We start from the raw sequence: 122,872 nt of genomic DNA on the forward strand, positions 1-122,872 counted from the left end.
GGCAGCTTTCTCAACCAGCCGCATGCTCCAAGCAAATAAATCCAGGAGGGGCTGGGAGCCCCCATAAGAACCCAGAGCACTCCTGGGGGTTCCCTCAGCCCAGGATCGCAGCCATCATCCCTGCTGAGGGCGATGCCAGGCTGGCATCGTGTCCGTGCGCTGCCTGTGCCCGGAGCGATGGCCAGGGCACAGCCCTGCGTGTGCCCAGCCCGGGGCTGTGCCCTGGGCCACGGCACCTGCATCTCCTGGGTGGCTTGGCTGGCTCCTCCTCGCCCCCTCCATCACCTCCCTGCCCATCCTCCTCCCGTCCCACCCACGTCCAGCAGGTGCAGAGAGAGGGATGGGATCTGCGGGGATGAGGAGCTGGGAGCAGTGGGAGCAGGCTGGGTGCCTGTGCTGGTTTCTACACCCCTCTGCTGGGCAGCCAGCACAATCGCTAAGCAATGTGGCAGGAACTGCAGGAAGCAGGCTGGCAGGAAAGGGAATAAAGCCTCAGCGTGTTTTTAAAATTAAAATGCCAGGGAAAAAAACCAACTTGTCTAAAATTCCCAGTGTGGAAGACCCCCACCAGCACTGTGGCCAGACGAACTGAAGTCCGTGTGAACATTCCTTGGCCCAGCTCTTCCTGACGGGACAGGACTGAGCCGAGATTTTCACCTGGAGAATCCCTGAAAGAAAAATTAGCTGGGAATCCTTGCCTTGCTGTTCCAGATATTGGATATCTAGAAGAGCTGCATAGGATTCATATAAAAAATTATCACTCATCTTTTATATTCTTGTAAGGCAGCAGAGGCTGGGGATTTGGGCTTGGACAAATCAGTTTTAGTCTAAGCTCAGGCGGAAGTTTCCCATGTGTTCTGTGACATTTCTGTCGTGGTTTAGTCCCAGCTGGCAGCTCAGCCCTGCACAGCCACTCACTCACCCCGGTGGGACAGGGGAGAGAATCAAAAGGGAGAAAAAACCCTCGTGGGTTGAGATAAGGACAGTTAATAGGGAAAGTAAAAGCCACACACACAAATAAAACAAACCAAGGAATTCATTTCCACTTCCCCAGGGCAGGCTCAGCCATCCCCAGGACACCCGGGCTCCCTCATGGTAACATCGCTGGTGGGGTGAGGAGCAGAACAGCTCCTGGCTGTGCCAGCCCTGCTCAACAACAGCTAACACATCCCTGTGTTATCAGGACTGTTTTCAGCACAAATCCAAAGCACAGCCCCATACCAGCTACTGGGAAGAAAATTCACTCCATCCCCATCAAAACAAGCACATTCCACCCTTTATTCCATACCATTTATGTCATGCTCAGGTCCCACAGTATCCACACAACCTCATTAACCACCAGCCCCCTTCCCATCTTTTGATATAATACACAGATATCATTCCCCTAGTCTTTGGACCACTGTGGAAAATGTCTATAAAATGTCCACAAAGTGACCATTCAGTTCATTTAGTCCATTGTGGATACAAAAATGCTGCTAGCGAGGATTTTCTTGCTATTTTCTAAGTCCTTGAGAGACTTTTCTCTCTCATAGAAGAGGTAACAGGGTATGTAAACAACCAAACACCTGCACCCTTGAAAAGTCTTGTTTATGGTATAGTAGAAAATATTTTGACAATGGATGTTTTAGGATTTTAGCCAATCACCCCAAGGGGGGGCTGATCCTTTGTCCAATTAGACTATGAAGAAAAAAGTCTATAAAAGAATTTGTAAAATAATTAAATAAATCAATCTTGCTGCACAATTCCTGCCTGCTGGATCTTCTCTCCTCCTCCTCCCTATGGCTGTGGGACACAGTGATGTACCCTAGGGCCTACGCCAGCGGTTATAGTCCATGCCTTTGGGCTCCATGGCATGGTGGTCACTCAGGGCTGGAGAAGTGGTGCCTGTGGGCAGTTCCTGGGCACCAAAGGCAGTCCAGGTCAGGTCACTGCTGCCCTGCAACTGCTTCTTGTGTAGCTCCTCCTCTGGTTCAAGTGGTTCATGCTGTAGTAATTCCCATAACCCCCAACTCAAATCCTGGGTTACAACAATTTAAAGATATTTCCATGACAATCTCCACCCCTTTGGACCTGATTATTTGGTTTAACATTGCAGTGAGCTCTTCCCTTCCTCCCTGTCCCTGCTCCAGCTTGGATTCAATCACAAACTGCAGTCCCTGAGGGGTGTCCTTGCTCCAAGTGGAGCCTTATCCATGAGCCACAGTCTCCACTGGGATATACCTGCTGTGGCACAGATTTATCCAGAGCCACAGAGCTCTGAGTTGCTCCAGCGTGGCCTCACCCAGGGGCCACAACACCTTCAGAGACACACCTGCTCCAGCATGGCATTATCCACAGCCACATTCCCTTTGGGAGTGGCCCTGCTCCAACATGGCCCTACCCCTGCCTTCATCCCTCTGTGTGTGCTAATCCATGGCCACACAGTTTCAGGTGCTCCAGCATGGCCTCATGCACAGCCATGGATGTTCAGGGTGTCCATGCACTGGCTGCAGCACAGACTTATCCCACAGCACCAGATGCCCTGAGATGTCCCTTCTCCAGCGTGGATTTATCCTTGGGCCACAATCCCTTTGGAGGTACAGCTTTTGCAGGATGGACATGACCACAGCCAGACACTTCTAGAAGCACCTGCCCTGGTGTGGAGTTATCAGATGCTTCGGGGTGTCCTGTTCCCACATGGACTCATCCCCAGGTCCCAGTCCCTTCAGGAGAGGACCTGTTCCTGCACAGGCTCATCCCAGGTCCCAGTCCCTTTGACTGGAGCTCACCTGGAGTCCCAGCCTGCCCAGACAGCACAGCCCAGACACAGCAGCGGTGCCACACGTCCCTGGCTGTTATCCAGGTGCTCCCAGGCACAGCACAGTGAGATGATCGGCACCACAGCCAGCAGGGAACGCTGAAAGCTGCCACTAACGAGCACAAGACTGCAACCTGACAGTGAGCCGAGCCCCCAGCAAGCACAGGAGCTGTCAATTAACACCTCACAGCACTCACACCTATAGATTCCACCCAGCACATTCCAATCAAACCTGTCACTCTCTTGAACTCTTGGAGCCCCACAGCAGGCACCAAAATAGACTCTTGTGGGCTGCTGCACACACAGGCAAAGCAAACCAAGGGATTAATTCCCCATTTCCCATGGGCAGGGAGGTGCTCAGCCATGCCCAGGACAGTCAGGCTCCGTCATGGTAACAGGGACTTGGGCAGACAATTGTCATCACCCCGAACATCCCCCAGTTCCTCCTTCTTCCCTGGCTTTACATTATGGTCTGGAATGTCCCTTGGGTCAGCTGTGCTCAGCTGTCCCCACTGTGTCCCCCCCAGCTCCTTGTGAACTCCTCTTGCTGGCGAAGTGAGGAGCAGAACAGCCCTGGCTGTGCCAGCCCTGCTCAGTAACTAAAACACCCCTGAGTTATCAGGACTGTTCCCAGCACAAATCCCAAGCACAGCCTACACCAGCTACTGGGAGGAGAGTTAACCCCACCCCAGCCCAAAGCAGCACAATGTTATTAACCCAGCAGTGTGCCAGCTGGATCTAGACACTCCATGTGGAGAGATCAGCTGATTTTCTATAAGTACACACAGGAGAAGCCGAGACAACAGCCCTTTCGTACAGTCCCAAACAGAATAAAATGAGAAATTTGGGTTCAGAGTGCAATTAGTGCTTTTTGTGGGCACAGAATTGGGGGCATTCCTCCTGTGGCTTTCTCAGGGGCAAGCAGGACCTCCTGCCTCCTCTGCCTGAAGCAGAGAGAGAATTTTGGCTGGAGTGTGACCGTGTTGGAGACGGTGTAAGTCCACATAACATCAGCTGGTGCCACTGGGCAGAAGAACAAACACGTTCAGAGCCCAAGGACACCCATTTCTCTCAGCATATGTGAGCTCTAGCTGTACCAACACCCACTCTGAGCCATGCTGGGAGCCCCTGCTCACATGGAGGGACCATGAGGGAATGAATCCATTGGCAGAAGAAAGAGCAGGAGTCTGAGAGCCAGTACAGCCCATATGCATCTGTGCTTGCCTGCTGTCCTGCACTGGGCACTTCAAAGACCAAGCCCAGAGGGGACCCACAAGGCATATGAGGACATTCCCTCATATTTTTCTAAAGAAAGAGTGGGAAGAAGACCCATCCCAGCACATTCTGATGCACAGAAACAGCCACAGTGAGTTCAGCAGTTCTCTACATATGTGTCAGGGGGTCCCATTTTGATCCAAACCCAAGAGTCAGTGGCTGGGATGGCTCCGAAGGAGGTGCTAAGGCACAGCAGATGGATGAGCTGCTTGATCAGCTCCTGGGAGCTGCTAACATCACCCATGCCCCACCTCACTGAGAGGCACTTTTAGTTTGTGCCATGACTGGATGCCAATAGCTTTTGGAGCTTTCATGTTTTAACAGGGCAGAGGACTTAAAATCCTTAGGAGCTGTAGCTGGAGGGCTAAAAATCCATAGGAAATGACCCATTTGAAGCTCACCGATTTGCTCACTGAGACATCACTTCTTCATCCCTCTGCTTTCTTCCCCCCACCCTATGGAGGAGAACATTAACTCCTGCAGTGCTCCCTGATCCTGAATTTTGGAGAGAAGAAGCCATGTGCAAGAAGAAGGGACCCTTGTAGGCAGGGCCACACTTTCAGGTGCCACAGGGACACCTCCTGTCTTCTGCTCTCCCTCCATTCCCCACAAACACAAGGAGGATGAAGGTGAGACACCCAGGGATGCTGGGAATGACCCCAACAGTGAAGCACCCAGCTCCCAGGAACACCTGAACTGAGTGGGGCCATCTGGCATGCAAATCCCTCTGGTGTCAGTGCCTATGGGATTCCCACAGAGGAGCTATGGGAAAATGGGAGAAAACCTGCCCATTTTGCCTCTGGAGCAGCCCCCAGGTTCAGAACTGGGCTCCCAGTCAGAGAAGTGTGATGAGAACGGGGTGATGGGAGAGGGAACTGCAACAGAAACAGCCGGACACTTGACAGCAGCATCCTGAGACACCAGCCTTGCAACACCCAGATGGTGGATAATAAATCCATCATATGCATATTTTAGACTGTTTTCAGGAGCCACTCATATATGGCCATACCTGCTGCTGGCATGGCTGGAGAAAGAACATGAATTTCTCACCAAGGGCTCCTCCGACAACAGATTACAGGAAATAATCACAAGCCAAATATTAGCCTTGAACAAGACAGACAAATTAGACTGCTATTTGTATTGGACTAACAATAAAAGGCCTGTAGAAGGTTACCAGAGCTCTGCTTCGTATGTCATAGATTATGATTAATTACAAATTCAAACCTTTGTACCGAGAGATCAGAGCCTTTTGCCCCTAGGAGGGAAAAAGATGAATGTAATTTCTTCTTCTGACACTCCTCCCTCCTTCCACTGTGGCACAGAAACACCATGATACTTGTCTGTCTTCATTTCTCTTAAGTGCCCAGGGAAAAGGAACAAAGGTTTGAACTACAGAGTTGCAAGTTCCAGTTGTGCAGCTCCAGCTGATTTGGTGGATCAAAGCATAAAACTCACAGGTTTGGGGGTTCATCCTTGGTCCCAGGAGCACACATCCCTCTGGGTGTGAGAAAAGCTTTGGATTCAGGGCTGAGCCTGCTGTGTGCTTGTGTGTGTCAGGAACAGGACTGTCAAGCCAAGGGTGTAAAAATGACAGGGCACAACACAGAGAGGTCAGGCACTGATCCGGAAGGAAGGAGAAGATAATTGGATCTTATCTGCATCTCTTTGAGCAACCTCTACCAGCCTGCCTGGACTGTGGGGGAGGTGAGGTTCACCTCTGGTCACTGTCACTGTTTTACAGCCAGTTCTTGTCTTCCAGGATTTCCAACAGACCATAAGAGAAGGAATAAAACAGCACAAGGCTGAGGCCATCCTAATTACAGCCAAGGCTGGTCACAGAGGTCCCTAAATGGCCTTGGAATAGGGGGAGGTTTTGCCATTCCCCTTCTGGGCCCCAGGCTGGTCCTAATCCAGACCAAGGTGGGAGAAGGCTAGAGGAAGAACAAGCAATGTGAAAAACACATCACTGATTATGGGGGGCAAACAGTGAAAAAAGGGCAGGGGATGTGAGAAGGAAAGATTTCTAAATGTCTTGAGCGGGCACTGGGAGGGAATATGGCACCAAGTGAGGAGGCACCTTGAAGACTCTTGATTCTGTCTCAAGGACAGAAATGGAAAAACAAAACAAAAGGGCGAGATCCTAACGTGAATCCTCCCTCCCCTTCCTTGTGGCCTCAGCAAATCTCACTCTTCTGCCACCTGCCAAGGGCCTTGAGGTGTTCCACCAGAGACAGCCCTTGCATTATCAGGACCCTCGAAGCCTGCAAGACACAACAGGCAGTGCTGGCTTATCAGCATCCCGTGGGACACGGGACTCCTCATCCCATGTGGTCACATCCTCTGTGTATTCCAAAGAGCACACGGGGGCCAGGAACTGATGCTTTGGAGAGAGGGGCTCTGGCTGTGGAGGCCCTGGCCGGCTGTGGAGCTGCTCCAGGGGCTGTGCTGGCCCAGCCCCAGGGAGGTGCCTGTGCTGAGATCGGCTCACACACGAGCAGGGACCAGGGAACTGTGACTCCTTTCCCCATCTAGACACTCCCTGACACAGCAAATGCATTCTTAGTGCTGTTTGTCCCTTTCCTGATCTGTCTCACTCCAGTCTTACTTTGTTGCCAACTGGTTTGGGGATTTTTCCAACCTGACTTTGCTTTTGGAAGTGGGTTTGTCACGTTGTCTCATTGCAGGAGAACAAATTCCCTCGCGTGCTTTTGTTTGGTACCACCTGTTGTCCCAGGGTGGGCAGAGCTGAAGCTCGACTCTCTGCGTGCACAAAAACCAGCCAGGAAGCACAGGGCCTGTGATCATTCCCACTCTGAGCTGAACAGGCTGGATTTCATCCACTTCCAGGGCACGGCACAGGGATGTTCTCCCCAGAAAAGGTGCTGATGTGAACACCAGCTGAGGGCTCAGAGCTCAGAGGTTGCGTGGATAGCACTTTGCCATCAAGAAGTTCTTTTCCCCTGTTGGAACAGGGAAGGAAATTCCTTATACTGAGAGGCAGAGATGTTGAAATGAGCATCATCACCCATGAGCAAGCAGCTTTTATGGGCTGTGAAAAAAGCACTGAAGGGCAGATACTTGGAGAAAGGCAGTTCCTCAGGGCTCTGGTCCTGAAGAGCATCCACCTGCAGGGAAGCCCTTAAAAACAGGCTGAGTTTTCCACCTTATGCTTGAACTTTAGTCCAGGCTTTCACACTGCCTTCACTGGGCACAGGATGGTTTAGCTGCAGCTGTCTAATGGGGTTGTTTCCAGTGGGTCTTACAGGCAGCTCCATAGGTGCCAGCACAGACAATTCCAGGTGAATGCCCCTATCAAGGGTTTTTAAATTTGTGCCAGGGAGTGGTTTCCTGGGGAGAACAGGAGTGGAAAATAACAGAATCCAGCTCTAATCGGGAGAGGAGCTTTGGGACTGGGCACTACAACCTGCAGTTATCCCAAAGGAGACACAAATGACTGAAATAATGGATTTTTTGACATTTGAAGTCTTTGGTAGAATCAATCCTTTATTTCTGTGCATGCCCCACTCAGTGCAATGGTGTTGCTGCCCAGAGGAGAGGCTCAGAGACATTGGGACACTTTAGTAAGGAACAGTTTTCCCACTTACCAGTTTCTGAGAAAGCTCTGGTGCTTCAGAGCTTGTTCTCCAACAGAACAGCTAAACGTGGAAAATCCTGAGTGTGAGCTACATTCCAACACTTCCAGGAGAGCTTTTATTTCAGTAGGCTCAGGGCAAGGTACAACATCTCTCGTATGTTCCTCTCTGTGTTGGGCTATTCAGGACTTAAAAAAAGCCTTTTGAATTCTCTACACGGAGATGTGTAATGGCTAAATTTACCTGCAAGTCAAAATATCTGTATATCGTAGGAAAAAATAATACAGCAACTTGTAAACTAGTGACTGAATTGTGTGAGTCTTTTTAAAGCACACAGAAAACACTCCATGAATTTGTGAAATCATCCAAGCCCTGTCCACTGTAACAGGTCATTCCCTGCCTGTTGCACTACATGAATCAAGCTTTTATGAAATGAGAAAAAAACGAGACTTGAGAGATTCTCCCAGTTCTGTAACTCAAACTCAGCAGTTGCCTCGTTACAGATTCACTCAGGGCAACATCCTGGAAAGGGATGGCAGTGGTGGTGCCCTGGGCTGTCACAGTCAGGGATTTTCCAGCATGGAAGCATCAGGTGAACACAAGCTTCTTTTAAAGCAGCTGGGAAAAATCCTGGAGTACGACTAAATGTGGTCTTTTTACTATTTTGATTATGTAGTATGCAACATAAAAATGTTATCTGCATTAGAATAGAAATGCTTATATAAAATATAAATATTTAATGTAATACAATCTAATAATTAGATATATAGAAGTTTGTCTCAAATATATAAATCAGAGCGTACACTATGAATATTTTGAATGTAAAGCCCAGCACACTGTAACAGTGCATTTATCAACATATTGAGAGGATTTTTATCAACAGATTGGGAGAATTTTCCTAATTCAGAACATTAACGGGAGGTCAGGACACACTCTTGGTGACTCCGGGCTGCTGTTCGGAGTTCTCCTGCGCAGCCGTGCCTGGAAAGGACTCCACAGACAGAGCCCTTGGGGCAGCCCAGGCTGTCAGGAGGCCGTGACAGGGCTCTGGGACTGACCCCGGGGGCTCTGCAGGACTGACCCCGAGGGCTCTGGGACTGACCCCGAGGGCTCTGGGACTGACCCCGAGGGCTCTGCGGGACTCACCCCGAGGGCTCTGCGGGACTCACCCTGAGGGCTCTGTGGGACTGACCCCGGGGGCTCTGTGGGACTGACCCCAGGGGCTCTGCGGGACTGACCCTGAGGGCTCTGCGGGACTGACCCCGAGGGCTCTGCGGGACTGACCCCGGGGGCTCTGTGGGACTGACCCCAGGGGCTCTGTGGGACTGACCCCGGGAGCTCTGTGGGACTGACCCCGGGGGCTCTGTGGGACTGACCCCGAGGGCTCTGTGGGACTGACCCCGGGGGCTCTGTGGGACTGACCCCGGGAGCTCTGTGGGACTGACCCCGGGGGCTCTGTGGGACTGACCCCGAGGGCTCTGCGGGACTGACCCCGAGGGCTCTGCGGGACTGACCCTGAGGGCTCTGCGGGACTGACCCTGAGGGCTCTGCGGGACTGACCCCGGGGGCTCTGTGGGACTGACCCTGAGGGCTCTGCGGGACTGACCCCGAGGGCTCTGTGGGACTGACCCTGAGGGTTCTGTGGGACGGACCCAGGGACTCTGTGGGACTGACTCTGAGGGTTCTGCGGGACTCACCCCGGGAGCTCTGCGGGACTGACCCCGAGGGCTCTGTGGGACTGACCCCGGGAGCTCTGTGGGACTGACCCAGGGGCTCTGTGGGACTGACCCCGGGAGCTCTGCGGGACTGATCCCGAGGGCTCTGCGAGACTGACCCCGGGCACTCTGGGACTGGACCCATGAGAGGCCGCGCAGAGGCGGCGCATGCGCAGAACCGCGCGCAGCCCCCGCGTGCGCACGCGCGCAGCGCTCAACCACCGGCTCCCCGAGCGCGCGGCGGCGCAGTGACGTTGGCGTGGGCCCCGCCTCCCGGTATAAAAGCGGCGGCGGGCGGCGGGCGCCATTGTGGTGCGCCAGGCCCGGCCGTGCGGAGCGGGCCCGCAGCGCCTCCACCCCTCGCGCCGCCAGCGCTCTCGCTCCTTCTCTCTCTCTTTCTTTTCCTTCCCCTTCCTATTCCTCCTCCTCTCCTTTCCTCTCCCTCCCCTCCTCACCCCCCCGCTGCGGACATGCCGCGCGTCTATATCGGCCGCCTGAGCTACCACGTCCGGGAGAAGGACATCCAGCGCTTCTTCAGCGGCTACGGCCGCCTGCTCGAGGTCGATCTCAAAAACGGGTGAGCGCCGTTCGTCCGTCCGCCCCTCCTCAGGGCCCCGGGCCGGGCCCGTCCATGTCGCGGCCGCTGCCGCGTGGCGCCGGCGCAAGATGGCGGCCGGGGGGGGAGCGGAGCGGGGGGGCCGCGGCAGCGTCCCGGGGCCGCGACATGGGCCCGGAGCCGCGACATGGGCCCGGAGCCGCGACATTGTGCCCCCACCGCCGTCTGACTGGGCCTTTCTCCTCTGCCCAGCTACGGCTTCGTGGAGTTCGAGGACTCCCGCGACGCCGACGATGCCGTGTACGAGTTGAACGGGAAGGACCTGTGCGGGGAGCGGGTTATCGTGGAGCACGCCCGCGGCCCCCGCCGCGACAGGGACGGCTACAGCTACAGCAGCCGCAGTGAGTCCGGGCCCGTCCCTCCCCGCGGGGCTCGGGGCGGCGGCGGGCAGGGCCGGGGGCGGGCAGGGCTCGGCTGGCACCGAGCCCCGGGGCTGGGGGGTGTCGCTAGCGGGGGGTACCCGGTGCACCGCTGGGGCTGCAGCGTTTTCCCCGGTACCAGCGACGCTCTCGGGTATCCCGGAGCGGTTCTGGCTGCCAAATCTTGGCCTTCTAGAAAGGGTTTGTTCTGCTAATTAACGGCTCCAGTATTCCTGGGAGCGTTTAGATGTGACAGCGATGTTGCATCAGTAACGTTAGTGTTTAAATATCGTTGTGTAACTGGGGGAGAATCGCTCAGCTGTGAACTTTGATGTGATTGATTCAGTTGGATATATGGGAGGGGCGGGGGGAGGTTTTGGAGCAGGAATCTGTTGTGCTAAAGGGGGGGATGTTGTAAATATTTCCGTGCTCAGCTCGCTCGTGTAGCTTCTTGAGCTGAGCTGTGTAGAGCTTGAACGGCCTAGTACTGTAATTAAAAGTACTAAGGTTGATTTTTCGGTTGTGTCTGGAAGCGTGGTGTTGGGAGGGGTGGGTTTCTGTCTTTTTAAAAAAAATCAAATGTATGTTGTTTTAAAATTGTTGCATGTTCAATTCAAACTTTTTAACAAGTCCTTGATGTTTCAATTTAAAAGTGACCAGTGGGGCTGAGGCTGTGTCCACTGAGGCTAAGATGACTGCCTTTCCTGGCCATGGCTTTTCCATACATTGTGTGACCCTTGCCCTATGACCCTTTGGCTGACCTTACCGGAAGCCATGACGACAGCAGCCTTTTGCCATTAGACGCAGGGTGATGGTGAGGATTCCAAGGGTTAGACAAAACTGGTTAAACTGAACTAGGTGACTGTTACCTTGCGTGTTTTGTGGCCAAACCACCACCAAAAACCTCATACTGTGATGTAAGTACTTAGTGTAACTAGTAAACGTTTTTGTAAAATGTAGAAATGCATGTAATCAGTTAAGTTTTATATTTTACAATGTTCTGTAAAATAAAACTTAGCAAGGTGAATCTAATAAGGAGCAGTCACTCTCTAACAGATCTTAGGAGCACAGACTTGTAGGATGTTAGTCTGTTTGATTTGCCATTAATATAGATCATGGCAAAATTGCAAAGTTTATTGGAGGCTTAGCAAAATAAAAGTCCTACTCCAGTAAATATGACTGTTAAACTAACTTTTTCAGAACATTGAGCTTCCTTCATGCTAGGAGACGACCTAACTTTGTTTCTTTGTACAATCAAGGTGGGGGTGGTGGCGGATATAGCAGTCGGAGACAATCGGGACGAGATAAATACGGACCGCCCGTTCGTACAGAGTTCAGGCTGATTGTTGAGAACCTTTCCAGTCGCTGTAGTTGGCAGGATTTGAAAGTAGGTATTGACGTTCTGTGTGAAGTCTGTTGTGAATATCAGGAAGCAATAGCTTCCTTTAATAGCAGTGTTGATTTTGATGCAGTAGAATAATTAAAAAGTGTTTGTGCGCGTTGAGTGCTGCTTGCAGAGCCCCGCGTTCTGTGACTGCCCTGTGCTCCCCGCAGGATTTCATGAGGCAGGCTGGGGAGGTGACCTATGCCGATGCCCACAAAGAACGTACAAATGAAGGAGTGATCGAGTTCCGGTCGTACTCGGACATGAAGCGTGCCCTGGACAAGCTGGATGGCACAGAGATAAATGGCAGGAAGATCAGGCTGGTGGAGGACAAGCCACGCTCCAGCCACAGGCGATCCTACTCTGGCAGCAGGTCCAGGTAACTCGAGGGACACGCTGGTCACTGCAGCAAAAATGGTTACACTCAGCATGGGGATGGGTACCCTACCTGCAGCAGTTACCTTCAGCTGATGGTTTAGGAATAGGAGGAGGCCTCAGAGTGTAGAAGGGAATATTTTGCATTACACAGCAAAGCCAGGTTTGAGCAGTTTTTCACATTTAAAACCTCAGATGTGATTCACTGACAGCATGTTGAACCTACCTTGGTGGGACCACCCTTGCTTGCTCTTGAGAAGTTCTATAGCAGCTGTTCTCTGTTAGATTATGCTACTGGATAGCACAATGTGTTAGATGCATTCAGGAAGATTCTTGTCTGTGAGGATGGATTTCCCAGAGCAGCTGTGGCTGCCCCATCCCTGGAAGTGTCCAGGGCTAGGTTGGACAGGGCAACCTGGGCTAGTGGAAGGTGCCCAGCCCATGGCAGGGGGTGGAACAAGGTGATCTTTGAGATCCCTTCCATCCTATACTTGATGACGAAGGGGCCACCAGGCAAAGAGAAAGGGAATGACATTTTAAATGTCTTGCAGGTCACGATCCAGGAGACGGTCTAGAAGCAGAAGTCGGAGAAGTCGGAGCAGCCGCAGCAGATCCCGTAGTGTCTCCAAAAGCCGTTCCCGGTAAGTGCCGCAGAGTTAACGCTGCCAGTGCAGGAACTCCCATCACTGACATGTTTACAGCTGCTGGAAGTGCAGTGCAGGCCATGCAGAATAAACTCTCTCTCTTTGCAAGATCTAAATCCAGGTCACGAAGCAAAGACCGCTCCCGTTCCAGATCCAAAAGCAGGAAGTCCAGATCAAAGAGCAAATCGAAACCCAAGTCTGACAGGGGTTCACGCTCACACAGCAGATCCAAGGAGAAGTCGGAGAAGTCCCGGTCCAGATCCAGGTCCAGGTCTCGATCTCCCAAAGAAAATGGTAAAGGGGATGCTAAGTCTAAGTCCAGGTCCAGGAGCAGGTCTCGCTCCAACTCTCCGCAGCAGCAGCCATCTGCCAAGGCTCGCTCTGAGTCACCACCCAAAAGAGCCGCGTCCAGGTCCCGCTCCAGGTCTCGCTCAAAGTCCCGCTCGCGATCAAGATCCAGTTCGAGAGATTAGGACTAGAACTCTCCTCTCACCTTGCACACTCACGGAACATTTTCCTACCTGTCAGGCCATTAGTGTTATGTTAGTACTTCAGAAGTTGGTTTTTTCTCTTGCAGGAATGAATGGCCTAAGAACTAAGTCATATGGCATAAAGGTTTAATTTGTATCCCAAATTTGACAATACCAGGTGGAATGGTGGTACAAAGCAGGAAAAGTCCCCCTTTTGTAGAAATTCAGCTGAAAGTTTGATTTTATAGCATTTCTGCAGGAGTAACTTAACTACTCTTAAATGCAAAGTGGTTTTTATATTAAAAATAAACTGAATATAAACAGGCTTAAATATGGGCTTTTTGAAAGTATCCTTTTTTCTTATTTTTTTCATGGCATTAGAACTATGGGTGTCATTAGCTTCATAGGTTTCAGCTTGCTGCCAAAGGCAGGATTGCCTTGCTGAGCAGGTCACACAGTTTATGTTAATTCTGGAAGCAGACTGCAAACTGTATAAACCAGTAACAGTACTAGGAAGGTTTTAGACCAGCAATAAACTCAAGTTGGAGGACTTAACCTTGTACCTTAACTTGCCAAAAGAACATTCCCCCCATATTGAGACTGTATTAAAGGTAACAAAGGTACTCTGAAACCTGTATCCTACAGTATTGCTGAAAACCCCTTCGTTCCAGACTTGAAAGAATAAAAGCTTTCTGACGTTTTTTGCTTGAATCTCAAGTGTCACTGTTGTCAAACATGAAGGTGTCTCTTGGCCATGGTCCAAGTCACTAGTCTGTTTGGTTTGTCAGCCTCTGAATCCCCATTGGATATTAAACCCAGGTAAAGAACTCTGTCTTCCCTCCCCTTTGACTCACTTATGTTAACGTTTTGCTTCAGACTAGGAGAACTATAATCCTCTTGTGTGTAGGTCCGAACTTTATTGGAAATGTAATCTCTTGGAGCTAGAGTTCTAGTTTTAACAAAGGCTTTGCTAAACCACAGTTGCCAATTCACTTTAAATTGTGGAATAGGACTCGTCCCAAAAATTCCCCTTTATAGTTAAATTGATTTTTGTAACATGCAGTAGCAAACATTAGAACTGCCTTGTACTCTTTATACAACGTGTAGTTTGACTTGTATAAAATTAAATTGGTGACTCAAACTCTTGTGTTCATTGCAGTGAAATGGGATTCTTGCTCTGCCTTGTGCTGGGGAAATCACAACTTACCTTGATTTTTTGGAGAAACTACTTTGGTTTAGGGAGAGACTCGGTAGCTCTTGAAAGGCTCTTGGTGGTGTGCTTGAGACCGGTACAAGCTCTTTGTGTCCCAGTTTTGTCCTTTCTGCAGGTGTGGCTGGGTGTGACAGCTGCACCTCTGGTCCCAAGTTACACACCTGCCCAGAGGAATTGGGTCAGCACAAGGGCACATGTGAAGTGTTAATTGATGCCAACCTGTCTTTCCTGGAATTTCTTTATGCTATAAACAGTTCTCTTGAAATTCAGTTTCTAACCATTTCCTGATGATCTCTAGAAAGCTGCACTTTGCCTGCTGCAGGTGAGTATCCATGCTGGTGGCAGAGGGGATCCTAGTGCTCAGTTCTGAGCTCACATTCCTGGAACCTGAACTGGAGTGGTTCCATGCCTCGTGTTGCCATAGGATCAGGTTATCAGCCTGGGTGCTGCAGTGTTACCTGCACCCGACCCTGGTGGTAACTTGTGATAAGGAGTTTTTGGGTTAAATTGGAGCTGTTTGCTGAGGGTGGTGTATTTTAGCAAAATGAGAAGAAAAATGGTGTTGCAGTGTTGATTGCTGCAGGATCTCAGATGGGAGGAGGGTACTGGGGGCTTCCTACAGAATTCAGACTGGGCAAGAACAGTTCAGGTTTACAGCCTAAGGTACACTTGAGTTACTTAAACTTGAGTTAAGCTGTCTTGATTATACTTCTGATCATGGAGTAGGTCAGGCTTCAGAGAGAACTGCTCCTCTTCATAAAACAACTTCATGAAGAACTTCTCTGGTAAAATGCACATCACAGTCCTCAAGGATTGAGCTTGGAGCTCAGCAGGTTAAGAGGTACATGTGCATATTTCCCATATGTGTCTGTGTGATAACAAGATGTTGGTTGTTCTTTGTAGATAAAATCCCATCTTTCTAAAACTGACCCCAGTGCCAGCCTGAGGATGTCTCAGCCACTCCGAGGCCGTGGGCACCCAGCCTTGGTCAGCACTGCAGAGTGATGGCTCTCAACCAGCTACACTCAGCTTTCTGAAACGAGATGGCTATGACTGGTTGTGTTTTGAGTGCTCTTTATTCATGAATTACAGGGAGGGGCCACATTGCATTGAACCAATTTACCTGAAACTCCTTCAAATACCAAGATTTCTTTCTGTGTTACTGGAGCCACGTTGCCGTGTCCGGTCTCCTTTGGCTGCTGCCCTTCACTGTGCAAATGAAGCAGGGATTCCTTGGCATGACTCATCCTTCTGGATGGGTTTCCTTTGGAAAGCCAGGAGGATTTTGGTAGTGCCAGAGCCTGAGCCAGGCAGTGAAGTGCACAGTTTGTGATAATGCTGTAAGGAACCAGCAAAACCCAAACACCCTCAGTGTCCCAGCTCTGTCAGCAGCACTTTTTGTGGGAGTGGAACACTCTGAGGCTGGTGTGTGTTGGTGATCACAAGTTGTGATTATTCCTGAGATCTCTTCTGGATGTGATAAAAAGGGTTGGGATAAATCTCCATACGAGAGTAAAAGGCTCCAGGACCTGCATGCTGGCTGCCTGTGCTTTGCTTTGCCTGCAGTAGCAGCAATAGTTTGATGGCAAAACCACCTGGCATTGTCATAACTCAGTTTTTAACCTGACCCTGGAAGGAACTTTTTGGGGATGTGCTTCAGAATTGGGGCTATCTGACCGTTTTTGTGGGGGTTTTTTTGGGTTTTTTTTGCCTTTGGTATAATCAATATAAATTTGTCTTTAAAAAAACAAAAGAGAAACCTGCCTTCTCATCAAGTGTGGGCTGCAGGATTGACAAAATCTAAGTGTCCTGCAGCAAATTGTGAAGGAGAAATCAACGCTACCATTAAAAGTGAAACTTAGAATCTGGGACTGTACTTGAAAAAGGCATCCCTCCATGTATTTCAGGTTTTGACATACATGCAAGTTTCATCCTTAAAGCATAGAATCACAGACTGGTTTGGGTTGGCAGGACCTTAAAGCTCTTCCAGTGCCACCCCCTGCCATGGGCAGGGACACCTTCCACCAGACCAGGTTGCTCCAAGCCCTGTCCAACCTGGCCTTGGACACTTCCAGGGATCCAGGGGCAGCCACAACCTCTATTTGACTCACTTCTTATTTGATTCTACATCAGGAAGAGTTGCGTTGCTGTAAGGAAGGGCACAACTTCTGTGTCTGATTCACACTGAAAGAAGTCTCTCACCTTGCAAATATCACTGCTTGGAGCAGAGCTAAGGGGCCCGAGTAAGTGACACTCCTTTTCCCTACTATAACATTTCTACCTCTAAATTCCATGGTTTCAGACTGTTTACAATTGGAAGATGACTCTGTCCTAATCCTGACTGTAACCACCTTTAGATAAGCAATGGGGAGGGGCATTTGAAACAATTATTGGATTTCTTCTTCACACGTAGACTAACTTGAACTATTTCCAATTCCTACTGAAGTCTAGTTTAGGTTGGCACTAACATCCACAGAGCAATTTTATACATCAAAGAGCAAAAGCTCTGAAAGCAGGAACTTGGCTGAGGAGCCTGGAAATGCCTACAAATAGCTGAGGTGCTGGGAATGCCCTTGGGAGGTGATGCAAACCCTGGGATCGTTTGAAAGATGTGAACATTTGGATGTGGTTGGTGGTAAAGTTCCTGCAACACCCTCAGCAGCTCTTTGCTGTGTCCTGGCTTTGTCAGGGCTGTTTAAAGCAAACAGGAACAGGTTACTTTAAAAGGTGAAAAGCACAACTAAAACAAATAATGCTCTGTAGTGGCTGCAGTTAGGGAATTTTACCTATGTGTCTTGGGATCATAAGGGTCACTTTTACACAGTCATCAGCCCTTTCCCACCCCCCCTTTTTCTTGTGGTTAGGTGAAAAGGATGAAATAGCAGAATATGGGCTCAACTCTCACAGCTCTCACACATTATTAGTTTGCTAAATGTGTGTGTAGGTGTCAGAGGGGAAGTTTCAGCTGTTTTATAATCCAGTAAAAATTTGCAATAAACAAACTGCTCTGAAGTGGCTCATAAACTTCCACCCTTTTAGCAACATCTGTCCTAACCAGGCTGGGTTGGAAGCACACAGGTGTGTTGCTGTGAGAGAAGGAATGGCACAGCAGCTGGTCTGATCCACACCACTGAAAAAGTGCTGACCACAGGGAGATGTCTGCAGCTAATGCATGACTCAGGGTGTAGTTCACACCAGCTTGTACTAGGACTCAAGTTTTGGGCATGATTCTGGGTGATTCTCTGACTCAAGGGCAACATCCTCTTGTTCACAGAAAGTGGCTTTTGCAGGCTTGTCTAATTTAGAGTATCTTAAATACTCTTTTTATTCATTTCAGAAGCAGAAGCTTAAGTCTTGCTCCAGTGTTTTTCCTTTGGGTAAGAACTGAGTACAGTGATTTCAGTCCAAAATACCAAAAACAGTGGAGGGAAAGCTGCAGGGTTAGATGTGGCAGCCTCTGCTGGCATGTGGATGGAGTGTGGGGGGTGTAGATTTATTACTGGTGTGTGCAGCTCCTGGAACAGGATTCTCCTGTAAATGGAAGTAAGAAGTTAGTGCTGTTAAGCCAGCAGGTGCTCGTGGGCCTGGTGTGACCAGTGCACAACTGCACTCGGGTGAGCTGCTGGGAGCACAGCAATGTTCCCCCCAGAATGGGGTAAAGTGCAAAATGCTTTCCCCTGCACAGCTCTTGTGCTCCTTGTGCTCAGCATCAGCACGGGAGGAAAATAACACAGCCCAGTCTCTTGTGATCTTGGGGACAGGGATGCTGCACAATTCACCTGGGGGTGCCACAGCAGCTCCTGTTCTGCTCAGCTCTGGTACAAGCATGGACTAAGTGCTGACAGTAATGGGAGACACAAAGTATTTCTGAAAGAGCCTCTCCAATTACCTTGTCTGGGTCTGTTTGCTGACAATTAAAACCAGTTGCTCTGTGACACTGAAAGTGTAATCTGCCACTTGCTGTCATTCAGGTGTCACCTGTGTATGTGTGGCAGCTCAGACCAGAATTGTTTTGCAGTTCTCCACACACAACATCCCCCTGGAAAGCGTGAAACTGATACACAGCACTGCAGTGACCTTCCCAGTGGGAACAAAAGCTACGGATGGCAGCAGCTTCCTGTTGCTTCATGTTTTATGAGGTCTCTGTCAGGCTTTTGGGACGTGGCTGTGGGTGAGGACAGGAGTGACAGGCACTACCACGTGCGGATGCTGCCGTCCTGTGAATAGCAGGATGTTGTGGGGATGAATCCCAGCCAAACGAGTCCCAGAACAGCACAGCCCTGCACACATTGGGTCTCGTGGGACTAATGACACAGCAGAGTTGAATAATCCATGTCAGAATACGTTAAATCATAAAAGCATTACAAAGAGCTAAGTTTAAGTAAATAAAAGTTCATAGAATCACAGAATAGCTCAAGCTGGAAGGGATCCATAGGGATCATCAAGTCCAAAACCCTGGCAGGACCACCTAAAATTAAACCATAGGGACTGAGTCTTGTCCAGACACTCCCTGAACTTGGTGCTGTGACTGCTTCCCTCTTCCAGGCACTGAGCAGCCTCTGGGTGAGGAACCTTTTCCTAATGTCCCACCTGAACTTCCCCTGAGGCAGCTTTGTTCCATCTCCTCGGGTCCCGTCGCTGGTCCCAGAAGGGGGAGATCAGCACCTGCCCCCCAGGAGGAAGGTGCAGACAGTGATGGGGTCACCCCTCAGCCTTCTCTCCTCCCAGCTGAACAGGCCAAGTGGCCTCAGCTGCTCCTCCCAAGTCCTTCCCTCAGGATCTTTCACCATCCTGGTGCCCTGCTCTGGACACACGCCAGCCCTCAGATGTCCTTTGTGTGCTGAGGGGCCCAAACTGTCCCCAGGACTTGAGGTGAGGCTGCCCCAGTGCAGAGCAGAGCAGGACAGTCACCCCCCAGTGTCCCCCTTGGGGCTGCCAGGGCACTGCTGGCTCCTGTTCCACTTGCCCTCAGCCCAAATCCCCCAAGCCCCTTCCCCAGGACAGCTCTCCAACCCCCGAGGTGTAAGTTCAGATCCTTTCCAACAGAGGTCACAGAAATGGAAGTTGAGGCACAGAGAGGGAAATGATCTGATGTTACATCATCCAGAGGGCTTGCTGGGAAGCCAGGGCTGTTTCCTCTTTTTTCCTAATGCAGCTGTTTCCCAGCAATTCACCATTCTGAATTCACGATTGTGTTTTTACAGCAAGCACAGCCAGGAACAGGGAACTGATGGGAGAAGGGGAATGCTGGGTTGCTTTTCCAGCGACTGAGTTTCACTCTGCTCCCAATTCAAATCTGTTTGACCTTTCCTCTGCAGCATAAAAGGATTGATATGGGAAAAATCTTTTCGTACACTGTGCCACTGGAGGTTTATTTGAAAATGGGGAAGAAGGCAGTAGCAGCAAAGGAAATGTATTGTTACTTCCCTCCTGATTTGCAACATCTATTGCTTCATCAGAGTCTGTGACAATATTTTTAAGGTATTAAAAATCTTGGAGTACGAAACTCAAGGTGGCAAGGAACTTGCAGATATTCTAAAACTGTGAGGTTGTTCCTACAATCTCCGAAGTGAGCAGGATCACTCCGTGCCCTGGGTTCGGAGCAGCCAGAGCTGGCTGTCGGGGTGAGCAGGCAGTCACCTCTCCCCAGACATCCAAAACACATCAGGGACTCTTCTCAGAAGCTTTTTGTACATTTGGCCCTTGTACTTCCAGCCTTGGTTCCTTCCACCCTCTGCAGGTAAGTGGGCCAGACCTTGTGTGTCTGAAGACACTTCTTGTGTGGCCACAGAATACTTCAAGGTAGGCAGCCCTGGGTTTGACCAGAGCCCTTTGGAAGCGCTACTGCAGTGTGTCCATCCTGCATTTCCACTACAAGACCAGTTAGAGTGATCCTTTCGCTTCCCAGGGATCTTGGGGATGCTGCATTAACATTGTCTGGTTCCTCTTTGGGCCTGTGGTTGGAGTGCTGGGGAGGGAAGTCTGCCCTGGTACTGATGCCAGACAAGGCCTGGGAGCTGATGCAGTCTCCAGGGTCCCTTGGCTGCTGTGGAGGACACGTGGCCACTGAGGTTCTCTGATTCCTCTCAGAGCGGTGTTTGGTTAATGACACAATCTTAGAATGGGTTGCACTGGGAGGGACCTTAAAGGCTCATCTCATTCCACTCCCTGCCATGGGCAGGGACACCTTCCACTGTCCCAGGCTGCTCCAAGCCCCATCCAAGCTGGCCTTGGACATTTTCAGGGATCCAGGGGCAGCCACAGCTGCTCTGGGCACCCTGTACCAGGGCCTCAGCACCCTCCCAGGGAACAATTCCCAATTCCTAATATCCCATCTATCCCTGCCCTCTGGCAGTGGGAAACCATTCCCTGTGTCCTGTCCCTCCAGACCATTGTCCAAAGACCCTCTCCAGCTCTCCTGAAGCCCTTTTAGGGCTGGAAGTGGCTCTGAGGTCTCTCTGGAGCCTTCTCCTCTCCAGGTGAGCACCCCCAGCTCTCCCTGCCTGGCTCCAGAGCAGAGGGGCTCCAGCCCATCCACAACACCCGTGCCTTAGCGAAGCAGCACCCCGTGGCTCTGTGCTCCCCCGTCCCGTCTAACCCTGGCCCCGCGGCCCGGGGATGCCCGGCCGGTCCGGGGGGCTCCCGGCGTTGCCATGACGACGTTCCCCTTTCCCGCATCCCCCCGAAAAGCTGCGGCGGGGCTGAGCGAGGCCCTGCGGATGCGGCCCCGCGCGTTTCCACGGCGACGGCGCGGCTGAGCCGCCCCCTCCCCGCGCTCCCCGCGCACACTCGGACCGGCCCCGCGCCCCTCCCGCTCCGCGCCCCCCGCACCCCGGGCCGGGCCGGGCCGGGCAGCGCCGCCGGGGCTCGGAGCAGCGCCCGGCCGGGTGCAGGTAAGGAGCGCGGCCCGGGCCCGCCGCGTCCCCGCCCGGCATCGCCGCATCCCGGTGCCCGCACGGGCGAGGCCCCGGCCGGGCGAGCGGGGCCGGGCCCGGCGGTGGGCGGGGGGGAAAGCGCCGACATCCCCCGTGCCCGCGGCGGGGCCGCAGCCGCGATGGAGCCGCGATGGAGCCGCGCGGAGGGGCCGGGGCTGCCCCGCGGGGGCGGCGGGGCCGGGACACCGGGACACCGGGACACCGAGAGCGGCTCGCTGGCTCTGCCCAGGGCCGCCGCACCCGCGCGGTGCCCCGCGCATCACCGCGCCGATCGGCCGGGCCGGGCTCGGCTGCCGCCGGCGCTGCGAGCTGCGAGGCGCTGCCCAGCCCTGTCCTGTGCTTCCCTGGCTGCCCCGAGGGAGCTCTCCGGGACGCGCCGAGCTTGGGAGAGCCTTGCACGGTGGACGCTTGGCCGTGTTTCTTCAGGTGTTTCTCAAACACCGGGTGAGCAGGTGCTGTCCCGGAGCCTGCACTGACACCACTGCAGCCCTGGACAGGGCCCTGCAGCGTGGAAGGCTTTGGTCCAGCCCAGCAGTGCACAAACAGCCCAGGCTGTGGACAGGGTGTTCCACATGGTCCAGGACAGGTCCTGGATTTATTTCTTTACTAGTTAGAAAAGAAAATAAAACACTGCACAGTTAGAAATATTTTGGGGTCAGGTATCTGTCCTTTTTAGTTGTTTCCATCTGTTTGTAAGTGTGGGGAAATACCCGAACTGTGCAGGTCTGGGTGGTGCAGCAGGACTGGTGCTCTCAGGGGCAGTGGGAGGCAGGTGCTGGTCCCCGTTGTGCCCCTCAGAAGTGCCCAGGCTTCAGGCTGCCTGCTGGCCTCAGCGTCCAGCTTGGATGGTGTCACCTTGACCCTTTGGGGTGGCACATGGGATCACTGGGAACTGTTCATTCTCCCCACTTGTGGGTCTGAGCAGATCCATGAGCCTAAAAGCTGGTCCTGGTGACAGTGACAGTCCTGGGGACAGCAGGTGACACCCAGCCTGAGTGTCTCTGCTTTGTCAGCTGTGTCTGAACCTAAAGCTGAAGCCGGCTTGCTGCTTTATTGCCCTTCTCCCTGTGATCTCCATTTTCACAGAATCTATTTGCTCTTTTGAAATGTGCAACATGAACAGCCTCTTACTGCACAGAAGGACATTTCATCTGGTTTTGAGATGTTGATAAATACCATGGCCCACTCCAAACCTCACCACGCTGCACAAGAACTCAGGAGCAGGACTTTGTGGCCCCTGGTTTGTTCCAGTGGAGGCTTTTGCTCCTGTCTTTGGAGCAGCAGTCAGATTTGGAAGGGAAGAAGTGTGTGATTGTCTTTCTCCACCGGGCCACCTGCCTGTGCCAAGGGTGTTCCTGAGTGCTCCTGTGTGTGTACAAAGCAAATATTTTCTACAGTGCCATTAGTCTCCTAAACACCTGCCCTGGGCAATGCCAGAAGACAGGGGAAGATCCAAGGGAGCAGCTCTCAGCCCAGCAGGTCTCTGTAGTGTTTTGGTGTGCCACTTGCAGTTTTAGCATGATCCCAGCTGGTGCTCTTTCTTAAAGGCTCAATTTTGCCACTGGAGGTAATTAAAAATCCATACCTCAGCTGATGGCAAGGATGGAGAAGTTCTCTCTTATGGCTGAGGAAATTCCTCAAAAAAATTATTTACAGAATCTCAGGCTGGGGGAGGCTGGAGGCACCTCTGGAGGTCACCTTGCCCAGCCCCCTGCTCCGTCAGGGCCGCCCGGAGCCGGCTGCCCAGGATGTGTCCAGGTGGCTTTTGAGTCTCTCCAGGGATGGAGACTCCACCACCTCCCCGGGCACCTGCACCAGTGCTCGGCCACCCTCCCAGTGCAGAAGTGTGTCCTGAGCTCGGAGGGCCCCTCCTATGTGTCAGTCTGTGCCCGTGGCTCCTGGGGCTGTCCCTGGCCCCATCCCCTCTGCAGCCTCCCCCCGGGTATTTGTCCACAGGGAGGAGATGCCCTGAGCCTGCTCTGCTCCAGGCTGGGCAGTCGCAGCTCTCTCAGCCTCTCCTCATGGCAGAGATGCTGCAGTCCCTCCATCACCTTGATGGCCCTGTGCTGGACTGTCTCCAGTCTGTCCCTGTCTCCTGTACTGGGCAGCCCAGCTCTGGGCCCAGCACTCCAGGGCTGCCCTCACTGGTGTGGAGCAGAGCGGAAGGATCCCCTCCCTCCGCCGGCTGTGACACAGCTCCCAGTGCAGCCCAGGACGCTGTTCTGCATTGCTGCAGGAGCACATTTCTGGCTCATGGGCATCCTGGTGTCCAGCAGGACCTTTCCTCCCAGCTGGGTGGCTCCCAGCATGTACCAGTGCAGGTTTTAGGAATATTTAAAATTCCGAGAAGCCACAAAGCGAATACGCATTAATATTGTTTGAATTAGATTACTTTAAGCCAATTTTGTGATGAACAGAAGCACCTCTTTCGAGCAGATCATGCTTCACAAAGCGCTGTCGGGGCTGTGCAGCAGCTCCATGCCGGGAGCTGCTTCTCTCCCTGCTCCTCTGTGGCCTGTTGCATGCAGCCTGGCCCTCCTCTTCCCAAGGAGCGGATCATTCCCCGGCTCTGCCGTGGCTTGGCGAGAGGGTGAGTGTGAGGGTGTGTGTGGGGCTGTGGCAGAGCTGGGGACTCGTGTGTACAGCAGCCCCAGAGATGCTCTGCAAGCCCCGGGGTCGCTGGTCCGGAACGCGGCTGTGCCAACACCCAGCGATCCCTGTTTGATGAGCTAAACCTCTGTGAGCAGCAGAGCCAGTGATCCTGGTTGCCTTAAAGTGTGTGGTTTGTGGCCAGTGTGCTTGGCCCGTGTGACTGTGTGTGCACAGCCGATGTCCCCAGCTCTCTCGGGTGCTCAGACCGTGCTCTGCTGATGCCCTTCCCTGCCGGGACCCGGGCTCTGTGTTGGTGCTTTGTTTCCTGAACCTGAACCTGAAGGTTTGTCTCTGACAGAGACACTGATCCTGCTGTCAGAACTGGCTGGAATGGGCTGGTGGGGTCTGGCTGCAGACAGACTCCATGTGCACAGCCCTACCCTGACACAGAGCACAGGATTCCAGGAGCAAAGCAGGAGGGAGCAGAGCGCTCCCAGATGGGAGCTGTCTGGAGAAATTCCACTTTGCAGCACATTGTGGTGTTCTCTGGAGGGACCACACGTAAGCGTGTGTGGCCAGGGTTTCTTGGGGTGGTTTTTCTCCTTCCTGGCTTTTCTGGTCAGGGATCCTTTGCTGTCTCTCAGCAGAAGGCAGAAGTGAGGAGTGGGTGTGAGGAGTCCTTGTGGAATGGATGGGCAGCTGGCTGAGGAGTGGGGCTCACCTGCATCTTCTCTAAGATGTGGAGTTACACCCAATACCAGGAAAAATGGAGAGGTCAGGGCCTCACTGTTAAGGCCAAAACAGCTGCAGCTCCACTGTTGCTCTTGTAAAAGCTGGCTGGGGGGGGCGGTTTGAAGCCTGATTCTGGTTTGTCTGGGCGGGCAGAGCTTTATCAGATGTCACTGGGACATGTGTAGGCTAAAAGCTTTTTAAGACACCAGCTAAATTAAAAAAAATATATATATATATATATATATAATTAAAGCTTTTGTTCAATGTCTGGGACAATCAGCAGAACAAATCATAGAATATCCTGAGCATAAGGATCCTGGTCCAACTCCTGGCCCTGCACAGACACCCCAACAACCCCACCCTGTGCCTGAGAGCATTGTCCAAATGCTCCTGGAGCTCTGGCAGTCCCGGGGAGCCATTCAATGCCAGACCACCCTCTGGGGTTAAAACCTTTTCCTAACATCCAAGGAAAAGTGTTGGTATGGGTTGCTAATTGTTGTGCTAATTCGCAGGTTTGCATCCTGGTAGGCTGGATAAAGATCAGGCTGGGTAAAGCCCAGGCTGGGTAAAGCCCTGTGCAGCCTGGTGTGATCCCAACCTGCTGGGAGCAGAAGGTTGAATTACAGACCTCCTGAGGTTCCTGAATTATCCTGTGATAATATGGGTCAGTCCAGGGCTTGCAGGAGACCCCCTGGAGGGACCTCTGGGGCAGTGGTACCTGCCTGGGCTCTGGCTCCAGGGGCTGAGGCCACCAGAGTTCTCTCAGGTGTGGGCATCCCCTCCATGACATCTTTTCTGCTCCCAGGGAGCAGGGTTATCCCGAGTGCCTTTCTCCTGCTGTGACAGTGGTGCCAGGCAGGTCAGAGCTGTGGCTGAGCCCCTTTTCCTCATGTAGCACTCCTGACCTGAGATACCTCACAGCAGGTTGGGCTTCCAGCAGGTTTTATACCGGGATTTTAAAAACTGTGAGCTGCAAACAACATCTCCAATCCTGATTCTCAGTCCTCCAGGTGGGGATGGAGCTCTGCAGCCCAGGCATTGTGTCATGCCCACACCTGTGGGGGTTATCCCAGGAACCCTGAGTTAAAAGTTGAACAGTGTGTGCTGTGGTTGATACGAGCAGGGTTGGTGGTAGGTTGTTGTCTGACACTGTGGAAGCCCCTGACAAGAGGTGGGAGAGCCCTGGGAGCCGCTGAGTTTCAGCTGTGGCAAGAGTGTGTTTACAAGTTCACACCAACAGTGTTCTACTGCTCATGTGTGGCCTTGGAATAGTTTTTGGGCTTGGAATAGAATTTGTGTGCTCAAAAGGCAGGAGTTGGGGCGAGGAGTGAGGGAAAGGTTTCCACCAGCAAGACAGGAGTTGCTCTGGCCAGAGGTGCTGGGGAAAGCACTCACACTGCTGCTGAGGGACAGATGAGGGGAACAGGAGGGACAGTTTGTGGTAGAATGGTGGCATTGTTAAGGTTGTAGAGGACCTGTGAGATCAGTGAGTCCAACAGTAGGACAGGGCCGTGGGCTGGATGGGCTCTTCTGCCTCGTGGAGGGCTCCCGACCCTCTGAGCTGGGACGTGCCCTTGGCTGCAGTGAGGCCTTTCCCAGGAGGTTGCTGGCGGAGGGATTGTCTGGAGGTTAAGGCCTAAATCTCAGTTGTTTCGCTTTGGCAGTTTAAAGACCAGCACCACAGTCTATAATCCAAATTCATTCTGTTCACCCTGACCTCACAAGGCACAGGAGAACCAGTGTCGACAGCACCAGCCTAGCCCTGCAAGGATTTGGAGAGTGAACCACAATCACAGAATATCTCAAGCTGGAAGGGACCCATAAGGACCATCAAGTCCAACTCCCTGCCCCTGGCACCTAAAATTAAACCTTAATGTTGGCTACTGCTGGGCATTTCCTGTGCAAATATTTGCTTTTGTGTTCACATCAGAGACTGTGAGAAACTTGGGTGGAGCATCACAAACCTGAGCACTGGATCTAGTTATTTCTCTTCCTTTCTGGGCATTTCCAGTCCCAAGTTCTGTTTCAATTTTAAAAACAGCCAACAGCTCCCACAAAATGAGGAGTTGTCCTTGAAATATTTGACCCAATGATGAATTAAGGATTGATTGGATTTAAGTGTCTAAAAAAGCAGACAGATTCCTTCTGGGTATTAGGAAGCACCGAAACAGGTTGGTTGCTAAATTCATTTTGGCTTTCACTTGGAGTCTGGTGTCGAATTAGTTTCTCAGTTCCTTCAGCTGTCCTGACACTTAACAGTGCTTTTATGCACCTGGAGAGCCTGAAGGGTGGGTGCTGTTTGCCAGTTGAGCATCAGGTGTTTCTGGTCACAAACCTGACAGAACTGGGAGAAGTAGCTCTTCCCCTCAATGTGATCACACTACCCCACTCTGTGCCCTCTGATAGTAGCACCTTTATCTGAATGTCTCAGGTTTTAAAATTCCAGACTTTGGCCTTGGTAGCCCAATTCTTAGTTAACCCTGCTTCACTGAAATGAGTATCCTGTTTTCCACGTGGATGTTTTCCCTTTCAAATTCAAATTGCATCAGAAGGGGCCAAGACATGACCATGGTCCTCTTTGTAGCCCTGCCTCCATCCCAGCAGCAAGTGCTTTGGAGAGGGTGCTGCTACAATGTGGAGCCCCTGGGCCCCTGGGTAGGGGTCTGGTCACAGCTAGTGAGGCCCAGGTGTGCCCTCAAGGCCCTGACACTTTGCTTTCTCCTTGAGATTCATGGCTAGAGAGGCTGAGCATCACCAGGCCCGTGAGAAACTCAGGTGGGGTACAGGGGACATCAAATTCCCCCCAGTAACTCCTGTCACTTGTGCAATTCTCTCTTGCAGCCACTTAGAAGAGAAGGGTGACACTCCAGCAGGAGAACTGGAAGGGGACCTGCAGGGAGCTCTGCCTGCTCCAGGGTGGGATTTGGCAGCCCTCAGTCCCAGTCTGTCGGAGCATTGTAGGCCCCCGTGGGAGCCAGGAGCAGCTTGTGGTGGACCTGGCGTGCTTGTACCATCTTATGGTGGTGCCAGGTGAGAAAAAACCCTCAGCATTTGCAGGCTCTGAGCTGGGACCTCACAACAAGGGCTTTCATGGGTCATGTTGATGCCAGCTGTGATGTTCGTGTGGGTTCAGTGGACCTTTAACGCGTCTTGCGGGGGTTTCTGCTGGGAGAGACCATCCTGTGCAGCCACTTCCTCGCTCCTTTGTTGTGTTTATGCTGGTACCCAACTTGATTTCTTCCCTGCTGCCTCACAGGGCCTTGCTGTGTGCCCGGGCAAGGTGATGGACAGCAGGGGGGAGATGGAGGTGGTGAGGAGCACCAAGGGCAGTGCTGCTGGGGAGGTCAGTGTCCACGTGGTCACCACCGAGAGCACTGTGCAGAGCACCCACCTGCCCACCACTGCCTTCATCATACCAGGTATGTGGAGCAGTCCCCTCTAACTGCTGCCCCCCAGCCTTGATAGCCCACACTCCTTGTGTAGCTGGGCTGTCTCCCTTGGGAGGCAAAGCCAAGCTGCTGTTGCCATCTTAGAGGTTCTCTGTGGCTATCCCACATCACTTGGACTGTTTGTGGGTGATCAAAACTTCTTGATGCTGCTTTAAACTGAGGCCCTGATGCGAGGGGCCCTGAGCCAGGGCAGCGCAGTGTGCTGGGTGCCTGCTCTGCAGGGCTGTGGGCTCCTGGGCTGCTGTGTTATCATGGAAATCACAGAATAGCTCAAGCTGGAAGGGTTCCATAGGGATCATCAAGTCCAAACCTCTGCTCCTGGTAGGACCACCTAAAATTAAACCATAGGAACTGAGTCTTGTCCAGACACTCCCTGAACCTGGTGCTGTGACCGCTTCCCTGGGGAGCACCATGAAGGTGCAGACAGTGATGGGGTCACCCCTCAGCCTTCTCTCCTCCCAGCTGAACAGGCCAAGTGGCCTCAGCCGCTCCTCCCAAGTCCTGCCCTCGGGATCTTTCACCATCCTGGTGCCCTGCTCTGGACACACGCCAGCCCTCAGATGTCCTTTGTGTGCTGAGGGGCCCAAACTGTCCCCAGGACTCGAGGTGAGGCTGCCCCAGTGCAGAGCAGAGCAGGACAGTCACCCCCCAATGTCCCCCTTGGGGCTGCCAGGGCACTGCTGGCTCCTGTTCCACTTGCCCTCAGCCCAAATCCCCCAAGCCCCTTCCCCAGGACAGCTCTCCAGTCTTGTCCCCCAGGTCATACAATTAATCAGGATTATCCTGTCCCAGGTGCAGAATCCAGGTCTTATTCCTGTTTCACACACACGGTGATTGGATTGCCTGGCTCTCTGGTCTATCCAGATCTCTGTGTAAGGCCTCTCTACGTTCAAGGGAGTCCACAGCTCCTCCTAATTTAGTGTCATTGATAAACTTACTTAATGGACAATCAATTCCTGCATCCAGATCATTTATGAAATATTCAGGAGCGTTGGCCCTAAACCCTGGGGAACCCCAGTGGCGATGGCCCCCAGCCTGATGTGCGCCCAGTTCCTGTAAGCCTTTGAGCCCAACTGTAGGAGACCCATCACCCAGCTGTTCACCCAATGGACAATGGACTGGATGAGCTCTGGGCTGGACACTTTGTCCAGAAGGGTACTGTGAGAGGCAGTATCAAAGCTTTGCTAAAATCCTAGAAACCCTCATCTGTTGGCTTTGCTTGGTCAGCTCAGTGGGGTGACCTTTCCATAAAGGGAAATTCAGTTGGTTAAGCAGGACTTCCCCTTGTGAACCTGTGTTGGCTGTGTCCAACAACTGCATTGTCTCTCCAGTGTTTTCCAGTAACTCCCAGAATAACCTTCTCCATAATTTTACCAAGCCCTGTAGTGAGCCTGACAGGCCTGTAATTATCACGGTCATCCTTCTTACCCTTCTTGAAAACTGGGACAATTTTGAGTGCAGCTGACTGGTGTCTTTCAGGAGGTGTTTGAGCAAAGCATGGTTGTGTGTTAGGTGAGATCAGGGCTGTTCTCTAGAAGCAGATCTCCCAAATTTTCCTGCTCCTGTTCTCACTGCCCTAGGTTGCACAGTGTGTTGCTTTGAAATGTAACTAAACTGGAAGTTGCAGTCCAGGAGCCTGCCAGCAAACTCCTGTCGCCTCAGGGCATCCTGGGCATGGAAACAGTCTGAGACCAGGCTGGAGTAGAAACCCTTGAATGTGGATAGTGTTGGAGCCACCCTCAGCACGAGCCATTACTAGCTGCAGATTTTTTGGGTCACTCTGCTTGCCTGTACTTTGGCCCACAGCAGAGCCCTCACCTGGGAGACCATGTCCTCTGGGATTCTGGGCTGCCCTCGAGCCTTGTTTGCATCAGTGAAGTGTTCTGTGTATGCCTCTGGTTGTTTGTCTCCTTTCTTCCCTTCTCAAGCAAACGCCGCTGCCATCAACCTTCCCACGAGCACCTTAGAAATCCAGCGATTCCCCCGGGAGCCCCAGAGAAGCACAGGGGCCGAGAGGCCAGAGAGGGGAGCAGGCAATGAGCCCATCACAGCTGCTGTCATTCCCCAGATCAGCGGGGTGCAGACCTGCAGCACAGTCCGTGTGCTGGAGTGGAAAGATGGGGTGGCAACTTTGCCTGGGAGTAACCTGCGGGTAAGTGTAGCCCTGGGCCACTGGGTTTGCCCCCTCTGCCACTCCCCACTGCTGTAAATCCCCCAGCCTGTGCCAGGCAGGGAGCACCAGGATGTGCTGTGGCCCCTGGCAGTACCTTCACTCCAGCTGGAGGATCCCTCAGCTGCTCCAGCTCTTCTCCTGCCCCATCCCTAGGCTCTGCCATCCCATGAGCTTAGCACAGAGCTCACACGAGGTGCCTGGGTTAGGGAGGCACAGGGGTGCTACGTGCTGTGCAGGACAGGACATCTTCCCTCCCAAACTGTGCTGTGGACTTGGCTCTGCCCAAGCTCCTGTCCTCACCCTGGAAGCAGCGGCCTTGTGCTCGGCAGGCAGCGGGTGCCTCAGGGGTACCCTCAGTGCATGACAGCTTGCAAAAAATGCACCCATTTCTCAGCTGCTGCTCAGCCTCAGGGCACTGCATCCTCCAGGCACCCACCTGCCAGCTCCAGCTGGTGCTGGTGTCACCTGAGTGCCCGTGGTGTGCCCAGCACAGGCTGTGGGCAGGGCACCTTCACAGGGCCTGGGGTGCTGGGCTCACCTCTGTCCTCAGAAGAGCTGTCCTCTTGTCAGGCACACTGATGACCAAACCATGTCCCTCATTTTCAGGCCAAGCACCCAGTTACATTTCTGTCCTACTTAACCCTTTTTTCTTGCTTTTTGTTCAATGACGCAGTTCCGGATTAATGAGTACGGGACGCTGAAGGTGGTGAGTGCTGATAAGATGCCTCCTGTGGAAGCTGTAAAGGAGGGTCACGCAGAGAAAGATGGGGACTCAGAGGTGGCACCTCCCAGCAGAGACAATCCTACCGTGGCTCAGGGTAAGGGCACCGTGGTGGCACTTGTAGGGTGGGTACCACCATCCAGCAGATGCTGTCTGATGTCTCCATGGGCAAGGCAAATGCCTCCTGCATCTGCTGTCCTTCCTTGTGCCTCACTGCTGCTCCTCTCTGTGCCCCAGACGTGCCGGAGCAGCCCACGCTGCCGGCAGCAGAAGGCCTGTGCCACTGCGATACCTGCGGCCGCAGACACGTGTGGGACGGGGCCCGGGAAGGCCGGGGCTTCTGCAGCGAGCACTGCCACCAGCAGTTCAAAGAGAGGTAAAGGAGGGGGGGCCTGTGCCCTGCAGAGCCCTGTCCATCCCTCTGCCCTCCCTCCGCTGCTCCACGTGCTCCAGCAAGGGACGTGAGCGTGTCTGCCCCTGGCAGGTGCTGGGGGTCCCACTTGTTCCTGGAGGCAGGGTGGGGGAAGGAAGAGTTCCCAAGGGAACAGCAGGAAGCGAGGGAGCCAGATTTTTTCCTGCCCAGTTTGTGGCCTCGTAAACATGGATCTGCTGGAGCAGGAGGTTGCTGTAGTGGGGGCTTCCAGGCTGAGCAGCAGTGGAAGGCCACGGGTCACGGAGGCATTTCCAGCCCTACTCCTGACCAGTGTGTGACTCCTGGGATTTGTTTTCCAGCATCTCTGGTGCAGCTTAGAGCCCTGCTACAAAATTAGATCCATTTTGATCCATCCCTGGATTCAGGTTTCTGACACCCAAGTGAGTCAGGGTGACTGTGGCCTGTCCTTGGCTCTAACTCTTGGCAGCTTGTGTGCATATATCCATCAGGAGGGGTGGGGACATGTGTGAGTAAGAAATGGAGGGACAGTGATTGTCCAGCAGCCCCTCCGTTACTGACACCCCAGGCAGTGTCACCGTGCTGCACTGCCTGCAGTGCTTGGCCCTCCCTCCCTCCCTCTGTGCAGGTCCGTCATCGTGGAAAACTCTGCCAGCAGCACCAATGCCACTGAAATCCTCAAGCCTGTGAAGAAACGAAAGAGGAAGGACTATCAGAGCCCCTCAGAGGAAGAATATGAATCTGAGCAAATGGTAGGACAAAGGCAGGGAGGGGGTGTGTGCAGCCAGTGTCTGGGGGGCTGGGGGCCAGCCCTGTGTGCACAGATCTCATCGTGCTGCTCAGGGCTGTGCCAGCTGTGGGTCAAAAGGGAAACGGCTTGGCCAAAGTGCCAAAAAGACTTGAATGTGTGGAGATGAAGGCTCCTAGCACTGGGCTGGTTGGTTGGCATGTGGAGCACCGTGGCCTGGGCAGTGCCAGACTGTCCAGGCTGGGCTGTAGCTACTGAGCTCTCTCAGCTGCTCTCTTGAGTGTGGGCCACCGAAGTAAGGGTTGAAGTAGGGGAGTGTCTGTCTGTGTGCTGGGTGTCCTGGGGAAGGGAGAGACTTTGACAAGGCAAGGAAGCTCTGCTTGCCAGCCCTGACTGTAGCAAGTCCAGTCCTGGTGTCATTGCTGCAATCAGCACCGAGTCCCTGCAAGCTCCCATCATCAGATTCTCTGGCAGCCCATTTCTGGGCCAGGCATTGGTCAAACCATGGACCTTGTGGAGGTGCAGTATGGCCCTGGGCACCAGTGTGAGGGTACAACACCCAGCCAAAAACCTATGTGTGAACCTGGGTTCTGTTTTGTCTGCTCCCATGTCTAGGAGGAAAAGCAGGAAGAGAGGAAAAGCTCTGTGGAAGACTCTGCCATGAGCAATCTGGAGGCTGAGGCGTGGAACGGGAGCCAGCACGGTACGGAGGCGAGGCGGGCGGTGGGGTGAGCACTCCTGCTGGGGCTGGGGGGTCCCACTGCAGGGTTGGACCCTTTTGGTGCTCCTGCAGGGTCAAACACCCACTGCAATGCCCTGGCACGTGGTCCTGAAGGCTTGTGAGCTCCTCTGCTTGCTTGATCCTGCTCTCTCTGTCTCTTTCCGTTTCTCTCCTTTCCTCTCTTTCTCTCCATGGGAAGGGGTCACCCCTATGGACACGGCACTGGCCCGTGCTGGGCAGAGCTTCCTGTCCCTCCCCTCAGGAGCTCAGTTTGTTACTGGCTTGTGGACATCATGTTTGCTGCCAGGGACACAGTCCTGAGCAAGAACAGGACTGCACCACGTGTGGCTTTGCCCTCCCTTAGATGGGCTCGTGGGGAACTTCCCTCATGGCATCAGGAGCTCACAAGTTTGGGAGCTGCTCCTGTAGGTGCAGTGCCACTGAAGCCGTGTGATTTGGGGTTGTCTCATCCTGTGGGGATCTACTCCTGGACTGTATCAGAGATCTCAAAAGCAGAGCTGTCGACATGGAGGGAAAGGAGACAAGCTGAGGGATGCAGTGTTTGCTTGGTTGGTGTTTTCCCTGCAGTGTGAAGGAAAACTTTGGGAAACACTGAAAATAAACATTTATGGGAAACCTTTTGTCTTTGAGTACTGAAGGTCATACTCAAAATAATTTTAAAATTAAACTGTTCCAGCTTCCTACTCCTCTCCATAGCCAAGTGGAGGGACAGTGGCAGGGGCCAGGTGTCATTAACCCCTGATGTTACACTGAGTTAACCACGGTTCAAAAGGAATCTCAAATCTCATACCTGCCTCTCACCCTGAGCCCTGAGCATGTAACCTTCCCTGCTGCATACAAGTAAGCAGTGATGAACTTTGTTATTTCAGCATTTTATTTTCTCTCATTTTAGAAGTACTTCAGCAAACAAAATACACACCTGGGTGCCTCAGTGCAGCAGTCAGGGTATGCTCTGACTCTTGGTGTATTTGTCATTCCACAGAAGTGCAGAGCTTGTACTCACAGATTCCCCAGCCATGCCTGGCACTATTTCTATGTCCTAATGAATAATAAAGAGGTTTTTCATTCTGAAGTGTCAGCAAAGCAAGGTTAGTCACCTTTCTCCCTGAAGTTCAGCTTTAATTTCTTCCCTAAGTTTCTGGTTTTTTCCATCTCCTCTTCCCCTGAGGCAAAGGGAGGAAGGAGTTGGTCTGGTTTTCCCCTGCATTTGTGGCCTGCCCTACCTGAGGCTGTCTGCCATGGCTGACCTGTAGCTGTGAATTCCTCAGCACTGGAATAGGCACAGCACTCCTGGAGTCCCTTCAGCTGCTGCAGATTAGGGAGAGGAAGCTGAAGAGCAAGAGACTTGGGTTGTGTCTCACATGCCTTGGGCAAGGCCTTTGTGGCCTTCTCAAAGGCATGAATGGTCACCTCCCTGCCTATGAAGGGACGATGCTGTCTTGTCACATGGGCAAATACTTCTCTAGGGCATCAGAGCAGCGGTGCTGTGCCACGGCGGGCTCAGGTGGCTGTCTTGGAGCAGAGGATGGCAGAGCTGGGATGTCAGCCTGCTGCTGGTTTGAGTGCCTAGTAGCCCCTTGCAGCTGGGAATGATTCCCAGACCTCTGCATGGATCCTGATGGCTGCCCCACATCCATCCTGTGTGGACATAGCAGATACTCTGGCTGGAGGAGGGTCTGGTTGCAGAGGTGTCCTGATGCTTTGCCCAGGATGGCTTGTCCCTCACACTCCTTGGAATCCCAGACTGGTTGGAAGGGACCTTAAAGCCCATCTGGTTCCACCCCTGCCATGAGCAGGGACACCTTCCACTATCCCAGGTGCCTTACTAGGACATGGCTCAGGACATTTGGGCCATGGGGGCTCCTGGCTCTGCCCCTCGTCGTGCAGCCGGCCAGGTTTGCTGGAGAAGGGGCTGTGGTAGGATGGTGCTGAGCTTTGCAGGGATGCAGGACCAGTGTGAGAGCGGGACGGCCCCGAGGCAGCGGGGCGGGGCTGCAGCGGCCCCTCAGCAGCGTTTGTGTGCGTTTGTGCTGCGCTCAGGTGCCAGTGAGGAGAAGAAAGAAGGCTGGTCTTGGGCGTCCTACTTGGAGGAGCAGAAAGCTGTCGCTGCCCCTTTAGATCTCTTCCAGGATGTGAGTTGGGATTTTCCTGTCTTTTTCCCTCTTTCATCTTCTCTTTTCTTTCCCTTTTTTTCCCACCCCTCCTCCTTCTCCTCTCTTCCTTGCTTCCCTGTTTTGCGGGACTCTGAGCAATAGCCAAGCTCCCGTTGTCACCTGGAGGTGACCAGGCAGCCTCCAGTTTTGATTTGCCCTGAGTCTCATTTCCCAGCAGGGTGTTGGCCCCCATCCCAAGCACCCCACCTTTGCCTAGGACACTGCTGTGACTCTGGCAGGGTGGTGGAGCCTTTCCAGCCCTTCTTGGAAGCCAGATGGGCTCTCCTGAGGCTGTGCTGCAAACAAGTCAGGCCCATGCCCCACTCCCCCAGCTGCAGCTTCTACCCCAGGGACACTTTGCCCTGCCAATATCAAGAGATATAAATCCGTAAGGAGGTGGAACACTGTTTTCTTCTATGGGAAAAAAATTGAAATTTGGATGACAACATAACCTGTGGCCCACAGTCTCTTGGTCCCAGCAGCTCCCATTGCCTGGTGGTTGCTCCCCTGGCAGGTTCTAGACCCAACTCCCTGTGTTGGTTTTACATTGTAGTTTAATTTTTGTTTCCAGTATCAAGTAGCTTCCCAGCACAAGAACGGCTTTAAAGTGGGGATGAAGCTGGAGGGGATCGACCCGCAGCACCCATCTATGTACTTCATCCTGACAGTGGCTGAGGTAAGGAGCCTCCAGTGCCCATGTTTCTCGGTTCCTCCTGGCTCCTGGTCAGCCAGAGGCTCTGGGGCAGGGGAGGTGCTGCCAGCTGGCCCCTGGAGGAGACAGAGCCTGTCACTGCAGGAGATGAGCTGCTGCTCCAGCACCTCAGGCAAACAAGCAGGGAGCTCCCTGCCAGCTCAGAGGGACAGGGCACAGCACTGTGCAGCTGTGTTGGTCTCTCCATCACCCTGACACAGCACGGGGGAGGGGTTGTGGTGATGGCAACAGCTTTTGTCCCTAAGACAGGTCTGAGCCCTTGAGATGGAGGGTGTGGAGGCATCCCACTGCTCTTCCTTGTGTCTATGCAGACCCACTTTCCACTCAGCCGCGTGGCAGCCGAACCAGCCTTGCCTCGCAGAGCTCCCCAGGCAGCCAGTGTGGCATTTAGCCAAATCCCTGCACCAGCAACTTCCTAGGGTACAGCAAGTGGAGTCTTTGCACTTGCTGGATCCAGCAAGATGCCTCACCATGGCATTTAATGCACCAGCCTGAACATCCGTTCTTTGGGCTGGCTTGTGGTGGCTTTGCACTGACTTTGTTCCGTGCTGGACACCCTTTGGGACTGGTTTGTGCCTCCCAGTTTGGGCACTGGCCTGTGATTGACTCCTGGCTTCCCAAAGTGACCCATGCTGAGCTGGTGTGTGGGAGGGGAGGGGGTTTGATGCTCAGCCAGGGACAGCAGCAGGTCCCCATGGCCCTTTCCTTCTCCTCCCTCCCTGCTGGCAGGTGTGTGGTTACCGGATGCGCCTCCACTTCGATGGCTACTCCGAGTGCCATGACTTCTGGCTGAACGCCGACTCCCCTGACATCCACCCTGCTGGCTGGTTTGAGGAGACAGGGCACAAACTCCAGCCCCCCAAAGGTAAGGAGTTAACTCAGGTGGTGGGTCCTGCCGAAGGAGAGGGATGAAGAGTGGGCCAGATGTAGAGCTTGAGGTGGGGACAGGGTGGCTCCATGGGGCCAGGGAGGGATGCTGCTGTACTGGGGTTGTTCCACAGGACAACATTCCACGTACCCATCTCTGCTTGCTCACATTTTGGGGCTGTTGCTCTGGATTTCCACTCCACTGCTCGTGTTTCCTAACACGCTTTCAAAACCATCCATCAGACCTCAGCCACAGGCTTTGGGCATCCCAGGGCTGCCACAGATCCCATCTGCCCACAGCAGGACATGCTGGCAGGGTGACAGTGTGTCAGGGATGGCCAGGCTCACCCTCACATCCTCCTGGCTCTGAACTCACTGCTCTCATTTCTCTTCCTGAGGGGTTGTAGGTTATAAGGAAGAAGAATTCAGCTGGACAAACTACCTGAAGTTAACAAAGGCTCAGGCAGCTCCTAAGCACCTCTTCATGGTCCGAAACACTGTGAGTAGCAGCATCTCCTTCCTGCCAGAGCCTACAGGTTCAGGTGTGACTTGTCCCCTCCAGCTGAGCAAAATGCTTCCACCAGCACTGGGCTTCGCTTTGTCCACTCCACACCCCTCAAGCCCACAGTGCTCAAGAGCCAGGAACATGTGGCACACTTTGCTGCTCAGGATCTGTAGTTTGAGTTTGGACACTCATTTGATATGCCCAGAATTGGTGCTGGTCTGATTCTGTTTCATCCAGGCGGATCTCTTGGACAATTAAACTTGTTACAGAAGTACTGGTGAGGAGAAATAACCACTACTCTCAACAATTATTTGGCTAAAAACACATCACTTAATGTTTCATAAGTATAATTCCTTTGTCTCTGTTTTGTGTCTTCATTGTTTCTGTGTCTGCCTATTTTTTTCACGTGGAAGCTTGGGTAAGGAAAGTGGGAATGTAGGAAAGTGAAAAATGCTGATCATTCCTTTGTCAGCTGCAGAGGAATCTCTAACTACTGGCAAATCAGCCTCTCCAAGTTATTTATTGTGTCTAACCCCTGCTGTTCTTTGCTGCAACAAGCCCACCAGTGTGTGTGATGCAGTGTTTTGCACAGATTCTGGATCCAAGAAATAAAGGCAAGGAAGGGAGAAGGGCCCCACCCCAGCTCCTCCTGCCATGCCTGAGGCATTGGTCGCTGCTGACACCAGAAGATTGTGACCACAAACAAGTGTTTTGGGACAAAAGCAGAACTAGTGTCAGTTGGAGGGTTTTTTTCTCTTGGAATTTACTGCTTTTAGAAGATCCTGAGGGTCTGAAGATCACTTTTCCTCTTTTTTTGTGTGACCAAGCTGAGTTTCTTACCCCCTTCCTCTTTCCTTGCATGCACAGCAGCACACTGCCCTTCTGAGAGCCTGGCTGGTCCCAGGCCTGCCTGGAGGTTGGAGAGGGTCTGGTTTGGGGAGGGTTTGGGCAGGTGTTTCCTTGCAGCAGGCAAGGGAAGTGGTGAGGAAGGAGCTGGGGCTGCAGCTCTGAAAAAGCCCTGCCCCTCTCTCCTGCCAGCACGAGGCTTCCCCAGGCTTCAAGGTGGGCATGAAGCTCGAAGCCGTGGACCGCATGAACCCCTCCCTGATCTGTGTTGCCACAGTGACTGACGTGGTGGACAATCGCTTTCTGGTGCACTTTGACAACTGGGATGATACTTACGACTACTGGTAAGTGCACAGAGGCTCCTGGGGGGCCAGTGGTGGGGAGACACCTGCAGAGGGCCCTGTGTAAGAGCTTGGGTATGTTTTCTAGGTGTGATCCCAGCAGTCCATACATCCACCCAGTTGGATGGTGTCATGAGCACGGCAAACCCCTCACACCTCCTCAAGGTGAGTCAGTGGTCAGTCAGGTGCAGCCTGGGAGTGCATCCCCTTGGGAACAGGCTTCCCAGGGTGGAGTGGGGGTTCTGGGGACACAAACCTCCTGCCAGGGCTCCTGTACACATGTTCAGGTGCAGCATGGTGCTTGTATTGGGCCAAGTCTCCACTCGGAGATGCTGTCTGTGCACACCTGGCTGTTTCTGCTTCCTTGTACTGTGGCTTTCATGGTCCGTGAGAAAATAACAGCACTTCTTGGTGTCTCTCAGGTTCCCATGTGCCTGGCACAGACTTGGTTGGCCCTTAAAGGCAGTGTGGCATTCTGGGGTACTTTCTGACTTCCTGCAGGCATGTCTCACCTTCTGCATCTTCCCCCTTCCAGATTATCCTGATCCCGACAACTTCACCTGGGAAAAGTACTTGAAAGAAACTGGAGCATCTGCTGTCCCTGCTTGGGCCTTTAAAGTGGTGAGTGTCACATCATCTGCTCTACCCCACCTGGGCAGGAATTTGGGTTTTCTTCATTGTCAGGTCTTTGCTTTTGTGACAAGTCCAGTGATGTTCCATATTCTCCTGCCACAGGCCTGGGCTTTGGATCTACACTCAGGGTTCGGAAGTCAGGGCTATCCTGGGCAAATAGTTCAAAACTGGCAAAAAGGAGGAGTATGACCGTCCCCTCAGCTAGACAGGAGCTGAGTGATGGGAAATAATTTAGGTTTGCTTGATTAGTTTTTGTCTCCAGCTGCACCAGCAGCAGCCGTGTCCAGCCAAGGGTGGCTGCAATATGGATCCCCAAAATGTGTCTCTTAGAGACCTTCCCTGGGGCACATCTTGTTAAAGACAGCTCAAATGCAGGGAGCCGGTTCCCGCTCTCTCCTGTTGGCACTGTGAGCTGGGATGGCTCTCCCCTGGCCAGGCCAGGGCTGGGAGCTGGGCTCGAGGAGGACACAGTGCTGAGAAAGCCGCCGAGGGGACGGGAGCCTGAAGCAGGGCCCTGCTCCCTCTGACTGGGCTCTTGCAGCGCCCACCCCACGGCTTCCTGGTCAACATGAAGCTGGAGGCAGTGGACAGGAGGACTCCTTCCTTCATCCGAGTGGCCAGTGTGGAGGATGTGGAAGATCACAGGATAAAGGTGGGTGCTGGAGCATGAGTGTCCAGGCACTGTGCTGGCTTGCTCCTGCCCTTCCCAGCTCGCTGGGAGTGCTCTGTGGAAGCACAGTGTGCAGAGGTGGGCAGGTGCCACTGCCCAGCTCCAGGAGTGGAGAGCCTTGTGCTGCACTTCAGCTCTACCCTGCTGCTTGCTCTCAACTCAGAGGGCTCCAGAGCTCCTCGGAGAGGTGTCCTGGGATTTGAAAGGTGACCTCTCTGCTTGCTTCCCCAGATCCATTTTGATGGCTGGAGCCACGTGTATGATTTCTGGATTGATGCAGATCATCCAGACATCCATCCCATGGGCTGGTGCTCAAAAACTGGACACCCGCTGCAGCCTCCTCTGAGTAAGTGCTGCACCTGTGTCAGCTCCTCCTCGCAGGGCACGATCATGCCAGACCCCACTGTCACTGCCACCTGCCCATGCACAGAAATGGGAGGGCAGGTTCTGGCTGAGGATGGGCAGGGAGGAAAAGCCATTCCATGGATTTGTCAGTTGGAAAAGTGCTTCCTGTTTGGTGCAGGCAGGGAGCCCAGAGCCCTGGCTCTGCCCAGGCTTGCAGCCGTGACAGCCTTTCTCCTGTTCCTCTCCTCCGGCTGTAGGGCCAAAGGAACCAGCCTCCTCTGGCCATGGGGGCTGCCCAAGCCTGGGCTGCAAGAGCATCCCTCACTCCAAGAGCTCCAAGTACAGCTTTCACCACAGGTGAGCTCCCCAGCACAGCCCAGAGGGACACAGCTTCTTCCCTGCTGGGCCAGGCCAGCTCTTCCTCTGCTCCTCCTCACCTGCCACCCCCACCAGCATCCAGCCCTTCCCTGCACTCACCCCACGCCTGGCTCTGTCCCCTGTTCCTCCAGGCTGGGCCCCGGGGTGGCACCAGGACCCCAGATGGAGTAACCCCTGTGAACCCCTCCTGTGCCTGAAGGTGCCCTGTGTGTCCACCTACCCATGGGCACCTGTGGTCTACAGAGAGGACGGTGTGGATGCTGTTCACTGACACCAGCTGTGAGGACACTGTTCCCCCCACCCCTCATGGGTGCCTTTCCCTGTCAGGCTTTGAGCTGGGAAGTCCCAAGAAGGAGCAGTGCACGGTTCCAGCTCAGGCAGTCACTTGAGGGACCTTTTCCAGGGGAAACCAGGCTGGGTCTAGTGCCAACCCCAGCCCTAGGCTGGTGTCAGGAGGAGCCAGTATGGTGGAGTAGCCATGAGGATGGGGAGGGCAGGTCTGCCTCCCAGGGGTTTCTCTGCTGGCCACGCTCCTGGCACTCACGTCCTGCTCGCTCTGAGGCTAGTCTGGATGCCTGTGGAGGCAAGGGGGGCAAGATGGAGACTCTGTGAGCCCCAATGAGCTGCTCGATCAGCACGCTGGTGCCTTGCCCAGGGTTGCAGGGATGGCAGATGGCCAAGGTCTGTACCTGGAGGGACTGGCTGTGCCCTGCCCCTGCCCCCAGCGGCCCCGCCCCGGGAATTTGGTCAGCGCATCTTTCCTCTGCCTTCCATGGCCAGGGCTCTGGCTGCCCGTGCTCGGGGGCAGAGTGGTGGCCCTGCTGGCTTGTCCCCCAGTGCTGCTCCAAGCTGGGCCCAACGCTTGTGTCCCCTCTGTTCTCTAGGAAGTGCCCCACACCGGGCTGCGATGGGTCAGGCCACGTGACGGGGAGGTTCACAGCCCATTACTGCCTCTCAGGGTGCCCGCTGGCAGAGAAGAACCAGGGCAGGCTGAAGGCTGACTTGTCCGACACCGAGGCCTCGACTCGCAAGAGGAGCCCAATGGGTTTCCCTCAGCGAAAGAAATCTCGGCACCACGGGAGGTAGGGGCACGGCCGGCGAGCCCCGCGCGGGGAGGGGCCCTGTGCCGCCACTGCCCGCCCTGGCAGGGGTGAGCGGGCCACAGAGGCTCCTTGGCCTCTGTCCTGCTGCCTCTGCCGGGCACCTCTCTCGCTTTTTCTTCCCACGGTTTCTGGCTTTGGCTGTAAACCCTTTGGGTCAGGGTCCAAGAGGTCCCTGCTCCCACTGCCGAGGCGTTGCTCTGGGCGCTGGGGAGGAGGGCCCTTGGGCCAGTCGCAGCCCAGCTGGACATCAGTCTTCCTGTCTCTTTAGAGGGAGACCTCCAAAGTACCGGAAGATCCAGCAGGAAGACTTCCAGAGTAAGTGCCATCCTCTGCCACGGTGTCATTGCAGGGCAAGGCCGGAGGAGCTGGGGTGGGTGGGCGTGCTGGGGGCAGGTCTCCCTTGGCTCACACAGGTGTGCCCCAGTGGTTTGTGGTCAGCTGCCAGAGCTGACCATCGATAAAGGACCTCCCTGCCCTGTGCCAGGGCTCACAAAGCTCCCTCGGTTTGGCTCCAGGGTTATGGCTGGGAATCTTCGAGTGCTTTAGGGCATGGAATTAGGATCCTCTCTATGGCAGTGTATTTTCTGTGGTGCTTTGTCCTCTTCAGACAGGGATAGTGGGAAGCTGTGCCCCAAAATTTCAGTGTGGCTGTGAAGTGCCACATTATTGCTGCCACACAGAAACTGATGCTGGACAGTTGGCTTGGCATTTAGTTCTGATGCCTGCCAGAAGCAGATGCCTGATGTGTATTCATTCCATCCAGCACCCTTTTCACCACGGGCTGTCCTGCCACCTACCCCAGCGCTGGGGGTGATTAGAAAACAAATGATTGAAGGTCATGAGAACAAGGCAAAGCCTAGCTTGTCTCAGCTTCTTTCCCCAGCATCCCCAATCCCACCAAACTGAACACTTGGATACACTGACACCCTGTTGATTCAAGGGACAGCCACCAGCTCTTGATAGCTGGATGGGATGTTCTCGTCCTTGACCTCGTATCACGTGTTGTGCTTTATCCCCAGCTATTTCTTCAGACAATATGCACCAGTCGCTCTTCATGTCCGCCCTGTCTGCCCACCCCGACCGCTCCCTGTCCCTGTGCTGGGAGCAGCACTGCAAGCTGCTGCCAGGGGTGGCTGGCATCACAGCAGCCACGGTGGCCAAGTGGACCATTGATGAGGTGAGGTGCTTTGGAAGGCTCCATGCTGGTCCCTGATGTGCTGGCGTGGCTGGGAGTGCCCTGCCTGGCTGTGCAGCACCATGGCACATGCACCAAGCACTTCAGTGGCCACGTCGCTGGGCTAGCGAGGAGAGGTCTGCTGGACACATTGTCACCTTTGTTCACTTTCTTGGGCAGTCATGGTGACCCCTCTTAATGCCTGAGTGGGTGGAAGAGCTCTGGCACCAGCCCCAGCAGCCCCTGCCTGCTCTTGGGCACTGGCACAGCTGCCCAGGGCACAGGTGGAGTCACCATGCCTGCAAGTGTTCAAAAGCTGTGTGGATGTGGCACCTGGGGGCATGGCTTAGTGGTGGCCTTGGCAGTGCTGGTCAGTGGATGGCCTTGATGATCTCAGAGGGCTCTGCCAGCCTTAATGATCCCCTGATGTCCCCATTACCCCCCTGGGTGCCCCTCTCCTGCCCCGGCCCTCGGTGGCAATCCTCTCGCTGTGCTGGAGACACTTGGTGGGGATGGAGCTGCTGAAGCCTTTGCTGGGGGAGGCCAGTGCCTGTGCCCGGGGCCAGGGGTGGGCTCTGGCATGGGAGGGCAAAGCAACTGCAGCCTGTGCCCCAAGAGCCCTGTGGCACCTTGCAGGGCTCAAAATGTGAGGGTGTGGGCTCAGGGGGGTCTCCAGTCAGAAACATTGCTCTGTCTTGGCATTTCTCTGTGTTTCTTCCAAGGTGTTTAGCTTTGTTCAGACTCTGACGGGTTGCGAGGACCAAGCCAAGCTCTTCAAGGATGAGGTGAGAAGGGCTGGTGGATGAGAGCAGGTGGCCAAGGACAGCTGTTTGCCAGTGGGGCCAGGAGGAATTGGCCAGTGGCCTTCCTGCAGTGGCTTGCTGCTGGATGCTGGGGGCACATCCAGCACCTGGCAGTGGTCCCGCCCTGCAGCCCCACTGCATGGGAGTGTGCAGCCACCTGGCTGTGCCCATGCAGGGCAGGAGGGGAGCTGCTGACCCCCAGGGAGCTGTGCTGCCCTATTCTCCCAGCATGGGGGATGGAGGGTCCCTCTGAGGGGATGCAGATGGGGGCAGGAGGAGGATGGTGCTGCAGCCTTAAGAGCACCATCGCCTCCTGAGGGAAGCTGCTTCCTCCTCACCCTTTTGTCCTTCCCCCTCTGCCCCTCTCAGCAGCACAGCAGTCGGGTGGCACTGCTGCCTGCCAGGGTCGGCGGTTTTGGACCCTCTGTGGGCAGACGTGTGGGGGTGGCTCTGACACCCGGGGCTGATCCTGGGCACACTGGGTACACCACTGTCACAGCCTGTCCAGGAAGAGCCCCTGTGCTTTAAGGGTGCTCGGGCAGGCAAAGCTGAACCAGGGCAGTATCCACGGGTGCTGGTCCCTGGAGCAGGGAATGCCCAGAGCAGGTTGTGGTGGCTCTGTGCTGTGCCCATGAGGCTCCAGCACAGAATCTCAACCTGGCTGCAGTGTGAGCTCCTGGGATGGCCCCTGGAAGGGCCTTTCCCCCTCTGCCCTGTTCCTGGGCTTGTGAGCTGCCAGCTGGCATTTCCCCAGGGCAGTGTGGGAGTGCTGTGGGTGGCCCCTGCCCTGCTCTCTGGGGTCGCCTGTGGCTCCTGCCCAGGTCGTGCTGGTGCTGGCTGTTCCCAGGAGTCCCAGCCCGGGTTTGCAGTGAGTGCCTTTGTCCCTGCTCTCCTCCCCAGATGATCGATGGCGAGGCGTTCCTCTTGCTGACGCAGGCTGACATCGTCAAGATTATGAGTGTCAAGCTGGGCCCGGCACTCAAGATCTACAATGCCATCCTCATGTTCAAGAACGCTGACGACACCTTAAAGTGACTTTTCTTGGCCCAGCTGGGACCCTCCCTCAGCACTGGTGCTGCGAAACTGTCTGGTCAGGACAGAGACTCCCCCAAACGACCGCAGCTTGTCACGTCCTGCTCGTGTCCTCCTGGATGCCACCTCTCCACTCTCCCACCAGTCCATCTCCCATCCTCTTCCTTCCACGCTGTCCTTCTGCAGCGCTGGCTGCAGGCTGACCCCAGGCCTCGGGGGCGGTTGCAGGGAAGGAGGTGGACGTGGCACTGGCCCGTCTTAGCACCGCAGCTGCCCCCACATCCTGCTGTGCCTGCACTGGGCCAGAGGTGCTGAGGGCTGGCGGAGCCCTGTGGAGGGTGTAACAGCGGGGGCTGACAGCACTGCTCCAGCCAGCCAGGCAGGAGCATCCATGCCTGCATCCATGCTCACACCCTCTTAAAGGCTGCTCTTGCCTTTGCTCAGCAGCTGAGAGAGATTTGGGGTTTTTCCCTCAGTGTGATCCTCTGGGGGTACTTGTGCGAACACCATTTCCAAGGGACGTTCTTGAGGAGCTTCTGCTCATTTTGCCTTTTTCTCTGAATTCTTTTGGCTTTCCCTTTTTAAGGCCAGTTGATGACTGCTTTGCCCCTGTGCCACACTGCAAACCAGTGGCCACCTCTTGCCCCCTCAGGGAGCAGCTATCCTGGCTGCTGCTCTGCCCACGACCAGCGCCTGTGCTTTATTCCTCTTTCCTGAATGCAGCAGCCCCAGGGCCTTGCTGGGCCAGGGCTGGCTGGGTGCAGAACAGGCTCCATTTCTTGCACTTCAGACTGTTTCGTCCAGCACTTCTCTGGGAGAAAGGATGCTTGGATAGCTTGTTCCCCTTGCACCTATTAAAGAATCCTCTACAAAGGAAGTCAGGCCCTCTTTGGTCCTTGTATTAGGAGCAAGGCCCTCTCTAGAGTGGAGACAGCTGCCAAGGACAAGAAGCATCCATTGCTCCAATAGGCAGATCCACAGTCACTTCTGAAGGCATTCCTGAGTTGGCTGAGCTGATTCTGCCAAGCTGCCTTCTCCCCACTTTCTGCCCTCACAAGGCACCCAGGTTTTGCTGTCTGAAGAGATCTTCCGCTGTCCCTGGATCCCTTACCTGCAGAGCTAAAAGAAAGCCAGCACTTACCTGGTTTGTTTCTGTCCTTTTCAGAACATAGCACCTTTCCAACAGGGCCACAGGCACTTTGGGAATGCTTATGTAACACTGTCCCTTGTAATTGAGGAGGGGACAAAGGGCTGCAGAGCCAGAAAAGCCAACATGCCTGGGGGTCCTGGCAGAATCCCAGCAGCTTCTGATAGGCCCCTGTACCTCCTGGCAGTGCCCACACTGCTCTCTGTGGTCCATCACCCTGGCATGCCTGATGTGGGAGCTGTTGGAGCAGGGAGTGGCCGTGCAGTGCTGGAGGATGGCCACCTGCCCAGGGGCCCAGTCCCAGGTGCTCTTCCTTTCCCATTCCCAGCAATGACACACCAGTAACAAAACGATTTCCCCCCTTTCCCAGTGCCCAAAGACAGGGATGCAGAGATGTGTGCAAGTGCACCAGCAATGTGTCCTGGAGCAGCGCTGCCTTGGGAGCCGCTGTCACATCTGGGTCAACCTGTTCGAGGCTTCCCATGGAAATGTAGCATTTTGACTCCTTGTTATTGAATATTTGGGGTCACGTTTGACCTGCTCTTGAAACGTCTGCTGCTTGCTCTTCATGCAGGACTTGCAACTTGTCCATGTCTTTGTTTTGTCATTGCTTGGGTTTGATTTAGGCAGCTTTCCCTCTCCTTTCCTTTTTTATGTCCTTGAATCTCTTCAAGCACTGCAGTGTGGCCAGCTGTGGAGAGAGGGAGTGAGAAGGAACACCTGTGTCCCTGGGTCCCAGAGTCACTCCCCAAGCCACCCTTGATCTGCAGGAAATGGTGTGCACGTCGGTCTCTTCAGCTGATGGAGAGTGTCTTTCTGGGCCACTGTGCTGGCGTAGAAGAGGAGGAGCCCTGGGACCTTCAACCCAGGCTGTGAATGGTGCTGAGACCTTTCCAGGTGTGATCTGGAATGAAAAGGCTCCCTCACACTGGACACAGCCCTTGAGCTTGCAAGGACCCATCTTAGGAAAGCATCCTGTTCTCATCTGCTGAATTCCCACATGTGAAGTCGTTACTCCTGTTGGGGAAGGGACTGAGCGCTGTCCCAGGGTGCTGGGAGAGGAGCTGCTACCCAGGCATCAGATCTGAAACTACTGTGAAGGAGGGAGAGCCTTGTGTCTCACAGGGCTGCCTGGGAGAGCACAGGTGGTGAGGAGCTCAGAAGATCCCACTGAAAGGGAAGAGGAGCCACGAGCCAAGCCCTGGCTGCCCCCCAGGGCTGGGTACAGCCAGCACCACCAGCTCTTGCTCTGCTGTCAGGTGCAACCCAGCCGTGCTCTGCCTGGGCACCAGGCACACAGGTACAGGTGCATCCCCACACTGCCAGGCACTGCAGGCACCGCCTGCCCTGGGCTCTCCTCACCTTCTTAGAGAGCAGACACGACCTGGACAGGACTGCCAGGGTGCTGCCCCTTGCCTGGGCAGTCTGGCTGCAGAGCTGGAGCCCAGGTGCCCACTGGGTCTGAGCTCTGTGCCGGGAGCAGCTGTCAGGAACACCAGTCCTACTGGAAGGGTGATGGGAGATGGGAGCTCTGTGTCACACACCTGCTGAACTGAGCATCACTTCCTCAGCCTCTTGGGCTGATGGACCTGTTGGGGTACAAAGCTGCTGGATTTGTCTGGGTGAGGGAGTTACAGGGTTTGTAGGTGGTCAAGGGCTATTTACTGTTAAAACTTATAACCTTCTGTGTCCTTTAAAACCAAACCCAAAGCATCGTGTACGTGTGGATGGGTGATCGTGGGAGTACCATGACACCATTCCCCTGATGTTGGTGTGTTTTAGGGTGGGGGTCTCTGGGGCTGTGGAGGTGGCAGACGCCCATCCCAGGGTCACGGGTGATGTGTCCTCCGTGAGCAGTTGTCCCTGGTCCCAGCAGGAAGGCCAAGAGAAGGAGGGGTTGCTGCACCCCTGGCCTTGGCAGGTCCTCCGTCCCCACAGAACACTGAGTGGGAGTCCCTCCTCAGGGACCATCAAGGACAGTTTTGACCAAGGCAGAGGCACCAAAGTTTTCTGTGCTTCCCCTGTTGCCTGACCAGATTCCTCCAAGGGAAGTTCACTGCCATGTCACTAAGAAGCCAGAGAGGACTGTGGGGCTGGGGCTGGCCCACAGATTCCCCTCTGGGGCCTTTCTGAGAGATGTGACATCAGCCACAATTTCTAAGTCAATGAAGAATTCTTCAAGTCAAATGTTCTTTTGAGTGGAGGTCCCCAAGTGTCTGTTTCTGCCGCTCCTGCCCTGCAGCTGGTGTTGGCAGGGCTTAGCTGGAGCCGTGGGAGAAGTCCCACTACGTGCTCCAGCCTCAGATATGGGGTGTCTTCTGGGTGGGCTGGTCTGCGGCTGACTCTGGGTGCATGGGAGCAGTTGGAGCCTCCTGGGAAAGTGTTTCCTCCTCCTCGTGGAAATGGGCAGCACTGGGACAGTGCGATCCAAGGTCTCTGTTTCCATCAGAGCAGCCAGCCTGGAGCTCAGCGGGGAGGGCAGCCATGCCTGCCCCACCAGAGCACAGCCACCTTCCCTCGCCTCCCTGCACTGCTTTCCATGGCGATCACAAGAACTTTGAGAAGGGAAAAGCACCCTCTAAATGGCCTGGGAGGGCTGGGGGCTTGGGGCAGCTGCTGCCCGCAGGGGCACATCTGGGCCCGTGGGTGCAATGAGAGTGCTGGAGAAGGGAGCTGGGGGAGGGGTGTGACTTGGCCGCTCGGGTTCCTCACTCCTCATCCTCCAGGAGAGCTCGGTGCAGATAGGGAAGGACAGGAGGGCTGCAGCTCGGCTCCCTTCCTCCAGCCCAGCCCTTCCCTCTGGGGGCCTGAGGCTCGCTCATCCTTGGAGGGGGGAATGGGGACCATATTATGGAGGGAGTGTGATTATGATAACAAAAGCTTTTTTGCACTTTCATTCATTTTGCACTCTTTCTTAATTTCTTTTTTTCTGTGTTTTTGATATCAGCGCCTCCTCTCTGTGTTTTCATAATGAAAATCCTTCTGTTGTAACCAGTGCAGCTATTCTGGAACTGTGTGTCCTGAACGTACAGAGGTTTAAAGGCTCTATATATATAAATTTATAGTGGTACAAAAGTAAATTTATATATATAGATGATGGTGTGATGTGTTTTGTCAGTGTTTTAAAATAATAAACGAATGTGAGCAACAGAAGCCTGTGAAGCAGGAGTGGTCACTGCACTGTGTGAGTGGTCACTGCAGGGCTGGAGCGGTCACTGCAGGGCTGGAGCGGTCACTGTGCTGCAGGGCAGTGGGAGCAATCACTGTGCAGGTAGCAGGAGCAGCCACTGCATGGTGGGAGAGGTCAGTGCAGTGGTCACTGCGTGGGAGCAGTCACTGTGTGGCCAGCATGGTCACTGTGCAGCAGGTGAGGTCGTTCTAGTGGCCAGCATGCAGCAGGAGCAGCCACCATGCAGGAGCAGGCACAACATGGCTGGAGCAGTTGCTGCATAGCAGGAGTGGCCAGCAGAGTGGTCAGTTGAGTGGTCAGTCCGGTTGTCACTGCATGGCCACAGCGATCAGTGGAGTGGTCAGTGCAGTGGTCACTGTGCAGCAGGAGCAGTCAGTGCAGCAGTCAGTGCGTGGCCACAGCGATCAGTGCAGCGGTCAGAGCAGTGGTCAGTGCGTGGCCGGGGAATCAGTGCAGCGGTCAGTGCGTGGGCGAGGGATCAGTGCAGCAGTCAGTGCAGCGGTCAGTGCAGCGGTCAGTGCGTGGCCGAGGGAGCAGTGCAGCGGTCAGTGAGTGGCCGGGGGATCAGTGCAGCGGTCAGTGCAGCGGTCAGTGCGTGGGCGAGGGATCAGTGCAGCAGTCAGTGCAGCGGTCAGTGCAGCGGTCAGTGAGTGGCCGGGGGATGAGTGCAGCGGTCAGTGCAGCGGTCAGTGAGTGGCCGGGGGATGAGTGCAGCGGTCAGTGCAGCGGTCAGTGCGTGGGCGAGGGATCAGTGCAGCGGTCAGTGAGTGGCCGGGGGATCAGTGCAGCAGTCAGTGCAGCGGTCAGTGCAGCGGTCAGTGCGTGGCCGGGGGAGCAGTGCAGCGGTCAGTGAGTGGCCGGGGGAGCAGTGCAGCGGTCAGTGCAGCGGTCAGTGAGTGGCCGGGGGATCATTGCAGCAGTCAGTGCAGCGGTCAGTGCAGCGGTCAGTGCGTGGCCGGGGGAGCAGTGCAGCGGTCAGTGAGTGGCCGGGGGATCAGTGCAGCGGTCAGTGCAGCGGTCAGTGCGTGGCCGGGGAATCAGTGCAGCGGTCAGTGAGTGGCCGGGGGATGAGTGCAGCGGTCAGTGCAGCGGTCAGTGAGTGGCCGGGGGATCACTGCAGCGGTCAGTGCGTGGCCGGGGAATCAGTGCAGCGGTCAGTGAGTGGCCGGGGGATCAGTGCAGCGGTCAGTGCAGCGGTCAGTGCGTGGCCGGGGGATCACTGCAGCGGTCAGTGCGTGGCCGGGGGATCAGTGCAGCGGTCAGTGCAGCGGTCAGTGCGTGGCCGGGGGATCAGTGCAGCGGTCAGTGCAGCGGTCAGTGCGTGGCCGGGGAATCAGTGCAGCGGTCAGTGAGTGGCCGGGGGATGAGTGCAGCGGTCAGTGCAGCGGTCAGTGCAGCGGTCACTCCGCCGCCCGAGGGCGAAGGCCCCGCCCCTCTGCGTGTTCCGCCGCCCGCCTGCCCCGCGGGACCCCCGAGGCAGCCGGGACCGGGACCGGGACAAGGACCGGGACCGGGACCGGGACAGAAATAGGGGCTGGGACCGGGACAGCGACTGGGACAGGAGCCGGGACAGGACAGGGACAGTTTATTTACCCCAGCGCGAGGTGCTGGACGGGCAGAGCCGCGGCGGTCCCGCAGCGGGGAGCGAGCCGCCCCCCGGCCCCGGCAGCAGCGGCTCCGCGCAGCCTCAGCCGTGAGGAGCCCCAGCAGGAGCAGGAGCCCGGCCCCCAGCGCCAGGCGCACGACGTTGCACAGCGTGTAATCTGCAGGGGACAGAAGGGACGGTCACTGGGGAGGAACCCCGGGAGATCCAAGGCCAACGGAGTCCTCCCATGGGGGCAGCAGGGGATCCGAGGGGACATACAGGGCAAGGGGACACCCCAGGGAGGTCCTGGGCTAAAGAGACGCAACGGGAAGTTCATAGGGAGTAAAGGGAGCCCCGAGGGGGCCGCCAGCTGCACCTCCCACATCCCTGTCCCCTGGGACACCCCCTACTCTCAGCCTCTCACCTGTGACCCCACCCAGTGGCACCGAAGATGGGAAGGAGCAAAGAACATGGAGCTGGCCCTCAGATGCCACTGCCAGCCAGATGGTGACACTGAGCTGTGACAAGATGTGTGGCTGTCCCTGGGGCTGGGAGGTGCAGGGAGAGGTGTCCTCTGACTCTTATCCCCACCTGTCAGCCCAGCAATCCTGTATCTGTAGGGTCTGTAGGTCATCTCTAGGCTCCCTGAGGAGCTGGCCAGCTCAAACAGAGCTGAAGGAAGCTGGAACCCTCTGCTTGGACCCCTCTTACAGCTGCTTTCCTGCCCTAAATCCTCTTTTCTAGTTCCCCCAGGATGTGACAGATTGCAGGGAGGAAGAGTAGAGCAGGATGTGGCTGGGGGATGTCTCACCTCTCACCACCAAGTCCAGGGTCCTGCTGACAGCAGACCATTCTCTCGAAGCATTGATGGCGTAGCACTGGCAGCTGTAGCGGCCGCCGTCACCTTTCTGCACGTGGGAGAGGTTGTAGTCACCTTGTTCCCTTGGGAGCAGCTGGGCTCGGATCTGGCCCTCCAGGTACAGGTAACAGCCGGTGCTGGGGTGGGTGGGGGTGCAGCGCAGCATCACGTCAGCTCCCACAGTCACCTTGTGCCCAGGCAGGACAGAGAGGTCGGGTCTGGGGAGACGGAGCTCTGTGGGGACAGGACAGGGAATGAGAAGGTGTAGAGGGCTTTGACATGGTGCCAGGAGCACCAGGATCTCTGTGAAGCCACCAGCTGGCTCAGGCGGAGGTGAAGATGGTCCCCACCTCCCTAAGCCACTGAAGAAGAGAAAAACCCTGCCCATCATGGAAATGGCCATGGGCATCCTGGTGTGCCCTGGGGCATGTGACCCCACAAGAGGGGAAACAGCACATCCCTTACCTTCCACAGAGACTTCCAGTTCATCACTGCGAGCCAGCACAGTGCCTCCCTCCAGGTAATGGCAGACGTAGGTACCTCTATCCTCATAGGTGGCATTAGAGATGGAGAACTCGGCCCTGCTGCCACTCTGCTCCAGGGTACGGAGCTGGTGGCTGCCCTTGTACAGCACGAAGCTCCCATAGCTGTGCTGGCAAGTGCAGCAGATGGTGGTGGATCCTCCTGGTGAGATCACCCCAGGTGGCTTCTGGTAGATGGAGATTGTGGGGGCACCTGCACAGGGAGAGAGATGCTGCCAGACAGACAGGAAACCCCCAGCAGCTGCCCTGCCGTGAGCCCGGGGCTGCCACCAGGCTCTGTCTCCACACAAGGGTGAGTTTTGTTCCAGGGGACTGTGGAAGAGCCCTGTGGGAGATGGGTGGACCCAGAAATGTGTCCAAACTCCCCATCTACCTCCTCAAGATACTCACTTGGTGTAGCCTCGCTCTGTGCCACCAGCCAAGCGCCTGCAAGAGAAGCAGCTGTGTCACATCTCTGTGGAGTGTCTGGACACCTCTTGTCATCCTCTGGAAATCTCCTGTCACCCTCTGGGAATCCCCACAGCCTCTGGCACTCACCGAAGGCAATCACATGGGTCACAGGCAGCATCACGTCCCTCTTGGCTCCCTCTCTCCCTCTCGGCTCAAGCAGGGCTTCTTCAGAGGAAGGCTTTGGCCAGAGGCACTGAGCAGTTGGGTGGGTTCTTGTGGCTCCTGATATGACCTCGTTGCCACAAGCCACCTTCTGTCCCACGGCTTGGGTTTCTGTAGCACGACTGCAGGGCTGGGATGGTTGAACTGGAACCACAATGTCCCAGTCACATGCCCAGGGCTGGGCCCCCGTGACCACTTAGGATCCTGCAGACCTTGGGGAAAAGGCTATCAGGACTTTTTGTTTCTCTTTCTTAGTTCCGGTCACTTGATGGGGAAATGGCTTCCTCTCTGCCTTATGAAACAGGGGGTTGTTTCACAACCACAAACCCACAAGTTTGGTGGCTCAACAGAATGGAATAGGAGGGAAGGAACTTGACTTCCCTTTTGGCCGTCTCAGGGGCAGTTCTGTCTTTCTGGCCCACAGTGTCTGTCATTGCAGGAGGGACAGCAATACCTCCTACCTGTAGGTCTGGATGCACCCCACAGGGCTGGTCCCACTCCTCATCCATCCAGGCCCCCCCAGTCCCACACTGGAGCAACTGATGGTCCTTACTCCAAACAGCTGCTCTCTTCCACCCCACACCTGGAGCCAGGTGCACCTCAGCTGCACCTTCTCTGGGTTGGCCAGTGATGTAAACAGAGCTCCCTTTGCCAGTAATGAAGGGCTAATTAAACAGGGGAAGTTGCTTGCACTTCTGGATGTGGGAGAAGGGAACGGATGGATTGTGGCACTGTGGCTGTGTGAGACACGTGGCAGCTTGTCCAGGGGTCCTGCTCTGAAGGCAGCAGCATCTGTAGCTCCCTGCCTTCCTGTGAGCTGCACGCAGCACACCCTGTCCTCTCTGTGTCTGCAACCTCTGCAACCTCTGCCACAACTGGTCCCTGCAGGAAAAACAGGGCAGGCTCAGGGCTGAATAGGTGCAGGTTATATGGGTGTAAACCAGGGGAAAAGGCAAAGCTGGACTTCTCTGGGACCCCTGTGGTCCCTTCTAGACCCTTCTCTACCCTGTTCTTTCTTCCCTCTTCAGCCTTTTTGGTCTCCCTTGGAGATACCATGGGTGAGGAGAAGTTTTGGCAGCAGGGTGCCCTATGGCCTCCTCCTGTTCTGGGCACCTCCTCTGGCCCTCTCTACTGTCTAACCACCCTTTGCCTCCCCCAGCCTCAACTGATTCTTGGCATCTCCCTGGAGAGCCTCCTTTCAGGCCCATTTGTTTCCACAGCCCCCACTGGCCACACCAAACTGCTCTGGGCTCACCAGTGCCCAGTGGACAACAAGCCCTGGCCACGCTGTGGTTCTGGCCTGGCCCCCCTGGCCTGGCTCACACTGTCCAGGATGATGTTGGTGGCATCGCTGTGGGCCCATCCATGGGCACACTGGAATCCTCACCCTCCTCTCCAGAGCCTTTTCTCACATCCCTCAGCCTGAGACTGACCTCTGGGTGCACATCCAGGGCATGGGACCATGGAAAGAGCTTTCCTGCTCCATCACTGCTGTTAGGAGTTGCCTGATCCAGCAGCCTGAGAGAGAGGAGGCTGCCACAGCTCCAAGCCCCCAGATCCAAGCAGTTGTGGAGCCGACAGAGGGTCACGCATAGACACGGCCAGTTCCACAGGTCTGGACAGGCACACAGGGCCTCCCACAGACAGCACCAACAGGCCTCTTATCGTACCTCTGCAAGCACATTTGAGCTTAAATATCAAAAGCTTTAATGAACAATATACTGTCAGAGTCCTACCACCACAAATGGTTCTACAGGGGGTATGGAGAGATGTGGCTGGAGACAATTCCTCATATCCACTTAAGCAGCCCCAAAGAACTCCCCTGTGATCTGGGCTTCACCTGGAGCTACAGCTACACCTCCCTCTACTGCCCGAAGGTGGCTCCCCTTGCATTGCCTGCAAGACAAGGCTGCTGCACATCTTACCTCACCAGCAAGTGAAATGTCATCCTCTGACAGGAATCAGTATCCCTGGCATTCCTGATCTCGGCCAGTTTAGCCCTTTCTACCATTGGATGTTCTCACCTTAGAATCACAGAATATGCTGACCTGGAAGGGACCCATCAGGATCATCGAGTCCAACTCCTGGTTACAGTGCAAATATGTGAAACAGTAGTGTCTTGGGGTGACTTTATGTTGTGTATCCCATATCACTGCCCTATGCCCAGAAATTAACTTTGTGCCTTTCTATGCCTCTAAACTGAGCCTGAGAGGGGGAAGGAAAAACAGAGAAAAACTTTTTCAAAGCAGTTTGCAGCTTGTTCAAGGTCACACACAGATAGCGTTTTTTTTTTCCAGGGGAGGGAGGAGGCACCCGGCTTGCGGCTTCCCGGTCAGCTTTTGGCCAGTTGCTCAGCTGCTTTTTCCCCGGAGAGAGAGTTGATTTTTTTTTCCTTCCCTGGAATTTCGGACTTTCTCCCTTTTCCACTGGACTGCTACAATATTAGAACACATCAGGAGGACCTTCCACCGAGCGCAGAGGGCCTGGCCCTGTGCCAAGCCCCAGCTCCGAGGAGACCAACAGGAGGACTCTAACAGTTTCCCAGGTTTTTTCTCCACAGTGAGAGATTTTATTATTTAGCATTATTTTCCTTTTCCCGTGTGTTTGTTAAAGAAATAGTTTTATCTCCTTCACTTTCCTTCGAGGAAAATTTATTTTTTCCTGAACCTGGTGGGGGAGAGGTGGTTGTGCCTTCTCTCAGAGGATATATTTCTAAGTTTGGCCAAACCGGTACAAGTAGGTTCTTCTTCTTTTGGCCCTGAAGGAAACCACTGTTATATAATATTTCCCTTTCAGTTCTCTACATTCCTCAGTTTAATTCTGCAGCCTCGGGTCACTGGCTAGAGCAGTACTACATCCATAATAGAATAAACAGGGAAGGATAAAGAAATACAAGCTGTTTCCAAACCATGCAAATACCACAAGCAACCATCCCTGCTGCCAAAATCCAGCAGCTGCAGTGCTCCCAGTCAGCACAGCAGACTCCAGTAATGATCTTCTACCTGATCACTGGTGGCACCATCATGGACCATGAGCCCATGCCTCCTGACAGCCCTGCAGGCCTTGGCTGTTGCTTCCTGCCTGGATTCTCCCTGGCTGTTGCTGGAGGTGTTAATCACAAACACATGCAGAAGCTAAGCATGAAACAAACTCTTCCTCCACCTGCCTGTTCACACACCACCACCTGAGCACGTCCTCCAGTGTCAAGGCCAGATAGCAGCAAGGACCAGCCTGAAGCAGACTTCCCAGGAAAGGTGGCTGTAGAAATGTCAGGGCAGATTCCACATTGTTCTAGACCTGCCTCTGCTGAAAAGAGGCAGCAAACTCGGGCTCCCGAGGCAAGCAGCATCAACCCACAGTTCACTGAAGTACACCCAAGATTCAACAGGCTGCAACGTTGACTGTAATTTGTGCCCCAGACATTTTTAGATTTTAACCATTAAGCTAAGCCACAAATGGTTTTTTCCCTGTCACACAAATTTTGGAATTTTGGTAAAAAGCCAAAAACTTGGAAAATAATGCTGTTCAAGAAGACAAATGGGAAGAAATTCCTAAGATTGAATTTTAAAAATAGTTTACGTAAATAATATTTTTCTTTTTTTATTAATCTTTCACACTTTAGACTATGAATTAACTAAAATACTGTGATAAAAGCATTGTCTTGAATTATAAAATAGTAGAATATTCTTCTTGAAAAGATCAACAGGAAAACATTTTTTCCACCTGAATTGTTTCAGATTAGTTCAGAATAATAAGAACTGATCCTTTCTTACAGGCAGGTTTTATTGGTTTCTTTCAGTGAACCTGCATTTTCCAAAAGAGAAAGCAAATAATTAAAATTATAAGGTCAGACTTGGTTTGGGTTCTACTTCCTTTTCTTATGATCTGCCTATTTTTGCCTTTCATTTTCAGTTTCAGTTTTTCAAATTTTGCCTTAATTCTGAGAGCCAAGATTCTGGAGAATAAGTGTTTAATTAGATCCCTCCCTCCCTGTCCCTCATCTGTCCTGGCTGTGCTACATCCAGAGAGAACTACAAGGAAGACTTTGCTCCAGACGTGCAAAACTGCTCCAAACAGCCCAGGAGATGCCTCAGCTTGCTCTGTCCACCTCAGCCCAGCACCTGAGAAAAAACAGAGAAGAGAAGGGTCAGTTTTATTACACCTATCAAGGGAAGGACTCATTTTACGTACCTTCTGTCATGGTTTAATCCCAGACAACAACTCAGCCCCACACACAGTCCCTGGTGGGACAGTGGAGAGAATCAAATGGTAAAAGCGAAAAAACCCTTGTGGTTTGAGATAAAGCTGTTTACTAGGGGAAGCAAAAGCTGCACATGCAAGCAATGCAAACCAAGGGAATCATTCCCCACTTCCCACTGGCAGGTTCAGCCATTCCCAGGACAGCCTGGCTCCATCACGGTAACGGTGACTTGAGAAGACAAATGCCATCACCCAAACATCCCCTTCTCTCTTCCCCAGCTTTCCCTGTGAGCACATCCTCTGGTGCAGCAGCAGCTATGTGTCCCACTGTCCCCTGGCTGGCCAGTGGTCAGGGCACCACTGCAGGACCCATCCCCATCCCTGCAGAGGGGGAACATGGAGCAGAGGCCCATGGCTGGCTCCAGTCCCACCACAGCTCTGAGGGTCACAGGGATGAGCGTCTTGGAGGAGTGTGAATCTGCCTGGAGAGGGGTCGAAGCCACGGAGCACTGACTTGCACACCATTGCACTCAGGAGCAAGGTGAGAGAAGGAAGACATGAGGAGGCTTCCCTGCAGAGGTGTCTCACTGCATCCCCTGACATTTGTCCTACATTTGCCCCAAGTCACTGTGCCCTACAGGTTCCTTCTTCCCACATTCCAAGTGGTCTTATGTCTTTGTGGTCTTCTTGCCTGCAGTCTGCAGTCCAGTAACCTCAATGTGGCATCCTTGTGATGTCCTGTGGTCCCCACATGGTCTATAACGCTCTATGGGACAGAAATTTGTCTTATGTGATCTATACAGTGCAAGTGATCTCCATAAGGTCCCATGATCCATTTGATACAGCCCCTTCATCAAGGAGAGTTCAGATATTTCTGCAGGCCAGCCTTAGGCAGGAGGGCGGGCCCTGATGGCCCTGGGCCCCTAGCACTACCCCCACATATTCACATACCACATCCCTGTAGCTGTATCCCCATGTATTCCCATACCCCATCCACATACCCACATTCCCATGTCCCTGCCCCATAGCCAAGTCCCGCCCCCGTCCCCCCCTCCCCGCCGCTATTTTTTTTTTTTAACTAAAAAAGCGCATTTCCCCGGTTTGTGCGTGTGCAACGGGGAATCGAAACTGTCGGGCTGGGAGGCGGGACCAGGGCTGGGAGGCGGATCGGAGCTCCGGGCGGCGGCGGCTCCGGGCGGCGGGCGGGGGTCTCTCCGCAGTGCCCATCATGGCCCTCAAGCAGCCAAAGGAGTGAGTGGGTCTAGGGGGTGTCACTGGGGGTTTGCGGGGGGACACAGGGCATGGCTGGAGCATTCCGGGGTCATGGGGAGCTGTTGGTGGGGCGGGGGCTCAAGGGGTGGTGGGGAGAGCTGAAGGGTGACTGAGGGAGGTGGGGACAGCGGCAGTCAGGGCTCACAGGAATGGAGTTTCAGGGGTTGCTGGATGTCTTGGTTTTGACTGGGAGAGAGAGAATTTTCTCCTCAGAAGCTGATGAATCACGCCACAACCGGGCCAGGAGGCACTTGAGAGACAGAGTCAGAGAAGTGGGTATTTGCTTTATTCGGTGCGCCGGCTGTGTGGGGATCGCTCCTCCGAACACACACACCTGGTGCTCTCTACAACACGGTATTATGGGCTAAATTATGAATATTCATCACATTCCGTGGGACAGGTGTAGTTATACAAATTATTTCTCGGAAGTCATTAGCATATGTGACACGCATGCGCTATGTGTCCTGGTGGTCGCGCTGAGGAAGACCTCTCCTCTTCCTCGGGGGTCTTTTCTGATGAAGGCCAGTAGTCATCCTCTCATGAACTTTTCACCTTTCTCCCTGGGCATATGTAGTCCTCTGAGGAATGATTCAGCGGTCTCTGAGATAATCCTTGTCCCCTCTATCTTGACAAGATTAGGGTGAATTTGGCTTCTCAGGCTTTGTAATTAACATCTTCTGTCTGAACTAACATTTGCTGTCTCCCAATAGTTAACTTGTGCTTACACGAGTTAGTTATTGACTGCCCCTTCTTCAATCCCCCCTTTTCTTTGGTTATTTGTCATTCTTTACAAATCTTGCATGTCTTTAATGTAAGAACCCTTCTCTATTTTATTTCTAAGTTTATGCTTTTGTCATTGAGCATAAGCATCGTGATTCTAAGTACATAATATTATACAACAGTAATTACTAATACAAACAGTAAGTAAGAATGCAATAACACAAATATCTATTACAAACAATTGTTTAAGCCAGGATAAGTTGGGTAACCATGATGTAAGTTTGTCTCATACCTTTTTAAGCCTTCAAGAAGTCTCATCTAAGGTGATTTGATGCAATGTTCACTTTGGATAAATAATTTAAACAGTTTTCTGGGTATGACTATGAGACCTTTTTATCTTAGCCCACTCATCTGTGCTCATTTTTTTTTCTTCTTGTATCTAATTTAAATCATAATTAGAGTTAGGGCTTGGATCTGAACCCCACTGGCCACTGCCTTTGCTGTTTTGTCTGCCATAGCATTTCCCAGTTCAGGGATAGTGTTACCCTGGGAGTGTCCCTTACAATGCATTATAGCCACTTTGGAAGGTTTTACCACTGCTTCCAGTAACTGGATGATTTCAGTAGCATGATTGATTTCTTTCTTCTGTGAGGTTAATAAACCTCTTTCTTTCCAGATAGCCCCGTGAGCGTGTACCACCCCAAAAGCATACCTTGAATCAGTCCAAATGTTGATAGGTTTTCCTTTGGCTAACGCCAAGGCTCAAGTTAGGGCTGTTATTTCAGCCTTTTGAGCTGATGTCCCCACAGGTAACGGTTTTGCCTCAATGACAGCGTCTGTGGTTGTAGAATTGGGGTACTGCAGGAAGATCTACACTCTCTCAACAACCTCTGATTAATAAATTTAGTAATTATTGGTTCTATTCTTACTCATGTTCCATGCCTTAGTGTATATTGTTTAATTGACACTGGTTGTGCCCCTTCCAGTAGTTCAATAATCACTGGGGGAGCCCGTTTTGATCTCTCTGGAATTTCAACATCTTCTACTAATGGGATCACTTAATTTGTTATTTTACTATCTATGGGTATTTCTCTCTCCTTTATCTAATCTTAGTGGTTTAACTTACACTTTAAAGTCCTAGTCAGGTATCTTCAGGAGGCTTCTTTGATTGTAGCTTCTTTCTACAGTTTTTGTTATAATAATATTCTTACTCTGCTGTATAATTCTATACATTATGAAGGATTAGTTTTTATGATACAAAACTAACACACAAAACATTTTCATACAAAATGTTCTCATGCAAACATATCTTTACATTAGGGCTATGCTCTGTTTTCTAGGAGACAGATTATAGCACTCTTGTCATTTAATTTTGACACAAACTGTGGCTTTATTTTTGGTGGGATTAAAAATGAAATGAATTCTCTTTCAAATGTAGGGTTTTTTTTTTTTTTTTTTTTTTTTTGGTGAATAAATTGCTTTCATCCCAGTCCTTATTGGTGCCCAGTGCGAGGGAAAAAAGGTTGAGATAACAAGAGATCTGAGCAGAGCATATTAAAACAAAGCTCTTGTAAACATTTATTGTATTAGTTTAATAGTTGTGGGTCACAGTGTTTTGTTTGCTCACAGAATTCCTGCACAGGTCCATTTTATAAAACCCTTCCCTGTGTTCCCATGGGAATGTTCATCCTCCCTGGCTCTGGGCTAAGGTTATCACTCTGTTGTGGTTGGTAACACTGGGCTGTGGTACGAGAACGGCTGGAGCTGAATCGAGTGTGCCGGCTGCGTTCCCTTCCCTTCCCTTCCCTTCCCTTCCCTTCCCTCTTCCCTCTTCCCTCTTCCCTCTTCCCTCTTCCTTCTTCCCTCTTCCCTCTTCCCTTCCCTCTTCCCTTCCCTCTTCCCTTCCCTTTCCTTTCTTCTTCCCTTCCCTCTTCCCTTCCCTTTTCTTTCTTCTTCCCTTCCCTTTCCTTTCTTCTTCCCTTCCCTTCCCTTCCCTTCCCTTCCCTTCCCTTCCCTTCCCTTCCCTTCCCTTCCCTTCCCTTCCCTTCCCTTCCCTTCCCTTCCCTTCCCTTCCCTTCCCTTCCCTTCCCTTCCCTTCCCTTCCCTTCCCTTCCCTTCCCTTCCCTTCCCTTCCCTTCCCTTCCCTTCCCTTCCCTTCCCTTCCCTTCCCTTCCCTTCCCTTCCCTTCCCTTCCCTTCCCTTCCCTTCCCCCTTCCCTTCCCTCTTCCCTCTTCCCTCTTCCCTCTTCCCTCTTCCCTCTTCCCTCTTCCCTCTTCCCTCTTCCCTCTTCCCTCTTCCCTCTTCCCTCTTCCCTCTTCCCTCTTCCCTCTTCCCTTCCTCTCCCCTCCCCTCCCCTCCCCTCCCCTCCCCTCCCCTCCCCTCCCCTCCCCTCCCCTCCCCTCCCCTCCGTGGTTACCCAAACCCCCAGGACAGTTTAACCCCAGCCCACAGCTCAGTCCCACAAAGCCACTCGCTGTTCCAGTGGGGGGAAATCAAAAAGAAAAGGTAAAACCCCTGAACGTACACAAGAACAGTTTAACAATTGAAACAAAACTAATAGTAATGAAAAGGAGAGAGAAAGAAATAAAACCCAAGAGAAACCAGCAGTGCCCAAGAGTTGCTCGTCGCCCAGTGACCAATGCCCAGCCCCTTCCCCAGCAGCGATCGGCGGCTCCCGGCCAACCCCCTCCCAGTGTCTGTACTGGGCAGGAGGTTCTGTGGTCCGGAATATCCCTCTGGCCAGTTGGGGTCAGCTCTCCTGGCCATGCTCCCCCCTTGCTGGCAGAGCACGGGACACCAAAAGGTCCTTGACTTGGAGTGAGCATGGCTCCAACTCAAACATCAGAGTGCTACCAACACTGTTCTCACTCTAAATCCTGAACACAGCCTCAGCTTCTGAGAAGAAAATTAACTTTATCCCAGTCAAAACCAGGGCGCTGGAGCATCCCAGGAAGAGATGGGGGCCTGGAAAAGTGTGGTTGTAGTCTTTGGAGGGGTTGTTTCAGTGGGTCCTGGAAGGAGATGGGCTCCTTGACCCCTTCCAAGGAAAGGGACATCCTGCAGGATCCAAGGAGGACATGGGGGTCCTGGTTACGCAGCCTCCCCCACAGCCCCTCTCTGTCTCTCTGCTTTACAGGGACACCTTCTGCCAGCAGGTACCCACCTTCCTTGACTACCTGCACAGCATCCTGCAGAAGTACCCGGATGGGGGGCAGATCCTCAAGGTGAGGCCTTCAGGGAACCCACCTGTCCGGGATCTCCTGCCCAGCAGGGCAGAGTGACCACAGGGAGCAGGGCTGGTCCCTGTTCAGCACCAGCCCCAGGACCTTGGTGCCCAGCTGGGAGAGAAGGTCGGTGCTCTTCTTGGGGCCTTGGGGGGGCCCAGGTGACCGGGCACTGATCCCGATTCCAGGAGCTCGTGCAGAACGCGGACGATGCTGGCGCTAACGAGGTCGTGTTTGTGTGCGACGAGCGGGAATTCGACATCACTGGAGGGGGACTGGAGGGCACCCAGGGTGAGAGGCACTGTGGGCACTGGGAGAGACTGGGTGAAGCCCTGGGGTGGCACTGGCTGGTGCTGGGAGGGACTGGGGGAAATGGAACTGGTGAGGGGTTCTGGGATGTGCTGGGGACACTGAGGGTACTGGGAAGACTCTGATATTGAGAGGGGTTTTGTGGGACTGGAGCTTGTGAGAACACTGAGTGTGAATGACAGTTCCCCCTCCATGTCCCAATTCTCCCCTAACCCATGATGGTGCTGACCACCAGGCCCAGCTCTCCTGGCCTACAATGACGCCGTGATGTCACCCCGGGACTGGACAGGGATTCAGAAGCCAGGGGTGTCACACAAGCGAGAGGATCCCCACACTGTGGGGCGCTTCGGCTTGGGCTTCACCTCTGTCTACCACCTTACCGGTGAGTGGCACTGGGAGCCTCAGCTGGGACTGAACTGGGGACGTGGGTTTTACTGGAGGCACTGAGCTACGGGTGCTGGGGAGAACTGCGGGGCACTGGGGGTGTGCAGGATGGAGCGCTGAGTCTGAAGTGAGGAAACCCAAAGCACCAGGAGGCTGGGGGGAGGCTGGCTGGCAATGGAGGGCAGGGCTAGGGGGCAAACTGAGGGAGGACTGGTGAATTGGGATTGTGCTTTGGATCATGGGAGGCACCGTGGGGATGAACTTGAGGCTATTGGATGGGCATTTGGGGCACTGATAGGTTGGGATGATCTGGGAAGGCAGTGGTGTCCATGTCATCTCTGTGGGCTCATGGTTCCCGTGTCTCCAGACCTGCCAGGTGTGCTGAGCCCCCCATACTTGGGGGTGCTGGACCCCGAATGCCAGGTGCTGCCGGGTGCTGGCAAGCGCTGGAACATCTCTGAAGCCCAGGACCTTCCTGGCCTTTTTGAGCCCTTCTGGGCCGGGCTGGAAGCTGTGGGACAGCACCGTGCCTCTGCCCAGGGCACCCTCTTCCGCTTCCCCCTTCGCCAGCAACCCTCGGAAATCGCTGCAGGGGTCTCCGATCCTGAGCGCATCCACAGCCTCATGCAGACCTTCCTCACAGAGGCCCCTCTTGCCCTCCTCTTCCTCCGCCATGTCCGTCGCGTGACCCTGCACCGTGTGGCCCCTGATGGGGTCCAGACACTCATGGGAACACTTGCGGCATCCCCTCAGCCTCTCCCTGTCCCGGTGCCATCAGGGGATGAAGGGCTGAGTCTGGCGTGGTGCCTGATGGCCCTGCACGGGGATGGGGTGGGTGCTGGGAGCGAATGGCTGGTGGCCACGGGCAGGGCCACTGAAGGGCCAGCCGTAGCTCTGGGCACAGGGCTGGGTTGCTGCCCTGAACTGAGCCTGGCACACCCCCTCCACGGGACCTGCCAAGGGCGGCTCTGCTGCTTCCTGCCCCTGCCAGCCACCGACGAGACGGCCACGGGGCTGCCCTTCCATGCCAGCGCTCCCTTCTCCCTCTCCGATGATCGCCGCCACCTGCGCTGGCCCCAGGAAGGCGAGAAGGGTGAGGAAGACGCCCGCTGGAATGCTCTGCTGCTGCTCGACCTTCTGCCCCGCGTCTACAGCTCTTTGGCCGCCGTGGCCGTGGCTCTGCCAGGTGCAGATGCCCACAGCCTGTGGCCAGACCCCGAGCGCACGCCGAGCTCCGGCCGGATGCGCAGCCTGGTGACCCGTGTGTGCCAGGAGCTGGCGGCTGCCCCCGTCCTGGTGCCGGCCGCAGAGGGGGCAGCGGGGTGGCTGCGGGCACCCGAGGCTGTGCTGCTGCCGGAGGCCGCGGGCGACGTGGCCACACGGAGGGCGATCCAGGCCGTGCTGGTGGCAGCTGGGGAACCGGTGGCCGAGGTCCCATCCCACGTGTGGAGGGCGCTGACTTTGGGGATGCCGAAGGGTCTGCGGGAGGCCACGGCAGGACACGTGCGGGAGGTGCTGCAGCACCACGGGGCCCCAGAGCTCCCGGCTGCCGGCCGCCTCTCCCTGCTGCGCTACGTGGCTGCGGATGGGTGCCATGCTGAGCTGCGGGGCCTCCCCCTCCTGCCTCGCGCCAACGGAACCTTCGTGGCCTTTGGAACCGCGTCAGCCCTTGTTTACGTGGACACAGCCGAGTGCCCCAGGTGAGCCCCTGGCCCCCGGCAGCTCCACTCCCTGCAGAGTGGGCAGGACAGCCAGGTGCCCACAGTTGCAGCTCTCGCTGTTGAATTGGAAAGGGGGCCCCGGCCAAACCTGGGTATTTGGGCTCCTCACTGCCCTCCTTCTCTCACCTGGTGACACCAAGTGGGAGCTGAGGCAGGTGCCCAGAAAGCTGCCCCCCATTACCTCTCGAGTCCCCCAGCACCTCTGTTTGTTCCCACAGGGAGCTCCTGCCTGGCTTGGCCGGGTCCTTCCTGCCCTCAGACTTGGAGCCAGGTTTGGACAGCCTCCTGCGAGGAATTGCCAAGGAGGGTAAGACATGGGGGTTCCTGGACCACCTTTAGGTCCCCTGGTTGCCCCCCCCCCCCCAAACCCCAACACCCCTAGGCAGCCTCGTACACCTTGGGGCTCCTCTGCAGCCGCTGTACCTCCTTGTCTCTCTGGGGACTCCATGTCCTTGCTCTTCTTCCCACATTCCCTTGTCCCCTCTGTGCTCCCTCAGATCCTCGGTCTCCCTGTGTTCCTCGTTTGAAGACCTCTGTGCTCCCCACTACTGGTCCCCCTTACACCTTTTTACCTCCCACATCTCTTTCCTATATCCCCACCCATGTGGGGTTTCTGGGCTCTCTGTGCTCCTATTCAGGGTATCCACTGTCCCTTCAGAGTCCAGGTCTTCCCATATCCCGCAGAGCTCAGGTTCTTTCTCCCCCATACTGAGTCCCCCTGCCAGGTCCCAGGTCCCATGTGTTCTAGTCCAGCCTCTGCCTCTTGCACACAGGTCTCTTCCCCAACCTGGTTCTGCTGGACCCAGCTGTGACTGCACAGACCCTGCGCTTGGCTCTGCCCCCCACCTGGACATCCCAGTCTTCAACCCCAGTGACCTGGTGCCCAGCCCAAGGGCCCCCCCAGCCCCCAGCTTCCTGGTTCCCAGCTGTGTGGCGATTCCTGGCCCATCACGTGGAAGATCTGGGCCCTCTGGAGGGGCTCCCTCTCATATCCCTGTCCCCACTGGATGCTCCCAGTGTCCGTCTGGCTCCACTGAGACCTGAATCCAGTCTTATCTTCCAGGCATGGGAGGACCAGCTCCTGCCACCTGCTGTGGCCTCTGTGCTGGAGGTCCTGGGTTGCCCCGTGGTGCCACCAGGCACATGGCACCGCTCCCTGTCCCGCTATGTCCTGCCTCCATGTCCCCTGAATGCTCTGCGGGCCCTGGGCAGGCAGGGGGCTGCAGCAGTGGCCTCCCGCATGGCCTCGCTGCCCGATGTGGATGTGGTCACCCTCCGGCTCTACCTGGCAGATGTCCCATCCCTGACAAAGCAGGACATGGCCACGCTGGCTGCTCTGCCCCTCTTTCTGCCACTGCCCTGCTTGGCCACCCCACAGCCCGTGGAGCTGGTGCCGGCCGGTGCCACCCCGGCGCTGGAGCCAGAGCTGGAGCCGCCCCGAGATGTGCTGCTGCCGGAGGCCGTGTTGCGGTGCCGGGATGAAGTTGACCGGCAGCTCCTCGGGAGGCTCCAGAGGCCCCTCATCAGTGCAGCCCATGTGATGCTGGAGGCCGTCAAAGCTGTGGCCCAAGGCACGTATGCGGGGCGGGCAGCTGAGACAGAGGCTCTGCTGCTCTGGGTGCTGCAGCATGGAGATGTTGTCTTTGCACAGAGCCCCCCTCTCCGGCAGGCCTGCAGTGAGCTGGCCTTCCTGGAGACCCCCAATGGCCCTGCATGCCCACGAGACCTCTACGACCCCTGCGACAGCACCTTGCAGGCACTGCTGGGACCCGAGCGCTTTCCTCCCGCCACCTTCCACAGTCCATCTGTCCTCTGTGCCTTGAGGGCCGTGGGCTTGCGGCATGGTGAGGGTTGCCTGCTGCCCTCAGATATCCTGGCAGCTGCAGCAAAAGTCAGCCAGGGCAACATGGCAGCTCTGGACAGGGCTGAGGCACTGATCAAGGTCTGCAACCGCCCCAAGGCACTGGAGAGCTTCAGCGCTGCAGAGCTCAGGCAGCTCCAGGCCCTGCCATGGGTGCCTCGCTCCAAGTGCACAGGAGAGCCTGGGCAGCCCTTCCTGCCCCCCAAGGAGCTGCGATCCACCCAGTACCAGGCCCTGGTGGGGCTTGCCATGCCCCTGACTGGCGCCTTTGTGCCAGAGGCAGAGAAGAAGCTGGGGCTGAGCCAGACCCCACCGCCAGAGAGAGTGTGGGAGCAGCTGAGAAAGCTGGCAGGGCACGGGGACATGGATGAGGTGGGTCCCGCTCTCCAGCCTGTCTACTGGCACATGCAGGAAAACCTGAAGGCCTTTGGGACTGCTCCGAATGATGCTGTAGTGTGGACTGGGTCTGGGCTTGTCCTGCCACATGATGCTGTACTGGACTACCCTAAGGAGCTGGAGCTGGGGATGCTGGTGCCCCGCGTGCCCCCTGACTTCCTGCCCTACAGGTGCCTCTTCAGGGCTTGGGGGGTGGCGGAGGGGGTGAGTGAGGAGAGGGCGGTGTCGGCCCTGCGCTGCCTGGGGCAGGACATAGATGGGCGCAGCTCCAGAGCAGGCACTGCTGCAGAGTTGCAGGTGGTTGTAGCTGTCCTGGAGTGGCTGAAGAGTCGGGGCCACCAGGGCAAGGGCACCGTGCCTGTTCCTGTGAGGATCCCACAGGGCTCAGGCTTTGCCCTCCGACCAGCTGCCTCTGCCGTGTACCTGGACATGGAGCTGGAGGAAGAGGAGGATGTTCAGGACGTGGTGCACGAGGCACTGCCTTCCAGCACAGCCATATTCCTGGGCACAGAGCTGCTCAGTACACGGGTGCTGGGCCCGGAGCCATTCACAGCCTGTGGCCCCTCGGAGCCCATCACCCTACGCCTCCGCAACATCCTCCGGGAGTACGGCGAGGAGAGCGACCTCTTCACAGAGATGGTCCAGAATGCAGAGGATGCCGGCGCTACCGTGTGCCGCTTCCTCCTGGACCTGCGGTGCCGCAGAAAGGCCACCTCTGGGCTGCTAGACCCAGGCATGGCTGCCTGCCATGGCCCAGCTCTCTGGGCCTACAACAATGCCCTATTCACAGAGGATGACCTCCGGAACATCACCCGGATTGGAGCTGCTACAAAGGAGGGCCGGGAAGGCCGGATCGGGCGCTTTGGGCTGGGCTTCAGCTCTGTCTACCGTGTCACGGATGTGCCGGCAGTGCTGAGTGGGGAGACACTGCTCATCTTTGATCCCAACGGCACCCATCTGGGCAAGCACTTCCCCAGTGCCGGCTGCCCTGGCATCCGCCTGGACTTCTCCAGCCGACCACGCATCCTCCGTGTCTTTGCTGAGCAGTTCCAGCCCTACCATGGTATCTTTGGGTGTTGCCTGCCTGAGCCAGGACCCTTTCCAGGGAGCCTTTTCCGCCTGCCTTTTCGCACTGAAGAAGAAGCTGTGACATCGCAGGTTTGCACTGAGGCCTTTGGTACAGAGCGCATCCAGTCCCTTGGCACCACTTTCCTTGGCTCTAACCGGCTCCTGCTGCTCTTCCTGAAGAAGGTGAGGGAGCTGTCCCTGGAGATGCTGCCAGACACGGCCACCTCTGCAAAGGATACCACACATCTGGCCACGCTGCAGCGAAAGGAGATCCAAGACTTGGGGGCCCCTGGGGATCCCCCAAGCTGGGCAGCCATCGAGCAGCTCTCAGCCTGCGAGGAGGAATCCAGGACTGTGTGGCACTACCTGGTTTTGGTATGTCAGGGTGATGGGGAGTTGCTGGAACTCTTTCACCAGAACACACAAGCAGGGCTCCGTCCTCCGCCTCCCATGGCTGGTGTGGCCCTTCCCCTTGCCCCTACTGAAGATGGCAAGTGGGTGCCACGTCTGGATGCTGAGAAGGGGCAAGTTTTCTGCCACCTTCCCATGCCGGTCTTCTCAGGGCTGGCAATTCATGTGCATGGGACCTTCAGCATCCTCTCAAACCGCAAGGGGCTGTGGGACACGGCGGAGAGGGGCAAGTGGAACCAGGTGCTGCTCCACAATGCCGTGCCGAGGGCCTGGCTCCGGGCACTGGACCATCTCCGTGCCATGCATGAGGCAGGCGAGTTGAAGAACTATGAGTATCATCTCTTCTGGCCAGACATTAGCACTGCCCGTTACCCCTTTACAGAGGCCGTGACTGGTTTCTACGAGGCTGTGGCAGCCAGGAGTGGCCCCAGGCTCTTTTCTGATGGCCGCTCCTGGTGCTCGCTGCAGGATGCCCGCTTCCTGCACCAGGCTGTGGAAAGACACCCTAAGCTGGGTGCTGTGGCGCAGCGAGTCTTTGCCACCACCGTGCCCCATCCCCTGTTGGCTGTGGCCTTGCCTGGGAAAGTGCAGGAGGGCCTTGGGAAGGTGCTGGATGCTGGAACCTATGACTGGCCTCGCTTTCTCTGTGAGCTTGTGCTTCCCAACTTGATAAACCTCCCTGCTGTTGACCGGGACCCACTGCTCCTCCATGCGCTGGATATGTCCCATGAGGATGTGGACAAAGTGCTGCAGACAGTACCCTGCATCCCTGCCACCCCTCATGGCCACCTGCAGTTCATCAATTGCCTGGTGCATCCCAGAGGCCGTGCTGCCCCTTTATATGACCCTAATGATGGGCGCTTCCCCACTGGGAATGCCTTCCTTTCCCCAGAGAGACTAAGCCAGCTGGAGAGGCTGGGCATGGTGAAGAACACCATGGCCCTGCCAGAGCTGCTGGAGCAGGCAAAGACCGTGCAGCTTGTCTGGACCAAGAATCATGCCCAGGGCTACCAGAGGGCTGCCTGCATCCTTGAGCTGCTTCAGGATGCAGTGAAGGAGAGAGTGAACAACACCCTGCAGGCCGCTTTCCAGACTGTGCCCTTCCTCCCTGCTACACTGCTCACTGGCGACCATGTGCTGCTGCCAGCTGCCCAGCTCTACCATCACATCCATGCCCCATTAGTGGGGCTCATCCACCCTATATTGGCTCCTAAACTGCTGGGGGAAAACTTCAGCCTCCCCAAGGAGGTTGCATCCTTCTTGGGGCTGGACCGGCAGATACCAGCAGCTCCAGTCCTTAGCCAGCTGCAGGCACTGAGCTGTAGCTCCAATGCTCTCCCTTTGGAGAACCTGCAGGACACCACCAACTGCTGCTACAAGCACCTGAACATGCTGCTCAGGGAACATCGCTCCAGCTGGGATGAGGTGGCTTCTGCAGTGGCCCGAGGGGAGCCCTTCATCTTGGCGGGCTCCCATTTTGTCCCAGTCACGGCTGTGGCCGAGACACTGTCGTTTAAGGCTGTCCCATACCTTCATCAGCTCCAAGAGCAGTACAAGCCTTACAGAGAGCTCTGGGAGTGTGTGGGGCTGCGCCACACGTTCACGTGGGATGATTATGCCCGAGTGCTCTCCACCCTGGCAGAGACACATGCCGGAGAGCCACTGCCTGCGGCAGAGCTGGCTCTGGCCCTTCGGCTGGTGTCTTGTGGCTTGATGGAAGATGGCAACGAGCCTGACACCTACCAGACCCAGCAACTCTTTCTGCCCGATGAGGAGGGCATTTTGCGCCCACGGGACAAGCTCCACTTCAATGATGCACCATGGATGCCGTTGGACAGAGATGTCCTGCTGTGCCATAAGGAGCTGTCCCGAGATGCAGCCCTGCACTGTGGGGTGGCCACTATACGCCACCGAGCACTGGAGAGGAGTGAACTAATCACTGATCACCTGAGCCGCTGGGCGCAGCCATTTGGTGCCCATGAAGATTTGCCAACACGGCTGAAGAACATCTTGAAGGAGTACCCAGCGTCTGCTCCTGATATGGTGAAGGAGGTGCTCCAGAATGCGGACGATGCTGGTGCAGGGCTTGTGCACTTCGTGTGGGACCGCCGACAGCACCCAGTGAAGGCCACTTTCAATGAGAACTGGAACCTCCTGCAGGGCCCTGCCCTCTGCATCTACAATGACAGCCCCTTCCAGCAGCAGGACATTGAAGGCATTCAGCGTCTGGGGGTGGGTGGCAAGCAAGGCCGGCAGGATGTCACAGGCAAATATGGCCTTGGCTTCAACACCGTCTTCCACTTTACTGACTGCCCAGCCTTCGTGACTGGAGACAGTACTCTGTGTGTCTTTGATCCCCATCTCTACTACCTGCCCACAGCCACAGCCGAGAAGCCTGGTGGGATGTTTGCTGTCAACCCTAAATTCAAGGAGAATTTTCCAGACATTTATGACACCTTCCTACCATCCTTCTTTGACCTGAAACAGGGTGTCCTTTTCCGGCTGCCGCTCCGCACTGCAGCTGAGGCTCTCAAGTCCAGGGTGTCTGACATGGTTGTGCGAGACCAAGACCTCAGGGACATGGAGCAAATACTGGCTGAGGAAGGTGAGGACTTGGTGCTCTTCCTCCGGAATGTCCACACCGTGGTCTTCTCTGAGATCCCCCCAAGTGGGAAAGAGTTGGTGGAGAAGCTGCGCGTGACCACAGAGCTCACGGGTGATGATGCAGAGCTGAGACGGGATTTTCAAGCAAGATTAAGCCAAGCCATGGATGGGAACAGTCCCACCCTTCTCTCCTATACCATGAAAGTCAAAAACAGCAGGGCCAAGACCAGAAGTGTGTGGAGGGTGATCTCCCAAATTGGGGCACAGGATGGGGCTGAGAAGTCTCCAGTGTTTGAGTGGCTGCCCTATGGGGCTTTGGCTGCCCCGCTGGAGCCTCTGAACAGAGACATGGGCAGAGCCTTCTGCACCCTTCCACTGCCCGTGAACACTGGGCTTCCTGTGCACATCAATGCCAGCTTCTCTGTGAATGCGGCCAGGCGCAATCTCCACTGGGACAAAGGCTGCAGAGAGACAGCCTGGAATGACTTCTTGCTCCGGCGCTTGGTGGTCCCACTATACTGTGACTTTCTCACCAGGCAGTGGAAAGCCCTGGGGCCAGAAAAGCTCCAGTACAGGTCCCTGACACTCTGTGAGCAGCACTTGGACTCCCACTTCCTCCAGTTTTTCCCTGTTACGAAAAGGGTGCTACCTATCTTTCAGGACATGGTGAGAGAGATCTACAGGCATCTCAGTCATGCACGCCTGCCCCTGGTGCCTGTCATCTTGCTGCCAGATGACAAGAAGTCACCTGGCAGCAAGGTGACAATAACCTGGGCATCTCCAGGTGGAGGGGACGTGCTAACAGAGCCATACTTCCTCAAGAAGATGCCTGACCCAGAAGTCCAGAAGGTGCTGCAGCAACTGAACATGAAACTGGTTCCAGCATTCACCCCCCTGCAACAGATCCATGAGGAGTTCTTTGAAGCCCAGGTGAACACTGTTGTCTTGGAGCCAGCATCTCTCCGGTGCTTCCTCAAGGCCCTGGCTCTGCCTGTGCCCTGCAAGCTGTCTGAGACACCCCTGAGGACAGCAGAGAGCTGCTCCATCCTTCTGCGGTATTTAGGAGGATGGAGCAGGCACTCCCAAGGTACTCTCAACAATGGGGACAAGGTAGAACTGGAAGGCCTGCCCTTGCTGGCCACAGAAGATGGTTTTCTGAATGCTTTCAGCATCTACCATCCTGTCTTCGAAAACTCCTTTGCCCACCTCTTCCCCCAGCACAGACACCGTTTTGCCCAAAAGTGTATTCCTGCATGGATCCCACCTTGCTTTGTGAAGAAGCTTGGCCTCCTAGAGGCCACACCACTCATCCAGGAGGCATTGGGTCAGTTGGAGTGGACCACAGAGGGGAAAAAGTGGATCCAGGGGCTGTGGGCCTTCTTTGAAAGTGTGGTCTTCACCAGCACCTCAGATGCAAACATGAAGTCATTCATGGATCATCTCCAGGACATGGCGGTGCTGCCTATTCAGGGGAGTAAGACAGAGTCGAAGCACCTACTGCCACTATCCTCCCTCTCCAGGGTTCTTTTTGAGTGTTACTTAGAAGAGGAAAAGGTGCTGCACAAACTGGGCATCCCTGTGCTCCAGCAGTCCCTGCTGCCCCATGGTTTTGCCATCCATTGCTTGAAGCCAAGGGCACTGCAGGTCACAGAACCCAGGGCTGTCGTGGCCCATCTGGCAGACACCAGAGCTGATCTCCGCTGGGGGGATTTAAGCGATCAGGACGTGACAGCCCTGCTGAGATTTGTCCAGAAGGGAAATCTGGATGCACGGGCGCTGCAGCAGCTCCAGCACCTGCCTCTCTTCCAGAAGTTTGCGGGGGGCTATGTAGCTGTGGCTCCCTACCACAAAGTGCTGTTGCTCTGCAGATACAGAGAAGTGCCCCCGGGTGCCCAAGCCCTGTATGACCTGGACAGAGACATGGTGCTGCTCACACAAAACCCGATCCACAAATGGCTGGCCAAGGATTTGAAGTGGGAGTCCACAGATGAACAAAAGCTCTTCATGACTGTGGTGCTACCCCGGCTGTCCCAGCTCACACAACAAAACCTCAAGGAAGCTGTACGCTTGTTCTTTGTCCTGAAACCTTCCTTTGACCTTCAGAGCCTGGAGGCCATTGCGGCAGCTTTTCAGAAGGTGGCCTTTATACAAGATGCCCACGGAATCTGGCGCCTGGCCTCCTACTTTTATGATGACATGCCCTCCTTCCACACCCTGCGGCTCCAAAACCGCTTTGTGCCTAAATCTTTCTTTAGGGAGCTACGTTTGGACTGTAAAGCTGTGTGTTTCCTCCTTGAGGCAGGTGTCCGCACCAGCCTCTCTGAAGAGGATTTTGTGGCACTGGCCCAGGAGATAGAGTGTGAAGCCACTCAGGCTACCTGCAACACTGCAGCACTGCTGCTGCGACAGCAGGAGATGCTCAAGCAGCTTGAAATCCTGTTGAAAAATCCCAAGTCACAGGGTTTCCTGAAGAAAATTGCCACAATCCACTTCCTGCCTCCACTGAACATCCCCCTAGACTTGATGAACCTCCACCCGCCTTTTGCAGCCTCCTCTAAGGCTGTGGCTCTGAAAGGCAGCGTTTCCTACTGCAAAAATGTGGCTGAGCTCCTGTGGACATCAGCCACCATCCTGCCAAAAGCCCTTAAAGTTGATAAGAAGTTCCTGAAGGCCATGGGAGTCCTTGTAGAGATACCCACTGCCCTGGTGGTGGCCAACCTGGAGCATGTGTGCAGGGCAGCCTGCCCAACACCAGAGCAGGTGAGCACGCGGGGCAGCGTGCTCCAGAGCGTGTACAGCTTCCTGCAGACCCATCTGGAGGAGGTGGACTCAGAGCACCTCGCTGAGCTGCCCATGGTGCTGGCCAAGTCAGGGGACATGGCCAGGCCACGGCAGGTGGTGACATCGCTCCCAGATGAGGCTGACTTTTACCCCTATCTCCTCACACCTGACCCCCACATGGCTGCCTTTGGAGATCTCCTGCAACACCTTGGCGTGGTCCTGGTCCCCACAGTGACTCACTACAGCCATGTCCTGGCCCAAATCTACCAGGAGAGCCATGGCAGTGGGACCCTTACCAGTACCCAGAAGAAGACTGTCCTCCTGGCCACACGGCGTTTCTTCCAGCTGCTGCAGGAGGAACCAGAGCCCCCCGATTGTTCTGCTGTGGCTGAGCTGTACCTGCTGAGCACTGCTGACTGCCTGGAGCCATCCCACAGGCTGTGCTTCAATGACTGCGTGTCCTCAGAGACCGCTCGGGCCTTGGAGAAGACCTTTGTGTTCATGGCTGCGCTGCCAGTGTCTGGGTGTAATACCAGGTGGCTGCTGCAAAGGCTGCCACCTCACCTGCGGCCACGGGCACTCTCAGAGGTGACAGAGCAGCAGCTGAAGGAGGGTGGCCCAAGGCCATGTCACTATGGCTCTCAGTGCCCAGTGCAGAGGCATCTGCAGACCCTGCTGATATCCCCATGGTTTAGGCTGGGGCTGGAGTCCCTGCTTCAGTGGAAGAGCCATAAGGCTGTGACGGGAATGGAGGAGGATGGTGGCTTTGCAGTGGAGCAGCTGAAAGTTCAGTGCTGCGAGGACATCCGCACTGTGCTGGTCCATGGTGGGGCAAAGGTGAAGGGCAGCTCCCAGTCACACGTCATCCATGTGTGCCCATCTGCTGGCGGCCAGCGGCTCCTCTACATCCGACACACAGAGATGGGGCTGAACCGGCACCACATGAGGGTCGTGGAGACACTGGCGCAGGAGATAAATAATATCCTGGATGGGCAGCTGGAGGCACCTGCTTTGTCCGTGCTGCGTGAAATGCTGGTCTGCCAGGAGCCACAGGACTTGGCCTTGATTCTGGAGGAGAACAACGTGGAACTGGTGGGTGCTGCACCAGAGCCAGAGAAGAGGCTGCAGCAGGAGGCTGTGGAAGAAGGGGGGCCATGGAAGGATCCCAGCCTGGCAATCTCGAGGCCTCTGCATGGTGTCAGGCAGCCAAAGGTGTGGCCAGAGTTCTGTGTCCAGTACAAACCTGCAAGCGCTGCCCAGCACCAGGGACAGGGAGGTTGCAGCTCCTGGCTGAGCACTGAGGAGCTCATGGCCCTGACTCCATCCGTCCCTGAGGCCCTGCGGTGGCTGTGTCAGGCCACAAGTGACCTGCAGGCAGCCCACAATGACATCCGGCGCTGCTGCCCCAACTGGGTCCTCTTCAAAGTGCACCAGGCCCTGGAGAAGGCACTGGTGGCGGCCGTACTTTGCCATGGTGAAGCCTTTGAGAGCCCAGGGGGGCTGATGGGTCTGGCCCAATGGCTGGAGACAAAGGAGCCGGAGCTGAGGGGCCTGGTACCGGATGTGCAGTGGTTGTGTGGCTGCGGCGTGAATGGCAAGGCCACACAGTACCCAAATTACCACCCCTTCCCCATGACCCCCAGCGAGGCCTTCCCCAGTGTGGATGAGGAGGAGGTCCTGAAGAAGGCACAAAAAGTGCTGGTGATACTGAAGGACCATTTGGGCAGAAAGTGAGGAGGTCCCTACAGAGGGGCACAGGCAGCTGGGCCAAGGGACCTCCAGGGGCCCATCAGAGACCCACCATGGACCTGTTGTGGACTTACCATGGACTTGCCACAGACCTGCCACAGGCAATTTGTGCAGCCCTTGTCGGGGAGTTTTGGAGGCAGATGAGGGCCCAGACCACTGGACATCACAGGGTAGCCTGTTCCATTGGCATGTCTTGAGTGGGGGGGAAATAAAGTGCATTAATAAATGCTGCAGTCCTGGTAGACTCTTCACTGACAGTGGAGTCAGGGACATGGAGAAGTCATGGGCAATGGGATGGGTGTGGAAGGTGGAGGTGGTGGTGAAGAGATTTGGAGAACTCGTGGTGGGTCAATCTTGGCTAGCTAGGTGCTCACCAAGCCGCTCCATCACTCCCCCTCTTTGACCGAAAAGGGGGAGAAAATGTGATAAAAATCCCATGGGTCAGAGAGATCACTCACCAATTACTGTCGCAGTCAAAAGAGACTCAACGTGGGGAAATTAATTTATTTTATAACCAATTAAACAGAGTAAGAAAATGAGAAATAAGAACAAACATGAAAACACCTCCCTCTACCCTCCCTTCTTCCCAGGCTCAGCTGCTCCCAACTCTTCTACCTCCTCCCTCTGAACAATGCACGAGATGGGGAATGTGGATTGCTGTCAGCTCATCACACTTTGTCTCTGCTACTCCTTTCTCCTCACGCTGTTCCCCTCTCCATGGAAGACAGTCCCACACCAACTTTTCTGAAGTGGGTCCTTCTGATGGGCTGCAGTTGTCTTAAGAACTGCTCCAGCAAGGTCCCTTTCCATGGGGTACAGTCCTTCAGGAACAGACTGCTCCAGTGTCCTGCCAGCTCCTGCATGGACTCCACAGAGCATAGCCCCTGCACGGAGCTCGCTCCAGCGTGGGCTCTTCCCAGGCTGCAGCTCCCTTCAGGGCATCCCCACCTGCTGTGCTGTGGGGTCCTTACATGGGGCTGCAGTGGGGATCTGCTCCTCTGCTGGCCTCCATGGGCTACGGGGCAAAATCCTCCTCCCCATGGGCTGCACTACTGGCTGCAGGGGAATCTCTGCTCCAGCACCTCCTCCTTCCCCAGCCTTGGTGCCTGTAGGGCTGTTGCTCTCACATATTCTCCCTCCTCCCCCCAGCTGCTGTTGCACATCAGTGTTTATCCCTTTTTAATACCTTATCACAGAGGCCCTTCCAGCATCGCTGGTTGGGTCAGCCCTGGCCAGTGGTGGGTCCGTCCTGGAGCCCTCTAGAGCTGGCTCTGCCTGACATGGGGGCAGCTTCTGGTGTCTCCTCACAGAGGGCCCCCCTGAAGCCCCTGCTATCCAGACGTGGCCATGCAAACCCAAGACAAGGATGATGAGGTGGTACCAAGGGGAGCATGGGGGTCTCAAGAAGGTGTGAGGCAGGGGAAGCAGCAAGAAGAGCTCGAAGTTTCAGTGAGCTGGAGTCATTACCATAGGCACAGAGACCACCACCAAAATCCCAGTGTGATTCTGTTGGTATGAGGCCAAGTGCACGGCCTGGCCCCAGGTCAGGGCAATCCCAAGCACAGACTCGGGCTGGGCAGAGAATGGATCGAGAGTCGCCCTGTGGAGAAGGACTTGGGGGTGTTGGTGGATAAAAAGCTCAACGTGCCCCAGCCCCTTGCACTGTCACCCAGAAACCCCCTATGTCCTGGGCTGACCTCACAGCGTGGGCAGCAGGGGACAGGGGGATTCTGCCCCTCTGCCCTGCTTGGCTGAGATCCCACCTGCAGAGCTGCCTCCAGCCCTGGGGTCCAGCATCAGAAGGATGCGGAGCCGCTGGAGTGAGTTCAGAGAGGCTGCAGAGATGCTCCAAGGGCCGGAGCCCCTCTGCTCCGAGCCGGGCTGGGAGAGCTGCGGGTGTTCAGCCTGGAGAAGAGAAGGCTCCGGGGAGACCTTAGAGCCATTTCCAGTGCCTAAAGGGGCTCCAGGGGAGCTGGGAGTGGGCCTGGAATGCCAGGACAAGGGGAATGGCTTTCCATTCCAGAGGGCAGGGTTAGAAGAAATTCTTCCCTGGGAGGGTGGGGAGGCCCTGGCACAGGGTGCCCAGAGAAGCTGCCCCATGCCTAGAAGTGTCCAAGGCCAGGTTGGAGGGGCCTTGGAGCAGCCTGGTCTGGTGGCAGATGTCCCTGCCCATGGCCGGGGGGGGCATAGGATGAGCTTTGAGGTCCCTCCATCCCAGACCAGTTGGGGATTCTATGCTGAGGTGAACCATCACGCTAGGGATGGCGAATCCAGGGGGTGCCAAGCTGCCATGGCATCATGTCCATTGGGTGGTCCCTGACAAGGTCAAAGGGCAGCTCCTGAGGAGACCAGGTCATCCAGTTGGGCCAAGACTGCAAAAGTGGGATGCCATCACTCGGTGCTGAAGGCTCACTGCCAGGTGCCCTGACCCTTGAGCAGCTGTAGAAAGTGGAGGCTTACGTGCCTTCAAGGCAGGGTAGCCTGAGCACACGGCTTCTGTCTCTCCTGCCTGTGGGTCTCCCCTGTCTGGGCAAGGGATGCAAGCTGAGCTGAGGCTGGATGTGACATCAGTGCGTGGCACATCCGTCAGCCTCAGGGACCGTAGAAATGGGGGGTGGCTCCCGCCAGGAAGATGCATCGCTGCCACTCACTGTGACAGACAACATGGAGAATAGAAATTTTCGGTTGCAAAATAGAGCTTAAAGACTAACTAGCAAATTAGATAAAAGAATGTAAAAGTACACACACAGGATGCTAAACAGCGCTGAAAGCAGTGGATAAAGAGATAATAAGGAACCTAAGTGGGATTTGTGACAAAGTTATGTAACAAGGAACACCAGTGCACGCCCTAAGAGAAGTTCAAGGCAAGGTCACTTACAATTTTGGGGGCTCTCAGCAAATACGACCACCAGAGACGCCTTTAGACAACCCTCTAAGACCATAAAAGGACTTCCAGTAAGGGGCAGAGGTGGGTAAATTAGTTCTAGGAAAGTAATGTTTATGTATTAGCCAGGAAGTACCTTGTAATGAATGTGTATGATCCTGACGGAATAAACAGCCGGTGTAAAGTTTCATGACACACATCTGCTTAGAGGAGACAGCCTCTGCATGTAAATATTAGTCGTTAATCAACAGTAATACCGGCTCCAGGGAGGATCAGTGCGTGCTGTCACCACAGCCTGGCCACTTCCTGCGCCTGATCCAGCAGTACTGAGCCCGCTGGCTCGGGCAGTTTGCCATTCACTTCGCCGCTCACTCGGTCCATACCTCGCCAGCCCGGCTGTAAGGAGACTGTGTGGCTGTTGAATGTTTTGCAATGTCAGGCAGCACCGTCCCTGGTCCCCCATTATTCACAGAGTCCATCAGGTCGGCCAGCCACGATTTCCCCGTGGTAAATCTGTGCTGGCCGTTCCCAGTGCCCTTCCCTCGCAGTTGCTTGAAAGGGTGTCCAGGACCATTTGCTCCATCACCTTCCCAGGGATTCCAAAGGAGCTGATTAGCCTGTAGTTCTTCAGACCCTCCTTTTTTTGTGCCCATCTTTAAGACTGGTGTAACACTCTTTGCTGGTCTCAGGAACCACCTTCAATGGCCAGGCTTTTTTGAAGATGACAGACAGCTCCTGTAGCTTCCTCTGGTCCTCACACCTGGTGGATGGCTGGCTCAAGAGCTCCCTGACTATTCTCCCCCTCCTCTACTGCTTCCACAGCAATGTCTGTTCACTCCTTCTGGATAACTTGATTCTTCTTCCACAATGTTTTCTTCCACATTCGTCCTTTCTGAGATGAGGTTGATCACAAGTTCCCTGCTCAATTGATCTCCTGTCAGCCAGGGCTGTGATTCTGCTTTTCACCTTGCTAAGTTATCTTATTCTAAATTAGGCCCTTGTGAGAAATAGAACTCACTTTTCAAAGTTGGAAAGATTTAATAAGGGACAAAGTCAACAAAGGCAAAAGGTAACAGCGCTGGGTGCAGAGCCACAGCCAGAGGCACGCAGTCAACAGCAGCAACCCCCCCTTATATACCCCTGGGTATTGCATCAGCTAGTTACATATTTACAAATAATTTTTCATATTAAAACCTTTTCTGAACTAATTAACATGGTTCCTCGCCTGTCCCACCTTTTTAGAGCGTGTGCAGTTGTCTTTGTCTAGGGCAGTTGTTACTTTTCCATACATTCAAGAGGTTTCGATTCCCTCACTGCTTAGATGTTATCCAATTACAACCATCCTCCTACCTCAGTACAACCTTCCTGTTAAACATAGCTCTAAACCCCAGTGAAAGTCAACACCCAGTCTCCTCCCCTCGTAACAACAGAACCACTCTCACGGAGCCAACATTACAATGCACAACCCATCTGCGAAAGCCAACACTATCAAATGTACTTTTCACAGCCTCAACCCCTGACCTTCTCATCCTCAGGCAGTTCTTGAGCGTTTCCAGGATCAAGAATTCCTCCCTCCTGTCAAAGGTCATAGGAAGATGAGTGCATTATCAGCTGGGCAAGTTTCAACTTCGATCACTCATCATTAATGGAAAAACTGATCTGGAAGGGAAAGGAGCTCACAGAATCACAGTTTCAGCCCTTGCCTAGGAATTGTCCCTGATCAAGCCATATAAGCCCACAAACCAGGGACTTATATGGCTTGAAGAACAGCCTTCAAATGATCTCTACACCCCAGCTTTTACCTCCCTCAGAGTGCTCCTTCCCACAGTATGTCACACCAGCCTGGCCCAGTTGCCATGCAGGTGACATCCACTGTCACCAACAACAGGACCACTTTTGCCACTAGTCAGAGTGAGCATGGATCATTACATTTTTTCCCACATGAGATATGGAACAGAAATCCCTGTAAATCGTGCCAAATCTTTCTGAATACGTACATACAAGCAAAGACACCTTGCACCAAATCTACCTTCTTGGATCCCTGGTGATCAGGGGCATGAAGTCTAGTGCTGTACCCCGGAGGACAGTGCTGAGTGCAGTCCTTTCTGACACCTTTGTTAGTCATCTGGGTGATGGGGCAGGCTGTGCCCTCCCACAAAAGCGGGGGAGTGGCTGATACGCCAGAGAGAAGTGCTGCCATCCAGAGGGACGACAGTTCAACGAGGGTGACAGTTCAATGACGAGTGCTGAGTCCTGTCCTTGGGGAGGAACAACCACAGGCACCCGTATCTGCTGGGGGCCACCCAGTTGGAAAACTAAAGTTTGGCAGGGTCCTGCTGGACACCAGGATGCCCATGAGCCAGAAATGTGCTCCTGCAGCAATGCAGAACAGCGTCCTGGGCTGCACTGGGAGCTGTGTCACAGCCGGCGGAGGGAGGGGATCCTTCCGCTCTGCTCCACACCAGTGAGGGCAGCCCTGGAGTGCTGGGCCCAGAGCTGGGCTGCCCAGTACAGGAGACAGGGACAGACTGGAGACAGTCCAGCACAGGGCCATCAAGGTGATGGAGGGACTGCAGCATCTCTGCCATGAGGAGAGGCTGAGAGAGCTGCGACTGCCCAGCCTGGAGCAGAGCAGGCTCAGGGCATCTCCTCCCTGTGGACAAATACCCGGGGGGAGGCTGCAGAGGGGATGGGGCCAGGGACAGCCCCAGGAGCCACGGGCACAGACTGACACATAGGAGGGGCCCTCCGAGCTCAGGACACACTTCTGCACTGGGAGGGTGGCCGAGCACTGGTGCAGGTGCCCGGGGAGGTGGTGGAGTCTCCATCCCTGGAGAGACTCAAAAGCCACCTGGACACATCCTGGGCAGCCGGCTCTGGGTGGCCCTGACGGAGCAGGGGGCTGGGCAAGGTGACCTCCAGAGGTGCCTCCAGCCTCCCCCAGCCTGAGATTCTGTGACTCGGAGAAAAAACAGGTTGCAGTTTCCTAAGGACAAATGGAAGAGCTCCACACATGGCAGGATTCTCCTGCCCTCACCAAAGTGGTTCATGTCACGTGTCTCCCATCTGCAGATTCCTCCCTGGAGTGAGGATGCCCCTCAAGGTCACTCCTTGAGGCTGACAGAAATATTTGCCCACGGTCACTGGTTTGGGTGAGAAGCATCAATCTTTAATTAATAATAGGTTTTGCTGGCTTGAATATAACTGCTTCCATGTTGCTTCAAATATAATGCACTATAGTGGAAGTTATAGTTCTCTGTACTGGGTAGTCAAGAACTCTGATAAAGATCTTTTCATTTAATCATGATCATAATAAACACTTTATTTTTCTATAAATATATCCTTCATCCTCTGGAACACAGTTGTAGAAAGGTTCAATTACACCTATTATCCTACAATCCTACAGTTACACCTGCAATCCTTTAAACATAACCTATGGACAAAATCTAAGGCTACGACTGCTGCAACGACTAGACCTATTATCCTACAACCCTACAGCTACACCTGCAATCCTTTAAACATAAACTATGGACAAAATCTGAGGCTACAACTGCATCCAGCTGCACCCTGGCTCCTCTCTGACAAGCCTAGGAAGTAAGGAGGTCCTTGTGACTCAACCGGAGCATCTCCTGCCTGCTCCCTGCACAGCCCTCCAGGTTGTCCTGCCGGTCTCGGGCCAGCTGTGACTGCAGCAAGGACACCTGAAAGAGGCAGAAAGCCCAGCTCAGTCAAGCCCACGCGGGCAGGAGCATCCGCAGCCCCACGGTACCGGCTGTGGGGGCAGACACAGCCTCCAACTCCAGCCCTCACCAACACTCTGCCCCTGGGGAAGGGGAAAGGAACAGGCTCCCACACTGCCCCTGAACGGAGCTCAGATGATCAACAAGTCCAGTTCACGGCTGGCAAACCCTTCCCTCCTACAACCCTCAGCCACCACAGGTCTGGGAGAGAGAGTTCCAACAGGATTTAGGAACCCAGCTCTGATTCCCAAAGCACGCATTCGGGCCACTGACCCCTTTCTCCACGGGCTGTGCCTCAGCACGAGGGCTGCAGCTCCCCTGAGCTACTGGAGGACTCTTGTCTTTCAGAGGTTGATGCATTTTGCTGGTCAGACTGGGAGACAGGCAATGTAAAGTAGTGTGGGGGAACACTCTCCTAAAAGTTCTGATTCTCCTCCCTTCGTGTTCCACCTGCACGTTGGATGGGAGAAAGGGTCACAGAAACCTGTCAGCAAACATGGGGCAAAAGGACCTCTGGACATCAAGGCGAGGAGATCTCTGCTCAGAGACCCTCAATTGCACCAGACAACACTGGGGGCAAAGAGCTCTCGCTGGGGGCTGTGCAGGAGAGGCCAGTGTGTGTCTGGGGACACGGGGCCAGGGAGGGAGGCAGCAGAGTGAAGGTGCCTTTGTGAAAGCCATGGGCTGCCACAACAGAGAGAACAAACAAAAGGGTGCGCCCACAGCAGGGACAGGGAGAGGCAAGGAAACAAGCAGAGGACTCCAGAGCACTGCCTGGGCACACGTGTCATGCTCCAGAGGAGCCTGAGGCTCTGCAGAGGCAGCGAAAGCCCACTGTACCTCAAAAGTTCTCCTGAGCTCACGCTTCTCTGGCTTGTCTTTTGCTGCTGCTGCAACCTGGTCCCGCACACATTCCACACCCTTCCTGGAGCGCTCTGACAGCCGCTTCCCTTCTGCTCCAACAGCCTGCTGGGTATTCAGAGAGGAGATGATCCCTTATTTCAAACACCACAAGAGCTGTCCCTCAGAAATCTCCATCTCAGGAAGCATCCTCGAAATTCCAGCAGTGCAGCTGCTCTTCAGCCCTCGCTACAGAACTCTGCTCACTTCAGTCCATCACTCTGCTCACCCCCACGTGTTGCCTCCCCTTGCCTGGGCACGGGAGAAGCAATTCCCCATGCCCAGCTTTTGGCCTGGAGCTGATTTGAACAGCAGCTCCAGAGCTGCATCAGTCGTTCCAGGCGTGCCAGCAAACAATCTGGCAGCCAGTGGTCTCTGGCTGGAGCCAGGCAGACACACAAGGCTGCCTGCTGCAGCCCGGGCTGCTTTGCCCAAGCAGGCCTAGACTGACAGGGATCTAGAATCCCACCTCTTCATGGGAAACTTCATTGGAATCACTGAGAGACGTTGACGTGGACTGAAGATCAATGCCAGTGCCTACCTGGAGACGAAGCCTTTCCTTCAGGATGTCCAAGTCTTTCTTCAGAGCCCCTTTGGAAATTTCACTCTTGCTCAGTGCAGCACACAGGACTTGAGCGGTCTCTTGCCATTCCTTCAAAGCAGCAGCCATATTCTCCAACTCTTCCTGCTTGGCTTCCTTGTCCACTTCCAATTGTTGGGGGTTTTCCTTACGGCTTCGCATCTCCGGTGTATTCATTTCATTCTTCTTTTTCAGATCTCCCATCTGCTCCTCGTACAGTTCCCGTTCACGCTGCCAAAACAGGGAGGTCACTCATTCCCTCTCTGGGTTTGCTTTTCATACCAGATCGGGACTCCTGCCACAGGCAGGCAAAGGCTGCCCCTCTCTCTCTGCCTCTCGGGATGCCTCAGACCTTTGCTGGGGCCACCCTTGACGCTGAGTCTTTCCCAGCTCACTCAGCCCGTCCCAGCTCCCTTTCTGCCCTTCCCCGACCTCTTGCAGCTCCACTCGAGTGTTCCTTTGGGGAGCAGCTGCCAGAACTGCAGCCAGGATTCCAAGCCCATGCTAAGAAGGATTTAGGCAGTGCCTAAATGAGGATGTGCTCTCCATCAGGGAGAAAGGGAAGAGCAAACACCCCCAGCAATTCATTCCCTGCAGTTGGGCTGACAGGAGTGGTTTTTGAGCTCTCCTGTGTAGAGTTTCCATGGCACCATCCCCAAGAGCCCCACTGCCCTCTCTTGGAGCAGCAATGGCCACATCAGTCTGTCATTCTCTGCTGCCACTCAGGACGAGTTCTCCCCTTGCAGGCACACGTCCTTATCTGCATCAGCACTTTGCTTTTCTCTCTTTTCTCCCCACTGGCTGCTCTCTGATGGCCAAGGCCAAACACCTTTCTATTAACAGCAAACTTGGCCTTCTCACCCCTCGTTCCAGGTCCAGGTATTTGAAATCTGAACGTGGGTTTGGACACGAGGAATTGCCCAGACCATGCAATGTCCATAGAGCCAGTGTGGACATTGAGAACTACAGCTTGTAGGGCACAAAACTCCAGCATGGAGGAAAACCAGCAGCCTCAGCACTAACTGGCTTTGACATGACTACGACATCTTTTCCTCCTTATTCAGAAGAATGCAATTTGACAAGTTCAACTGCAAAGAGGTGCTCCTTAGAACTATTAACACAAGGGCCAAACATAGCTAGGAAACGGCCCTTCATGGCATCTGCCCTTCTCACCAGCACATCCTTCCTTTCCTTCTCCAGGCTCTCCAGTTTCCTCTGCAGAGGTGCCACCTCCTGATGAAGAGTCACAGCCTCTTCCTTCAGGGCAATGGCCTCTTTCTCCAGGGCAGTTTCTCGAGAGGTCTTCTGGTGTTCTGCCCTCCACATCGCTGCAGCAGGAAGGAGAAGGAGAATGAGAACAGCAAAGCAAAGGCAAACTGATGTGCATCCTGCAGGGACAACAGCACTGTCTTCTCGGCCTGCCTGTGTTTGCAGGCCCTAAGGCCACAAGGGCTTCCAAAGCTGACAGAAATGAAGGAGAAAAAAGCAGGAATCAAAGGGGCAAGGTTCAGAGGAATAGGAAAGTGTCTTTGCTCTTGGGCTCGTGCAGAGTGAGCAATCCAAGAGAGACAAAGGAGCAGGGATGCCTGTGCAGCCCTGCTCCAGAGAGGCCAATAGCCTGGAGGCTCTGGCAGGGCCTGGAGTTGGGGGGAATCGAGCTGAGGCATCCAGCTACAGCTCCTCAGCACAGACACAGCACCTGAAAGGCACCACCTGTGCACGGGATCAGCCATAGCACAGCCAGATGGCACTGCCAGCCACGGCATCTTTCTCGAGAAAACGCTTTCACTGGCACTGGATGGATAGATCTCCTGCTGGTTGTTCTTCCCCTCTGCCATCTCTGGGCACTTTTGCTCTGCACGGGATCAGAGATCCCTGCTGGCGAGACAGGATGGGGCAGTGGGTGCGAGAGGAGAAGCTCTACCTTGCTCACTTTCCTCCAACTCCTGCTGCAGCTCCTGGTTGCGAGCCTTCAGATGGTCTCTCTGAGCCTGCACCTCCCTCAGCTCCAGCTCCAAAGCCTTACACTGCGTGGCCATGGCCTCTGCTCTTTCCTCAGAGCTCTGGAGCCTCACACGCAGCTCAGACACCTCAGTTTCCAGCTCCTGCTTCTCCTGAGCAGGCTGGAGAGCCGCCTTCTCGATCACTGCTTCCAGCTCAGCCTGGATCTGGAAGATGGATGCACAGAGCCTCAGGGACAGGGCTGCTCCTGAGGCAGCAGAGCAGGCAGTAGAGCAAGCAACAAAGGAGAAATGACTTCAGGCAAAACCATGCCCAAAACAGAAGGCACAGAGCCAAGGATTCCAATGGAAACAAATGTCCTGAAAACAGGGAAAGGGAGCCAATGGGCATCCTTGAGGCTGCAGCTCTCAACACCGGCTGAACTGGCTGCGGTGGAAGTGCCCTCCCCAGCCTGCCATAGCCACGTCTGTGTGCCCACATTGCTCGGTGCCCAGCACAGGAACCAACTCCATCTGGGACAACACTGCTAACAGAGGGATGGAGAAGCTCCAGAGGAGTCTGCTGCTGCTTCTCCTCCCACATTTCCTGCTGGGACCCGGGAGAGAACGGGGGAAAACATCGGCAGCAGACACCAGATCCAGCCTTGGCCTGTGGGTGCAGCAGCACCCCGGGGCAGAACACGGCAGCAGTGGATGCTGCTGGGAGGGGAAAGCAGTTGGGGCCTCCAAGCCAAAAATGATGATGTGTGTCCCCGGAGAAGAGGAGGCCAGGGCACAGATTACCTGGATGTTGAGCGCCAGCAGTTGTCCTGTGCGGTTTGAACAGAGCTGCTCGGCCTCGTGAAGAGCAGAACGAAACTGAGACACCTGATTGTTCAGTGCCTGGTTCTTTTCTTCCAGTGTTCTGAGGCACAGGTTCTTTTCCTCCAGAGACAGAACCAGCCTAAAAGGGAAGCATGCAACTCATTACTACACGGTATCACATTTTAGGAACTCTTAGGACTTGCACCACCTCGGGGAAAACTGCTCTGTCTGATGAGGTTTGTCTAAAAAACGTGGCTGTTTGTTCGTTCCCCCTGCAGTCACAGCCCAGCATGTGCCCACTCTGCTTTTATTCATGAAAGAATGGGGAGTTCCTGCCTACATGTCCTACCTTCTTCTTGAGATGGGAATGTGAATGCAGACCTAACAAAGTCTTGCGATGAAGAGATTAGGGGAGAGGAAGAGTTTTCTTCTGACTACCCAGGCTCCAAGGGGGAAAGGTTTGGTCAACATGGAAGAGACATTTCCTTGCCCCATCTTGTATGTCCAGGTAGGAGGAGCAGCACCCTACAGCCAGCGGATCTCGGGGAAGATCCCTAAGATTTACCAGCACCCATCCTACTTCCAGCTGGAGAAACACAGGCCGATAGCAGAAGTGGCAACAGAGCCTTGGAGCACAACCTGATGGAAGATGCAGCAACCTGCAGGCAAGCAAGAGTGCCCTGCCTTTTCTTTGTCTTCTTCTTGGAAGAAGAATCCTGCGGCACTGAAGACCGGCAGGACTTGGTCAGCTGGAGGAGCCCCGCCAACCTTGGTCTTGTTTCTTGCATTCTTTGCACAGTCAGTATTGCCTGTGACTCTGGAGGGTGGCAGGGACCCTGCTTGAGCCCCTCCAGGCACCTGGGGGCATTTTCTGAGGAACGATGCAACAGAGACATTCTTGGTTCTTGGGTGCCTTTGAGGGGAATCTGGCCTAGGTCAGCAATCAGGGCCTTGAGATGGTTCTGCCAAGCAAAGGCATCAGGCTGCCAGGCTGATCCAGATGCCAAAGGCTTCAAGTTACAGGACCCAAGGCGGAGCTGCTGGATGTGTCCAGCTCCTTACACTGCAGCTTGGGCAGTGTTAGCACACCCACCTCACAACAGAACACACCCCCAGAGGGAAAGAGCTACTCCAAAAGCCTTTGTCTTCAGAAAAACTCTAACTGAAGGCTTGAAAGAAAAGAGAATGAAACACAACATCCAGACAACGAGACGCATCTGCACGGAGAGTTCAGAACTCTGCCACGTAGGAGATGCTGCCAGAGCCCCTGGCAGGTGCAAAGATGGCAAAGAGGGAATCCATTCCCACAAGGCAGAGTCCCACAGGCTTTCATTTACCTGGCTTTTTCCTTCTCTAGGGCGTCCAAGGAAGCCCGAAATCCTGAATTTTGGCGTGCCACTTCTTCCCAGTGACTCCCTTCCAGCTCCAAGTTCTTCAGGTGCACTTGCAGCTCCTTGTTCTGATGTTCTGCCTCCTCCAGCATCTTCTGGAGGTGCTCAACCTCCAACAGCTTCTGCCTTGACTGCTCCTGGGCCCAGCTCACATCTTGCTGGGCTCTCTGAACAATCGTTGCCTGGGACTCTCTGGAGGCTGCCAGCTGAGATGTCAACTCTCCCACCTCCAGTCAAACAGAACAAGACAGTCAGAGGCTACAGCCACAGCCTGTCACTGCCAGCCACAGCAGAGGCTGTGAGAAAAGGCACAGGCCAACTTTCCATTTCTCCCTGTCCTCAGAGCACCAGATTCACAATGCATACACACAACTTGTTTCAATCTCTACGTGGCCCACCAAGGGCACCTGAAAAAGCACCTCCCACACCAAGGCTAGCAAGAAGAGGCCAGCAGGAATCCATGCTGATGGTTGCTGGCCAACAGCCCAGAGGACTAGCCCAGCTGTCCAGGGCAGCAGCTGAGATTCAGCAGAGCACTGAGGGTCCTGCAGAGCAGCTGCCAAGGAGCCCAGAGCACGAGGCAGCCCCAGGGACCACCCCAGCAGCTGCTGCTCTGCCATGGAAAAGCAAGAAGGGCACAGACCCCCTGCTGGATGCTGCAGTGCCACTGCTGTTTCACTCACCTGCTTTTGTAGAGCCTCCCTCTGCTCAAGGAGGACATTCATTTCCTCTTTGATGCCTCGTAGTCCTTCCTCGTGCCTCTTCTGCGCTGCCTGGATTTCCCTACGAGCTTCCTGCAGCTCAGCTTGCAGCTTTGCCTCGATGGTCTGGCAACAAAATGCAGAGCAACTTCCTGGGACCTGCCCTCAGGCTCAGCTTTTCCCACTTGCTGTCTCAAAATCCCATTCCTTCAGCGACTTCTTTTGGCTTCTCTACCCAGCTCTGCTTCCATTGCAAGCCTTCCTTCCCGGGCCTGAGCTCTGGAGCTTGCCAGGCTCTGTGCTGCCAGGGCCTGAAGCAGCCCTTGCCTCCTCACTCCCAGTACCTGCCTTTTGTGCCCCTGCCACTGCCCTGCACTCTGTTCCCTGCCTGCTCAGACTTACCTGCCCCTTCTCTTGCTGCTCTTTCACCTCCTGCCTGAGCTGCTGCACCTGCTGGCAGGCTAGGCTTAGCTGTCCCCGAGTTTGGAGCAGTGTCTCTGATAAAGAATTCTTCTCCTTCTGCTTTTCCAGCAGGACCTGCACAGAAGGAAAGAGCAGAGGGCTTGACACTTGCCCTGCAAACTCTGTGTGCCAAGAGGCAAAGACTGATGGGCTCACGCGCTCTCAGAGCACTCGGCTGCTGCTCCCCTGGGCCACTGTCTGCCCTGGGGGGGACCCAGCTTCCCAGGAAGTGACTTAGAACACAGCCCAGGAGACATCTCTGGGTTGCTGTTCAGAAATACTCCAGGCGAGTCTTTAAAAAGATTTTTCTCTTGTCAGCGTTCCTGCTGCGCCCTCCCTGTGCCCACAAAAGAAAAGTCCTACAAACTCCGTTTGGCTATGGACACCGACCAGTGCACACCAAAAGAGGACCCGTAAGAGAACAGTGCAGATCCTCCAAGGTAAGTCTTGGAAAAACAGAGCACAAGAGCAGCACAAAAATCCCAACGGAAAGCTGATGTTTCTGCCTGGCTTCCTAGGAGAGGGCCCTGTTCACCTTTCACCTCCCCAAATTCAATGGAGAAGACATGGAGGGCATGCTCCACACAGCCCCATAGCCTGCCATCTCCCACAGCTCCAGCCTTGCAAAAAATCACACCAATTCTCCTTGCACAATCATTACCTCTCGCTTGGCATTTTCAAATCTAGTTCGTTCCTCTTCTCTTTGAGCCTGCAGGGTGGCAACTTTCTGCCTCATCTCAAACAGCACCTTCTCGTGCTCCTGCTCTCTCTCTGCCTTCTCTTTTCCCCATTGCTGCAGCGTCTCCTGCATCTCTGCATGGTGCCTTTCCCGCTCACTTGCCTGAGGAAGGGAGGAAAAATCTTCAAGTTGCAGTCCCCAGGCAAGCTCCTCGCTGAGAAACGTGAAGCTTCATCCCTCCCACAAACCCCAACCTGAAAAGACAACAGCACTGGCTCTCTGCTCTCCAGAAACCATGTCCTGTCAGGGAATTTAAAAGGAGGCTCAGCAGGTGCAAGAATCACAGAACCATGGAATCATTTCTGTTGAGAAAGACCTGCACCAGCATTGAGTCCAACCATTCAGAAAAGGAGGTGTCACCTTCTGGCACCCTGATGCCCCAGTCACAAGGACTGAAGGACCGGGGCCTGTTCCATTTGCTTCCAGCCCAAAGCTAATCCCTCTGTCCACCGTGGGAGCACAGCAAGACAGGAACCGAGTTCCCACGCCTGCAGCCAGCAGCACTGTTGGCATCTGCTCCACGCTGGCATCTGCTCCGTGGCAGGTGGGACTCGGGGAAGATCCTGCCCTGGGCTGCCACGCTTTGGGTGGGCACTGCCCAAGCTGCTCTGGAACTCGTCTTACGCCCTCACGGAAGCCGTGGCTGCATTTAGTGGCCCAGCACCATCCTGGGGGTCTTCACGCGCCTCCGAGTCCGAGCCGCCGCCTCTCCTGCCCGGCCCAGCAGCGGGAGGCCTCTGGCAGAGCATTGCTGCCCTTTCACACCCTCAGGCTCTGCTGGTGCTAAACCAGCCCCCAGGGCCGGCTTGGACAATTCAGAAGCCTATTGTCACCTACCAGGTCTTGCAGGAGCTTGTTTATTTCCACTTGCTGAGCAGTTCCCTGAAGCCTGAGGCTTTCCTGACGCTGCTGCTCTGCCTGCAAGAGCTGTTGCGCTGTGTCTTCCTGCTCCTGCTTCCTGAGAGCTCTCTCTGCTTCCAGCTCACGTTGGAGGCACTGCACTTCTCCTGCAAACATGACCAACAGCAAGATTCAGAGTCTTTACTGCCTTTACTGACTCAGGCCCTTCCAGTGTCGGCGTAGGAGGGCCCTGCCTCCAGCCCCACCGCTCCTCAGAAGCCCTGCAGACAGAGGAGGCTTTACAGCAGCTTCTCTAGGCAGGGGCGGCACCACAAACAAAGCACACGAGGTTCTCACCTTGTAGCGCCTCCTTGGCCTGTGTGACTGTGAGCACTTGAGCCTCCAGATGGTTGCTGGTGATCTCCAGCTGAGATATCTGCTGCTGAGCAGCAAACAGGCTGGATTCCAGGCTCTCCTTCGCTGACCTACAGGTTGCAAATACGGAGAGACATGAGCTGCTCGCTCCTGACACTCCCAGGCAGTTATTCCAGGACAACGTGGCTCAAGGTCCCCAGGCCTGAGAATGCCAAATGGCTCGCATGGAAACTTGTACAGAGAAGGCCCATTTGTGCCATTTCAATAGCAAAGCAGGGCCCTCTGAGGGAGTGCCCAGGCCTTCCTTATGGCCTGGCACAGCACAGACAGCCCAGCCCAACGTGACCTCAACAGCCGAACCTTCAGCTGCTGTTCCTGACCTATGACCCTGGCTAGCTGTGCCCACACAGGCTGGGCCGACGAGCAAAAGCCCAGCCTCTGCTCACAGCCCTTCTCTCATCAGCACTTCCAAGCTGCTCTGCAGGGGGACAGAACAGACTCTCGTCCTGGCTCACCCCTGACTTGTTAACTCTCTTCATCATGGACATAAAGGTACATAATTTTCCAGACACCCTGTATTTAAGAGACTTCAAGAACTACTTTGCATGATACAGTAAAATCTCATGGTCATGGCAGCACTTGTAAAAATTCAGAACACTATGTTGTCTGAACAACAACTACCTGAATGCAGAGACTGCAGTTTAAGCTTCTGCACAGTCAAGGACTAGACTTGCCACCTTTATTTTAGTGTTGCCAGCTAAGCAGGCAGTAGCCCAAGTCTTGTCCTTCTTTGGAGAGTGAGAGGGACCATCCAAAGGGACCTTGGCAGGTTTGACAGGTGGGTGCCCATCAACCCTCAGCAAGAATCCCCAGGGGCTGTCAACAATTCCAAAGAGGTTTCCCTGCTGCTCTCTAACCAGCTCTAGGTCCTGCCTCACACTTCTCAAGAGTGTGCTTGGAAGCTGAAGGCCTTCAGCATTTTCAGCAGGAGCCTCTGGCTTCCCCATGAATGGCAGCGTGCTACTGCCAACATCCCAAGGTCAGAGCCTGGAATTCTGAAGATGAAGCTTCAGTTCTGAAGATCAGGATTGTGTCAAGCTACTTAGGAAGGAAAGAGGGATGTTCAATGCCCAGAACAAGGAACTAAACCCAAGAGAAACTTGAGGTTTCACTCAACAGCTGCATGGTTTAACTACTACTCAATTCAGGGCCGGGTGGCTTGCTTTTGACTTCCCACACGAGTGTGCTGGGCGGCACAAACAGAAGCCCAAGGCTCACGACAGCTTTGCTGGCTTTAGATGTCAGAAAAATAACCTTCACATTGTGGCATATTTCTTTTTCTTGAGACTTCCATTTTCTGTCCATGCAAGGTAAAAGCATCTGGAAAGGGTCTCCTCCCTGCCTTTACCTGGTCTCTGCCAGCTGCTTGGAAAGGTCTTGTTTGTGACACTCCATGGCTGCCAGTCGGCCCTCAAGGGCAGCCTTCTCCCGGCCCAGCAGCTCCTTCTCTCTGCACACCTGGGCCAGTGCGTGCCCTTGGCCAGAGGATTCCTGGTGCAGCTGCTCCAGAGCCCTGCTCGACGACTCTTGCTCCTGGGAAACCTGGAAGCAGGACAAGGTACAGCTCAAGCCCTTCCTCAGGAGCCCTGTGCAGAGCCAGCCAGTGCCACCTCGCAGGCAGCCAGAGGACAGGGAGCTCCTGTGCTCTGGGCTCAAAGTTTCACAGCATCTGCCCTCTGCAGCTCCCATACCCTGGGCTGCCAAAAGCCTCTGGCACTGTTTCCTTGGAAGTGCTGTGTCAGGCCCTGCTGGCTTGCCTGGCACCAGATTGCTCCTTCCCGAAAAACATCCCTGCCCCAAATTCTGTGTGCTCACCCAAAAATACTGCATCTTCCACAACTGCCAATACACTTTACTCTAAGCACCAGCAGTGCAGCTGCTGTTCAGCCCTCGCTACAAAACTCTGCTCACTTCAGTCCATCACTCTGCTCACCCCCACGTGTTGCCTCCCCTTGCCTGGGCACGGGAGAAGCAGATCCCCATGCCCAGCTTTTGGCCTGGAGCTGATCTGAACAGCAAGCTCCTGCACAGCCAGCCCAGGGACAGGGAGCAAACTCTCCCTCTCCCAAAGTTCTGAGCATTCCACATGGGAGTAGAGCACAATGTGGGCAACAAAGCCCAGGGGGAGAATGAGCCTTCAAGCACTGCTGAGGCCTTGAAACTCCTCCAACTCTTCTTTCCTGACACCATGGGCTTGTGTTCCAGAGGAGCCTGAGGCTCTGCAGAGGCAGCGAAAGCCCACTTTACCTCAAAAGTTCTCCTGAGCTCACGCTTCTCTGGCTTGTCTTTTGCTGCTGCTGCAACCTGGTCCCGCACACATTCCACACCCTTCCTGGAGCGCTCTGACAGCCGCTTCCCTTCTGCTCCAACAGCCTGCTGGGTATTCAGAGAGGAGATGATTCCCTTATTTCAAACACCACAAGAGCTGTCCCTCAGATATCTCCATCTCGGGAAGCATCCTTGAAACTCCAGCAGTGCAGCTGCTCTTCAGCCCTTGCTACAGAACTCTGCTCACTTCAGTCCATCACTCTGCTCACCTGCTCCATTCCTTTCCACACCAAATCCAACTCCCCTTGCCTGGGCACGGGAGAAGCAATTCCCCATGCCCAGCTTTTGGCCTGGAGCTGATTTGAACAGCAGCTCCAGAGCTGCATCAGTCCTTCCAGGCGTGCCAGCAAACAACCTGGCAGCCAATGGTCTCTGGCTGGAGCCAGGCAGACACACAAGGCTGCCTGCTGCAGCCCGGGCTGCTTTGCCCAAGCAGGCCTAGACTGACAGGGATCTAGAATCCCACCTCTTCATGGGAAACTTCATTGGAATCACTGAGAGACGTTGACGTGGACTGAAGATCAATGCCAGTGCCTACCTGGAGACGAATCCTTTCCTTCAGGATGTCCAAGTCTTTCTTCAGAGCCCCTTTGGAAATTTCACTCTTGCTCAGTGCAGCACACAGGACTTGAGCGGTCTCTTGCCATTCCTTCAAAGCAGCAGCCCCATGCTCCAACTGTTCCTGCTTGGCTTCCCTGTCCACTTCCAATTGTTGGGGGTTTTCCTTATGAGTTTGCATCTCCGGTGTATTCATTTCATTCTTCTTTTTCAGATCTCCCATCTGCTCCTCGTACAATTCCCGTTCACGCTGCCAAAACAGGGAGGTCACTCATTCCCTCTCTGGGTTTGCTTTTCATACCAGATCGGGACTCCTGCCACAGGCAGGCAAAGGCTGCCCCTCTCTCTCTGCCTCTCGGGATGCCTCAGACCTTTGCTGGGGCCACCCTTGACGCTGAGTCTTTCCCAGCTCACTCAGCCCGTCCCAGCTCCCTTTCTGCCCTTCCCCGACCTCTTGCAGCTCCACTCGAGTGTTCCTTTGGGGAGCAGCTGCCAGAACTGCAGCCAGGATTCCAAGCCCATGCTAAGAAGGATTTAGGCAGTGCCTAAATGAGGATGTGCTCTCCATCAGGGAGAAAGGGAAGAGCAAACACCCCCAGCAATTCATTCCCTGCAGTTGGGCTGACAGGAGTGGTTTTTGAGCTCTCCTGTGTAGAGTTTCCATGGCACCATCCCCAAGAGCCCCACTGCCCTCTCTTGGAGCAGCAATGGCCACATCAGTCTGTCATTCTCTGCTGCCACTCAGGACGAGTTCTCCCCTTGCAGGCACACGTCCTTATCTGCATCAGCACTTTGCTTTTCTCTCTTTTCTCCCCACTGGCTGCTCTCTGATGGCCAAGGCCAAACACCTTTCTATTAACAGCAAACTTGGCCTTCTCACCCCTCGTTCCAGGTCCAGGTATTTGAAATCTGAACGTGGGTTTGGACACGAGGAATTGCCCAGACCATGCAATGTCCATAGAGCCAGTGTGGACATTGAGAACTACAGCTTGTAGGGCACAAAACTCCAGCATGGAGGAAAACCAGCAGCCTCAGCACTAACTGGCTTTGACATGACTACGACATCTTTTCCTCCTTATTCAGAAGAATGCAATTTGACAAGTTCAACTGCAAAGAGGTGCTCCTTAGAACTATTAACACAAGGGCCAAACATAGCTAGGAAACGGCCCTTCATGGCATCTGCCGTTCTCACCAGCACATCCTTCCTTTCCTTCTCCAGGCTCTCCAGTTTCCTCTGCAGAGGTGCCACCTCCTGATGAAGAGTCACAGCCTCTTCCTTCAGGGCAATGGCCTCTTTCTCCAGGGCAGTTTCTCGAGAGGTCTTCTGGTGTTCTGCCCTCCACATCGCTGCAGCAGGAAGGAGAAGGAGAATGAGAACAGCAAAGCAAAGGCAAACTGATGTGCATCCTGCAGGGACAACAGCACTGTCTTCTCGGCCTGCCTGTGTTTGCAGGCCCTAAGGCCACAAGGGCTTCCAAAGCTGACAGAAATGAAGGAGAAAAAAGCAGGAATCAAAGGGGTAAGGTTCAGAGGAATAGGAAAGTGTCTTTGCTCTTGGGCTTGTGCAGAGTGAGCAATCCAAGAGAGACAAAGGAGCGGGGATGCCTGTGCAGCCCTGCTCCAGAGAGGCCAATAGCCTGGAGGCTCTGGCAGGGCCTGGAGTTGGGGGGAATCGAGCTGAGGCATCCAGCTACAGCTCCTCAGCACAGACACAGCACCTGAAAGGCACCACCTGTGCACGGGATCAGCCATAGCACAGCCAGATGGCACTGCCAGCCACGGCATCTTTCTTGAGAAAAAGCTTTCACTGGCACTGGATGGATAAATCTCCTGCTGGTTGTTCTTCCCCTCTGCCATCTCTGGGCACTTTTGCTCTGCACGGGATCAGAGATCCCTGCTGGCGAGACAGGATGGGGCAGTGGGTGCGAGAGGAGAAGCTCTACCTTGCTCACTTTCCTCCAACTCCTGCTGCAGCTCCTGGTTGCGAGCCTTCAGATGGTCTCTCTGAGCCTGCACCTCCCTCAGCTCCAGCTCCAAAGCCTTACACTGCGTGGCCATGGCCTCTGCTCTTTCCTCAGAGCTCTGGAGCCTCACACGCAGCTCAGACACCTCAGTTTCCAGCTCCTGCTTCTCCTGAGCAGGCTGGAGAGCCGCCTTCTCGATCACTGCTTCCAGCTCAGCCTGGATCTGGAAGATGGATGCACAGAGCCTCAGGGACAGGGCTGCTCCTGAGGCAGCAGAGCAGGCAGTAGAGCAAGCAACAAAGGAGAAATGACTTCAGGCAAAACCATGCCCAAAACAGAAGGCACAGAGCCAAGGATTCCAATGGAAACAAATGTCCTGAAAACAGGGAAAGGGAGCCAATGGGCATCCTTGAGGCTGCAGCTCTCAACACCGGCTGAACTGGCTGCGGTGGAAGTGCCCTCCCCAGCCTGCCATAGCCACGTCTGTGTGCCCACATTGCTCGGTGCCCAGCACAGGCACCAACTCCATCTGGGACAACACTGCTAACAGAGGGATGGAGAAGCTCCGAAGGAGTCTGCTGCTGCTTCTCCTCCCACATTTCCTGCTGGGACCCGGGAGAGAACAGGGGAAAACATCGGCAGCAGACACCAGATCCAGCCTTGGCCTGTGGGTGCAGCAGCACCCCGGGGCAGAACACGGCAGCAGTGGATGCTGCTGGGAGGGGAAAGCAGTTGGGGCCTCCAAGCCAAAGGTGATGATGTGTGTCCCAGGAGAAGAGGATGCCAGGGCACAGATTACCTGGGTGTTGAGCTCCAGCAGTTGTCTCCTAAGCTCAGAACACAGCTGCTCGGACTCCTGAAGCACAGAATGCAGATGACACACCTGATTGTTCAGTGCCTGGTTCTTTTCTTCCAGTGTTCTGAGGCACAGGTTCTTTTCCTCCAGAGACAGAATCAGCCTAAAAGGGAAGCATGCAACTCATTACTACACGGTATCACGTTTTAGGAACTCTTAGGACTTGCACCACCTCGGGGAAAACTGCTCTGTCTGATGAGGTTTGTCTAAACAACGTGGCTGTTTGTTTGTTCCCCGTGCAGTCACAGCCCAGCATGTGCCCACTCTGCTTTTATTCATGAAAGAATGGGGAGTTCCTGCCTACATGTCCTACCTTCTTCTTGAGATGGGAATGTGAATGCAGACCTAACAAAGTCTTGCAATGAAGAGATTAGGGGAGAGGAAGAGTTTTCTTCTGACTACCCAGGCTCCAAGGGGGAAAGGTTTGGTCAACATGGAAGAGACATTTCCTTGCCCCATCTTGTATGTCCAGGTAGGAGGAGCAGCACCCTACAGCCAGCGGATCTCGGGGAAGTTCCCTAAGATTTACCAGCACCCATCCTACTTCCAGCTGGAGAAACACAGGCCGATAGCAGAAGTGGCAACAGAGCCTTGGAGCACAACCTGATGGAAGATGCAGCAACCTGCAGGCAAGCAAGAGTGCCCTGCCTTTTCTTTGTCTTCTTCTTGGAAGAAGAATCCTGCGGCACTGAAGACCGGCAGGACTTGGTCAGCTGGAGGAGCCCCGCCAACCTTGGTCTTGTTTCTTGCATTCTTTGCACAGTCAGTATTGCCTGTGACTCTGGAGGGTGGCAGGGACCCTGCTTGAGCCCCTCCAGGCACCTGGGGGCATTTTCTGAGGAACGATGCAACAGAGACATTCTTGGTTCTTGGGTGCCTTTGAGGGGAATCTGGCCTAGGTCAGCAATCAGGGCCTTGAGATGGTTCTGCCAAGCAAAGGCATCAGGCTGCCAGGCTGATCCAGATGCCAAAGGCTTCAAGTTACAGGACCCAAGGCGGAGCTGCTGGATGTGTCCAGCTCCTTACACTGCAGCTTGGGCAGTGTTAGCACACCCACCTCACAACAGAACACACCCCCAGAGGGAAAGAGCTACTCCAAAAGCCTTTGTCTTCAGAAAAACTCTAACTGAAGGCTTGAAAGAAAAGAAAATGAAACACAACATCCAGACAACGAGACGCATCTGCACGGAGAGTTCAGAACTCTGCCACGTAGGAGATGCTGCCAGAGCCCCTGGCAGGTGCAAAGATGGCAAAGAGGGAATCCATTCCCACAAGGCAGAGTCCCACAGGCTTTCATTTACCTGGCTTTTTCCTTCTCTAGGGCGTCCAAGGAAGCCCGAAATCCTGAATTTTGGCGTGCCACTTCTTCCCATTGACTCCCTTCCAGCTCCAAGTTCTTCAGGTGCACTTGCAGCTCCTTGTTCTGATGTTCTGCCTCCTCCAGCATCTTCTGGAGGTGCTCAACCTCCAACAGCTTCTGCCTTGACTGCTCCTGGGCCCAGCTCACATCTTGCTGGGCTCTCTGAACAATCGTTGCCTGGGACTCTCTGGAGGCTGCCAGCTGAGATGTCAACTCTCCCACCTCCAGTCAAACAGAACAAAGCAGTCAGAGGCTACAGCCACAGCCTGTCACTGCCAGCCACAGCAGAGGCTGTGAGAAAAGGCACAGGCCAACTTTCCATTTCTCCCTGTCCTCAGAGCACCAGATTCACAATGCATACACACAACTTGTTTCAATCTCTACGTGGCCCACCAAGGGCACCTGAAAAAGCACCTCCCACACCAAGGCTAGCAAGAAGAGGCCAGCAGGAATCCATGCTGATGGTTGCTGGCCAACAGCCCAGAGGACTAGCCCAGCTGTCCAGGGCAGCAGCTGAGATTCAGCAGAGCACTGAGGGTCCTGCAGAGCAGCTGCCAAGGAGCCCAGAGCACGAGGCAGCCCCAGGGACCACCCCAGCAGCTGCTGCTCTGCCATGGAAAAGCAAGAAGGGCACAGACCCCCTGCTGGATGCTGCAGTGCCACTGCTGTTTCACTCACCTGCTTTTGTAGAGCCTCCCTCTGCTCGAGGAGGACATTCATTTCCTCTTTGATGCCTCGTAGTTCTTCCTTGTGCCTCTTCTGCGCTGCCTGGATTTCCCTACGAGCTTCCTGCAGCTCAGCTTGCAGCTTTGCCTCGATGGTCTGGCAACAAAATGCAGAGCAACTTCCTGGGACCTGCCCTCAGGCTCAGCTTTTCCCACTTGCTGTCTCAAAATCCCATTCCTTCAGCGACTTCTTTTGGCTTCTCTACCCAGCTCTGCTTCCATTGCAAGCCTTCCTTCCCGGGCCTGAGCTCTGGAGCTTGCCAGGCTCTGTGCTGCCAGGGCCTGAAGCAGCCCTTGCCTCCTCACTCCCAGTACCTGCCTTTTGTGCCCTTGCCACTGCCCTGCACTCTGTTCCCTGCCTGCTCAGACTTACCTGCCCCTTCTCTTGCTGCTCTTTCACCTCCTGCCTGAGCTGCTGCACCTGCTGGCAGGCTAGGCTTAGCTGTCCCCGAGTTTGGAGCAGTGTCTCTGATAAAGAATTCACCTTCTGCTTTTCCAGCAGGACCTGCACAGAAGGAAAGAGCAGAGGGCTTGACACTTGCCCTGCAAACTCTGTGTGCCAAGAGGCAAAGACTGATGGGCTCACGCGCTCTCAGAGCACTCGGCTGCTGCTCCCCTGGGCCACTGTCTGCCCTGGGGGGGACCCAGCTTCCCAGGAAGTGACTTAGAACACAGCCCAGGAGACATCTCTGGGTTGCTGTTCAGAAATACTCCAGGCGAGTCTTTAAAAAGATTTTTCTCTTGTCAGCGTTCCTGCTGCGCCCTCCCTGTGCCCACAAAAGAAAAGTCCTACAAACTCCGTTTGGCTATGGACACCGACCAGTGCACACCAAAAGAGGACCCATAAGAGAACAGTGCAGATCCTCCGAGGTAAGTCTTGGAAAAACAGAGCACAAGAGCAGCACAAAAATCCCAACGGAAAGCTGATGTTTCTGCCTGGCTTCCTAGGAGAGGGCTCATTCCTGGGCCCAAAGATAGCCCTGTTCACCTTTCACCTCCCCAAATTCAATGGAGAAGACATGGAGGGCATGCTCCACACAGCCCCATAGCCTGCCATCTCCCACAGCTCCAGCCTTGCAAAAAATCACACCAGTTCTCCTTGCACAATCCCGTACCAACAAAATGTCTATCAGGATCTATTCCGGTGCTGGACATTTCCAGGGTGGTTGAGGAAAGCAATTTTGCTTGCTGAAGCAAGTGAAAATTCACAGGATTTCTCCTTCTCGGACAAAACCCACAGCAAAGTGTCCCCTCCTCCAGTGTGCAAAGCAGCTCTCTGCAACGAGGGCATGCCTGGCAGGGAAACGGCTCTTGTGGTGAGCAGTCCTTTAGTGACTGATGGCAGTCTGGCTGATGTGGCCAAAGCAGACTCTATTTGTGCAGCAGTTCACACCAACAATACCATTTCCTTGTCTTACACAAAGAAGGTGTCTCATGGCCCTTGCTGGTATTCAAGCCTGAAGACTACACTGTGGTTTTGAGCTTTTGTCTTCAAAAGCAAAGCCTCTGCTGTGTCTTTGCCGAACCTACCACATACTCCAGAACTGAGACTGTCTGACAGAGACCATCAGAAACAAACCCTTCTCTCACAGCTCTCCTGTAACACCCAATCCAAACCTCCCCTGGCACACTTGGGGCCGTTTCCTCTTGTCCTGTCCCTTGCTCCCTGGGAGCACAGACCAACCCTCACCTGGCTGCACCTTCCTGTCACAGGGAGTTGGAGAGAGCGAGAAGGTGCCCCCTGAGCCTCCTTTTCTCCAGGCTCAGCGCCCCCCAGCTCCCTCAGCCGCTCCTTGTCACACCTGTGCTCCAGACCCTTCCCCAGCTCCGTTCCCTGTTTTAGAGGCTCTGGGGCTGCCCAAAGTAACACATTTTGCAGAAGCATGTAACCCTTTGCTGATGAACATGCATATGCCTGGCTAATAAATGCGTGTGCCATCTTGAGCCAGGTGTGCACAGCAGTGTCCCTCTCTTCTCCTGCCAGAAACAGCATCTGGCCTGATCTGGCTGGCACAACTGCCACTCTCACAGGTGCTGCCTAGGAATAAGGTGTCCAGAGCCACGGTAACATCACGCCCCTCTTGCTCCAGCAGCTCCCTCTGAAGCTGCAATTCCTCCAGTGCCTGCCGGTTGACTTCCAGCTCCCTCTGCAGTGATGGGTCTTCTCCCTCAAGTGCACCAAGTCCTCCACTGTACAAGAAGGGGCAAGACAAGTTTTCAATGGAAAACCAGCCTCATTTCCAAAACCAACCTCCATCCTGTCCTGCTGCACCGCCTCTTCCGCCTGGGCTGATGCTTCCTTCAGCTGCTTGCTGTTCTTCTGGCGCAGACTCAAGGCTCCTGCCGCCGGGATTCCAGTGCATTGCTGCAGCTTTTCCTTGGACTTCTCAAGGTTTTCACAGTCACTGCAGAGACAAGGCTCAGTCAGAAGAAGGAAGAGGCCTGCAGAGCCATCGATCCCATTTTCAGCCCTCCACGATGGAGCTGGGGGCAGTGGGCTAAGGAAGACCTTGCTCTTTCCCTCCCAAGGAAATCCTCCAGAGGCAAAGGGAAAGGAAGGCAGGATTTTGTCTTCCTTCAGGGAGAAGCAGTGGCTGGACAGGGGCACCCAAAGAACAGAATTCAGGGAAGCAGCACAGTGAGAGGAAGGAGTATTCTACTCCAACATCGCTGTGCATCTCCCAGGCAGCCTTGGGAGTCACAGTAGAGCATGAAAAGCCCTGACAGGACGATGCTCGAGAGCCACACTGAGGCCTACACATGGTAGGGCAGGTGAGTTGTTCGCCCAGAACACCTCTGAACGCCCAGACCTGGACGCAGATTGCCTCTGGAACGCAGGAGGAGGAGGAAGAAACACTCACCTTCTGATTTCTTCCATCAGAGAGTCTATTTGCTCCTGGTGGCTTCGGAGCCTCTTGCATTGCTCCTCCATTTGCTCAAAACCTCGCTGCAAGCGCCCACAACTCTCTGTGGCTTCCCAAACCAATTTAAAGGGATGCTGTGCATCAGTGGATGTCAGAGTTGAGAGGCTGTTCCTGGAGGCTGCATGCTGGGAACGGTCAGTGCCGGTGATGGAACTGGCCATGCTGCCACTGCCATCTAACAGCACCTGAAAGCCCACATCCAGCTGTTAGTCAGGTACTCTGTTCCTATTCCAAAGTACCACTGAGATGCCTCTTCTGATTCCACAAGAACCAGTGTCCATTCGTGGAGGACCAGTTTCAAATCCGAGCCAGCTCAGCGCAGTTTACTCACCTCAGGGGCTCTGGAGAAACGTCCCTGGTGAGAAAGGCCTCGAGCTCCCTGGAAGAGCACAGGGAAGAGCACACTCAGACTGCATGGCTGGCCCTGAGGCAGTCGCCTCTAAATGCTTCCCAGCCTGGAATTCCAGCTCAGCTCCTTCCTCCCCTCCTTGGGAATATTTTCAGCCCAGTAGGTTGACAGCAGCACAAACAAACATGCTGGAAGGTGTCTCATCACTTCTTAGAGCACCACAAGGGGAATTGCCCAGAGCCCCATCCAACCTGGTCTTGAACACTGCCAGGGATCCAGGGGCAGCCACAGCTTCTCTGGGCAACCTGTGCCAGGGCCTCAGCAGCCTCACAGGGAAGAATTCCCTCCCAATATCCCATTAAACCCTGTCCTGTCCCTGCAGGCCCCTGGCTTAAGTCTCTCTCCAGCTCTCTTCCAGCCCCTTCATGCATTGGAAGGTCACCCTGGAACCTTCTCCAGGCTGGACAACCCCAACTCTTGCATCCTTTTCCCTTGGCACAGGTGCTGCAGCCCTTGGAGCATCTTCCTGTCATCCTCGTGGCCTCCCCTGCCCCACCGGGGATCATCTTGGAGATGTCTGGGAGAAACCCATTCTTGTCTCCGGGAAGCGCTCAGGCTGCGCTGTGAATTGGGCTGAGGGGAAGGCAATGAAAGCTGCTCCCTTGTTTGTGCCCACACCCTCCAGTGGGACAAGGACGGAGGAGGAGATGTGGGTGTGCTCTGGGATGGCCAGGAGCCCCCCCATTCCCTCCCAGGCCTGTCCCCACGGCCAGCACCAAAGCTGCTGCCAGCTCCGGAACAGCCAACTGTTAATCCCTTGCTATTCCCAAAGGGAACTGTTCCCAGTGGCACAGCCCAGGCCCACCCAGGCCCCTGCTGGGCTTGGCACAAAGAGGGCAGCAGCTCTCTCACTCACCCGCCGGGTCTCCATCTGCCCCTTGGCACGAGCAGTGACCAAATGTCAGTGTCCAAAGGCCGTTGGCCTTTGCAGGGTCTAAACCCCAATGTCCAAAGGCTTTTGGCCTTTGCAGGGTCTAAACCCCAGTGTCCAAAGGCTTTTGGCCTTTGCAGGGTCTAAACCCCAATCTCCAAAGGTTGTTTGACTTCGCAGGGTCAAACCCCAATCTCCAAAGGCCGTTGGCCTTTGCAGGGTCAAACCCCAATATCCAAGGGTCGTTGGCCTTTGCTGGGTCAAGAGCACAAGATCAAAGTGCTGTTGGCCGTTGCAAGGTCAAAGCCCCAATGTTCAGGAGCTGTTGACAGTTGCCAGGCTGCAAACCCCAACATTCCATGGGCCGTTGATGGTTGCCACGCTGCAAACCCCAACATTCCATGGGCCGTTGATGGTTGCCAAGGTGCAAAGCCCAGCATTCCATGGGCTGTTGATGGTTGCCAGCCTCCAAAGCCCAACATTGCAGGGGCTGTTGATGGTTGCCACGGTGCAAACCCCAACATTCCAGGGGCTGTTGGAGAGGCCCTCCCCTGGCTCTCCACCCATCCCAGCTCACTGCTGCCCCGGCACCTGCACCATCACCCCCACATCCCCACAGCCCAGCTGGGCAGCTGGGCAGGGACCTGCCTCGTAACACGAGTTCAAAGTTGCTGGCCCAGACAGCATCAGTTTTAAGGCTCAGCATTCCTGAGACCCGCATGCTCTTTAGGGATGCGCTTAGTTCCTGAGTCACAAGAATACGTCTGTCTCCCCTGACAAAGGGGAGGTGTAAGAAAAAGCCTAAAAAGGTTCTTGGTGCTTACAAATATTCATGGAAAGTAAAGCTTTGCCTCTAGAACAGCCACATGAGGAGGAAAAATGATGTTTCAGGGTCTTTTCAAATTCCTACAGAGAAACGCCAAGAGTTGCAGTGTTTAAGGCTCATAAAAGAGATTAAGAATTCCGAGACAGACACAAGTGCATTTTTTTCTCTGCTCTCTGTTTGGCAATATATCACTAGGTCTTCTAGGCAGAAGAAAAGTCTTGCTGCTTATTTCAAAGATTCCTCGTGTCTTGGGGTGACCTTATGATGTGTATCCCATATCGCTGCCTATGCCCAGAAATTAATTTCTATGCCTCTAAACTGAGCACAACTTTTTCAAAGCAGTTTGCAGCTTGTTCAAGGTCACACACAGATAGCGGGTTTTTTTCCAGCTGCGGCAGGGGAGGGAGGAGGCACCCGGCTTGCGGCTTCCCGGTCAGCTTTTGGCCAGTTGCTCAGCTGCTTTTTCTCTGGAGAGAGAGTTGAATTATTTTTTCCTTCCCTGGAATTTCAGACTTTCTCCCTTTTCCACTGGACTGCTACAATATTAGAACACATCAGGAGGACCTTCCACCGAGCGCAGAGGGCCTGGCCCTGCGCCAAGCCCCAGCTCCGAGGAGACCAACAGGAGAACTCTAACAGTTTCCCAGGTTTTTTCTCCACAGTGAGAGATTTTATTATTTAGCATTATTTTCCTTTTCCCGTGTGTTTGTTAAAGAAATAGTTTTATCTCCTTCACTTTCCTTCGAGGAAAATTTATTTTTTCCCGAACCTGGTGGGGGAGGGGTGGTTGTGCCTTCTCTCCGAGGATATATTTCTAAATTTGGCCAAACCGGAACACCTCGCTAGGAACAGACCTTCCAGAACCAAATGCTTGGAAAAGCTTTGGTAGATATTTTTCTCCCTCATCTTTGAGAACATTCGTCTGTGTCCTAGGGAGGATTTTTGTCCCCCAGTTGACAGGAATTGGTTTCTGGCAGGGTACAAATGGTCTGGGGAAGAGAAGAGCGGCACCTGCCTTCTCCAGGGCCCGTCTCTCCAGAGACTGACGGCCCAGGGATGTCACTGCCAAGTTAAGCTTCAGGGACCGATGCAGCTTCGAGTCTCTGCTTCCAGAACAGCAGCTTTGGGCTCCTTGAGCACAGCTGCAAAGGAGCAGGACAGCTCCCGTGAAGGTCTGAGCTCCTGGCTGGTCCTTGCACACCTCTCAGTGTAGTTCTGCCAGTGCTGTTGGTCTCGGGCCAGCTGTGACTGCAGCAAGGACACCTGAAAGAGGCAGAAAGCCCAGCTCAGTCAAGCCCACGCGGGCAGGAGCATCCGCAGCCCCACGGTACCGGCTGTGGGGGCAGACACAGCCTCCAACTCCAGCCCTCACCAACACTCTGCCCCTGGGGAAGGGGAAAGGAACAGGCTCCCACACTGCCCCTGAACGGAGCTCAGATGATCAACAAGTCCAGTTCACGGCTGGCAAACCCTTCCCTCATACAACCCTCAGCCGCCACAGGTCTGGGAGAGAGAGTTCCAACAGGATTTAGGAACCCAGCTCTGATTCCCAAAGCACGCATTCGGACCACTGACCCCTTTCTCCACGGGCTGTGCCTCAGCACGAGGGCTGCGGCTCCCCTGAGCTACTGGAGGACTCTCCTACTTGAGCTGCTGGACAGCCAGCCCCGGCATGAGGGGAATTTGGTGCTTGTGTTATAGATGGTTGGCTTTGTGGGCTGGTTACCTATATATCGATAATTAGTTGATGAATTGTTAAATAAAGTGCCTAATTAATGTACAATGAATTTAAATAGTTATAAGCTAATGAGTTAAGCGCACGGGTGTACAGGAAGCAATGCATGGGTATAACCATTAGAGGCAAGTACAACAGGAACCTGATGGACTTTATAGAAGGAACCTTCTAGAACCATTACCCCATGAGACGATATGAGTACCCAAGACCCTGACTGGAAAACGAGCCGACCAATGGAATGGATCCAATTAGAAATGATTGCTCAAGGATGCACCATGTTAAAAGGCAATCAGAACACCGGAAAGTGGCCAATCAGTGAGATTGAAAGCGCACCAGTCCTGGAGGTGACAGAGACTATAAAAACTGACCAAGTGCTCGGTACCAGGTTCTCTGGTGGAAACTTGTGGTCCAAGGGAGTACCCGATGTGTCACATTGTTCATTTTTCTGGCTTGTCATGTACGGCCTGAGTTTATCTTGGGTCCTCGTTCTCAGTTGTTAATTAATAAACAAGTTAGCCTGCCAAAAGGTTTCCCTCCTCATTTATAACACTTGGGGTTTTTTGGTGCTTTCTTGAGGCATTTTAGCACCCAAAGCCCCTTTCACACCACCCCGTTTTTTAATTATATGCTAAGTATGGCTTTAACTTCTTTATGTTTATTCATATTTATTATGCTTCCACTTAATCTCACTTAATCCCGAGGGATTCTTAAAGGGGTTTTGGGGGTTTTCTTGGTTTTGCCACATTTTAGTGCACAGTCTGCCTTTTCAACCCTCCATTCTTTAAATGTAACAAATATTGCCTTAAATTTTTCATACTTACACAAATTTATTCCATTTTTGTCAGTTTTGTTGAAGTTTTGAAGAGGTTTTGAGGCTTTGTTGGGTCATTTCCGGTACCCGCCCAGCCAATCTCGGAATGGAGTCTGGCTGAGGCGGGAACAGCTCTTGCCCCGCCCCCTGTCCCACCCAGCCAATGACTGAGGGGAGTTCGGCTGAGGCGGGAACAGCTCTCGCCCCGCCCCCTGTCCCGCCCAGCCAATGACTGAGGGGAGTTCGGCTGAGGCGGGAACAGCTCTCGCCCCGCCCCCTGTCCCGCCCAGCCAATGACTGAGGGGAGTTTGGCTGAGGCGGGAACAGCTCTCGCCCCGCCCCCTGTCCCGCCCAGCCAATGACTGAGGGCGCTTTTCCCCGCCCGCCGGTTGGGCGGGAGCTGCTCCCCACTTGTCAATCAATGAGGGGGGTCCGGCTGAGGCTGGCACTTCCCCCTCTCCCCCTCCCCGGCCAATCACTCCCGCCCCTCCCTGCCTCGCTGCCACTGGCCCCTTGTGACTCTGAATTTTCCCCACTTGCCCCAGTCTGGACTGGTTTATACTGGTTTATACTCCCCCTCCCCAGGCAGAGGAGCTCCTGCGCCCCCCACCCCCCAGTGGGTAAAATTCACGTCGCTAGAAGTTCGTGTCCACAAAGGAGACAGAGGAGTCCTGTAAAATTCCCTTGATTTGGAGAAAGGGAGAGAGTCCGTCAGGCGTGTGTTCAAGGGGGTCTCTCCCAATTAGATGGAGCAAGTAGCCTTCTTTTCTCCTCATTTCCCGGCTGCATTTTCTCCTCCTTCCCTTTCCCTGTTGGCTGAGGCACTTGGAAGGTACTTGGGACTTCCCGATCCGCCTATCCGTGTCCCCCCTTAGTATGTGTCCCCTGTAAAACACACGATCCACGATCATTACAATTAGCTAAATCAATTGATCTCTTTTAGTAAGCTTTACTAATTGGCACGGACTGCTGCTCAGCCAAAGTCATGCTAAAGTCCTGAACTTTGGGAAGAAGAACAAAGACTTTATAGGATTATGAATATTAATATCTTTGTCTAGGGTGGATTAAAAGCTAATTAGAGCCCCCCAAACTCCCATCTCACCTCCCACAAACTCCCACAATGTCTCCAGAGCCCCCCCAAACCCCCCTGTTAGTCCCTAGAAATGCCCAAGGGACCCCCCCCTGTTGGAAAACCAACCAGTTTAAAAACACTTTTTTTATATAACTTTAGCCAGGTTTATTCACCTTTGCCCCGCGGAAGGGAACTGAAGCTTCTTTCCAGGGCATTGTTTCTCTAGGTGAGGCCTGAGATGGGCTTAGCATTTCAACAGACTGGGAGTGTTGGGGAAGATGAAACAGGAAAGCCTTATAAATATGATTGCCTGACAAAAGATTTTGGGAATATGAAAACTACAGGCGACATCGAAATGAAAGCCACTTTTGAAATACCAAGTCTTAGTTACTGAACAACTGGAAAACAATGGTATGGCCGACTGAAGATAATCCCCTCTTGATTGAACAATACCCTCTGCTTGCAAGCAGGTCCAAGGGTCAGAGCAGACCCTACTAGCTCAGCAGAAGGGGTCCAAAGAGTAGTTTTTAGAAGTTAAGATGTAACACTCTATGGTAATATAAGAACTCTTATAGGCTGTATGTAAATGCTATAGGATTTGTATCTTGTATTAGATTGGTTAGTGACAATTAGAATATTCAGTACAGAAGATGATTTATTGTATTGTAACCAGGACTTCACCATTCCATTCTATTCTCATCACTTCTTCTTCACTCTCATTCCTCTCGCTCTCTCTCTCTCTCCTTACTTACTCGCTTACTCTCTTGCTCTCTTGGGCCTGCTCAGAGCTGCCAGCTGCAGCTCTAAGCAGTGCCCCTATACCCATGCCCTTTGCAATAAACCGCATGTTCCAAGATCAGACTATAGAGATCCCCCGTCGCCGTCCGTCACCGTCCGTCTACGCCCTGTCCAGACTGAACCCCAAAGCTTCCTACAGACTGACGCCCCAACGTGATTGCCGAACCCACACCCAGAACCTACAGTCTGGCGCACAACGTGATTGAAGGCCCGGTTCAGCTTTTTCCATCTGTGGGAGACTTCTCCATGGACGGTAACTAAAAGACCAGTTACAGCCACCTAGAACTTGTCGTGAGCACGGCATACCGTTGCTGCGCATCGTAAAAGCCGGAGCTCTATAATTCTGACGAGGCAGCCTTCGAGCACGGGGATTACCTGGAGCTCTTGGAGGGAATTGCCTGGCAGTCCTCGAGCACAGGCGGCCACTGCTGCGCAGCGGCTACTTGGAGCTCTTTGAGGAAGTTTGCCGTGGCACCCCTGGAGCACGGACACGCTGCTAAGCAGTGCCGACCGGAGCTCTAAGGAGGGACCCTGCCGCGCGCCCCGAGCACAGGCGAGTAGTGCTGAGCACCGCCCGCGCTGGAGCTCTCAGTGCGGACCCACCCGTGAGGTCCTGAGCATGGAAAGCCGTTGCCACGCGACGCCTAAAACCGGAGCTCTGAGAAAGGACCCAAAAGCAGCGTCCTGAGTGTCGAGTGGAGTGCCTGGCCAGCCCCCCACGACGGACCTCTGACTAAGGACACTGCTCCTGCGACATCATCTAAGTGAGTATCATACTGGTCTAATAATGGGACAAACTCACTCTGCCCATGACAGAGATCTCTATAAGCAACTTAAGCATTTACTTATAAGCTCTGGTTCAAGACAATTACCTAAACAGGAGCTAAAAAACCTCTTAGAATGGACTCTGATTAATTTCCCAAATGCTGACCGTTCAGCAGTCTACACCAGAGACTTTTGGGACTCAGTGGGAATCAAATTATTTAATGCCATATCACGCTTGGACAAGAGTACCGCAGAACTCATCCCAGCTTGTGCAGCGTTAATGGAACTATTCGCCGCGCCCCCCCCCCCCCCCCCCCCCACCGCCGCGCAGCTCTGCCCCGCCCCCTCGCCCCGCCCCCTCGCCCGCCGCCACCTCAATCGGCTGTGCCGGAGTCACGGAGCCAGTCCCCCGCGGCCCCGCCGCCTCCTCGCCCGCCGCCACCGAGATCGGCCGTGCCACTCCCGAGCTCTGCTGTGCCACTCCCGAGCTCTGCCGTGCCATCACCGCCCCCGCCGGGCCCCATCCCCGTGCCGCAGCCGCCCCCGCCGGGGTCCCCTGACACCGTGCAGCCGTATCCCTCCGCCGCCCAGCCGTATCCCTCCGTGCAGCGCAGCCTCGCCTCAGAAGCCGCGAGCAGGGGGGGAACGGAGGGAAATGATGCAGCTCCAGTGGCAGGGGAGACGGAGAGCCCCTCTGCCGGAGCTGATGTTTTAAATCTAACACAAGTAAACACTGAAAAGCAGCCAGATTTGTTTGCAATGAGCCCCAGAGTCCCGCCAGCGAGCGGCGGGGATCTTGCAACCCAGAAAGAGAAAACGAGTTCTGAGAGTTTGTCAGTGCTACCTTCTGAATCAAAAAATCCTCCAAAGTGCTCAGATTATTCTCAATTAACAGATTGCCATGAAATAAGACCCCAAGTCTATAAAGATGAAAGTCTTAGTCTATTAACTAAGCCTGTGATAGCTAGCCAACAGCCTGACAGTCCTAAAACGTGGGCTCCCATCCCCACTCTCGAAATTAAAGAACTAAAAAGTGCTGTAAGATACAGTGGCATTTGCTCACCGTATCTTAAACAACTGTTAAAAAGTACCCTAAAAGGAACACATCAAACTTTAAAACGCATTTTAAATCAACAGAAAAGGGGAAAAGCCCAGGCTACACCTCAAAGAAGGTTGAATAAAGCCTTGTATGTTTTTAATTTCTTGAACAGCTCTGCAGAAGAGCCTGACCCCCTCATTTTCAGACATTTCTTAAACAACAAAAAAGCAAAACTGAAAGAGCACCCCCCAGTTTTAATTAAGAATCTAGAATCAGGAAAAATAGAAGGACCATACAATCTTATAACATGGGGGAAGGGGTTTGCGTGTGTTTCCACAGGTGGAGAGCTCAAGTGGGTTCCAGCAAAAAACGTGAAGCCATACCACACATCAAAACCTGCCGACGCCTCCACACCAGCCAGTGACCCTGCAAGTGGAAGCCAGGAAGCAAGCACCCAAACCTGAAGTGCGCAGAATCACCAGAAGAAAGTGATCTGCCAAAAACAGCTCAAGAAAATAATGGAGTTTTCTCATCTGCGCGCGTGCATGTTGCTTTTATTCTTATGTTTTAGTTTTTGTAGTGAAGCTTTACCTGTAAATCAACCAAAGACAAATGTCTGGGTTGCCTTAGCCAAATCTGCAGGCTCCGATACCATCTGTCTATCTGACACAAGCCCTGACAAACCTTTTTCAACCTGTTTAGTTGGAATACCTTTACCAGAAGGTTTTGATAATGTTACTCTTGATAAGTACTGGCCATACGACGATCATCAAGTATCTCCAACTACCAGCCATAAACACCAAACTTATATTGATAATTCTAAAATTGATAAATCTGACCTTCAAGAGCTAGAAATCCTAGGCTCGTTAACTATGGATACCTGCTATTTCTTTCACTTTCTAGGAGAAAACGGTCCTCGTTTAAACGTTACCCCATATCACCCAGCTTATAGCAATGTAACTTCTTGGTGCAACCAAGCTAAGCTTCTTATATATGACAAACCTCATACAGATCGTTTTAACAAACTTCCTATTCGATTCCCTAGAGGAATTTGGCTCATCTGTGGAGACAGAGCCTGGCAAGGTATACCTTCAAAAATAGATGGTGGCCCTTGTGCTCTGGGACAACTTACAATTATTGCTCCCAGTGTCAAAGAAGTAATCAAAAAGAAAAACAGAAAGATTAGATCTTCCTGGGGACATCAGTATGAGAGCGACTGTGATAGTGACTTTCACCCTTGGAACTCTGAAAAATCAATTGTTGCGAGCATTTTTCTTCCTCAGTTAAGTTCCTCAATTGCATTAAAACAGTTAAACAAGTTGGGATGTTGGCTCAGCAAGGAGGTAAATGCCACCTCTACTATGATCAGTGACTTGTTAACTGATGAAGAGGCAGTCAGACATGCCACTTTACAAAATAGAGCTGCCATTGATTATCTTTTATTAGCACATGGGCATGGCTGTGAAGATTTTGAAGGATTATGCTGTATGAACTTATCCGATCATTCTGTTTCCATTCACAAACAATTACAAAACCTAAGGGACCTAGCTAACCAAATTACAACAGATAACCCGTCTTGGCTAGACAGTTTGTTTGATGGTTGGAGCTTTGCACCTTGGCTAAGGGAACTCTGTAAAATAGGCTTGATTATTCTAGTAGTAATAATTATAGTTTTAGTAGCAGTACCTTGTATACTTCAGTGTGTGCAAAAAATGACGAGTAGGACTGTGTCTAATATCTTATTTGTTCATCAGAAAGGGGGAGATGTTGGGGAAGATGAAACAGGAAATCCTTATAAATATGATTGCCTGACAAAAGATTTTGGGAATATGAAAACTACAGGCGACATCGAAATGAAAGCCACTTTTGAAATACCAAGTCTTAGTTACTGAACAACTGGAAAACAATGGTATGGCCAACTGAAGGTAATCCCCTCTTGATTGAACAATACCCTCTGCTTGCAGGCAGGTCCAAGGGTCAGAGCAGACCCTACTAGCTCAGCAGAAGGGGTCCAAAGAGTAGTTTTTAGAAGTTAAGATGTAACACTCTATGGTAATATAAGAACTCTTATAGGCTGTATGTAAATGCTATAGGATTTGTATCTTGTATTAGATTGGTTAGTGACAATTAGAATATTCAGTACAGAAGATGATTTATTGTATTGTAACCAGGACTTCACCATTCCATTCTATTCTCATCACTTCTTCTTCACTCTCATTCCTCTCGCTCTCTCTCTCTCTCCTTACTTACTCGCTTACTCTCTTGCTCTCTTGGGCCTGCTCAGAGCTGCCAGCTGCAGCTCTAAGCAGTGCCCCTATACCCACGCCCTTTGCAATAAACCGCATGTTCCAAGATCAGACTATAGAGATCCCCCGTCGCCGTCCGTCACCGTCCGTCTACGCCCTGTCCAGACTGAACCCCAAAGCTTCCTACAGTCTGACGCCCCAACGTGATTGCCGAACCCACACCCAGAACCTACAGTCTGGCGCACAACGTGATTGAAGGCCCGGTTCAGCTTTTTCCATCTGTGGGAGACTTCTCCATGGACGGTAACTAAAAGACCAGTTACAGCCACCTAGAACTTGTCGTGAGCACGGCATACCGTTGCTGCGCATCGTAAAAGCCGGAGCTCTATAATTCTGACGAGGCAGCCTTCGAGCACGGGGATTACCTGGAGCTCTTGGAGGGAATTGCCTGGCAGTCCTCGAGCACAGGCGGCCACTGCTGCGCAGCGGCTACTTGGAGCTCTTTGATGAGGAAGTTTGCCGTGGCACCCCTGGAGCACGGACACGCTGCTAAGCAGTGCCGACCGGAGCTCTACGGAGGGACCCTGCCGCGCGCCCCGAGCACAGGCGAGTAGTGCTCAGCACCGCCCGCGCTGGAGCTCTCAGTGCGGACCCACCCGTGAGGTCCTGAGCATGGAAAGCCGTTGCCACGCGACGCCTAAAACCGGAGCTCTGAGAAAGGACCCAAAAGCAGCGTCCTGAGTGTCGAGTGGAGTGCCTGGCCAGCCCCCCACGACGGACCTCTGACTAAGGACACTGCTCCTGCGACATCATCTAAGTGAGTATCATACTGGTCTAATAATGGGACAAACTCACTCTGCCCATGACAGAGATCTCTATAAGCAACTTAAGCATTTACTTATAAGCTCTGGTTCAAGACAATTACCTAAACAGGAGCTAAAAAACCTCTTAGAATGGACTCTGATTAATTTCCCAAATGCTGACCGTTCAGCAGTCTACACCAGAGACTTTTGGGACTCAGTGGGAATCAAATTATTTAATGCCATATCACGCTTGGACAAGAGTACCGCAGAACTCATCCCAGCTTGTGCAGCGTTAATGGAACTATTCGCCGCGCCCCCCCCCCCCCCCCCCCACCGCCGCGCAGCTCTGCCCCGCCCCCTCGCCCCGCCCCCTCGCCCGCCGCCACCTCAATCGGCTGTGCCGGAGTCACGGAGCCAGTCCCCCGCGGCCCCGCCGCCTCCTCGCCCGCCGCCACCGAGATCGGCCGTGCCACTCCCGAGCTCTGCTGTGCCACTCCCGAGCTCTGCCGTGCCATCACCGCCCCCGCCGGGCCCCATCCCCGTGCCGCAGCTGCCCCCGCCGGGGTCCCCTGACACCGTGCAGCCGTATCCCTCCGCCGCCCAGCCGTATCCCTCCGTGCAGCGCAGCCTCGCCTCAGAAGCCGCGAGCAGGGGGGGAACGGAGGGAAATGATGCAGCTCCAGTGGCAGGGGAGACGGAGAGCCCCTCTGCCGGAGCTGATGTTTTAAATCTAACACAAGTAAACACTGAAAAGCAGCCAGATTTGTTTGCAATGAGCCCCAGAGTCCCGCCAGCGAGCGGCGGGGATCTTGCAACCCAGAAAGAGAAAACGAGTTCTGAGAGTTTGTCAGTGCTACCTTCTGAATCAAAAAATCCTCCAAAGTGCTCAGATTATTCTCAATTAACAGATTGCCATGAAATAAGACCCCAAGTCTATAAAGATGAAAGTCTTAGTCTATTAACTAAGCCTGTGATAGCTAGCCAACAGCCTGACAGTCCTAAAACGTGGGCTCCCATCCCCACTCTCGAAATTAAAGAACTAAAAAGTGCTGTAAGATACAGTGGCATTTGCTCACCGTATCTTAAACAACTGTTAAAAAGTACCCTAAAAGGAACACATCAAACTTTAAAACGCATTTTAAATCAACAGAAAAGGGGAAAAGCCCAGGCTACACCTCAAAGAAGGTTGAATAAAGCCTTGTATGTTTTTAATTTCTTGAACAGCTCTGCAGAAGAGCCTGACCCCCTCATTTTCAGACATTTCTTAAACAACAAAAAAGCAAAACTGAAAGAGCACCCCCCAGTTTTAATTAAGAATCTAGAATCAGGAAAAATAGAAGGACCATACAATCTTATAACATGGGGGAAGGGGTTTGCGTGTGTTTCCACAGGTGGAGAGCTCAAGTGGGTTCCAGCAAAAAACGTGAAGCCATACCACACATCAAAACCTGCCGACGCCTCCACACCAGCCAGTGACCCTGCAAGTGGAAGCCAGGAAGCAAGCACCCACACCTGAAGTGCGCAGAATCACCAGAAGAAAGTGATCTGCCAAAAACAGCTCAAGAAAATAATGGAGTTTTCTCATCTGCGCGCGTGCATGTTGCTTTTATTCTTATGTTTTAGTTTTTGTAGTGAAGCTTTACCTGTAAATCAACCAAAGACAAATGTCTGGGTTGCCTTAGCCAAATCTGCAGGCTCCGATACCATCTGTCTATCTGACACAAGCCCTGACAAACCTTTTTCAACCTGTTTAGTTGGAATACCTTTACCAGAAGGTTTTGATAATGTTACTCTTGATAAGTACTGGCCATACGACGATCATCAAGTATCTCCAACTACCAGCCATAAACACCAAACTTATATTGATAATTCTAAAATTGATAAATCTGACCTTCAAGAGCTAGAAATCCTAGGCTCGTTAACTATGGATACCTGCTATTTCTTTCACTTTCTAGGAGAAAACGGTCCTCGTTTAAACGTTACCCCATATCACCCAGCTTATAGCAATGTAACTTCTTGGTGCAACCAAGCTAAGCTTCTTATATATGACAAACCTCATACAGATCGTTTTAACAAACTTCCTATTCGATTCCCTAGAGGAATTTGGCTCATCTGTGGAGACAGAGCCTGGCAAGGTATACCTTCAAAAATAGATGGTGGCCCTTGTGCTCTGGGACAACTTACAATTATTGCTCCCAGTGTCAAAGAAGTAATCAAAAAGAAAAACAGAAAGATTAGATCTTCCTGGGGACATCAGTATGAGAGCGACTGTGATAGTGACTTTCACCCTTGGAACTCTGAAAAATCAATTGTTGCGAGCATTTTTCTTCCTCAGTTAAGTTCCTCAATTGCATTAAAACAGTTAAACAAGTTGGGATGTTGGCTCAGCAAGGAGGTAAATGCCACCTCTACTATGATCAGTGACTTGTTAACTGATGAAGAGGCAGTCAGACATGCCACTTTACAAAATAGAGCTGCCATTGATTATCTTTTATTAGCACATGGGCATGGCTGTGAAGATTTTGAAGGATTATGCTGTATGAACTTATCCGATCATTCTGTTTCCATTCACAAACAATTACAAAACCTAAGGGACCTAGCTAACCAAATTACAACAGATAACCCGTCTTGGCTAGACAGTTTGTTTGATGGTTGGAGCTTTGCACCTTGGCTAAGGGAACTCTGTAAAATAGGCTTGATTATTCTAGTAGTAATAATTATAGTTTTAGTAGCAGTACCTTGTATACTTCAGTGTGTGCAAAAAATGACGAGTAGGACTGTGTCTAATATCTTATTTGTTCATCAGAAAGGGGGAGATGTTGGGGAAGATGAAACAGGAAATCCTTATAAATATGATTGCCTGACAAAAGATTTTGGGAATATGAAAACTACAGGCGACATCGAAATGAAAGCCACTTTTGAAATACCAAGTCTTAGTTACTGAACAACTGGAAAACAATGGTATGGCCAACTGAAGGTAATCCCCTCTTGATTGAACAATACCCTCTGCTTGCAGGCAGGTCCAAGGGTCAGAGCAGACCCTACTAGCTCAGCAGAAGGGGTCCAAAGAGTAGTTTTTAGAAGTTAAGATGTAACACTCTATGGTAATATAAGAACTCTTATAGGCTGTATGTAAATGCTATAGGATTTGTATCTTGTATTAGATTGGTTAGTGACAATTAGAATATTCAGTACAGAAGATGATTTATTGTATTGTAACCAGGACTTCACCATTCCATTCTATTCTCATCACTTCTTCTTCACTCTCATTCCTCTCGCTCTCTCTCTCTCTCCTTACTTACTCGCTTACTCTCTTGCTCTCTTGGGCCTGCTCAGAGCTGCCAGCTGCAGCTCTAAGCAGTGCCCCTATACCCACGCCCTTTGCAATAAACCGCATGTTCCAAGATCAGACTATAGAGATCCCCCGTCGCCGTCCGTCACCGTCCGTCTACGCCCTGTCCAGACTGAACCCCAAAGCTTCCTACAGGAAGTAGCCCCAAAGAGATGCAGGCCATCAACGGAACATCAATAGAACATCAGCGGCCATCTATGAACATCTACCCCAGACTCTGCCTCTGGCAGAGTTGGAGACATCTCCTCCACAAAAGACTGACAAGAAAATCAAGGAATGAAGATCTAATTAACATCAGAAGAGAAGAAATCTGGATTCAACAGGAGAGCAATTGCTAAGAACTACACCCACTTGGGACCAATGAGCATTGACCCAATTTGTTTCTATCACTTTTGACTGTATAAAAGATCTGGAAAATCTAGTAGAAGCCATGTGTCATGGAATGATTCTCTCTGCACACCTGGGCTATGTGTGGATGAGATGATTTCTGGGGTACATCCTGGCCAGAACAATATCCTGGCCAGAATAAAGTAATGCCTTGACTCTCTAACATTAAAAATGTTGTGTGAGGGCTTTGTTTTTCTCGCAGTTTTGGTGACACCCCCAGGCCACACATCCAAGGACGCGTTCTCCTTCCACCCGGGGGGGGCTCTGTGGGAGTCCTGGCGGTCTGGGGTCCCATCTAGTGTTCGGGGGGTTCCCCTGATTTTGGGGTTTCCTCTGATTTCATGCCCCCCCAGATATGTTCTCCTCCCATGTGGGGGAGCTCGGGGGTCCCAGCTTCTTTGGCGGGGGTGTCACCCTGATATTGGGGTCTTACAGCATGATTTTGGTGTGTCCCCCAATTTTAAAGCCCCTTGATTTTGGCGTCCCCCACAAGACATGTTCTCCTTGCATCTGAGGGGGTGGGCAGGTCTTGGGGGTCTCCCATCTTGGGAGGTCTGGGGGATCTGGGGGTCCCATCTACTCTTGTGGGGTGTTACAAACAACTTATAGAGAGTTGGCTTTCGCCGTATGTTTATGGGTTATGAATTACATTATGAGTTATACTGTTAAATATTAGGATATTTTCCTTGGGAAATATTAAGACAATGGTATATGTTAAAATGTTTCATGTTGTTAAAATAGTCTGGTTGTAAAGTTGGTTTTTTATAAGGGTTGTATGATTTTGTGTGCTGTAATGTCAGTTCTGTAAGTTTGCAGTGGGACAAGCTGTTGCTAGCCAAACTTCGAAGACACAGCCCTAAAAGTGTGATAAATACATATTATAATATTGGCTTTCCGCAAATGTTAAAATGGATGCTCTATGTATAAAGTATTTAAATAATAATGTTAAAGGATTTAATGTTAAAGTATCATTGTTATAAAGACACAGTTTTGCAACAATAACTAATGCCTTTATTTCTGCCATTAACTAAACTTAGACATAACAGTGAAAAAGCTGATACAGTTATGCTTGCGATAATCGAACTGTCTGCTTGGTTGGATAACATCCAATGAACGCATGATGAAGACCCTGCTACTGACATGCCAGCTATCGGCAACTGCCGTCTGCAGAAACCATCGACCAAAGCCCACCCTGGAGGTGATAATAAAAACTGACTGAAACCACAGCCAGGAAATGCGCGCGCTCTAAAAAGGCAGATCCAAGGAGGAGCCATGCTAAACAGTTCCTGGAACAGGTAAACTAGCTTGGGGAAAAGTCTGAATATGCATGATTGATTATGAATATGCATTAGGCTGATGCAATAGGACAGGTGTGTAGAGGGGTGTCTCTGCAATAGCAGGTGCGCTCTTGGCTGAGCACCAAAGCACCCAGCGCTGTGACTTTTGCTTTATTGTCTTTGTCCCCTATTGTCCTTTATTAAACTTTTAAATCCTAACAGGAGAGTGAACCTCGTTTTTCACAAAAGGAGTGGGACTCCATCCAACGAGGACCCCGACGAGCACTGCAACAGAACTGCGCCGGCTCCTAAAAGAGTGACATGGGGTGAGACTATGCAAAACTGTACATCAATATGCGTAAGGCTGATGCAACCACAGGGGTATAAAAGGTAGCACCACCATTTTGTGATTGAGCCTCTGGCCCCTGGCCATGCTCCCAGCACAATCCCTTTTGCTTTGCTGATTTTATAGTTCTCAAAAAAATTTTTAATAACTCATTTCCATATTGGATCTGGGTTGTTTATAACATGGGGTTTCCCCCTGATCTGGGGGTCCTGTCCCCAGGCTGCACACCCGAGGACGTTTTCTCCTGAGCTGCTCCAGTTCCCGCTGGAGGGGGGAGGGAATCTGTGGGAGTGCTTGGGGTTTAGGCGTGGGAGGGAAGCCCCCCCCTCCCCCACCACCAGCTACTCCATGGTCTTCCACCCTCCTCCCAAACCCTCCTCATCCATGGGGGGCACCAGCCCTCTACTGCCACATATAGGGGGGTGCCTGGGGAGGGTACTGGGAAGGGCTGGGAGGGGATATAGGGGGAGATATGGGAGGAATATGTGGGATACAGAGTCCTGGGGGGTCTAGGAGGGAGATACGGTTGGGTAGAGGGTCCGGGGAGGTCTGGGGGGAGTTTTGTGGGGCCCTGGGATGGCTTGGGGGGTATGGGCCCTACACTGACAGGTTGGGGGGGTATCTGCCAAGTTCTGGGGTGGCTTAAGGGGGCTCTGGAGGGGACTGGGACGAAGATATGGGGGGTACAGAGTCCTGGGGGTCTTTGGTGGGGAGATACGGGGAGCAGCAGCCTTCCACTGAAAGGTACGGGGCATCTCAGGGGGGTCCTGGGAGGCTCTTGGGAGGTCCTGAGGGCGCTGGGGAGGAAGATATGGGGGGTACAGAGTCCTGGAGGTCTCTGGGTGGTCCTCAGCAGGGGGACATGAGGTGAGTTACGGGATCCTGCTATTGTCAACGAGGCCGAGACTTTTAAAGGAAAAGTCAACTTGTTTATTTGTTAACCGCTGAGAGCGGGAACCCAGGATAAGCCAAGGCTCTGTGCAACAGGCCAGAATAAAACAATACACAAAAAAACGACAGTGAGACCCACAGTGAGACCCACTGGGTGCTCCCTTGGACCCCAAGTTCCGCAGGAGGACCCCTCCCCTTGGTGCAGGTAGCTTTTAAAGTCTCTGGTGCCACCGGACTGGTGCACTTTTCAATCCTCGCGCTGATTGGTCCCTTTCCTGTTCGCTGGTTGGTCTATACCTCCGTGCATTCCTCACCAATCATTTTCAAATAAGTCCACTTCATTGGTTGGCTCGTTCTCCAATCACTGGCTAGGGCATCGTCCTCATCCCTTGTACACTACGAAGCAATGTACTAGAAAGTTCCTTCTATTAAACCCATTGGGTCCTTGTTATATCCCCATCCAGTGGTCACATTCCACCATTACACCCGTACAGTCTTGCAATAACAATTAACTCGTTAACTGCATATCCCCAATCTTTTTAACAAGCAACTTTTATTACACTGCAACAGCTCTCGGGGTCTCTGGGGGCACTTATTGGGCTGCCCTCACCTGCCCCACCCCTGCCCCACCCCTTGCTCATTCCTGCCGCACCCTTCCCCTCATCGTTCCCACCCTGTCTCACCCCTGCCTGGCCCCTGCCCTGCTCTGCCCCTCCCCTGCCCCACCCCTGCCACGCTCTCTCGCCTGTGCAGGTCCAGTGTCCGGGTGAACTGCACCGACCTGTTCCATGTGGATCGGCACCACTGGACTCCCCCTGCAGGGCTCGGGTGTGGGGGGGTTCGGGAAAGCCGGAAATGCGCCTTGCCCAGAGCCACCGGCACTGGGGACTCATGGTGGCCTGTGGTGAGACTCCCAGGACACCCCCAAATCCGTAAGAACCCCCAGAAACCTGTGGCCTTTGGAGAGCAGCTGAGCTTTCCTTCGGGACTCTTAAGGCTTCTGGGTGCTTTTTCAGGGCTTTCTGGAGGCATTTTAGGGCCAAATTTGCCTTTTCATCCTCCACATTCCAGAAATAATGCCATGTCCTGAATTTATTCCAATTCAGTCAATTTAGATCTATTTTAGTTACATTTATTAAAACTTTCCAATGTGGTTGAGGCATTTTGTGTCTTTTTGAGGTGCTTTAATGCCCAAATGATCTTTTAACCCTCCACTTTTGAAATACAACATAAATATCATCTTAAATTACTCATATTTATTCAAATTTACTCCATTTTCGTCAGTTTTGTTTAAATTCCTGACAGGAATGAGAAGTCGTCTTTACAAACTGTGGGCCTGCTGTACATAAAGTCAGATACTGAGAGGTAAAAGAAGCAATGGGAGGAACCAAAGATTCCATAGGAATTCCACTAATTGACACAGAGTGTTACTCACTCAAGACTGCCTTAAATCCCTGGACTTAGAGAAAAAGAACAGAAACACAAGGCAAAAGAAAACAGGGGGGAGGGGGGGAGAGGGAAGGGGAGAGTACACATTGGAAGGCAGTCTGTTCCTAGGCAATTCGGGAAGTCTGTACCTCTCAAGTACCTCGGCCAACGGCGAAAGACAGAGGGAAATGTGGCCAGGAAATTAGGATAAAAAGGAGGCTGGATCCTCCAACAACTTGAGAGACCCCACAGGAAATGGCCATGATCTCTGCCTTTATGCAAATAAAGTAACAGGATTTCTCTGTCTCCTTTTTGGACATAAACCTCTGGTGGCTTTGGATTAGTTTTCCTGACATTCCGAAGGGGTTTGGGGTCTTTTTTGGGTCCTTCTGGAGCGTCCCGTCCTGTCGTGACTCCGCCCAGCCAACCCCTGAGGGGACGTTTTGCTGAGGCGGGAACCGCTGGCGCACACCCACGCCCTCCCCTGGCCCAGCCAACCCCTGTGGGGAGTTTTCCCCGAGCGCGGTTTCGGCAGGAGCCGCCCCTCCCTTCTCAAGCAAAGCGGTGCGGAGGGGGGACTGCGCGACGGCAGCTGAAGCGCTTGGGAGCCTCCGAAACGGCGGGCGGGTCCCCTCAGGCCGCCCAATGTTCCTCCCCTCTCCCTCTCTTGCCGCCATTTCCCCCCCGCCCCAGCCCGTCCCTCACGGCCACCGCACTCTGATTGGCCGTCGCCGTGAGGCGCGCTGCGCTCCCATTGGTTCAGCCCTTCCCGCGCCTCCGGAGCCACGCGCTGATTGGCCGGCGGGTGAAGAAAGGGGCGGCGCAGAGCGATCAGGGCAGTCCCAAGCACAGACTCGGGCTGGGCAGAGAATGGATCAAGAGTCGCCCTGGGGAGAAGGACTTGGGGGTGTTGGTGGATAAAAAGCTCAACGTGCCCCAGCCCCTTGCACTGTCACCCAGAAACCCCCTATGTCCTGGGCTGACCTCACAGCGTGGGCAGCAGGGGACAGGGGGATTCTGCCCCTCTGCCCTGCTTGGCTGAGATCCCACCTGCAGAGCTGCCTCCAGCCCTGGGGTCCAGCATCAGAAGGATGTGGAGCTGCTGGAGTGAGTTCAGAGAGGCTGCAGAGATGCTCCAAGGGCCAGAGCCCCTCTGCTCCGAGCTGGGCTGGGAGAGCTGCGGGTGTTCAGCCTGGAGAAGAGAAGGCTCCGGGGAGACCTTAGAGCCATTTCCAGTGCCTAAAGGGGCTCCAGGAGAGCTGGGAGTGGGCCTGGAATGCCAGGACAAGGGGAATGGCTTTCCATTCCAGAGGGCAGGGTTAGAAGAAATTCTTCCCTCTCCCATCTGGGAGGGTGGGGAGGCCCTGGCACAGGGTGCCCAGAGAAGCTGTGGCTGCCCCATGCCTGGAAGTGTCCAAGGCCAGGTTGGAGGGGCCTTGGAGCAGCCTGGTCTGGTGGCAGATGTCCCTGCCCATGGCCGGGGGGGGCATAGGATGAGCTTTGAGGTCCCTCCATCCCAGACCAGTCGGGGATTCTATGCTGAGGTGAACCATCACGCTAGGGATGGCAAATCCAGGGGGTGCCAAGCTGCCATGGCATCATGTCCATTGGGTGGTCCCTGACAAGGTCAAAGGGCAGCTCCTGAGGAGACCAGGTCATCCAGTTGGGCCAAGACTGCAAAAGTGGGATGCCATCACTCGGTGCTGAAGGCTCACTGCCAGGTGCCCTGACCCTTGAGCAGCTGTAGGAAGCGGAGGCTTACGTGCCTTCAAGGCAGGGTAGCCTGAGCACACGGCTTCTGTCTCTCCTGCCTGTGGGTCTCCCCTGTCTGGGCAAGGGATGCAAGCTGAGCTGAGGCTGGACGTGACATCAGTGCGTGGCACATCCGTCAGCCTCAGGGACCGTAGAAATGGGGGGTGGCTCCCGCCAGGAAGATGCATCGCTGCCACTCACTGTGACAGACAACATGGAGAATAGAAATTTTCGGTTGCAAAATAGAGCTTAAAGACTAACTAGCAAATTAGATAAAAGAATGTAAAAGTAGACGCACAGAATGCTAACAGCGCTGAAAGCACTGGATAAACAGGTAATAAGGAACCTAAGTGGGATTTGTGACAAAGTTATGTAACAAGGAACACCAGTGCACGCCCTAAGAGAAGTTCAAGGCAAGGTCACTTACAATTTTGGGGGCTCTCAGCAAATACGACCACCAGAGACCCCTTTAGATAACCCTCTAAGACCATAAAAGGACTTCCAGTAAGGGGTAGAGGTGGGTAAATTAGTTCTAGGAACGTAAGGTTTATGTATTAGCCAGGAAGTACCTTGTAATGAATGTGTATGATCCTGACGGAATAAACAGCCGGTGTAAAGTTTCATGACACACATCTGCTTAGAGGAGACAGCCTCTGCATGTAAATATTAGTCGTTAATCAACAGTAATACCGGCTCCAGGGAGGATCAGTGCGTGCTGTCACCACAGCCTGGCCACTTCCTGCGCCTGATCCAGCAGTCCTGAGCCCGCTGGCTCGGGCAGTTTGCCATTC

General features: G+C 53.9%; 6 protein-coding genes across 7 annotated transcripts; 3 read left to right on the plus strand and 3 right to left on the minus strand.

The window, feature by feature from the left end:
• The first annotated feature begins 9,679 nt into the window (after positions 1-9,679).
• Positions 9,680-14,369, plus strand: SRSF6 (serine and arginine rich splicing factor 6). Its single transcript, XM_032126922.1, has 6 exons — positions 9,680-9,957; positions 10,189-10,337; positions 11,615-11,742; positions 11,910-12,118; positions 12,666-12,755; positions 12,868-14,369. Exons 1-6 carry the CDS (start codon positions 9,851-9,853, stop codon positions 13,229-13,231), a joined length of 1,047 nt encoding a protein of 348 aa, XP_031982813.1. The 5' UTR covers positions 9,680-9,850; the 3' UTR covers positions 13,232-14,369.
• A 6,907-nt stretch (positions 14,370-21,276) lies between these two features.
• On the plus strand, positions 21,277-48,786 carry L3MBTL1 (L3MBTL histone methyl-lysine binding protein 1). Of its 2 annotated transcripts, none has more exons than XM_032127123.1 (23): positions 21,277-21,334; positions 27,542-27,730; positions 27,957-28,119; positions 30,078-30,301; positions 30,996-31,140; positions 31,281-31,419; positions 32,063-32,186; positions 32,798-32,885; positions 34,965-35,056; positions 35,649-35,753; positions 36,519-36,654; positions 37,055-37,155; positions 38,200-38,351; positions 38,437-38,513; positions 38,884-38,969; positions 39,523-39,633; positions 39,883-39,997; positions 40,254-40,353; positions 41,259-41,456; positions 41,746-41,792; positions 42,497-42,654; positions 43,374-43,436; positions 44,355-48,786. In XM_032127123.1, the coding sequence occupies exons 3-23, from the start codon at positions 27,984-27,986 to the stop codon at positions 44,487-44,489; spliced, it is 2,532 nt and encodes an 843-aa protein (XP_031983014.1). In that variant the 5' UTR covers positions 21,277-21,334; positions 27,542-27,730; positions 27,957-27,983; the 3' UTR covers positions 44,490-48,786. The 2 variants fall into 2 exon arrangements, with proteins under 2 accessions (XP_031983014.1, XP_031983015.1); XM_032127124.1 differs by having other exon boundaries at positions 37,064-37,155.
• A 1,351-nt stretch (positions 48,787-50,137) lies between these two features.
• Positions 50,138-52,633, minus strand: LOC116452680 (immunoglobulin superfamily member 1-like). The gene is made up of 5 exons (XM_032127334.1): positions 52,347-52,633; positions 52,200-52,235; positions 51,733-52,002; positions 51,220-51,501; positions 50,138-50,586 (listed from the first exon to the last, which is right to left on the minus strand). The coding sequence occupies exons 1-5, from the start codon at positions 52,375-52,377 to the stop codon at positions 50,138-50,140; spliced, it is 1,068 nt and encodes a 355-aa protein (XP_031983225.1). The 5' UTR covers positions 52,378-52,633.
• Positions 52,634-57,799: 5,166 nt separating this feature from the next.
• Positions 57,800-75,363, plus strand: LOC116452318 (sacsin-like). The gene is made up of 7 exons (XM_032126662.1): positions 57,800-57,872; positions 61,750-61,837; positions 62,026-62,128; positions 62,382-62,528; positions 62,898-64,230; positions 64,470-64,558; positions 65,025-75,363. The coding sequence occupies exons 1-7, from the start codon at positions 57,850-57,852 to the stop codon at positions 75,104-75,106; spliced, it is 11,865 nt and encodes a 3,954-aa protein (XP_031982553.1). The 5' UTR covers positions 57,800-57,849; the 3' UTR covers positions 75,107-75,363.
• A 6,229-nt stretch (positions 75,364-81,592) lies between these two features.
• LOC116452681 (centrosome-associated protein CEP250-like) lies at positions 81,593-85,597 on the minus strand. The gene is made up of 5 exons (XM_032127335.1): positions 85,150-85,597; positions 84,399-84,553; positions 83,187-83,456; positions 82,586-82,714; positions 81,593-81,706 (listed from the first exon to the last, which is right to left on the minus strand). Exons 1-5 carry the CDS (start codon positions 85,262-85,264, stop codon positions 81,593-81,595), a joined length of 783 nt encoding a protein of 260 aa, XP_031983226.1. The 5' UTR covers positions 85,265-85,597.
• Positions 85,595-101,440, minus strand: LOC116452682 (centrosome-associated protein CEP250-like). Its single transcript, XM_032127336.1, has 18 exons — positions 101,211-101,440; positions 100,601-100,754; positions 98,723-98,854; positions 98,303-98,446; positions 97,566-97,846; positions 96,208-96,367; positions 95,388-95,631; positions 94,628-94,791; positions 93,353-93,694; positions 92,806-92,931; positions 91,907-92,100; positions 90,481-90,608; positions 90,121-90,290; positions 89,206-89,385; positions 88,485-88,619; positions 88,065-88,208; positions 87,328-87,608; positions 85,595-86,129 (listed from the first exon to the last, which is right to left on the minus strand). Exons 1-18 carry the CDS (start codon positions 101,432-101,434, stop codon positions 85,595-85,597), a joined length of 3,738 nt encoding a protein of 1,245 aa, XP_031983227.1. The 5' UTR covers positions 101,435-101,440.
• Positions 101,441-122,872: the final 21,432 nt, after the last annotated feature.

The sequence above is a fragment of the Corvus moneduloides genome, chromosome 17, assembly GCF_009650955.1.
Source record: "Corvus moneduloides isolate bCorMon1 chromosome 17, bCorMon1.pri, whole genome shotgun sequence".
Taxonomy (NCBI): domain Eukaryota; kingdom Metazoa; phylum Chordata; class Aves; order Passeriformes; family Corvidae; genus Corvus; species Corvus moneduloides.

Bases quoted from the DNA above. Each gene is read 5' to 3' on its own strand.
- SRSF6 (XM_032126922.1), top strand. From the start codon at position 9,851: ATGCCGCGCGTCTATATCGGCCGCCTGAGCTACCACGTCCGGGAGAAG. The intron at 9,958-10,188 runs GTGAGCGCCGTT...TCCTCTGCCCAG, and splicing joins GAGGTCGATCTCAAAAACGG to CTACGGCTTCGTGGAGTTCG. The intron at 10,338-11,614 runs GTGAGTCCGGGC...TGTACAATCAAG, and splicing joins CTACAGCTACAGCAGCCGCA to GTGGGGGTGGTGGCGGATAT.
- L3MBTL1 (XM_032127123.1), top strand. From the start codon at position 27,984: ATGGACAGCAGGGGGGAGATGGAGGTGGTGAGGAGCACCAAGGGCAGT. The intron at 32,886-34,964 runs GTACGGAGGCGA...TGCTGCGCTCAG, and splicing joins GTGGAACGGGAGCCAGCACG to GTGCCAGTGAGGAGAAGAAA. The intron at 36,655-37,054 runs GTAAGGAGTTAA...TCTCTTCCTGAG, and splicing joins CAAACTCCAGCCCCCCAAAG to GGGTTGTAGGTTATAAGGAA.
- LOC116452680 (XM_032127334.1), bottom strand. From the start codon at position 52,377: ATGCTGCCTGTGACCCATGTGATTGCCTTCG. The intron at 52,236-52,346 runs GTGAGTGCCAGA...CTTCTCTTGCAG, and splicing joins GACCCATGTGATTGCCTTCG to GCGCTTGGCTGGTGGCACAG. The intron at 50,587-51,219 runs GTGAGACATCCC...TGTCCCCTGCAG, and splicing joins CCTGGACTTGGTGGTGAGAG to ATTACACGCTGTGCAACGTC.
- LOC116452318 (XM_032126662.1), top strand. From the start codon at position 57,850: ATGGCCCTCAAGCAGCCAAAGGA. The intron at 62,129-62,381 runs GTGAGAGGCACT...GCTGACCACCAG, and splicing joins GGGACTGGAGGGCACCCAGG to GCCCAGCTCTCCTGGCCTAC. The intron at 64,231-64,469 runs GTGAGCCCCTGG...TTGTTCCCACAG, and splicing joins GACACAGCCGAGTGCCCCAG to GGAGCTCCTGCCTGGCTTGG.
- LOC116452681 (XM_032127335.1), bottom strand. From the start codon at position 85,264: ATGGCCACGCAGTGTAAGGCTTTGGAGCTGGAGCTGAGGGAGGTGCAG. The intron at 84,554-85,149 runs GTAGAGCTTCTC...TTCCTGCTGCAG, and splicing joins GTTGGAGGAAAGTGAGCAAG to CGATGTGGAGGGCAGAACAC. The intron at 81,707-82,585 runs GTACAGTGGGCT...TGCCTCTTTCAG, and splicing joins AGCTCAGGAGAACTTTTGAG to GTGTCCTTGCTGCAGTCACA.
- LOC116452682 (XM_032127336.1), bottom strand. From the start codon at position 101,434: ATGGCCAGTTCCATCACCGGCACTGACCGTTCCCAGCATGCAGCCTCC. The intron at 100,755-101,210 runs GTGAGTGTTTCT...TTGTCTCTGCAG, and splicing joins CTGATGGAAGAAATCAGAAG to TGACTGTGAAAACCTTGAGA. The intron at 94,792-95,387 runs GTAGAGCTTCTC...TTCCTGCTGCAG, and splicing joins GTTGGAGGAAAGTGAGCAAG to CGATGTGGAGGGCAGAACAC.